This window comes from Aythya ferina (genome assembly GCF_964211825.1).
Source record: "Aythya ferina genome assembly, chromosome: 1".
Taxonomy (NCBI): Eukaryota; Metazoa; Chordata; class Aves; order Anseriformes; family Anatidae; genus Aythya; species Aythya ferina.
Genome location: NC_140296.1, coordinates 149,716,373 through 149,841,374, shown reverse-complemented (window position 1 = coordinate 149,841,374; position 125,002 = coordinate 149,716,373). Strand labels below are relative to the sequence as shown.

General features: G+C 44.2%; 2 protein-coding genes and 1 long non-coding RNA gene across 4 annotated transcripts; all 3 read left to right on the top strand.

Annotated features, from left to right (window-relative positions):
• The first annotated feature begins 3,971 nt into the window (after positions 1–3,971).
• CKAP4 (cytoskeleton associated protein 4) lies at positions 3,972–10,998 on the top strand. The gene is made up of 2 exons (XM_084491741.1): positions 3,972–4,455; positions 7,916–10,998. The coding sequence occupies exons 1-2, from the start codon at positions 4,069–4,071 to the stop codon at positions 9,245–9,247; spliced, it is 1,719 nt and encodes a 572-aa protein (XP_084347867.1). The 5' UTR covers positions 3,972–4,068; the 3' UTR covers positions 9,248–10,998.
• Positions 4,466–5,725, top strand: LOC311420713. The gene is made up of 2 exons (XR_014684492.1): positions 4,466–5,322; positions 5,419–5,725. It is a non-coding gene; the product is annotated as an uncharacterized lncRNA (long non-coding RNA).
• Positions 10,999–30,723: 19,725 nt separating the features above from the next.
• On the top strand, positions 30,724–78,848 carry NUAK1 (NUAK family kinase 1). 2 transcript variants are annotated; one of them, XM_084537812.1, is made up of 7 exons: positions 30,724–31,082; positions 54,327–54,447; positions 64,989–65,140; positions 66,389–66,454; positions 73,003–73,122; positions 73,394–73,526; positions 74,796–78,848. In XM_084537812.1, exons 1-7 carry the CDS (start codon positions 30,753–30,755, stop codon positions 75,947–75,949), a joined length of 2,076 nt encoding a protein of 691 aa, XP_084393938.1. In that variant the 5' UTR covers positions 30,724–30,752; the 3' UTR covers positions 75,950–78,848. The 2 variants fall into 2 exon arrangements, with proteins under 2 accessions (XP_084393938.1, XP_084393939.1); XM_084537813.1 differs by lacking the exon at positions 30,724–31,082 and adding an exon at positions 49,059–49,639.
• Positions 78,849–125,002: the final 46,154 nt, after the last annotated feature.

The following is a 125,002-nucleotide window of genomic DNA, read 5'->3' as shown; positions in this document are numbered from 1 at the left end:
AAACCGTACAAATAGCACTTGGAGCAAACTCCAGGGCCCGTGATTCAGGGCCCATTCTGTGTACTCCCTCTGTGAGCCAGCAGTTGCGAAAGCCTGTGGTGCTCAGTGGCTCAGCCTGCACATGGGGCAAAAGGGATGCCCCAGCCTCACCATGGTTAGTAAACTAACTTCTAAAAATATGCCAAAAAGGGATGGCTTTAAAACATCATTTTATTTTAGCCACAGCAGTGCCTTTCTGCCACGACACATTAGCTATTTTGGAGACCACTCTAAAGTACCTAGCTTTCTTTATGGCTCTACAGAGAGACAGAGGCTTCTGTATGTATCACAGAGGCACTGAGGGCTTGCTTAAAGATTCCAGTGCAAAAGCCAAGAATAAGTTAGACACTGCAGTACCCAGCACTTAGCCACCTTTTTGGTTTCAATTCCTTCACTGTCCAGAGACAGTGAAGCTATAGGCTGCTATCTAGATCTTGAAATAAATTATCCACTGTGGAGATTTTCACCACAGAAATGTCACTAATTTCTTATCATCTGTAGCTTCTGAAATGTGAACCAGGAAAATAATTTTGCAGCTTTTAAATTCATTCTAGTCAATTAAGAATATCAGTGTCCATATCTAATGTAGGACATGCAGGCACAAGTTCAAAAGTTAGACTGGTGTCTCTCTTTGGTCTTAATTATTGGCCTTTCATTAGAAAACCGCTGGTAATTGAAATGAAGGACTAATGTGTGCTCAGCCTTTGCAGCAAGTTACGTCATAACTCTTCCTGACTGTTATCAGTAAAACTAGCAGAGGCAATAAAGCCTACAATTAACACACTGTTTTATCCTGCCAATAGCAGCACTGCTACCGAGTGGGTAAGAAGGGCAGCTGCATCTGGCCCCGCAGGTCAGAAATGTCCCAGCATGTGGCTAACTGATGGTTAGAGTGGGAGGAGAGGGAAAGGACAAGGCTGTGTTGTTGTTTACACCAGGGCCCATGACAACTAAGTTGAGAACATAACTTAAAGTCACAAGATATTTTGTCCTAATCCTAATAACTGAGCCAGGCATACTGGCTTTAGCGCTAACAGATGGATGTTAAGACTCTGGGTTGACTGAGAACATCAAGCCCAGATTTGATAATAGGCTCAAGAGTGAGACAAAAAGTCTACAAAGCAGGTGTAAAGGTGCTTTCTCAGCCTGCTCTTCAGTTGATTCTCCTGGATGCCAGGGAGAAATAAGTCTTGTGAGAATGAAACAGGATTGTTGCTTTTTTTCCCACTGAAGTATTTAGCTCCAAATTCACACAGAGGCATAACGGAATATTGAAACTTCTGAAAGAAAACAGTACATCAGTAAACATCCCAACTGTGCCAGACTGCAGCACCTTGCTACTTTACCACTGCAACAAAGTCCTAATGCACTCTCCCCTCAACACTAGTGATCTCTCTTTCTATACAGAGGAAAAGGAGAGTTTGGCCCACAGTGTCAAATACAATAAGAAGCTGTCTGTAAAAGTATATTCTAGCTTAGAAATAGTTTGCATTGGTTCCTTGGTGAGAAAAGCCTTAGTTAAGTCTTTGTCACTGCAAAGCCAGAGAAGGAGGAACAGTATGGCAGTTACCTACACTGCCTTACTACCTGAAACAGACTTCCATCCTTTGATGCCTAACACTGACAATCCTCTTGTATGCCCATCTCTCCATTTGTATGATAAACTCTATGAAGTAAGTTGCTTCAGAACAAAAATCCTGGGTCTTAAGGTACTGCTACAAAGCCTGGCTTTTCTAGGCCCTTCCTAAACAGAAATCTGAGATCCCATTTGTCCTAAAGTGTAGGACCACTAAGGCTGTGTCTAGACGTTCATTGTGGAAACTGCAGTGTTAGGTGCTTCATTTACTACTGAAGATTTCTACTCCATCTGCATTGAGATTTCTACTCCATCTGCAAACTCAACCATTTCCGTGCAAACTCACCTGTATCACCTCCAGCCACCTCTGGCAGGTATTTAGGACAACCTACTAACCCTGTGTGAGTGCTCTGCTCCTTGCTAGGGTCAAGGCAATCAGGTAAATTCTGTTATGGCACCTGTAACCTGCAGTCCCTGAATGGGACTGGATCTGGAGCCGTGATCTTGCCTGGGTCTAGGATCCACTGTCTCTGAAGAATATTCAACCTAAAATTTACTAAAAAAAAAAAAAAAAAAAAAAAAAGTACTGGAATACTGGGAATCAAAGCAAAAACCACAAAAAAATGTCTTCCAAGACAAGACTCACTTGTATATTTTTTTCTCTGATCAAATAGAGAAGCAGAAAAATTAGCACCCCAAGCCTTTATCTTGCAAGGAATTATGGCTTGCATTTGTATGTAATGAACTTCCAGTCATGGAATGATTCTTGGCAAGCAAATGCATTTCAGAATAACAAAAAGCTCAAGAAGGAAATAAATCAAATCGGCACTAGCAGTTCAACAGCCTAGGTACAGGCAGAACTGGAAGGAGCTTGTTGCTACTTACATTCTGTATTGTCTTAGAAGCACTGAAACTTCATGTAAGAGATTTCTGCCCAGAAACCTAAGTAGAGCTTTAACGCTTTATTTTCATTGATTGACTCTATGTCTTGAACAGAATTACTCTTTACTTTCATCCCACACAGATCTTTAGTACAGGCAAATATTACAGATACAGACATGAATACAGTCTTTCAAAGTTAGCTTTTTGTACAAAGACATATTAAAATGCAGGGAAGAAGAGTAACACGCCTGAGGGAGTAACCAACGGCCAAGAGCATTTCCTTGCATTGTTCTTAAAAAAACAATCCCCTAAAAATCCTTTTGAAATTGACACCATTACTACTGATTGTCTGCTGGTTGTTTGCTCTTAGCCTGAGTCTAAATCCATTATTGCTTTGCTTGTTACTAGTTGTGAACCTCCTGTGATGAAATTTAGAAAATAATAATAAAAAAATCCTTTGGAGTCCATTCTGATACCCCAGCTACTCAGCATGTCTCCTGGAGAGAAGGAAGGAGGTGTTAAAAGTTGAGTTGCCTCATTTCTGTCTGAAGCATAGGTAAGTGTTGGGATGAACCCATGGAGAAGATTCTTTTAGCATGTTTTTATATTTAGGATTCTCCAGTTATAAACTGTTACTGTCCAGTTATAAACTTTGTCACAACACTTTCCTGGGTCCAGAATCTTGGGTCCAAGGACTGGAGCAGCCAGCGTTGTGCAGACACCACCCGATTCCAGGCTCCTTTACCAGCTCTGAAACAGAATAAGCCTTGCTTCCAGTTTCAAAGGGAGCAGTGAAGAGTTATCAGCACAGAGGGCTCAAGAACTGAAGAGGGACAAGCATATAAAGAGGTCAGTATAGCTGTTGCCTGCAGAGTGTCCACTGAGATTAAAACAAAATATGTGTCAGTTCCTCTTCGTCAAAATTAGGACCCACTTCCAGAATTGCAACCCACAGTTACAAAAGTCGGATGCGGTGACCACCTTCACCTTTCATCGTGTTTGATGCGTGGACACTGTTATGGTAAAGGACACATTTACCTAAAATGTTACCAAAGAACTCTCCCTGTAATCCGTCACTGACGAAAAGAGTACACTGAAAATATCGCCAGATATTTTAGTGAACTGGCAGAGCGGCTAAATGCCTGTCAGACAAGAGTCAGTATGTCAACCGGTCCAGTTAGGGCTCAAGAACTTTTAATGAGGCAAAATGCTGATGAATTCGGGGCGCATTTTTCACACATTTAAGCCTTCCTGCGGTATCATCTGTCCCACAGTCTGTCACAAAGCAGTCTGCCACCGTGAGGGGACAGAAGGCGGAGCGTGCTGAGACCTCTGGAGGGATTTGGGTCCTCAGGGAGGGGGTGCAGGCGGCTCTCCCTGCTCCCCTCCCGCTGCCTCCCTCAGGCCGGGCCCGGCCCCGTGTGCGTGGCGGCTCCCCGGGGCGGGTCGGGGCGGGACGGGGCGGGGAGCTCGGCGCTGCCCGGCCGCCACCCCCGCCCCATCGCTCCGCGGCAGCCTCCTTCCCTTCCATCCCTCCCTTTCTCCCTCCCTCCTCTCCCTCTCGCCCCGCCATGTCGTCCGCCAAGCACCGGGGCCCCAAGGGGGGCAGCCCGCCCGCCGCCACCAACAACGAGCGGGGCTCGCAGCCCGGCGGCGCCGAGGAGGCGGCGGCAGCGGCCAAGAAGCCGGGGGCGGCGGCGGCGGCGACCCACAGCCGGGGCGGCCGAGCCTCGGCAGGAGGAGGCGGCGGGGGAAACCGCTCCGGCTCCGGCTCCTCGGGTCCCCGGCGGGGCTGGGCGCTGCTGCTGGGCGCCGCCGTGGTGCTGGGCGCCGCGCTGCCCGCCGGCTGGTACGTGAGGCAGCTGCGGGACGAGGTCGGGCGCAGCGCCCGGGAGAGGGAAGCCTCCGGCAGGCAGCGGCAGGAGCTGGCCGCCACCCTGGACGGCGTGGTGCAGAAGGTAGGGGAGCCGGGGAGGGTCTCCTAAGCCGCTTTCTGGCTGCCCGGGTGTCGGTGGGACCCGCAGCGTGAGGGCTGGCCGGCGGTGGTCTCCTGTCACGATGCCCCATGGTGAGTGCCAGGTGCATGCAGTGAGGCTGAAAGGTTTGGGCTGGAGGTGTAGGAAGCGCAGTGGTCCTGCCCTGCAGCCCAAATCAGCCAGCAGAGCAGCGTAGTGCAGGCCTGAGACGCCTGCCAAGCCCCGCCGCCATCTCCTGCACGGAGAGCGAGGCTGCTGCAGCCATGGCAGGGGTGTGAAGCTGCTGGCAGGGTGGCTGGAGGGATGTGGAGGCAGCACGCCTTCCCCGCCTGGTTTTGTGCCCTCTGAGCCCTCGAGCGAGAGCTTGACAAGTGGCACTTCCCATCGGGATGTGTCTTACGGGGCCTGAAACCTTTCAAAGGCACCGCATGTGACAGCGTGTAATGGAGCAGAACCCACCTAGCAGGCGTCAGCCTAGGGAGCAAGCAAACGGGCTTGCAAGCGGTAAGTGAAGCTACAGCTGAAGCAGATCAAAGATGAGAAGATTCGTGTCCCGGCTTGACTGCTGCATGCTCAGCGAGCCGCCTCCCTGCGGACACCCCAATGATCCCCGTGGCTGAAGGGCCTGGGCCCCATCAGGAGGATGGGACAGGGCAGGACAGGACAGCGGGGCTGGTGCTGGCGAGGGTCCCCCCACCGCCCCGTGGCGTTCCCGGAAACACGGCAGCATGCACACGTGGAGTCTGTGGGATCCGCCGTGGTGCTTCCTCTCGCGGGGAGGAAAAGGAAAAGTCCTGGGAGGGAGAAGGGCTCCTGCAAGAACGCAGGGCCATAGTGGTGTTTCCAAAGGTGATTTTTAAATCCGTTTATTTTCCCCGCCGATGACTGGGCTGTGATTTGAACCAGCACTTTTTTCCTAACTTTTTTTTTTTTTTTTCCTTCCAGTTTTTAAGGCATTTTTATACACTCTATGTAGGATGGAAGAAATTGCAACGGCAGGGAACAGGATGTAAGATTACAGTGTACGAGTATAGAAGCCAGATGTATGAGCAATATATAAGCCCATCCAAGCACAGGAATGGATGCAGTTTGCTGCCTGCCTCTCTGCATTGTTGCACAAGATCTTAGGTATCTGTTGCATATTATAAGAGAGAGGTGTATAGGGTAAGTTTATAAATAGTTACTGTGAAAGAGAACTGAAACTGATTGCCTGCATATAGCAGATGTGAGACATACGGTAATACAAGAATAAGAGACGGGAAAGATAAAACAGGCTTTCGATGTAACCCTTGAAAGCTTTGTTTGCTGTGGCTTCGAGCTGCATTTGCAGAAGAGTGCACTTGAGGAAGAAGAGACCATTATTTCTCTATTGTAAAGAAGTGTGGGTCCCACGTACTTAGAGGGTGCTGTCAGCGCAGGCTGCCATGTGGAGCTGTCTTTCCCCTTTATTCTTTTGCTGCAGAGAGCTTTTGTCAGGAGTAAGTGTTATATAAGCTCATCTGTTTTACACATCAGCAGTAGGAGGAGAAAGGAAATGATGTGGAAATTTAGGCTTCAATATAGCACAGTTTTCAGAGAGGCCAAGGCTGCTTGGTGTTTGAATACAAGGTAGTATGACCAGTTAGAGAAGACGCAGAAGTTAGCTATAGCTGTATTTTTATGTGCCGTTTATGATGTTAAACTTTTCAAGGGCTATGGTTTCAAACATTGCCAGCCACAAAGAGCAAGCAGGCAAACTCACAAGTAGGTGCATGCACAAGCCAACCGCGCAGTGGGGATGAGCTATGACTTTGAAGTTGGAAGTTTTACATTCCTCTTGTGAGGGGTTTGCTTTGGGCCCTGGTGGCTCTCGGTGAGTTGAGTGTGGGCTTGGACAGGTGAGATTAGAACCTGGTCTAGTTAGAGGATTTGGGTCCATTTTATTATATCAGAGCTCTCTCATCTTCAAACATCTGGCCCATGTAGAAGTATAGGAAAGCAGCTCCAACTTACACCATGAGCATTGCCCAAATGTGGTGGAGGAGTTCGTGTAAAATACTTTATAAGTGTGGAGGGCTGGGTTCCCTCAGTATGGCAGCAGAGGTCTCCTGGCACTCTAGAGGCGTCCCCTCCCCGTTTCTGATGCCTTTTCTTAGACTGACATTTGAAGATGGTTAATTGCAAATATCAATTTGGCGGTTCAGATGCGTCAAAGAAAATAAATACTGTCATGAGATGGGGAGGAGAATTTTGATGCGCTCTCCTTCTGAAGTCCATTTATAGTCAGTCAGAAAATGCTATGCAGAAAAAAATCAGAATGAATGACAGCTAAAATGTAGTGGAAGTGAGGCTGATGAGTCAGAGGAAAGGCTGTTGCCCTTCTGCAATGTTAATGGCAGAATTACTTTCTTTGTTCCCCCTCTTTGGTTCATTTCTAGTTTCCTATGCAAGTGCTAGAGAATACAAGTTTAGGGAATGTAAAGTTATTGCAAACCCTTTTACAGAAGGGGGGGCATAAAGGAAGTCACCTTTATGGGTATTCTCCAAACTTTGGGGATCCTTTGAACCAAGAGCACGTCTCACAGCCAAGCTCTGTAGTTCTCTCACGGGGTAGAATTCCCTTAAAACCAAGGAGGATTTGGTCAGGGAGTTAGTCTTGCAAAAATACAAATAAATAACTTAATTTCTTATTAGTAAATCTGTTGGGTGTTTTGAGATGAAATTCTAGGTTCAGAGGCTGCCTGGGAACTGCTGGAGCCATTCTCAGTTAAAAAGAAAAGAAAAGTCTCTGTATTTTTCTTTCTAGGAATAAATAAAGTATATTTCCTTCTATTTATAAAATAAAACCACCCCTCCAGCTGTGTATCTAATCAGTAAACATGGCAGTCCATGTGGCATGACTGATTAATGTACCCCTCAGACACAGAGAGTAGCGTGAGGCAAGGCAACATGCATTACTCAGCACTTGCCATCCTGCCAAGGCCTTGAGGTATTTTCTTCGTGATGGATTCCTGTTGCAGCCAGCGGGAGCGCTTACGCCGCTTTACAAACCTCAGGAAAATACAACCCACACGCACAAAAAGACTTCTCAACAGACTTGAGTCTGATACTTTGCTTGGCCCCAAAATTAAGTAATCCATGCTTCCCTGTTGGTGTGCCTGGATTTTGACTTCCAGAGCTGCTTGCCCCTTGCCCTTTTCCCTGTTTCTGCCACAAAACCAGTGGGAAAGTGTTTGTGATTGGGAAGCTTCATAGCACACTCGACCCAGTGGTAACAGCTTGCTGTATTAACCTCCTTTTTGTACATCCTGTATCTATATGTCATAGTGTGACCTCAGGTAGGGAGTGTGATGAGGTGATCATTTAACATGGTAGTGAGGGCCGTAAGGATCTTAGACACAAAGGATAAGGATGCTGGTAAGGATGAAACTGTAAATATTAACCATCTGGATTTCTGTTTCAGGTGCGGTCCCTTCAAGCCACGTTTGGGGATTTCGAATCCATGATGAAAATTGCTCAGCAGAAGCAGGAGGTTACTGAGAAGGCTGTCAAGCAAGGGGAGAGTGAAATAAACCGGATCAGTGAAGTGCTTCAGAAGCTGCAAAATGAAATTTTGAAAGACTTGTCTGATGGCATCCACATGGTGAAGGATGCGAGGGAACGAGACTTCACGTCACTGGAAAACACGGTGGAAGAGAGACTAACAGAGCTAACCAAGTCTATAAATGATAACATCGCTGTGTTCACTGAAGTCCAGCAAAGGAGCCAAGATGAAATCAACAATATGAAAGCAAAGGTTGATTCACTAGAAGAAGCAAATGTGTATAAGCATGAGATAAAGGTGCTAAAAGATGCTTTTGATGAGATGCAAGCATCCATGAAAAGCAAAGAAAAGGACATAGAGACCTTGAAGAGCACAATAGACTCCATGGAGTCTGATGTGTATACCGAAGTGAAAGAGTTAGTCAACCTCAAACAGGAACATGAGAAATTCAAAGAGGCTGCAGACACTGAACACCTCTCATTAAAAGCTTTACAAGAGAAAGTTCTGAGGGCAGAGGATTCTATTATGCATCTCCCCGGTGACATTAAAAGACTTGATGAAGATTTACTGCAGGTTAAAGCCGAGCTCAGCAAATGGGAAGAAAATGAACTCTTCAGAAAAGCACTAGAAACTTTTGAAAAGAACAGTGAAGGACTGGAGTCTCGGCTGAGACACATAGAAGAGAGCTTGGAGTCTCTAACTTCTGTTGCTGCTCAGCATGGTGAAAAGTTGCAATCTTTCCTCTCTAAGGAGGCAGAGTACGAGGATAAGCTCAATACTCTAGAACAAAGCATGAGTGATCTTCAGGGAATCTCGGGTATGGACATAACTTCAGTCTCAGACGTTCTCAAAAATCTTGGTGAATCACAGACCTCACTGTACAATGACGTGGAGAGCTTGAGAAGAAGTATCAGTGACCTGCCATCCTCTGGTGCTTTTCAGGACGTCCAGAAGCAAATTAGTACTTTGTTGGACCAAGGCAATCTTCAGACAGATCAAGCACATTCTCAAGGCTATCTTGAAAAATTTAATTCCGTGGAAGGCTCTGTAGATGAACTGAGATCTTCTGTCAGCCAGGTCGATTCAGATTTGAAAATGATCAGAACTGCAGTGGATAGTTTAGTCTCCTACTCGGTGAAAATTGAAAATAATGAGAACAACTTGGAGTCTGTGAAGAGCTCAATAGACGACCTGAGGAATGATCTGGAAAGATTGTTTGTGAAAGTAGAAAAAATACACGAAAAAGTTTAGGCAGCTGTGCTCCTTGTGCAAATATTGGATTATAGAAAATAGCTTTTGTATGCCCAGTTTTTTACTCTTTTTAAATGCAGTTTGATACCTCCAAAGAGAATAAGAATACTTTAATAATAGAGACAGTTCTGCTTATTTCCTTTATTTCTCTTTTGGTGTAGTTTTTTATTTTATTTTATCCTATTTTGTTTTAAGAAAACATGAGTTTAGTTGGGGGTTGAGTTTCTAAGGGCTCTTCTCTGTAAAGTTGTACCGCTGAAACCGCAGTGGTGTAACTAAGGCGTGACAGCCTCGTTAGCATGGGCACATATTTAACGGTATTAAGGTGTTTCACACTAGGACACTATATAACCCACACCAAAGGGCCACAACTGTTCTGGTATGAAGCAGTGCCACGTGCACTGACGATTTCAGTGAGATATTTGGTTCAAGAAACAAATGAACAAACCTATCACCCTGTCCGAAACTGCTACGCTGGTAAAGTGTGGACCAGGTTGGAAGCAGCTCGCCTGTTTCTGCAGTTCGGGGCTCAGCTGTGGAGTCAGTACCAGGTACCAGCTGAGCTGCAGGACATTTCTGTGTGCCCGTAGTCTGTACTGTGGAGCTAACAGGCGTTAGCAGGACCCCCAGTAAGGAAAGGTTTGAGGTAAGTGGTGTTGCTTGGGGATGAGACCTGAGAGCGGTGCTCCACCACATGGTGGGAGAGATTTATTGTAGGATCGCAGACTTCTTTACCAGCATCTGTAGCTGCCAGTGAGGAAGATCAGTGCTTAGCAGGGAGATCTGAAAGAGGGGGAACATTTCATCAGAGTACAGTAATATTTCTGTCATATTTTGGGCTGTTTACATGATGAGGCTGTTTCTTGTAAAGTCCTAATTCTCCGTGATGCAGGGTTTTCTGTAAAAATGATCACAAACCTGAGTGAGGGAGGACAAAAATCACAGTTCTCATGTCCCTGTATATCAAGCATGCTAATAATAATAATAATGATACACTTCACAACACAGAAGGGGGGGAAATCAGCATGAAATCAGCAGAATTGCTTCTAAACGTGTACTTTTCACACAGCTGTCAGTGACCTGAACTATTGCTGCACACTCAGGACTTCGGGTCAGCTCCTTATGGCTGGTGTGTCCCCAGGTGTCTGTCTGCCCGGGGCGCTGCTGCTGAAGGAGCCTTCCAGTAACTGGTTGAGAGCGAGGAAAAGGTGTCGCAATACTCTAGGTGCTGGAGTTCATTTTAAAACCACTTCCACAACTTCCTTGGTTTCTTGTCTTTTTGGAAAGGATTTCTAATATCCCTCCTTTTCAAGTTTACTTTTCAACTTTATCCAAAGGGTTGATACAGGTGTCTGCACGTGGATACAGGTTGGATATAGGGGCCACCGCTGTCTTGTGTGCATCGTGCCCACCTCTGCCTGCACTTTGACTACGTTAGGAAAATCATTCCTAGAAATAGCACTTCCCAAAAGTGATGTGTTTGTGGGAACAGCACAGGTAAAAAGGAGTTCTCTTTGGTAAATAAGATAGTGAGCTCTACTTCCCGTTGTTCCCACGGTAAATAGGAAAGAATTGCTGGCAAAGAAGGAGGGACCATGGCATTACGATAACTGTTGTCACCGTTTGAACTGCACTGTTCTCTGTTGACTTCTCAAGTTCTTGAACAATGTTGTTTAGGTTACTGTGAAACGAACTGTATGGCTTATTGCGGTATTTTTAATATGTAATAAACATTTGGAATATTCTTTGCACCTCTTCTTTTGATTGCTGCTTAGTTAATGTAGTTTCCCAGGAGGCTTCCAGTGCAGGAAGGGGCCTGTGGGAAGCACCAGAGCTTTACACTGAGGTGAGTCAAAGCCCTTAATTTCTCAGCTTTCTCAGGGGAACACGGAGGTAATTTATTTGCTGTGCTTGCAGAGGAACTCATGAAGATGGGATTTGAGCCCAATCAATGCAGTGGTGTTGAACATAATGCTCAGAAGCCAGAGATGGTTGTTGTGAGGTGAGAAATACACGATTTATGCAATGAATGTGATGTCAACTACTGCCAGGAATGCCATTGATAAGATTTTTTTAATGCCTAGGGCATGTAGGACAGAAAGAATGTACAGAAAGGACCTACATCAGCTTTTTTATGTGTCTGCACCTTCTGGATAGTTTTGAACATTGGACCTCAAGGCCCATAAACTGGTGACACCTTCATGAAGGACACCTGCCTTTTAAAAGTTTGGGGAAGGCTGAGTTCATTTTGATTGCCCACAGAGATGAACCCAAGTCTGCCATGTAAGTAGCTTTGGGACAGCGAGAGCCAAATCTCTCATTTTGGCATGGTGGGAGCCCCGTACTGCTTAGTGTTGTCGAGGGGCTCTGGGCATCATCAGGTCCTGGTAGTTCCTGAGACCTAACTCATAGGGAATTCATAATCAATCACGTTATTAGACTACCTATATGTTCAACAAAAGAGGTGAGCCTACAGCCCTTCCGTATAAAAGAGAATCGATACAACCTGCTGACAGAAGCTGGCCGTGAGCACTCAGTGGCTTTGAAGCGCAATAGCCACAAGGTGAAGGAGCATAAAGATGCTGCAACGCCAAGAGTACAGCAAGGCCAAACTGCATCTCACAGGTTAAATGAAAAATGACTATTTACACTTCTAGTAACCTAAATTCAATGGCAGGCTACTGAAATTATTTATTTCTCCAAATCGTTGTCCATAAATAACAATGTGACTGTAGACGGGCACAGCTGCAAGGATCCCTTGGCAAGCCTGAGGTCCAGCTTTTATATTTGGCTTGACAACCTCATGAATCACAAACACTTCCAGTGCCCTAATAAATGCTCGCAGAGCACACTGAGTCCTAGTGCTGCCCTTCACCACTGTTTTTACACTCCAATAAAAGCAGTGCAGAAGATCGCAGGCCATTCATAGTCTGTTGCCAGTGTCATTTTGCATCATCAGTGGTTCATGAATAAAACACTGCTTCAATCACAAATTCCAGGTGAAATTGTCCATTGCTTGATGAGGTATTGATCGAGTCAGTTCACTAATGTTTGTCTTCATTTTCAGCTCTTGGCTTCTTATCAGTGGAGAAGCCACTACACGTGGGCACTGAGGACTTGATTACCCTGGCCAGGACTTGCCCAAATTGCTGCCCTAGCAAACCTGGCAGAGGTAAATCTGGTGCTGTTGCAGTGACTTCTCCCAGCAGGGATTAGGCTGCTGGCTCAAGTGAAATAACCTGTAACAGCAAAAGGGATTGCTGGTGGCGTAGATGTGTATGTTAGAGGTTTTGTTGAAACGTGGCTTAGTGGTTTAATCTTTTCACCATTTTATTTGACATAACTCAGCTGGGAGTATAAACCAAGTTTGCAGAAAAGTTAAATGACTACAGGAAGAAAGGCTTACTGGGATGTACAAACACCAGAATAGCCTAAAAACGTGCAGTGTGTGCCCTCAACTCTCCTCAGCACTGTTAAGGACATTCTTTGTCCAGTTTGGGGCACTCGGGAACAGCGCGGCTTAACTGGGGAGGCTCTGGAAGAGGGAACAAGATGATGAGCAGAGGTCAAATGTTTTGTGAAGGTAGATTGAACAGTTGGGTTCATTTAGGCTTGAAAACAGTGGAGGGAGGATTGAAGGAAAAACAGGGAGGAAACAGATAGTAAACAACGCTCAAATACTTAAAAAACTGTTCTGAGAAAAGAAAACCCATTTGCTTCTTGAAAAACCCGCTTGCTTCTTCTGGACGTTCAGACAAAAGCGATGCTGGTGCCCCCTTCTGGGCCATAACTTTCAAGGTTTTCACACGTCAGGAACAGTATGGGGCAGTCTCACAGCGTGCTTCTCTTCCCCTGCAGCCCATATTTTTGACCCCACTGGATTTAAAGATCGCGCCTCCAACTTCAAACTACCCAAAGGTCTGAGAGGTGCTGCACTAGGAGCCTGTGCAGGGATGCAGCCCCTCGCGGTGCTGCCAGCACTGCCCTGTTTTGTTTTTAATATTCCCCATATATGATATTTAGCACAGTGAGATGCTTGCTAATCCCTGTTAGTCCTCGAAGCGCCCTTATATTGCTGCTACCTGCCCCTCCTGCATGCACGAGCAGGTATTCACAGGTATCAGAGATACAGAGTCAGAATATTTACGCACAGGACTTTATCATGTTTAGTTCCAAATCTTGGTATGAGATGGTCTAAGAGCATGCCAATCAATTCATTTTTCAAACAATCCCTTTCCTCCACAGTGACCAAAGATGCTCAAAGAGCATTTCTGCCATGCACACCAAAAGCAAAATGTGTATTTTCTGTTTCCTCGCATAACAAAACCTCTCCAGAATTTCTTGGTATGAAACATTTTGCGAGCTCCCGAGATAATCTATCTTCTCAACAGTTAAAGCTCGCTCCTGCACAGAGAAAGGGAACTCAGGAATCGGATTATAAGAACAGAATTTGAGGATTCCTGCATTTATAATGCAAGTGCTAAAACCCAGAGGTATTTGGAGGTAATGCAGCATCACAGTTTTAGCCTGCTAGACCTAAGACAAAGAGATCCCCAAACTCTGTTTTTTTTTTTTTTTTTTTTTTTTTAATTATTATTTTTATTTTTATTATATTTATTATATTTATTCGAGCATACAGAGCAGGTGTTCCTTTGGCTGATTCGGATCTGCAAATAGTGCACCTAAAGATCTTTTCCGGGGTAATGCTGTCTCGATGCTCAGCTTTGCGTTACAGTGAAAATCTTTTTTCAAGTGATTCCAATTTCACCGTGAGAGGAATAAAAGCCAGAGAAGCAATTTCTTTTTACTGCATATCCTGTTAAGAAGAAATTAATTTACTCAAAGTATTTATTACCCAGATAAGCCCTGCACCCCACCCTGGTGTCCATCCGCAGTTGTAGAGGAAGAAGCTAGTTCAAATAAGGCCGGCTTTGTTCCACTCCAAAAGATTTTCCCTTGGCACACTCCAGATGTAAATATGTCAGATTCCTGTGGATAATCCTTTCCTGTCAATACGGCTTAGGTTGGGGTTGGGATGGAGTCCTACAATTATGAGTAAGGATGGAAAACATAACAAGCACAGAAAGAATCAGGGTTACCTTGAAACTCTTTCAAACTTTTTTAGTACTCTGGCTTTCAAATAAAGTTCTGATAATTTTGTGTGTGATTTTTTTTTTCCTTTCCTTTCTCACTTTTGACAGAACTTCCCATGAATATGTATGTGCTAGGGGATGCAGAATATGATGTTTAAACATTACATGCTTTACAGCAATAGTTTGAAGGTACAAACCAGTTAAGCACTTCAAATGTCAGCTACTGCAGAGCCACAGATTTGCAGAGAGCACTAGAAGAGACATTATCTAAGCAACTGGGTTTAGATAATGCTCTGCAAAAGGGAGCAGGACCCGGTCTGAAGGTGGTCTGCCTGGAGCCAGAGCTGCAGGAAGGGCAGCAGGCTGCATCAGGGCTGCATGGCCCGTGGAGCCTTGCCTGGATGACCTCTGCACGCTTCTCAAGGTCCGGAAATGGAGAAGGTTGAGGTCTGCAAAAATTTCCAACCCGCTCCTTTATAATTCCTACGTACTGATGGGAAATGGGACAAGGGTCCTGATCCAGATCCCGCTGAAGTCAATAGCTACACTCCCATTTCCTTTACTGGTACAAAATTAAAGCCAAAGCACTTTGCCCAAAGCCACACAGAAAATGTGTAATATACCCAGCAATGATTTCCAGTACCTAAAGCTACAAAAATCCTATCCTCTCCTTCGAGTGTATCAGAGCAGCTTAGAGAAATCCCTTATAGCCAGCAGATCTTCCCGTACTGAGCGAGCCTTTCCTTTTTGAAGTCTGCTTCTCCAGGTCTGGGCACGTCAGCATAAGAACATTATCAAAGTGGAGAACACAGACTCAGATGGTTTATGGCTTAAACAAAATGGTTTATGGTCTCGGGGAAGCAGATTGGGCCTCAGGGTGTATTTACTAGCTATTTCTGTACAAAAGATTGCAAACATTAACAGTACAGACAGCCCAAAGCTCATCATTAAGCACATCACTGTGGGTTGGCCTTCTCCGTGCTGTTGTTTCCAGCTGCCTGGAGCTGTGGGCAGAGCACTGGTACCTTCAGCTGAGGTGCTCAGAGGTCCCATCACAACCCTCAGGGCTAGGAACAAAAGGGACATGGACCAATGCCATCTGCAGGTAGTGTCCTGCACCTCCACCTCAGCACCTACAGCCCCATCGCCCTCTTCTCACAGGCACTGGGTGACAAGGCTTATGTAGGTGCCTGCCTGCTGGAGTGCTCTTGGCACCAAACAGCTCTCCCAGTGGCATATTTTGTAGGATTAAACATGGGCTTCAAGCACCCTTCTGCGATCTTCTTTGTCTCATCCCCATACCAGATTTCTAACATCATACGTTCCGCTCTGAAGGTGGCATTGTTCTTAGCAATTTTGTTAAGTATTGTGCATTCTTGGGATGTTTTTTATGAGAAAAGAAAGAAACTCAGTTCTGTCTTGTGTGCTTAACATTTAAAGATGTGCACGAGAAAGAACAGCTTTTCCATTCAGGAAGGAGATATTTGTACAGCTAAAAATAGCCCTACTAAGCTTTTGTGAGCATGAGATTGATGGAAGAATAATTAACGTTCGCTGGAGTCTGAATCCTTACAGATAATTAACTGAGGTGATAATAACCTCTTAGACCCATGAAAAAATTCCTCTGTACTTGAATGCACTCAGAGATCAAACTGCATTACAACACCCCAGAAGAATGTCCCAGCCTTCCAGGGGCTGCAGGTTGGTGGCAGGGCTGGAGGAAGCCCTGAGCCTCCCTCTCCCTCAGCCATTTGGTGTTTACAGCCACTGCAGCTGTAGGGACAGCAGGATGGCTGCTCGAGGCCTCCTTTGGGTTGAGGGGAGACTCTTCTGGTCAAGTCAGGGGTAGGACATCTTAAAGCCTTCAGAGCATCTTATTACACTCTTCATTCCCTGCCTCTGTGGGATCTCACCTCTCATAGCACATGATCCAAGGCCCGTGGACATTGATGGATCCTCTTCTGTTGATCTCCACAATCAATGGAGTAGTCTGCGGTTGGAAGGGGTTAGAGGAAGGTGAAGAATTCAGTCACAAAGCAAAATTTGCAAGGACCCAGTAGACTGGATACCTCCTGCTTTCCAGCTTCCAGTCCCACTGTGTATTTTCCAACATTTGGGGAACTTTATTAGTTTATATATATATATTTTTTTTTTCCAGGGCAAAGAATCTTCTGTTTCTTCTGTCTGCTCTCAGTTTGGTCAGGGAGTACTTATAAATGAAGTTGGCAGTAGACAGTGGAACTCCAGCATTACTTGTTAAATATAACCCTCAAAGATAGTTTTTGGTTCAGGTCATGTAGGAAGATCAAGGACTTTAAGCATTGCAATGAAACGCTCCAGAAGTGCTGGCAGCTGTGTAATGCAAGAGAGAAATCACGTGCTTGAACTTTCAGGAATCAGTGCGTTTTCCCCAAAGTCCACAGAAATCTCTGAGGGTTGGCTGGGGGGTTGCATGTAGATTTCATCCATTTGTTCATCCAGTTTAGGGGATCACTACTTGCAAACAGTCCTGCTGATGTCACGGACATTCTGCAAATACTCTTGGAAGAGAAGTGGGTGCCTCATGGAGATGTCTCGGGGTCCTGGGCCCTGAAGGATGCATGTTGGCTCCCTGCTGAACACAGCTGGGTTATGCGGCTCTTGTAGACATGGAGGTCTGACCCCAAGCCTCAAAATGCTGGAGAAGAGGCTTCATCTATCTAAGAGTGCTAGTGCACTAGCCTTTATTCAGGTCCTAAGTTGCCTTTGCTTGCCTACACAAAGCTTTTCCTTAGGTTTGCTATTTAGTATTCATTCCAATGGGTATAATTTACTGCTTTACCCATAGAATTAATTCAGTAACAGAGCTGCCATTTCCAATGGTTGCACACAGCTAAATCCCCGCTTGGGAAAGTATTTGAACTATAAAAAGAAGTACATCTATTAAAAAGCGTTTTTGGAGTGCTGCTTATTGTACTTTTTGAGCTCTCCCATGTCACCGTAACACAAAGTTATCCTGCTCCTGAAGAGCAATGAAACACATCCAAGTGCTGACAGTCTCCACGGCACAGCCCCAGGAGAGGGCTCTGGCTGGCAGCTGGCTCTGCCCCAACACAGCTCGAACCCCCAGCCCCAATTTATAGGGCTGGCACCCCTCTGATGTCCGCACCGGGTAAAGACAAACACGTGCAGCAGCGCTTTGCTAGGGCCGCAGGGCGGGTTTGACACCCAGACCAGACTGGAAAGAGGAGTTCCCCGCTGCAAATGAGAAATTCTCGCCAAGAGATGATTTATTGGTCCCTCTCCAACGACACTTTTGTTTTAAGAGTGTTTCAGTTACCCTCTGCTGACTGGAATTTTTCATTTACGTTGGAGAAGCCTCGCTCCTTGACTTGAGAAACAGCTTCCAGTGAGCAAGAAATGCTGCAGGACACAGCCCATGGCTTTGGGCACGACAGCTCACCACGGTCACTGCCACCGGAGCCTCGCCATTCTTTCCCTGTTTTCTTTTCCTTGCCTTACGCTTTACACAGATGTTTGTAATTAGCTCCCCCCCCCCCCCCTTTTTTTTTTCTTTTTTAGGATGCCTTGTTACATCTCCCTTTGCTCCTGCCTGCCAGCTATGTGTTTCCCCATATTTCAGTCCTGGGCATTCCTCACCAATGAGCCTGCTGAAATGCTTTTACTGCAGAAGAAATCCCTTTTCCACATGGTTTCCAGTAAAGTAAGGCAGCGCAAGTCCTTGTAGGAAAGGAAAATCCCCTCTGGGGAAAGCCCCTAAGTGCAGTGAGAGACTCAAGACCATCAGCTAATCTGTTCTCAAAAATAACAGCAGCATTTAGTGTGGCTTTACATTATTTTTGTGCATTTTGATCTCAGTCGTTATATGCGCATTTCTGATAACGAAACTCTTGCTGGCTGCATTTTCGAGTCTCCTTTACATTTATCAAGGCAAAAGGTTTGGGTGTGTTGGCAGATCTCTATGTAGCTTCAACTAGTAAGTTTATTTAAAACAACCATTTTCTTTAATTTTAATGCTGACGTTGTGGAGAGTCTTACATTGTATTAAGCATTTGTAGGGAAGTGTAGGGTCTGTCCATCCTTTCCCTGCCTTCTCCCAGTAGTTTCACTGGGAGCATTTGCTCGAACAACCATAGTTCAAGGCAGTTCAAATCAATTCACTCTTACCAAGTGGGTTATTAAAGTAGGGTTAGTACCTGCTGTACACCTGTTAACTAGAGGAAAACAACACTTTATTATGATGGTCTAAAGATGTTAAATGTGATAAATGTGAATAAGCAGCTGTGTGGGAGACCTTTCCAACACATTTGGGTGCAGAGCTGCAGTGGTGCCTGTCTGCTCTTGTGCACTAGTACAGCAGCAGAGGGCAGAAGGAAGGAGTAGTATCCTTAGGATGGGATGTCATGCTGAGGTCCCTAATCCTGCAGCTTTGTTTGTAGAGACATGAGAGCCCAACTTGAGTGGGATTCAGTCCTCACCACCCCCAGCTCTCAGCTCTGTATTGTGCTCTTTGAGCAGCATTCCCAGTGCCAGTCCCGAGCAGGCAATTTGTCTTTAGCTGTCTTAGAGAGCTTCAGTTAATAAAAATCCCCAAAGACAAGACACACGGGAATATATTGGAGTAAAGAAGGGAACTGAGGGAAAATCAGGTAAGAATGGTCATCTTCAGTGTTGGGTGCAGAGAGCAACCACCAGCTGAGTGGGTCAGGTTATCAGCGTGAGGCCATTTAGTGCTAATGTGAATGATGATCAGCCATGAGAGGCTTTTATGTGCAGATTTAAATCCCCTTGGTCAATGGCACTGCTCCAGAGGTTCCCTAACCTAGTGGGACAGAGCTTTGTCTCTAATCCTGCTTTCTCCTCTGGGCTTCACTGCCCATAAACTTCTCATTAGGGCCCTTAACGTGAGGCAAAAAGCCTTCACACTAACATGTGTTGTATCTGCTTTTATAAGGCAAGGGGCTGATTGGTTCCACAGGGGATTCAGGAGTAAAACACATTCAGTAGTCACGGAGGTTTTCCATTAGCTTTATGTTTCTTTTCCTTTCAAAACTTGGGACTGTGTAGCCCTATACATGTGCTCCTTTTTGATGCAAATCTCTCTTTGTTTTGCATGCTTATATTGGTGCCACTTTATGCCCATGTAAATCCAAAGCAACCTCTGCGAGGCTCTCATTGCTGCTCCAGGTTTTCTCTGGGTACCTGGGCATAGAAAGTGGAGCTAAACTGGGTTGGCAGAGTCACAACAGCTCAAGTCACCTAAAGAGTGGCCTGAGTCATTTATGTCAGGGGGAGAAACACATGCAGAAGCATCCATCCAAACCCGTAACTGGAGGTGATGGGAGAGCAGTGCCCCATCAGAGGTCCCCAGTAGCGACCCCCATCAGGGAAAGCCTCTTCCTGGGCACCTGCAGATGTAACGTTGGTCTTTGTCCAGCCCCAGCAGCTCGGATTTCTGCAAAAGTCAGTTTTCTGTACAACAGGGGTGGGATGCACCCAAGCATGAGGAGGAGACAGGACTCCAGGTGTTCATGAGAGAATATCGAGGAGCCACAAATGCATCTGCAGCCCCCTGCCCTCTTGCTCTGCCCTTGGACTGCCAGGTGGAACAGAGTAATGAATCGGTGCCAGCCTGGCACAGCTGCAAGGGTCAAACCCCGTGCTTTGGTACGGGTGTCTTTAGCTTAGGTTCCCTAGGGACTCATCTTTCAATCGAAAAGAAGGCAATGACAGAGATGCTGGGGGAAAAGGCATTAGCGAGTGAGGGGACAGGCACCCAAGGAAGGCAGCTGGGACCTGACTCTATCCTACCACATGCTGGGTCTGATGCTTAGGGACCCTCATCTGCCTTGGCTTCTTTATAGATGCCTGTGTAAAGTCGATAGTTCAAATCAGTTTACCTGTTCTGGCACTGATTTTCAGGAAAGCAAAACTTAAGGAAATGGAAAATGGCTTCAGGTGGAATTCAGCACAAAGTTAAGTCCAGTGAGGCCAAGCAGGTGTGTGCTTCTTTTTGCTATCTGTATCACAGGAGAGTGAAGGTCCTCTTCATCCTGGTCATTCATAGCAGCAGGAGGGAAATGCCTGTGAAGGGAACAGGACAATCCTCAGCACCAGCTGAGGAAAAACATCCCCCCTGCAGAGTGGGTGTCGGATGAGGGGACTGAAGGCCTGGCTGCCTTATCATAGAGGCTTGGTAAATCTGAAGTGAGTGTAGAAAAATCAGAGGCACTGCACCTGCAGAAAAAAAAGAGTGAAGTGAGAAAGGAAACCGGCTATGGACGTCGTTACCTAGCATCTGTGCTTAAAAGGCAAAATAAAAATTTCCCGTGACTTGCTCTGGCATAAATTAGTGTTATTTCTACCAGAGTGGAGCCACACTGGCACAAGCACAAAGAGAAACGAGGTTTCATGGAGAACAAAGGTCACTGCATGAAATCCGTCGCTGGTGTAAGCAAATCCATTCTGCAGACCTCAAAGGCGCCATGCCTCTTTGTACCCATGGTGAATTTGGTTCGTTTTCCCTGGAGGCCTTTTTCCATTTTAAATATAGCAGATGGTCAGGGCTACGGCAGGGTGCACAGCTTTGTACCACACCAGGCAGCTTGACGTTGGCTTGAGCACAGTGACGTGCTCCACCGCGATTACGGGCTGGGGCTAACAGCGAGTGATATTTCAGCTCCTTGTCATCTTTGGCTTTGAGGCTGCTTGCAGACCCTCAAGCATCAGGACAAACATAAAAGGATGTTTAATATCGACAGGATTTCTTGTATGACTTTTTTAGCAATATGGTCTCGCGTGTGTACATGCATACATACATGTAGATATTATTATTTATCTATATATTCATTTATGTGCTTTCTGCTGTTTGCTACACCACAGACGCACACGTGCACATGCACACACGGTTTTTATTGATTATAATAATCCCTTGGAAATTAGACACTGCTGAGTGTTTTGACTCAATTTATCCTTTCCCTCAGGGTCAACGTAGCCTTCATTTCAGCATGCTGCATACCCGCTGCTCCCATCCAGTGCTGTGGCAGCCGTGCATAATCCCCTCCTCCGAAAATCCCATTTAGCTCTCACGAGCTCGCTTGTGATGGGGACTGGTCTGCTGCTGTTTCTTGTAGTTTCAGATAGAGTCGTTCCCATTAGACCTCTGCAGCATCTTGCGGCACTGGAGGATGGGTCCAACGAGTACACTGGGCAGCTGCTGTTCTTGAAAGGTGTCCCTGTAAAGCTTCACCTCCCAGGCTGAGCACAGGCCCCGGTGCCCTCCCTTCTGGCTGGGCAGCAAGCGGGGGTCATGGCTGAGACCTAAGGGTGTCTGCAAGTGATGAGTGCCACAATTAAAGGGGGATGAGATGGCTGAGAGGCGTAACATACAGTGTGCCTTTCTTAGGTCCATGCCCGTAGATGCAAGGGCTTTGCTCCTGTATTATAACAGCAAGGTCCCGATTCACAGCTCGAGACACCTGCTCACCTACACTAACAACAAACAAGCATTTAGGTTTTGTCAGTCTCCTTCTGACAGCTTTGCGGGCAGCATGCCTAATACTGTCTTCACCCACACTCTGTCTGGCTTCAGTCCCAATTGGCATCCAGCTTTGCATGCTGAAAATCATATTTACCACTAAAAATACTACAAAGTATTTGTGAGGTGTAGCTGTGAAGCACTGCTGCGTGCTTCTGCTTTGCACAGAATTTCCTACAGGTGGTCAGCCACTGGGTGGTGCTACAGAAAGGCTCTGCTCTGCTCTGCTCTCTAAAGAAGCAGGTTTCCTCTCTTTCGTGAGTGTTATCCAGAGATCGCATGAGATAAAGCTGTGGCGAGAAGCACCTTTTTTTTCCTTTTCTTATGCGAGTATTGCATTTTCAGTGGTCAGGCTGAAACCACCTATCGTATTTCTCCACTAAATGTGTGTTTAAATCATTTCCCTCTATCACGTATGTGATCTACACGGTTCCAACAGAGCTGAAAATTGCAGGAGAGGGGGCACCCCACGAGAACTCACCCATTTGAAAATGAGCATGTTACATGGTACATTTGCTTGCTTTCCCCAATGATCCAGCACTATTTTGTATTTGTTTTATTTTTTTTAAGTAGGAAGAATCAGACAGACTTCAAGTGGTATCATGGTGGTGGTGGGAGAAGGTCCATAATTTCTGGAGGTTTTGCAGCACCATCTGCTTGATCCCGGGCAGCCAAACTGGTGTCATCTTTGTAGGCTTCGGTGCCGTCAAAGCCTCCCGTGCACGGAGCCCTTGTGGAGATCAGTGCAAGCTGAAGTAAAGGGAGAAGGATTTGGCCTTGTTAAAGCAATGGGAAATATGCAGAGGTCACATTGCTCCTCTTGTTAAAATTGGTTGCTTTTTCATCTTGGTAACAGACCTTCAGAAAGGTTCTTTAGAAATGAGTGTCCTGTTCCATTGAAAATAAATCTGTTTCTCTCTTATAACACAATTAGTGTCAGCAAAGCCTTCTGCAGATCTGAGAAGATTTATTTTTGTATAATTCTTGGGAGGCAGGAAAGAGTATTCCAGTTCTGTAGGAGGGATAAGGAGACACAAATTTAAAAGTGTTCTTAGGCACTGGGCCAGGTCTTCTGATTCACCACGGCTCACGGAGGACAGTGAGGAACCTCTCCAAGCCTCTATGGACTTGATATGGAAGGTAGCTCTTCCCTATGCACAACTTTAGCCAAAGTGTTGTGTGCTCTGTGTTGACATGGAGAAGCTGGTGGTACCCATACATTGCCCTGCTTCTCCCTGCAGGATTGTTGCTGCATCTTCTCTTCTGTTCTGTGTTCAGTTCTGTGTTGTCTTTTTGGGCTTGTTTAGCTGTGACCATAGGTGGCCGCAATGTGGGCTGGAGAAGCTTAAAGGTGGCTGCTGTGTGGGCCAGCCAGCACCAGCTCCATATAAAACGGCCTGTCCCTTTAGCATACCAAGCACATCCCTTCTCCATCCCTAACCTCCCACCCCAGCCGTGCCGCTTGCCCTGCTGGGGGCTCAGCAGTGAGGATGGTGCTGGAGCCAGAGGGGCTGCCACTGTCCTCCTGGGGTGGCATCGTCTGCTCCTTCATGCCCTCCACGGGGATTTTGACATTTACTGTTCATTTTTTGCTGCCTTAGAAGCACAAAGGATATGCAGGGAGCCATGAAAGCTTCCCCCTCACAATTCCCTAGGCAGCGAAATGAAATTTTCATGCATAATGAGTCTTTGATCAAGTTTGTCACTTAGCCAATTTGCTATTGATTTAAAGAGCTCTCTCGGCTAGAAAATAGGCGTAAAGGATGCGAGTTTAAAAAGATCTAATGGAAGATTATATTAGATCCTTGGGCTTCTGTACGTGAACAGATTCATTTTCCATTTAGCTGTGCTCTGTACTTTGCTGCTCCAGGTTTCTGGGTTTGTCCTTTCCCGTGGAACTCGTGCTGTATCACTGGTACACATCCTGAAGTTGTAATACTCCATTTATGTCTTTGTAATTGCTTGTCATAAAATGATTACGCTGTCATTAACAGTTTTTATTATTTGACCTAATTTTATTTACAAGTCATAGATGACACTATTTTCCAAAGCCAGGAAGTGGCTGCAGACAAATGAAAAGTAAACAAAATAAAACTGAAGGAAGCTGGCAGCCCCTGCGCTGAGTGTGTTTTCTAATTTTGTATTGTTTTGACTTTGACAAGCTAATGATCAGCGGAGAAAAAATGCAGACAGAATCACAGTTATGAAGTGGAGCAGTGATGCACACCCAAAGACCAATTCCAGCATTTTGGGGGAATTTTGAGGGATGTGGGGGCAAGGGGTGGTCTCTCAGAGCCAGACAGCATCCCTAGTGTGGAGGTGGTGGCAAGATCGATTATGGGCAGGATTTGCTGTCATTATCCCAAATACTGCTGGTTAGTGACAATATTTGGGAAAAGCTTGGTTAGATGAAGGCATGCAAAGGTATGAGCATCCAAAACCTGATCAATGCCACCTACAGCACCAGTTTTAGAAAGACATCCTGTGTGTAAGCTTCACTCTAAGAAATATACATAAGAAAAAAAAAAAAAGATACTTATATGTCTTTTTTTACATCCTATGTTAGTAGAATAGCCTTACCCTTGTATTTCCAAGAAAACCAGTTATGCATCTAATAGCTGTGTGAAAAGAGCTGCACAACCCAGACACAGACCCACAGACCTCAACACCAACACAAACACCTTGTGCAAAACATGCATTTGGTTTTCCTCAGCACAGGCATCAGTGCAATGTGCCATGCAGGAGCCACAACTAAAGCTAAAACACCGCTCCTTGTAGGATCTGCCCAGTGGCTGTTGTATCTCGATGCAATCAGACTGGGCAGGAAATCCCAGAGCCCTGGAGGGATGTATCTGCCCCATCTCATCCGTGAGTCATCCAGGATGAAGGGGTCACGACAGCAAAAGTTCACGCTTCCCCATGACATTCCCATACAAACATCTCTGGGTGAAGGCTCCTGTGGTGTGCAGCTCCCCGAGGCGGGCCGGGGCCCGGCAGTAGGATGCCCCCAAGTCAGGGAGCACGTGGGCTGCGTTTCGCTCACCACTTCCCCTTTTCCACTTCAGCTGCCACTCTGCCCCAACCCAACCCGTGGCCGCACATCTCCACCCTTTTCCGCCACAAGCCACAGGCCCCGCTGAGGTCTAAGGGCTTCGGGGTTGCAGTGCCAAAACCCAAGGTTGAGTTGGTTCGCTTGCTTCGCCCCCTGCACCGCTGCGTCAGGGAAGCTGGTGACAGAGGTGTTGCGAAACGGTGTCAGGGGGACAACTGGTCATGAGAATCCGTGTGTGAGAAGTGATGCTGAGGGTGCTCATCCCACGTGCGACGTCCGGCTGTGGGCAAAACGATCCTGGCTGAGGTCCAGCTGTGTACATGTGGCCCAATGTGCTGATGGTTGATGTAACACAGCCAGCTTGTCTCTCAAAATATCGACAAAAACCCAGCGGAAGGAAGGCAACTGAGGGCAAAGAAGGGAAGTGATGAGGGGAGTGTGCTGTTGAGTGACTTAATTACTTTTTTCACTTCTTTTTTTTTGCTGTTTGCATCGGTGAGATGTGCGATCCAGCAACCCTAGCCCACCACGACTCCCTGCTAGTGGTGCTGAAAGCTGCAATGTTGGGTTTCCTTATTGCAGCCTGCTGATGTGGGTGGACTTTAATCCTGAAGGGATTAATGTTCAGTGGGCGGAAGGGAAGCCGGTAGTTTGAATTGTATGGCTCATTTATTTAATAAAAATAATATATAAATAGCATAATAAACACTTGTGCCATCACAGAGCTTTACTGAAAGAGTATCTAAGCTGAACAACAACAACAAAAAAGCAACAGATGAAGGAAAAGCATGTGCTTAATCCTTCTGGATATCCTGTATTCTGCAATAGGAGAGACCTGAGGCCTCAGCCCTTATATTTTATTTTTTTCTCCATCACAGCTTGAGTAGTTTCTCCTCACTTGTGAGCGAAGTTGGGTGCCCCTGTGCAGCAATAGCTGTGGGAGCTTCAGGTATCATGCAGAACTGTTGAGTATAGAAAAGCAAATGTTAAATGGATAAAATTCTCTGTGTGTCATCAGCATGCAGGCACACACACGCATATGTAAATTAATTTCAGATCTGGAGATGTAAATTCAGCTGGTGGTTGGTGTCCTCTGTGCTGTGAATGTTCCGACAGCGCATACCAACCCGTAGAAGTAATAACCAGAATGTCAGGAAAAAAATGGTAACGTGGTCATTGCCTAAATTCTCAGTTAAAGCCGATGAAGCAAAGGCTGAGGCTTGGAAATGGAATTTTGGAAGATGTTTCATGGATACACGACTGTCTGATTGAGCCACACCTCAAAAGCCCACTGCTCATCAAGGTAAAGTTTTACAGGGATTTCTACAGAGAAAATGAGTGTTTCAGTCTTAATCCTGAACTTGAACGATTCCTGTAATTTCCATAAAGTGTGCAATCTCAAGGATTGGATGTGATCTGTCAGGGCAGATAATATGCAGATACCTGCTGCAGGAAACAGATGGATGCCAGCCGCCTCTCTTTCTAAAGGATAATCCCTATCATTGAGTGGAGCACATTAACATGCTTTCACTTCATCCGACCAAAAAGCTCCCTATCAGCGTGTACTTACACAGAGGAGAAAGTTCAGCTGAGAGAGTGCCCTCTGGATTTGCCTGCCAGCATCTTCCAAATATTTGCAGTTCTGTCATCCTTGGATTTGCAGACTGAGCAGCGCTGAGCACTTTAGCTTAGACCAGCAAGCTACACTTTGCTTGAGCATCAGTCAAAGCAACTCAATTGACTTTAAGACGCTGGTGATGTGTTTCTCTGTGCACTGACTACAGCTCAACAGACAGGCTGAAACCTAAGCAAGCAGAACATTAGTTTTAGAGATACAGGTCCATCATACTCAGGAATCCCTTCAATGCTCATTTCTCCCCTTTCCTGTGTCTTACATTCTAGAGAGGTTGCAGAGGACAGTTAAAGAAGCTATTTCGGTTCTCCAGCAGCCCCTTGGAAGCCTACCTTTGTAAGGATGATTATAAAAATAGCTTCACATAAACACTGAAGAGTGCTTACAAGCAGAAAGTCAGTTTATGCTTAAATGATACCATCTCACCAAGCTGTGCTGCAATGGGCATCATTGTTGCACAGCAAGTACCTGGCCTCGGTTCATAAAGTAAGTATTTGTAGCAAGCGTCTTTGAAATCTCATGCTTATTTTTTTTTTCTTTTCAGCTAAATACATGGAAGGCACTAACATCAGCTCTGTGAATCTGACATTTCATTCTAGGTGTTAAACATTTTGAGGAGACTTCAAGATTTAACTGAAAGTTATTAAGCCGGTGCCTTTTTTCCTGAGTGTCTCTATGTCAGCTACAAAATAAATTGTGGTTTTGAAAGTTCGTGGCAAAAAATAATCCTAAAAATGTACTGAGTTTTATGATAAATTTATATTGCTGACATGTTCCAATCTTTTAAGATTTTTCTCCTACTCACACCGACTTAAGGGAGATAAGCCTACCGAAATCGATGGTTTTATTGTTATTATTACGGTTATCTGCATAGTTTAGATTTGGTACAACATATCCTCCAATATTGTTTTGCAAATTAAAGCCTAATCCTATTCCTTTGAAGCTGGTTAGCAGAAGCCTACTGGTTTCAATGGGAGGACAATTCCTTCTTGTGAATAAGGAAAAGCATTTACATAAAATAACAATGTCAGAAATGAAGAATTCCCTAGTGGTGTCTGCAAACTCAGAGAGCTGAAATTCTCACCAAATGTTTATTTCAGAAACAATGAAACACTGCATTTTTTACAGTGACATGAACAACTAGAATGATACAAATTACCTAAAAAAGCCATTATTTAAGATTTTCTACATCCAGTCTGACATTGCCTTGCTTGTCTTCTCTGATTTTTACTTCTTGGCATTCTTATACATGTCGTGAAGGACACTGGTTAAATATTTCTCTAGTGATTTTTATTCCCGTAGTGACAAGTATAATGCTGATTGCAAAGCTGACAATATGCAGAAAATGAAATATTTCCACATATTAGTGATACGCTTTCTCTATTTGTCGTTACTTTCCATTCCCATTGCTCTTGCATATGAGCACAGAAAGCTTCTTATGCCCAGTTTTTATTCATACATTTAATTTGCTTAATGCCCTCTGGCTTCACATTTAAGAGCGTGGAAATTTGAAAGGAACAGTATTATTTCTAATTCTGCATAGTACCTGTGCTTATTCCATTATAAAATTGGTATTTTTCATTTTGGAGCTTCTGGTATTTCATTATGCCTTGTATCTGTCCAATCGCAATATATAGCAATGATTCATGACATATTTCCTTACGGAACTGGTGGTGTACGCTTCCAAGCAGTTAAAAGAGAATACTCTCGGGAATATTAACAACGCTTGTGAGCATAGCATAATGAAACCTATTTTCATCACTGGGATTGCTTTTCAGCTGTTCGAGAGATGTAAGGGACCTGGGTGCAGGCTCTACCATGTTCACCCCAAGAGAGCTTCCAGGCAGCGAGAGACAAACCCAGCTGGAGACTGTCCCCTGCTGCCTCTGGGTGGACGGAGCCATTCCTGAGCTGCTCATGGAGCCAGGGTGCAGTCAGCTGGCTCAGGTCCTGCTGCAGGACGCGGGCTGCTCCAAGCTGGGCCGGGAACTGGGCTTGCACCAGGCGTGCAAAACCACCAGGCGCTTGTTACAGTCATCTGGACAGACTGCTGCAGCCTTAGCACTCAGCGAGATTAAGTCAGATTTAACCTGTTTAAGTGAAGTTGGGTTGAGGTGAACACGTGCCAGGACAATTCTTCACTTCTGCCAGCAGACAAGGGCACCATTCTGTTGCCAGCCCTCCTAGCTCCCTCCTACTTCTTGGTGCTGTTCCTTCCCTCGCCCATTCCCCTGCCAATCCCTCCTTGCAGCAGTGCTGCCCTCTGTTCCTTTGTGCAGAGGTTTCGTGGGGGCAATCCCCCGGTTCAAGAAGTGCTATGTAAGTGGATTTCAAACTGGGGGTGCAGAAGGCAGCCGGTGCAGGAGCAGACCTCCCTCTCTCTCAGGCACTGCTCTATCCTGTGCCAGCTGGCAGGAATGCAGTAGCACTTCAGAGCACTAAAATAAAATGAAAAATATGAAAGCTACCGATGTAGTTTTATTTCTAACAAAGAGAAGGCCACAGACTTGTCATCCTTTCCACTACTAAAGCAAAGGGAGAGACTACAGGAGGACACAGCTCTCTCTTTTTTGTACAGTAACAGAGAATGAGGCTTCCCTTACCCTTTCTGCTTCGGACTAGCCAGTAGGTGATGCAGTCTGTGAGATGCTACATTTCAAGCTCCAGGGCTTAAGCCAATATCTGGCTCTCAACAATCAAGAAACCTAGTGTGGGAGGCATTACTTCCCTCTGGCCACTACAGGATTCTTCCTTCCTTCCTCAAAATGTGCAGCGTGGTGCTGACTCCTGTCAGGAACAGGATATTGCAGCAGACAGACTTGCCTTGAGCCAGTCAGGCTCTTCTGCTGATCCTAAAATGTAGGTGCAGAGACAGCAATTACCAAGAAACTTGTGTTTTCAAGTTATCAAGTAATAAGGGCTAATGTTGCATGCGGCCTCAGAAAAGTATGCTCCTGGTTATCACCTCAGGAAGAAACCTTGAGGAAGGCCAGCCTTACCCACCAGCCCGGTGAGCTAGAGGAGCCCAGCAAGTCCTCACCAAACCCAGCGTCTGGATATCATCCCATCACCTTGACACTCCTGGGTTAGTTTCCTCTGACAAACCTAAATGTTATGCCTTGACATCACTGCAACCACGAGGCCTAGCCTGGGATTTCATAGGGTCTCCATGTTAGCTTTATGGCTCAATCCCTGATGTAACCTGCATCTGAAGGGCAGCCAGTGGGGAGGAGACAGGGCCAGGGGGCTCATGTCAAGGCCTTTGAGTCTGCCCAGCAAACGGGACACACTGGAAAATGCCAAAATGATCACACTGCACACAAATTCCCCACTCCTCCAACAGAGGCCATCCACCTTCACGGCCGCGGGCTTGAGGGCTGCTGTTCTGAAGGAAACATCTGACTCATCCCAACCTTGGCACTGCTTTATACGCCTGCGTTGGTTTAAGTTTTCAAGGACTCTTTGCAGAAGAAACCACTGGCTTACTCCAAATTGACGAAAAGTGTAAAAATGACACTTTTATTTGCATTTCAAGGCTCCCGAAAGTGGAGGTGAGGGCCCCGCCAGCTCTCGCCCTTGGCACTGTGCTGCCTGGACGTGAAGCAGAGCGGGGCTGGGACCCAGGCAGGTTTTTTGCAGGAGAACAGCTCCGGGAGCGGGCTGGCAGCGCCCGTCCCTGCCAAGGCCAGGCAGGGGCTGGGTGTGCCCGTGTTTTGTCGGCGAGCTCCATGTCATGGAAATGGAAACCCTACAGGAAGCCCTCGCCCGTTGGGCTACCGGGGAAAACTAAAAGTCCTGGAAAAAAAAAAAAAAGGAAAAAAAAAAAAAAGAGAACCATCAAATCACACTTTCCAGACCTAAATTGGGTCCAGCTTCCCCCGGGCACCCTGCCGCAGGTGCCCGCGCCCCACAGCGGGGCCGCTTCCCCCCTCCCGGGGGCTTCGCCCTGCGGGCCGAGGCCTCGCCGAGGAGCTCGGGGGGCGATGGGGCTGAACCGAGCCGGGCTGAGCCGAGCCGAGCCGAGCCGGGGCGGAGGGGCCGCCCCCGGGGCCGGCAGGGAAAGGGGAGGGGAGCTCGGGGCGCCCCCGCCTCCCGGCCCGCCCCGCCGCGCCCCATGGTGCCGGCGCGGGGCTGAGGCAGCGGCTGCGGGGCCGGCGGGGCGCTCAGAGCCGCGCCCGCCGCCGCCGGGCATGGAGGGTGCCGAGGCGGCCGCCCCCGGCAGCAGCAGCCCCGCACAGCCCCGCTGCTCCTCCTGCGGCTCCGGGCCCGGCGGGGGAGAGGCTGCGGCTGCGGCTGCGGCTGGGTTTGGGGCTGGGGCTGGGGCTGCAGCGGCCATGGAGGAGCCGCTGGTGGGGGAGGCTCCGGCTCCGGCTCCGTCGCCGGGGCCGAGGAAGCAGCAGGGGGTGAAGCGGCATCACCACAAGCACAACCTGAAGCATCGCTACGAGCTGCAGGAGACCTTGGGCAAAGGCACCTACGGCAAAGTCAAGCGGGCCATCGAGCGGTTTTCGGGCAGAGTGGTAAGGAAGGGGGACGGAGGGGGGATGTTTTTGGGGGTCCCCGTGAGGACGGGGCTTCGCCCGCGGGGTAGAAGCTGCCGCGTTTTGGGTGCTGGGGTGGTGCTGGAATAAGGCATCAGGGCGTTTAAATTGATGTGTTGTTATTGGAAAAAAAAAATCAGGGTGGCTTGCTGCTCGTGTTTGGCTCTTACACGCGTCCCTCCCGTGCACGGTGATTCCTTTCCCAAGTGGAAATCCGCGAAACCTGTCACGCTCCCGGCTGGCCAGAGCAGCTCTCAGTCCTGTCAGGATGGCAAACATCGGCCAGAGCCGCCCTCGTGCAGTCCTGCTGTAGTGACCCAAACTTTGCTGACACCTAAAAAAACCACCACGGGGACTGCAACCCCAGCCCCGTTGGTTTTTACGACCCGTCTCACTGCTCGGTTGTGCCGGCTGGCTCGAGGCTTGCAGCAGCCCGGAGGCTGTCCTGCAGAAACTCAGCTGCAGCGTTTCTTAGCACGAAAATGAAGAAACGCACAGGTTAGCCAGAGTTATTGGCATTTTCCCTCTGCTGAAACATGTAAGCGCCCTCGGAGGACAAGGGCTGCCCAGAGAAATAGACGCTTTTCCAAAGAGGTCCTCGCGCAGCTTTTCATATGAAGGAGACTAATTGAGTTTTCACCAGACTTCATCTAAAACCGAGGCATTTCCCTAGTGACATTACAGGTTTTGTCTCACTTGTCTCTCTGTTTCGCTTGTCTGGGAGCTCAACACACACCCAGAGGCAGAGGCAACTGTAAAACAGCAAAAGGAATTGCAGATGCAGCGGCTTTAATAAGAGACATTTACTTTGCAACTGAATATCTTTGTGTCGACAGTGAAAATGAGGTTTCAGCCAAGCTGTGGAGTCATATCATGTATGCTTTCAGTTTATTAGCTCATTTGGAGGCTGGCTAAAGAGAAACCAGAGATGGACATCTCTGCACATGCTCACTCCAAGTATATGATTTTTAAAGTCTGCTGCCTTGGCTGTTTTACAGCGTCAGGCTAACAAAAGCTCCAGGGCTATATTATTTACTATTATTCCGTAAGCAGATAATTTATGAGTTTCATTACGTGATACAGTAAATAAGAGAATACATCCAAAAAATCATTTTAAAAGAGTCGATCAATTAGAAAATATTGACTGTATTGTCAATGGGATTTGGTTTTGTGAAGGGTCCTTGCTGAGGAAAGGATGTAGCATGGATGCGTGTCTAAGTTAACAGCGCACCTGTGGTCTTCTTGTCCTTTGCTATTCTCAAGCTCTTCAGCTCTATAGCTAAAGGTACTTCAGTGATGTGGTCTGAACTGAATTTATATGGCTAATGCCACCTCGAAATGGAGAGAGTGGAAATCAAAATACCACTGTGATCTTAGATGCCATAAAAACGTTACACTTGCTCTATCAGCTGGTATGTAGAAGCTAAACAAATCCTCGCAGGGGTGTTAGTTTTATACTACAGTAATATAACCCTTGGCGTGTGGCACTTCATAATTATTAACTAGTCTACAGGCAAGTTGTGGCGCAACGTGTCTGTTTGAACTTTAACATCTGCGAGTGTATGTAAAATATCCACATTTTGTCTGTTTACAGAATAAAAGCTAGTTGTTGGGAATCCAGCCAGACCTAAGGGAGCAGAAAACGCTTCTTGCTTTCTGACGGTTTTCCTGTCTGGCTGTTGCGCTGAGCACTGGTGGCTCTCCGAGGATGAGACAGAAGCGCTGGCAGGATGACTGCTCAGAGAGGCGCAGAGCTTCCCTTTGTTTTTTTCTCTCCTTTTCTTCCCATTCCTCTCCTGTGATCTTATTAGTGGCCAGCACTGGCAGCATGAGCGAGCAGGTTGGCCTGGCTGTGGCCGGGTGTCCAGCAGGGGATGCAGGAGAGAGCGCTGCAGCCGACACTGCTCCCAGCACCGCTTCCACTGCAAGCTGTCTGACAACCAGCGGCCAGGTAGCTGCAGTCCCAAGGTCGCTGCAGTCCAGCCTGTTGGCTTCCTGTCCTGCTACTGGTTTAGGTAACCATCTTTTCTTTTCTAAGCAGCTATTGGGAGCTGTATGGTAGCAGATCGCAAAGCTGGACCGTGGAAGCGGCGCTGCGTTCCCAGTCATCAGCCCTCTCCATCCCTCTCCTGCTTGGTCTTTCCACTTTCCTCGTCTGTTAACATCTCTTTTGCTCTATGGTGTTTCATAAAGATATTTGCATGATTAGCTGGGCTCTTAATGTGAAACACGAGCACTGGGTTTGTTGTCATCCATATGGCAACAATAAACAGCTCATGAGGGAAATAGAAATTGGCAAATGTGAGTTAATGAAGTAAAGCCAAGGTGCGAAGACGGTTCAGTCTGAGGTACGTGTGTGCTCTCCTCTTGTGCCGTTGCAGGATTGCTGTTGGCTAGAATGGAAGTAGTATTTGTTACTTATTAACAGGCTTACAGGTTCATTCAAATTGGTGTAGTTTCTTTGTCTTTCCTCTTAGCTCAGTGAAACGTGATTGTAAAGTTTCCTGCCATAAAGCTCCAGGGTAGCTTGCACGATATGTATGTCGTTTGTTATTGGAAACAACTTAGGTACATTTGTGTACTAGTTACCAGAGTGACTGCAGACAGTGCTGCGTGCTGCACGAAGCCGTTAAAATAATGCCCACCGCATGACGTACGAGGTGCCTAATTTCGCCAGCAAGATTTCCTTCATTAGTACTGGCTCAGTACGCACCGTGTAACTTATGATATTTTAAATTAAGGCACCTGTTAGTGAGTGTAGGGATGAAGAGAAGATATTTCAGGCCTGTGAAGTGACACTCACGTTGACATTTCTGTGGGTGTTTTCTCCACTTGTCATCTTGCACATGTTAAAGCAAAGAACTGAGCTTTTGTTCACGGTGTGTATTCGGGCTTTGCTAGCCAAGAAATCCCCAGCTACACTTATGTCAGCATTAGATAAGCTGTGCATCGACCACCTCCGGCCGATCCCCTGCGTGGTGTGCGAAGGACGACACTGCTGGGCTCCTCGGTGGCCGAAAGGTTTGGCTGGAGCAAGTTCTTCTTGCAGGATGATTTTCCCCATTGCAAGATCTATGAGCTTTTCTCCCTCTCTTTCCTTAGGCTGCACGAGGGAGGCAATGGGGAGCAGCTGCAGGGGCCTCCTCTCTCCCTTCTGAGCCAGGGCATCTTTTCTTCTTCCTCACCAGCAGGTGGAGGAAGCACTATTCTTCTCCAGCCGCTCCTGCAGAAAGTTAATTATTTTGGGAATTGATGACAAGCTGCAGCCCGACATGAAAAGCAGGCGTGCGGCGCATATTTGTGCGGGCGTGTTACGGTTTGTGGTGCATGCTGTTTCTCTCTGCTGCGCAGAAGTGCAGGTGGAAGGATGTTGCCAAATTATGTTGGTTTCCGAATTAAAATCCAGTAAGAAAAACAAACTTTAGATCTAAACAGAAATATTTTCAGTTGTGACTCCAGTGAACATCTTTGCTTTGAAACAGCTCTGCTTTGCGGTGATTTCGGAGAGTTGTGCAGGGCTTGGAAACCATGTGAGAGAAGCAGATTACATGAAAGCAGGACCTGTGCTTCGCTGCCTTTATTTCTGTGTGTTACTACAAAAGCAAAACATGAGCACCAGCAATGACAGCTCTGTCATGTCAGGAATTAACGCTTTGTCTGCTGCTCAGCTGCTTGCTTGTTGGGGTGTGGTTTTTTAAGGGTTCCAGATAAGGTAAAAGTGTGCTCGTGAGTCGTCAGGGATGGTGGAGCACTTGTCCCAATTCCCTTCCCTGTTTTGCTGATGCTGTGAGGAGGACGGTGGCTGTCCACTGCCTTCAAGTACCTATCACGAACTGAACTCTTCTAGTCAATAAAAATCCATGTTAAAATCACGTTCATGTTGCAAAGACAAACTCCCCACAAACAGAAAATGTTGGTATTCCTCTCTTCCCTCTTAGGTATGTGAATTATCTCACCAGCTTTAATGACGTTATACTTCCATTTTTTTTCCTGAGAACTGCTTCATTTGGCACCTGGGTCACAACTCCATACAGATTTTTATCTTGATCCTTCAGTATGCATCCTCTGCAGAATGATGTCCAAATCTGAGGCTGTTTATTTTTATTTATTTGAGACTCTTTGTTGTTCTTATTAGGATGTCTTCCTTTATTGCAGACACCGGTGGAAGTATCTACACAGCACTGCTGTGATGTGAAGTGCTCGTACAGTACTTTGCACAGCAGGATCCTGGTTCGTGAACATGGCTTCCACAGCTATGATAATACACTTGAATAATAGTAACAATGGCTCGTATCATTACCCCGTTTTATACGTGAGAAAGAAAAACTTACAGATTAAAGCCAAAACCGTCACAAGTATCAGCTCGTTTTGAGTGCACAGCCTAACACCTGATTTTTTTCCAGCCACGTAGTGTACGTAACATCAGGGTCCTACAGATGACAGCCTCCTCCTGCAGAGCTCCGTCACTCTCTCCTTCTGGGCTCTCCCTACCCAGGGCTTTTGTCCTGGTATGACATTCGGCGTCAGTCTCCACTCCCGACCCCTTTGCACTCTGCTTGTGCTCCTGCCTCTTGCTTTGTTCTGTGTGCCAGTGCTGTGACCCGCGCCGAAATCGCGGCCGTGCTCATGGTGCCGGAGCTGGGAGCTGCCAGTGGGATCCGTGCACCTCTGCAGCCACGTGGGGCCAGGCGCTGCCCAGTGGGAGCGGGGGCCTTGCACAAACCTAGTGCCAAAACCCAACTGTTTGCACGTCTTGAAGGGTGAAAACTGTGCTTTTTAGGGACTCGTAATGTGACCAAATCTGGACACGTTTTCATGGTGCTGAAGGCATGTTAGTGAAACCTGGGTTGTCCTTCATAATTTTTTTTATAATAAAAAGAAAAAAAAAGTCATGGAAATTCTAGATCTGGAATGTTTGAAACAGTATTTGGGCTTGCACATGGCTTTGTTGTTAATTTATTTGTTACCACCCCTAATTATTATCTGTGAAAATGATTTTAAAGGGAAGAAAAAAACACCAAATTTAATCTAGTGATTAAGTAATCATGGTGAATCATGATTCACCATGAATACTGTAGGTTTATTACAATAGGAGTTGCCACCTGATTATATAAAATGACTTCAGTCTTCACAAAAACACTTGAGTAGCTGAAATGTCAAAGATGAACTTGAACATCAAGGGCTGCAAACAGAAACAGCTGATTACAGCATGCAGGCCATGAGGTGAGAGGCACCTCCAGTCCTTGGAGAGGTGGATTCGTACCGAGGAGCGCAGGTCAGTGATATAAAAGCTTGAAAAGTCTGGCTAGCCACTAAGGGGTCATCTGAATGCGTTAGCCTGTCAAATCTTTTACCAAATGAAAGAACAGCATGTTCTTTCCGAGCTTTGAATGGGCATCAAGTAAAATTCCTTTGAAGATTTTGTACTGTCTTACAGGTGAATGAATAACAGAGTCATGAGAAAATGCTTTTTTTTTTTTTTTTTTTTTTTAATTAGATTGGACAATTTCAGGCAGGTCAATTTCCTCTGCCTCAGTACATCCCATTGGGAAAGGATGCTGCTTCGTACAGAGAAGTTAGGCTAACTGCAGGGGCACGTTTTGGCCTGATACATACCTATTGTGAACCCACTAAATGTGAAATTCACAACAGAATTTGAGCCGATGTTTATAGCACAGCCTTCGGCTCAAAACACTGTAAAATGCCTAAGCATTATTGCAAATGGTTTCAAAGCACCATATGCTAGAGAATGCAACAGAATGGAAATTGCTTGTAGAAAGTCTTTCATTAGATATGGATAAAATATACTGTGTTTTTTGGTGGCATGTGTTTTAAAAATTATTATTATTTTTTAAGAACCACAATGCGGATTTGCCATGTGGAGACAATTATTGTATATACTGTAGTTTGGGGTCATACATGTTGAATAAAACGTGTGGAATGTGCAGTTCTTGCGAGCAATTGTTTATTCTTTGCAGAACTGTAATCGTAGTTAGTCTGTGTTTTGTCTGGTAAATAAATAGCTGGAGAGCCTTTGCTGGGCTGAAGAATCTGGAGGGGGCATGTGGTGGCCAAGCAGCGCCAAGGAGGAATGCCCCAGGTGGGTTAAAAAAGATCACAGAATCAGTCACTTAGGTTGGAAGAGACCTCCAAGATCACCTAGTCCAACCTCTGATACATCAGTCTTCAACGTGGGCAGGCCAATGTGTGTCAAGCCATGATGATCCAAGTGCAGACCATATGGGATGCATTTCCAGTGCCCACATGCCAAGGATTCACAAACTGGCTGCTGCTGTTGGCTTTGATGAGGGCATTGCCCTGATCACAGAATCACAGAATTTCTAGGTTGGAAGAGACCTCAAGATCGTCGAGTCCAACCTCTGACCTAACACTAACAAGTCCTCCACTAAGATTTAGGTCTCAGCCTCCTGTACCATGCTCAGGACCCCTCTATATCTGCACAAACCAGGATGCCGACACCAGAGCATCTCCTCCATCTGAACAGACATGTTCCTCACAGAAGGACAGTGTTGTCTTCTACACTCTACCTATGTAAAGTGGGACCAAAACCGTATGTTTTCTGCTCCAGTGCCAGCTGATGCTACAGAGAGCATTGGTCTCGTCTCTTGCTTGCGTCCTGCCCAAATCGCCCAGACGTGCACCTGCCATTTTATAGAAAATGCTCCTGGTGTTAGCCCTTGATGGGTCACTGTACTTGGCATGGCTGGTATGTCGGAGGAAATGTCTCGCATGAAAAGGTCTCTTTGTAAATATGCAAATTACATTTGTCAGCATTTTCCTCAAATCTCTTCCACCAGATGTGGGTACCATGTGTGTCCACTTAATAAACTAAACTCGAAATAATTTCCACTTTGCTAGATATATGGGGAATAGCCAGGGGGGGCGGGGAGCGAACTACAAAGCAAGGTAAAAACTGCATATGTGTGCTGTTATATTTGATGACCAATTCATTAAAGCCATAAGTGTATCCAGGCTTTCAATAGTGTTCTCCTGCTGTTGCTTCCTGCACTCCCTGGCTACAAAATCAGTCTCTATGGCTCTCATTTGTCTTACCCACATGAAAGACTTTGAGCATCTGCAAGTTATGATTTGAGAAGTATCTGCTTTTAAACAGAATGTATTTATCACCATGTCTTCACAGGCAACATGGTACATTGTATAAATTAGAGGATCCTAGACCTTTGAACGCTAGGGGGCTGGGTGAGATATTCCATGAGTCGACGGTGTCTGGCCATCCTGATCAAACATCCTGGACCCACACCAAAAATGCCAGATGTTCAATAGATGTGGGGGCCCTCCTGTAACCTTTGCTGCATGTTGCACTGGGGGATGTGGGGAGGGGGCGAGATCGTAGCCATCCATTGCTCTTACGCTGTTTTAATGCTCTCATATATTTTCTGTTTCAAACAGAACACCATGAACCAACCCTCAGTTCATCCTGTTAAGCCCATACACAGTATTAATACTTGCAGTGCCTTAACTCTCCGAAGGCAGGTGGGATTTGCTACTAGCCTTGGTGCTTTACAAGACATCAGCCCTTAAAACTGTCACTGGCCCACGGCTGGTTGCAAGTTCTGGATCTTGCTCAAGTGTGACTTTTTTTTCAGGCTCTGTTCTTGCAGACAGAGGAAAATAATAAAATATTTTAATGGGTGTTTCCTTTAATTTAAAACAACAACAACAGCGACAGAACAGCAACGCAGCAGCTTTGGAAAGAGGGAGGGGTTGGCATGGCTGGTATGTTCAAAATACTCTTGGCCATCTCTGGGTGCATGCAAAATCTCAAAACAAATGCAGGTCTTGCGGTGCATAAGTAATTTGAATGCTGCAGAATCCACTCCAGCAGCTCCTAGAGGCTAGCCCAAAAATGTCTGTAAGAAGACAGCGCATGTTGCTCCACTTAACGTGCGACCATCAGTCTTGGGCTATCTTCTCAGCCTTCCCACCTCCCTTGCTGCGTTTCCATCTCACCTCAGCTCCACTGATGACACAACCCTCTCCTCATCCTCCTCTTCATCCCGGCCACCCTCCCTGGCCCCACACAGTCTGTGCCAGGCCCAAGCAGACAGGGCAGCCGCAGAGGGATGAAGGCACGTTGGTGTTAGGCCACCTGCGATACTGGGTGGTGATAGGGAGGCTTCCTGCACCGGGCTGGCCATCTCTCTGCTAAACCCAGAGCCCTTCAGCTGCCCTGGCCCTGCTGCTGGCATATGGGACGACTTAAGCAGAATCGCTGGAGGAGCCAAATGTCTTTGTTCTGAGGTCTGGCTGCTCGAGGGGCTTGCAATTATGCTAATGTCTCACTGTGTCAGAGAGCTGAGTCAGCGTGTTTGGGTTTAAGCAGCACTGCCTTGGAATAAAGACAGTAGTTAAGGGATATTAAACTTAAATAAAAATCTGTTGTTTCTGTGAAAAGATACCATTGCATGGCTAAAATTTAGCCGTTCATGGATGGATCAGAAAGATATGGGCCGTGACGTAGATGGAAATCACAGAGCCCACATATCATGTTTCCCATGCAAACGAGGACATTTCATCTCTGTTACAATTTCTAATCTCCACAAACTCCCTGATGATGAATGATATCTCCCTTTATTTTAGAGACAAATCTAATTTAAGAAGTGATCATGAGTATTTTTCATGGTACTGACCACAAGAGTTAGCAATGGAGGTTGGATAAAAATACCTGCCCAAACCTTGTCATACTGAACAAATGTTCCTTTTGTTTTTTTTCTAAAAAAAAAAAAAAAAAAAAAAAGAGATGAACATTTGGCGTAGGCAACAGTGCTTTGTTGTCATTGATACAAGAAGATTAAGTCTTTCGCACACACATTTAACAGGAAAAGATGACAAGGCATTTGTTAAAAAAAAAACAGCTCTGGAGGCAGGAGTTTGGGGTTGTCATTTATTTGCTTATTTTTGCCATTGTGTTCTGCGTGGATCAAACCTGGTCACTGCTCATGTGACATTTGGCTGGGACAGGGTGCGAGTGCCACCCTGCCACCAGTTATCTGGAGAGCTTGAGGGACGCCTGGTGTGGCGGTGTCCTCAGCAGGACCGTGGCTCATACCCAAATACTTCAGCATAGGCAAAATAAGTCTTTGGTGGGTGACGGGAGGGTGCAGCCTCTCTGGTGCTGAGTGCTGCAGCACCACACAGCCTGGAGCATGGGAGAGCTGCGCAACAGCACAAGGCAAAACGCCTGCAAAACCTGCCAGAAGGCAAAGCTGCTGAGCAGAGTATTCAGCATTCATTAACAAGCAGGACATCTGGGCTGCTATCCACACTTGACACTTGACTTGTGATTGTAACTGTCAACTGGATTTTGGGGGGAGCTTAGATGCACTTCTTAGCAATTTTTACCATTCCCTCAGTTCTGATACCAATCAGTTTGGCTTGGGCCTAGCTGACCTTACAGGGATACAACCAAGAGGCTTCCACATTGCCCTCCCATTTTTAACCAGGCCTCTACATGAGTCATGCAGTGTCCTTTACACTATGCTGCCTTTTCCTTTCGTGTAGTCAGCCTTTCCCTTATCTCTGTTTCTTGCTGGGCTTTTGCATGCTGTTCATCAAGCGGCTGTCGGAGCACCTCACAGCCTGCCATAGCCTCACCATGGCTCTGTCAGTACGTAGACTCACTCTGTCCATTTTCCCAAAGAGGAGATGAGGTGATATCTGCATTTTGGTGCTGCACCAGCTTAGCTGGGCTGGGTGGGCCAGCCCTGTGCTTCAGGCAATGCCCATGGTGGGTGCAGTAGTGCCAAGCACAGGCTTCCTTCCCTCGCAGTGTTTACTGCCCTTGGGTGCTGAAAAGGGGAGAAATACAGAAGCAGGCCTCTGCGGGTCCGTCTCCTGCAGGGGTGCATTGCCATAGCTTGATGCTTCGAGCACCAAGGGTGTTGGATGGTTTCCCTCAGGTCACCCAGCAGGTCTGTGGCAGAGGCACAAAGAAACCGAGGTGGGCTACAGCTTCATCACTGGGCCAGGCCTGGCTCTTTCTTCTGTGTGTACAGCCTCTTATGCCTCAGAAAGATGGCTCATTGACCAAGGTCCTCTTGTCATGGCTGCGGTCACACAGCAGAGGGGTTGGTGACACTTTTTCCAAAGCCTTCCAGCTGCTGTGCCTTGGTGCTTGGTCCCTGCTGGGTACCACAGCAAGTCCTTTAGACCCGGGAGGAGCACAGGCCTTCAGCTAGGCAGCACATCGTGCTTACATCTGGGCCAGGGACCAGCCCTCTTTTTCAACAACAGGAATTTTTTTCTGCGTACAATTTGAGAGCTTTCTGCCAGGTGAAGCAAGTGTATTCTCCCAGTTCATCCTGTCTGGCATCTCATTATGACAACACAGTCTAATGGGACCGATGAAATGCTTCGTTGTGGATTGCCTGTCACTCGTGAGGAATTCGTCAGGGAAAGGAATTTCATTCTGTACTTCAGCCTCCTTCCAGCCTCTCTCGGATGAAAAGAAAACTCTGCAGCCGTGAATGTAACTGGTTATCGTTATTGGATATCATTACTCACTCACTTGGAGCATAAAAAAAAAACTCGCATCCCTTGTGATGTCGTGGGTGAAATGCTGCTCTCGGTTACATTAACACTGTTGTAAACCGAAGAGTAGAATTTGGCCCTTTGTTTCAATTGAAATAGTTGTTTAACACAGGCAAGGACTAAACAATGCACTTGAAAGCAATTTGTGTTATTGTCTGTAGAGCAGAGCTTGTATTTTATGAACTGGCTGATCATAAAGACAGCATAAATCATGTAAAGCATTCTCATTTACTTTTTCTTTCTTTTTTCTTTTTGCAGATGGGGCTTGTAGAGTAGAGTTGCAGTCAAATGTCTGCTCCAGGATATTTTAGTTGAACTGTGTGAGTCCATTAAACAAATGTAATGGCTTTTTGGAAAGAAGTGCTGCGTGTTTCAAACCAAATGTTTTACATAGAGAACATCTGGGTAGCGCTGGGTGTTTGTATGTAGAGCACATCAGACAGCAGCCTTAGTGAGCTCAGCTGGGAGGTTGCCTGGGATGTAGTTGTAGGATATGACAGTTCAGTTGTTGTAGGGAATAATTCCTATGAAGTATTGCCATAAACCGAATGTTTGGCACAAACAGCTCTATCTTTGTTTTACTGCACACCCAAGTTATTCTTCTTATCTACCCAGCAAAACTCTAAACAATGTTTAAACAATGCAGTAAATGTTGGCACCTCATGAGCAGCAGCGTGCCCATTAAAGCAAGCTTGGAGAAAGCAGCGTGAAGGGGGAATTCGGCTCACTCTGTTTTCAGGGATTCCTGCCACAGACAACGCGGCGTGAGTGAGTGATGAATGCAGTATGTGCAAGTGCTGTGGAGGGTTGAGCTGGAAGTGATTGACGGTACAGTGGTGTTGCATGCTGTTGCTTTGAGGAATGTGAAAACGCAAAACCGGTGATATCCGCACAATTAGCCTGACATTAGCGTTTGTTGGGGCTACTGGAAGAACTTGAACCTAACTTGAACCTAAATTAACAAGCCCGCTTTTATTTTGCGACATCAGAGGTGCTATACTTCCAGGAAATGTAGGAAATGTTGAACAGAGTTTTATTTGGGTGTCTGTTCTTAAATTATTTCTGCAGTTTAGCTGAGGAATGCACGGCTCAAATGAGATGAAAGTTGTAATTTCCAGAGTAGCGATGCAGCTTCCCCTTTCAGGATTGTTTAAGTAAAAAGTTAAACAAAGTGGGTTAGGCAGTCTTTCGCTCCGGTCCCTTGTGGACAGCAATTCACGTTGTGCAGCACTGCTTTAATAGTTCTGCTCAGTACGACATGATTTGTGGTATTTGCTGCGATGAATTTCTGGCCTGAGCAGCGTGAGAGGGAATTGCTCCTCACTCGGAGGAAGGTGGTACATCCAAGTCTGTGCGAAGGTCGCTGGCAGGGTGAAGCGGGAAGCCTGCGCTGCTGCTGCTGCACTACCTAACAACTTCGCTTTTGGCACGGGGACCCCAGAAAGCCGAGTGCTAACTCTCCCTCGTTTGACTGACCCCAGCCAAAGCGCAGGCCAAAAAAGGTGTTTGTGCGTGTTGAAGAAGGGGGCAACAGTCCTGGAGATCGCGCGGGCTGGGGGAGTTTGCCAAAAGCTTTCCATCCCTTTCTTTAAAAATAAACGCAAAGCGGTTTGCTGCTTCTCCCCTCCAAGGTAACTGCTCCCCGTAACTGCTTATAACAACTGCCTGTAGTTTCGCACTTCTCTTGTAGCAAGGTGGAGTTATGCTTTTAAAGCTGCAAAATTGCATGACAGCCAGCCACTTCTTGGTAGGAAAGCGTAATTCAGTTCTCCCCATCACGTCTATTCCAGGCCCTGCTGGCTGTGGGGAGTGAGAGTGTTCCTGTTCCTGTATTATTCCCTCCACTGAGCCATTAGGGTGGCCCTGGTAAATTACTTCTGATAAATAAAAGGGAACAACAGGAGGTTTCTCTACCTTCAGGGGTATAAATATTTCTTAGAAATCAGAGACGGATGGGGAAGAAATGTTAGCAAAGTCCTTTCCTCCCTCTGTAGCAATTCCACCGCCTTCTGTCATAAATTCTAGGAGTGTCCCTTCCAAAAAGGGACCATTAAATAGGTAACATCCAGCCTGGCCAATGCAATACTGGAGCAGTGCTTTTACAAAAACAAATTTAATACTGCAACGTGATCTGCAAGGCCTGGAGCAAAATAACCTGGGTGAGGCTTGATACAAACGGTTGCCAATCTTTTTGTTTTCCAAGAGTATTTTTCCAGATAGGATGTGGGTCTACGGTTCACCAGATTCCCACCAGGAAATGTTTATATTTTGGTCCTTCTTAGAATTTAGTAAATTATACAAGATGTAGGTGCTTCTAAGCTGATGGTCTCATGTCGTTAACCCTTCCAACTATGCTGTTTATACACCTCCATGTACCTTCTGTGATACAGTCTCAGTGGCCCACCATCTTTGCACAACAAATGCTTGCTCATTAATGATAATCCAAAGCCTAAGCTCTAAGCTCAAGGTTAAAGTCTCTGCATGCTTCCAAATTCCACCAAAGGTTATTTAGGAACTTGAGGTGGTCAAGCAGTGTAGCACTGGGTGTTGGGTTTTGATTAGCGTTGTAGTACCTGAAGGACATTTCTTGAAGAAAGAATCTTCTCAAGTTTTTCATATCCTGTTGGTGAAATAACACTTTCTTTCTCCTTTCAATTAACTCTTAGCCTTCTTTGAAGGACTGCAGAACCAGGAGAGCAAAATTAAAGGATCCGCACAATACCAGGTGACATAGCATTTGTGCCAGAAGGGATGTTGTAAAGATGCACAGAGCTCTTAGCAGTTCTGAGGCTTCCCTGAACTCACAGACACTTCAGAGAAAAGGAGAGAATAAGCTGAATTACATTTGTTTACCCACGACTTCCTCAAGCAGAACTTACCAAGTGAATGAAAATGCACTGTCAGGTGGCTTCTTGGAAAAAAAAAAAAAAGTGTTGTAAAAAAGTGTTTAAACAAAGTCCAACTTCTTTCCTTGTTTAATGTGAATTACAGCCTTGCAGTGATATAGCACCTTTCACCTAAACATATGCAAAATCACTTTGGAGACTCTGGTAACTGCTCAGGTTACCATTATTTAGCAATTATTTAGCAGCACGTTGCAATAGTCTGCAGCAGTTGCTTAGAGGGTGTGAATATCTCCATTTCCAACTTAAAATATTGGGAGGAATTGCAGAAGACTGTCCATTTCAGACTGGAAATAGATCCAGGCTCTGGGGCTTTGTACCCCTCTTCTCAAGAAAGTCATAAAGGGCTTTTTCTACAGAAGTAGCCAGGATCTTGGTTTTGCATTTCATTCCCAAATCAGTGCCTCGAACAGTGTGCGCTCCTACTATGGAGGATTACTTCAGTGTGATTCACTGCTTATTCACAACTAAAAAAACAACTTTGAATTAAAATCCCTCTCTGTTGCCCCAGGTTAGCATTTTGCATGAGATCAGCAGCTTTGGTAGCTGTGAGATCAAGCCTCAAATGAATGTGAGATCTATCTTCCAGTTTTTGGAGGGGGAATCTGTAATATCCATGTAACACTGAGAACAGTAAACTTGGGGCTTGTGAATTCCTTCACTCCTCTTTAACCTGACTCGCCAGTAATTTAATTAGTGCTAACCAGTCTGCACACTGAGTTGCAGAAGTTAAAAGACCGACACATGATTCACTTCCAGTGACTTTTCCTCTTTTGCACATGTGCTGGATGGAGCTGCACTGTATTTGGAAGTTGATCAATAGCGATTGCACAATTCTAACCTTATTTAAACTATGATATAAACAGACATGATAGAAACGGATGCTACCAGGTTTTTTCCTACTTATAAGTGAAGTCAGATTTTTTATTTTTTATTTTTTGGTTCCAACAAAATCGTAACCTGGAAGAAAAGCAGTTAGACTTTGTGTAATCCCAATGCAGTGTAGCATTTGGCTTTTGTAAATGTGGAAGCCAAAAATAAACATCTGCTTGGCAACTTCACCAGAAGTTAACTATAAATGCAGTTTTCGTCTTCTCAGCGAATGTGGCATGCAGTGCTGGTTGACATCTATTAAGGAGGAAAGATCTGTAGCTGAGGTTGCAGAGCTTTTTTTTTTCTTTTTTTTTTTTTCTTTTAATTACAATTAGGAACCTCCACTGCAGCAGTGCAGCAGGAAAATCCCCACCCAAGTTTCTTTCCAGATATAATACCTTATGTGCCAAAACATTAACTTTCCTTGAAAGTTTGGAGGTAGCTGGATGGGCTATTTGTGAGTTATTAGATTTTGGAAAAGAGATGGTCTTCCATCAGTCTGACACGACAACCACAACGCTTTATCCTGGCCATATTTTTCCCAACTTTCTGTAGTACTTCAGAATTAGATTGTGAGTCTGTTCTTTTGCAGAGCAGGTTATCAACATGTTAAAGTGTTAGGTATTGCATCTTTGGATATTCAGAAGGATCGTGCCAAGACAAAAGTAAGCATAGTGGCTCCTCTCACCGGACAGATGAACTCTGCATGAGGCAGGGACTCTTCCAGCATGCCAGTCTTGGCCTCCAGCTCTAGCAGTGCTAGCTGCAAACATCTCCAATAACCTCATCTGGTCCAGCCTCTATTTTCCATTGAATCCCTTGCAACCCCAGCTGCTACCATGGCAGGCAGGACTTCATTAATGTCATATGAAAAGCTTTCATTTTGGGAAGGGAAAGATTTTTCAATAGATTTCTGACTTGCATTAGTAAGCTGTCAATTTCTGAATTCTGCAGCCCTCCCTTCCCTCTGGTTTGAAGATCCACTGAAAAAAATGAATTGATTCAATGAAAAAATCAATAGCCACATTGTTAACCTGTGTTTTTAAATGCTCTTGAAAAGCAGATCTATACCGACCCAGATGAATGGTTTCTTTCACTCCTAATGATATATCAGTCCTGAAACGATTAATACAGAGCCGTAAGTTGTGCCAGGTAGTGAGGACGACTCAAGGCCAGGCTTCTCAGCTTGCAATGAAAAAAGGTCTGCCGGGCAAATTTGTCAGAGGATGCATGGTGTAAATATGCCAGCCTTCATATGCGGAGCTGAGGGCAGCAGGTACAAAACAATGAAGGGTTATAAATTTTGCAGCAGGGCAGTCGTTACTCAGGAAATGCGCACACAAGGCCTGTGAACAGGCACCGTATGCGGGGGTGAGGAAAGAAGCGGAGGAAGGGTGTTGTACATGTTCCTCCTGGCACCCACTTTGTATGTGTACAGCAGAAATGTGCTAATCTGGTGCTTTCTTCTTGTTAAACTCGGTTCCATGGGCATTTTTCTGTGTGAATAAAGCCACCTAGAAAGAAGATCTCACCCCTTGCCTAGTATTTGTGATTAGCTGGTTCCTCTCCACTTGCTGAATCTCCATTTACGTACAGTAGCAGCAACTGTGTCCGACAGAACTGGGAAAGAACAATTACAACCATGGTAAAATTACCCCGGTTCTCAGAAGAAGCACTGGTACTTTGTGCTTTAGCTTATGCAAATGGAATTGTGATTTCGCATTTATCCCATAGACCTGGGACTTCTAGTGCCCAGGTGCAAAGGTGAGAGTTTTCCTACAGGTAGTGAGTGATAGGAGCAGTAAATCACCCTTGGTTTTCAGAAATATAATCTTTTTTATGTCATACTTTGGAAAGAGTGGAAGGAAGCACAGAGGTGCTGGTGTTCTCTATTTGTTTTTACCGTACAGAATGAGACAGTTGTAAAAAATACCTTTGCCTCTTAAAAGCAAGTGAAGTTGAAAGGTGCATCGAGGCATGTGCATCCTCACCCTTTATGTGTGCAGCTGCTGCCTGTTGAACAACAGCATTTTGTCTTTGCTACCATCCATGTAAGGCCACCAACCGACGTGCAGTGGGACAGAGCACCTGAGATTTGGGTCATTGGAGTCTCATTGGGTGTGGATGGCACCGTCTGCCCCTTTGAGCATCTTCCCCACTTCTTGCTTGGTTTGCCAACCTATCAAACAAAGGAGTCGGGCTGTCAATAAATAATTAATTAGGATTTTGTTGCATGCTTGGCTCCCAAGCAGCATCGCCATGGAGATGATCTGGCTTTTAGGATGTGAAAAGTAGCAATCTCCAAAACAATGGCGTTGTGTCAACCTTACCCTTTTTCCCTGAAAGAGAGCTCTCAGGGATGGCGAAGCAAAATGTGCGATGCCAGGTGCCGATTTCACTTCAGTGGAGGTGCAGAGGCACAACCTGCACGATGCTGTTCACTGCTGCGTTTGGCCTGGGATGGGATTCTCAGGATAGCTTTTTTTTTCCTTCATGTCAGGGAACATGGCAAAGAAATACTCGTGGGAGAAGAGACTTAAAAGAAGAAGTCTGGATGGATCCTCATCTGCGGGAATGCCTTTGCAGAAACCTGTTGGATGCTTGGCATCCCATGGCTCCTTCTTTCCACCTGGAAGGCCCAGGGGCCGGATAGGCAGCTATTCAGCCCACTCCCTGCCTTTCCTTTCTCTTCCTTGTGCAGCCCCTGGAAGTGCCCTTTCATTCATTCAGTGCATTATCAGCATCCCCCTCCTTATCATCTGATTGCAGCACCTCGGGGACCACCCAGTTTCATGGCTTTGTTTCTCTTCCTCTTCTGTTGGTGATGTCTGGGCCAAGAGCCATAGGCATTTTCAGACTCCCCTGGAAAAAGTACCATAGGCATTTCCAGACTCCCCTGGAAAAACACAGCATGGTGCCAGACGTTATTCTTTCTTGCTAAGCTCCACGGAGCTGGAGAAGGAACAATGTGCCTTTTCTCTCCCCACCCCCAGACATCCTCTGCTCTGCCTCTTTCTTCCCCTCGCCTCGATCCACCTATTCTTTACCTCCCCACCCTCGCTGGCACTTGCCACATGGCACTTCCCACCTAGGAGTCTCAAGGAGAGGAAGCGGAGCTGTGAAACCGGCCGGGTTTGCCCATTTCCCATTGCTGGGTGGGGCTGGCCCCCGCTGGCAGCGCGGGGAAAGCCGAGGTTTATGGCTGCACAACCCTCCCCTCCCGCTGCACCCGGAGAAAATTGTGTGCAATGCCGTTCGTTAAGCTGCATTTCTGACATATCTCCCCGTGACAGCGAGCCGTTTTCCCTTCCTCGAGGGACTGAGCTCCCTTCCCTGATGTCATTTTCCCCGCTCTCCACAAGGCTGTTGCAGTAACCCCTCGGCATTTGCTCCCGAGCACGGGCGGTATGCGCAGGGGCTGGACCCAGCTTACAACCCACAGCCCCCGCGGTGGAGAGGAGCAGTTTGTTCATATCTTACCACAGCCCTAAAAATAGCCCTTGGGAGATAATAGGAGTGGAAGATAGCTTTCCATGGGACTGAATGTACTGCACGCGGAGGCTGCCGGGGGAGGCGGTGGCATTCAGGTGCCCAGCCTGGGTTACAGCAGCAGCCGGCTTAAAAATCTGGGGCTTTCTGCAGCGTGGCGAATTCCACCTTTGTTTATATTCACGCATCTTGGCTGGAAATGAGGCAAACATGAGTTCATTAATTAAAAGCAAACGTACGAACCGGCTTCCTGAAACCAAGAGACGTAGCTTAACGCTCTGAAGAAAACTTGTTGCTTATCTTATGAGCGACGATGCCAGCAATGACTCAGCAGACCCAGAGATGTGATCTGGAAGTGGGCACCTACTGCCTGCTCTGCCCTTTGCCAAATGTTCAGACTTTTGAGATATTTTGCTGTTCACTGTGGTCTTAATTTGCCTTTGCAGAAGAAAATTCCACGCGTCTGCTTTGCCCAGCAGCCAAGAAGCTCAGAGAGGAGGAGACATTTCTCTTACAGATAGGACTGAATGTACAGAAACCTTTGCAACTGTCGTGTTTTTGACGTATTTATAGCTCAATTCATGTTATTTGTACCAAACAAAAGCAAAGAAGCATGAAGCGTATTGGAAAATACTTCATAATCTCTCTACACCAGTTCAGAGAGCAAGTATAAATCCTCTTTCCAGCAAATGGAGACAGGTAATTTATTGCAGCCTTGAAGAGAGCAGCTTATTTCTCCACGCTTCCTGCCCAGCAAGCTCTGCAAGCTGACTCATGGAGGGATAGGGAGCCAAAAGCTGTGCTCCCTCTTTCCTATCTGCTTCTGGAGGGCAAAGCAGCGGGTGAGCGGCAGCTGTGCTCAAGCAAAGCCCTTTGGAAGTGCCTGGCTCGACTGGAGGTTCATAGCCCCCTGCTTTCTCTCCCTCGTGTCGTGCATTTTGGGGAAGGTATTCCCTTTATTTGCTTAACATGTAGGGGCTGGTACCTACGTGTGAGGGTGGTTTCAGTCCATCCCTGGTGCTACTTTCTCCCCTGTTACCCGCTGTGGCCTTGGGACTCCATTGCCACCGGGGCTGCAGAGCAGATCCCAAGGATGCTCCTGCTGCATGGGGCTGGCAAGGGGCAGTGACACAACTGTTTTGGTCTGTTGGCTGAGGATATTTAGCTCACAAGGGTTCTCCTAAAGGGGAATGTGTATGTGTGTACTTGCATGCGTGCACGTAAGCAGTAAACTCTACAACTCGATTAAGACCATCAAGTCATTCAGAATCAGTCCCCACAGGGACCGTTGCATGGTCTAGTTTTGAGCTGTGACCTTGCTACTTAGGCATATGTTTAACTTTACACGTGTGAGCTATCCCACGAAAGTCAGTGGACTGCTCACGTGTGAAGTTAGGCATGTGCTAAAGTGTTTTGCCAGAACATGTACCAGGGCTACAGGGGCTCTGGGTGAACTTGAACCTATTTTGCTAGGGCAAGAGGCTTTGGATTTCATTATTAAGAACCTGATATGGTACTCTGTCTGAAAGCAAGGTCTTGGAGTTATCTGAAATTCTCATTAAGACAAGAAGCTAGGAAAAATACAAATTCCTCCACTAGTAAAGTTACTAAAAATACTCTAATTAAATTATCTAAGTCCTAAAACCAGTAAAATACATCGAAGAAGTGTGGTAGAGGTATAAGTACAGTGCTCTGAGAGTACCAAAGGGACTAATAGCACTTTCTCTGCAGATCTGGAATATTTTAAGTAGTTAATGTAGCTGATGTAAAAAAAGCATATTGCATTTGCCCTACTCTTGTTTCACATGCGGTGACCCTTAGTAAGTTTTGATGGTGCACACAGTGGAGCTGTTGCAGAGAAAGCAAGGAAAATAAGCAAGCAAGAAAAGGACCTAAAGAATGGACAAACAAGTTCTTTCATAAAGTATTTCTCAATTGAGATTATTTCTTATTAGGCTGAAGTTGTTCAGGTTCGTCGTGTACCATGTCTGGCAGCAGTCCAGAGAGCTTTTGAAAAAAAAGGAGCCAGCTCTGTTGGGTGGTAAAAGAACTATATTTTCCAGAATATATTTCTGAGTAAAACACAACTCACAGAAGAAATTCCATTATTGCTATTTGTCTTACAACCAAACAACAAAAAAACAGAGAAGGATCTTATTTTGCTTAGAGAGATGAAAGCAATGACATACCCCAAACGTGATCATGACTCGCATCGCTTCTATGAAATACTGAAAAATATACTTGGCTGCTTTCTTGTTCGTGCTGCTGTCTTCACATCAGTGAACTTAAGCCCACAGACCTTTGCCGACGCAGCCCGAGCAGCCTGCTACAGGTGAACGACACTTGGCTGGCAGAGATCCCTCGTGTGGAGCAGAGGAGCCGGCGCGAACACCGCTGTGCGCCGTCCTGTTGCGCTGCTAATCCTCTTTTGGGATGCCTCTCTGACAGTGAAAGCCTGCTGACAGCAATCACTCGCTCGCTGGCCTTTCGGATCAGGTCACCCTCAGGGCTGTGTGCTCCTGGTAGTCCTTGAGCCCATCCCCTTGGGAAGGGAGCTGTGCAGGCCACCAGGCACACAGTGCGAGGTAGAAAGTGTTTGCTGAGATGTGTTCGAGCTGTTCATTTCCCTAAGACTCTTTTTGAGGGGGAAAATAGCAACTGGACATGGGGAGAGCTATCAGAGTTGGCCTCTAATGATGCTGTGGCTTGGTGGGCAAGATGCTCCTATGATGTGTTGCGGTTTGGGAGAGGCAGGCAGCAATTACTGTGCTGCTACAGTCCTCGTTCCTTTAGGAGTAACATCAGCTTTCCCTTTCGATTTCCTCATCTTGTTCCTCAAAGAAAGTGAATAGTGCCATTTCACCACTTGCTGCCCAAGGCTTAAATAATAAATGGCTGCACTGTGCTTTGAGCATCTTCATGTGCTACGCAAATATGCAGCGGTAGCATTTCATCAGTAGCTGTGAGTGTCTCAAGTCTTGCTCCAAAATGGAGTGCTCCTCCTGGTAACATCCCATCCCTCTGTGAAGGGACACTGCTTCCTTTGCAGAGCTACTGCTCTAAAAGCCAAGTCTTTAGAAATCAAAGCTCCTAGGTGCATTAACCACTTTTCTACGTGGGCTGTGAGACCGTAAACTCTGTGGTCCTGCAGAAAAATATCTGCCTGGGCAAAACATCTGTTTGCATTTGAAGATTCATCCAAACATGTATTTACAGAGCGCTGCCGCTCTTTTCAATCACATTTGCATTGCAGTATCTAAAAATATATGTTTTCACATGTGCAATTATTCCTGAGAGGCCATTTACAGTAATTTTGTGTAGACTTACAAAAGTCCCGTCTGTGAAGCACAGAGTCAAGTTGGTGGGAGATTGGCATGCCCTCTGGGGTGCCGTTATTACTTTACCAGCCATGAATGATGAAGAATTTGCACCCCGTTGTATATTTGACAATGAAACCCTTCTTAAATTCTTCCTCGGAGCCAAGTACAAGGCTGTCTTTTAATAAAAAATGTGTTTTTACCCATGTCTATATTTATTTCTCGCAGGAATGCACATACTGCTCCAAGAGCCACCCACGTCCTTCTTGTATACAGGGTGTATTTGCATTTGCAGCCTGTCCCAGTGCAAACACGGGAAGGGAGGGGGGGAACCCAACCTTGTCTTTACTGTTAGTTGCCTTCTCCATCTCTATAAGCACTTGGAGATTGCTTGGATTGCTCATTCAGTTAAGACCTGCTGCATTACCTTTGCTAGAAATATGTCTAGTGTAGGTAAGACCAGAGTTACGTTGTTACTTTTAAAATCTCAGTACCAAATTTTGGGGTAAAGAGGAAGAAAAGAGGTGCTTTGATTTTTGCATGCAAATCAGTTTGACCCTTGATTGCTGCTTTTTTGTTCTGCTGTCCTAAAGCAGGGTAGCACTTGAGCGTGTGCTTCATTTTAAGCACGTGCTGAAATCTTTGGCAATTCAAGGGGATGGGGCATATGCTTACTGCTTTTTTGAACAATGTTGCTTTTCAGAGTTGAAGGTCTTGTAGGAAACCCGATCCTTTAAAGTAGCTCCTGTTTATGTACATTTCAATTTTATAACATTGCAAGTTTTCCCCTTCTTTCTTCGATATCCTTGATGCTACATCGTCTAATGAAAACAGTACTGGTCATGCCACTTGCAGTTACTGAAGCAGGCAGTGAAAGTACTTTTTTTTTCTGAGGGAACAGGGGAAATCACATAAATCACAGATTTGCAAATGTTTTCCCAGGAGAGGTCCGCAGTAGTTGGCTGCAGAGAATGACAAAAGCGTTGTTTACCCATAAAGGGGTGGTCATCTCAGCAGGTCAGTGATGCTTTTCAAAGATGTATTGTTGATCTTAAACGAGCTGATAATTTATTCCCTGAACTCTGCCTTACAAAAATAAAACAGGGTAAATATTGAGTATAATAAAGGCCATGCTGCTATTCAGCCTGCACAATGCCCTCACCTTCCCTCTCACACCACCTTCTCTCCATTGTTGGCTTGGGCATTTCTCAAAGGGCATGAGCTGACCTCGGCAATTATTTATGGCGTTGTTCAGATAAGCCCCTTTTCACAGGCAACCTACACACACTCACAAGGGCTGTTATAATTTGAATTTATATTGCAAGTTCAGCTATCACTTCCTCTGTTCCCACCCTGCCTTTTGGAAAGATACCCAGTCACACGATGTGCTTGTAAAAAGGTTGCTGATTGAGGAAGGATGCAGGAAGGATATGGTTTTGCAGTGATTGCATAAGTGCTGTGGAGGGCCTGAAGCTTTGGGTTTATATGAGGACGAGTTTAGATGTGAATTTCTAAGATTTATTTCTTCGGATTTTGAAATAAGTCTTAACTCACGAGCAGTTTGCCTTCCTCAGAGAACCATGGAGCATCCCACGTTAATGCAGTTCTCGGTGTACTAGCATGGACAAATATCTATTTTGTCTGGGTCTTCCGCCTCCTTTCCATCAGAGATCTCAACTTCATTTGCGAGAAATTGTCTCCAAAGCTTCTGTTTGAAACTGTCAGATGTGGTCATGTCTAACTGAATGCTGTTCCCATCAAAGGCTGTTGGGAGTTTTACTGTTTGCCTCAGTCCTTAGGCTAACAGAGGTCCTTCCAAACAGTGCTGTGCTCCCCCTCGGTGAAGTCCTAATACCTGAAGATCTTAAAATTCATGCCATCCTTTACTGTAATGATTGTCCTATAAAAAGAAGGAGCTGGGGTGTGGAGGTTTGTATGTTAAAACTTTGTTTTGGTCATTCCGCGTTCTGCCAACATCTAACATCTGTATTTATTTTTTGAACTCTCCTTAATGGATTATATGCATCTGTTCAGTTCCAAGAATAATGCTTGATTTCCTGAATTTATAGGTTGCAATAAAATCCATTCGTAAGGACAAAATTAAGGATGAGCAAGACATGGTTCACATCAGACGGGAGATTGAGATCATGTCATCCCTCAGCCACCCTCATATCATCACCATATATGAAGGTCAGTGAACGCAATACTCCTCTCCAACTTCTCGGTTATGTTCTTCCGGACCTGATGTTCATGTTTCTTGAGATCATGCACCAAACCCTTACTCCTAGTGTAACCTACCTCTTACCAAAGGGACTGTTCGAGTACTGCCTTCCCTCTGAACCATCGGTGTTTCACAGATGCATAACCCTTTGCCTGGAGCAACTTCTTCATGTGTGAATTATCTGCTGTGTCTGTGGCAGGTGGAAATCATTGCATCTATCATCTCATCTCCTTGCTCCCATTGAAAGTTCAGTTTAATTTCACCCTTGCTCACATCAGCCCCATGTCAGTTTATGTCCCCAGCCCTTCAACCAGTCCTCATGGACTTTTCTTCACAGGGCTCCACAAGACCAGTCTTGTTTGCTCTACTTAGCATGGGCAATGCTGTATCTGTCTGTAAAGTCTCTGAAAGCTCTTTGCATTTTATTTATGAACATGTATTTTTCTTAAGTTTGGTCCTCCCTTACCTGCCAATTAGTCTTGCTGGTTCTGTGTTTGCTGCTTTTTTCCCCTGAATCCAAGCATCCACTTCCTATCTACCCCTGCATGGTTTTCTGTCAGTCTGGTCGCTGGCATATCATTCTTATTCCTTATTCCTGTCTTTCCATTATAACTCCTTTCTTCCTGGGACATGGCAGTGAAGCCTGGTAATTCCTGGCTCTGGGAGCTGCTGCTCCCTGGTTTAGAGCAAGGAGCAGGAAGCCAGGGGCATTTTTCCGTTGTTCTCCTGTTTGTTTGTTTATATATTTATAGAGTATCACCCTGTAGGAAAATATCCCCCTCCTTCCTTCCTTCCTTAAGTCTGTAACATCCCAGAGCTAAATAGCTCGGGCTGGGTATGTGCTAAAAGACACTGGCTGAGAGGTCCACTGCTGGGTCTCCATAAGAAGAGCAGCAGCACCGTGGACCTGGGCTGTGGGCTCCAAAGCTCTGGAGGGACTCGGGTTGGGTGGCCTCCTCCCAGAGGATCACCTCTTCCCCCACGTGCAGAACAGGCAGCCTGAATTTAGCTCTTCGTATTTACATACTCATGAGGTAAACACTCAAGGTGATGATATGTATATGGCAGCTCCACTCTGAGAGTCAATACAACTGATTAAAACAAGGGCTGGCTTGGAGTACTGTTACAGTATCACATATTGAGTTATTCAAAAGCATGTTCTTTTACTTGAAAAGAGATGAATATCTGTCTTTTTATTGAATAAACTCATAACAGGATCTGGGAACAGAAAAGGGGAGGGATGCTGTGTCAGCATGTGGGTTGCAAATGGAACAAAAGTTATTTCAAATGTGCACGGGAACTCCAAAAGAAAAAAGATTAAGCATGCTGCGGTGCTTTGACCAATTGCCCTTCTCATCCTTAGTTTGAATAGCTTTTACTGAGTTAAAACATTTGTAAAAGTTAAAAAGATTACAGCATTTTTAAGAAGCAGACAGTAAAATCCTCTGGGAGCAAAACTTTCCCCTCCGGCCCCGCAGAGGGAGGAGTGTCGCTTCTGCAGCACAACCGGTGCAGTTTTGCAGTGGAGGTTTCATCCCATCTCCAGGAGGGCAAGTTGTCTATGGCAGGTGACATCGCTTCCTTCTGCTCTGCTCTTGTGGTTTGTCAGCCAGCAACAGCCCTTTGCAGAGAGAAACCTGGAAGCGGTTTTTCTCTCATTTCTGGAAGGTTTTCCATTCTGTTTCTGGTTTGTTTCCTTTTAGGTTTCTAGAAAGCAGAGCAGCCTTTCATGGCTTCGTGTGTTTAACTCATGACCTGAAGGGGTAGGCAGTAGAAGTCAGCTGCTTGGTTTGGCCATAGGAAGACCATATTCCACAGAGCAGAGGAATAGTGGCTGTACTCATCCAGCCTTTCCAGGCAGTCAGATTTTGTACTCAGCCTCTTGCAGCCAACGCTGTAATGCTGGTTATTGTAGTACTGGGAAGATGTGGGGATGTGCAGCCGAGTCCCGAGGAGCAGTGACGTCCTGCCCAGAGATCAGGATATGAGTTCAGTGACCCTTAAGCATGTGCTTCTCAAGTGTGTGCTTCATTTCAAGCCTAAGAGTATATTTGTGGTAAAGTTATGGGACTACATCTAGGATTGAAGTATTTGTATCCTATTGAAGTGGGATTTTAAACACAATTGTCTGTTCCTCTTGAGTGAGGCAATAAAAAGTGATAATATTGCAATCATCTGACTTGAAATGTTGAAGTTACGCTGTCCTCAGGGGTGGGCTTCATCTCGCCAAATTTAAGCCATTCAACATTTAGGCAGTTGGGGCACACTAGAAGCCTATTTCTTCTCCCTAGTCAAGAGAGATCAGTGTCTACACAAGGTGGTTTGCTCCCTCCTGGGAGATATTTTTTCAGATAAGTGGGACAAATGACATACTGGAGGTTCCTTTCGGTGGCAGATGAGGTTTAGCTGACTAACTTAAATTAGATGCTTAACTTTTAGTCTGAAGCCACCCTGCAGGTATCTTTCTGCTCTCTCACTAATTTTTACTGTAGGCAATGAGACCACCACTGTGTGCCTGATAGCGCTTTCTGTAGGTGCCAGGTGGCACTGAGTCTATCTAGCATGGACAATGCTGTATCTCTCTGTAAATATCTTTGAAAGCAGCTTGTACTGCATTTACAAACCTGTGTTTTCCTTAAGTAGGATCCCTGTTTAGGTATCCTTTTGACCTGCCTGCTTAAAAGCAATTAACCTTTGAATTTGTCAACTTGATGTAAACACAAGCTTATCTTTTTTTTTTTTTTTTTTGATACCAAGCAAATCCGAATGGGTGGAAGCAAAGCTTTCCAGTCTAATGATATTTTTTGTAATCAAATGAAAAGCAATGTATCTTGCCCATTGCTGTGAGGGTAGATGTACTGTTCTGAGTCCAAAGAAATTCCAACCTCTCAGCAGGGCTGTAATTGGCAATCTGTCGAGTGCGGCTGCAAGGGAAGTGCTCTTTCAAGTGACTTTAAACTCCTTGAAAGGGACTGGATAAATGAAGCTGGCTTTGCTAGCAGTGTTCTGATTTCAGGACATAAATTTTAATTTATAGAATAATGCCCCTGTCCATTCATCTGTCTGTCTCCCCCCAGCCCCGCCTTCCTCTGCCCCATTTCTTTTTTGCCTTGAAAACTCTGGGATTTGATAATAAAGCCTTTGAGAGCTAACATATTTTTCCAGGAGTAGCCTGAGTGCAAAATCTGTTCCATCTGGCAATACTTTATAAAAGTTAAACCGGGGAAGAGCATAGGGCCTGATTCTGTAAACATTTAAACATGTGTTGGACCAATCATGCGAGTGAAGTTATGCTTGGGACATTCGGGAGGGAGCTCTTGAGTCTTTGTAGTATGAAATACAGTGCCTACGTGAGTGTTTCTGCGCAGGAAGAGTTGTCCTTGGTCAGCGTAACCATCCAGAAAAGTTCATCCATTTGCAAAAGACATTTGAAAATGAACAGGTTATTTGCTAACATGCTTGTGGAAATAGTTTAACGAAGATATTCCCTGAAGAATGAATAAATATTAGGATCACAATTCAGTGCCCGTGGAACAGGGTGGCATTAACATGAGCGAGTAACCAAAGGAAAGCACGTGCTTAAGTGCTTCGCTGGATTGGGGCCAGGATGCTTAGAGGAGTGCTGGACCCTTTACAACAACAAGGCCCAAAAAAATGAATTTCCCATGTAAGAGGGACTTCCTACTTTTTTTAGGTCATATTTCTGATATTCTTAAGAACAAGAAATTAAAAAAAAAAAAAGCAGCAAGGTGCTCCATAAGTATCTCCAAGCAGGCAATGACTTGAATGAGGCGATATGCTTTGGTTAACCAGGAAATCTCTTCAACTTTTCTGTACTCCCAAATGCCAAAGACAACGGAAGGAAATCTGACGGTGTGTGCCGATGGTGGCATGATATTTCACAACGCTAATTTTACTTGCCAGGCACATGTTCAATCTCACACTTTGTAACAGACCTTCTGTGTGAGGAAAAGGAAGGGAACAGTTAGTGCTTTGGATGCCTGCAGGCCTCTCTTCCATGCAGTGCTGCGTGAGTTGTGTTGGTCAAGGCACCACGTTGAAAGCATCCATGTCACAAAAAAGCCAACCAGGTAGCATCTGGCAAGGTGCATGAACCTTGCTGACAAAGCTGGGTTCCTGCAGTAGCCTGGCTGCATGTGTCAGGCTAACAACGTGGAGGCAGGCCCAGCCTCTGCTATTGTGTTTCAGACGTAATCAAAACAAATTTTGATGCCTAATTACTTGATCCCTTCTGCATGCAAAACACCTGAAAAAGTCAATACAAGTCCCATAAAACATCACGTGACTGACTGGGCTTTTAACAAGATTGATGAAAGTTGGAAAGCTGGAATGTGCTTTTTTTTTTTTCTTTAAATTAGTCAAGAGAAAGTACTTCAGCAGTGACAGTATTTAAGCACATTTCTAATTGGTTTCCTCTAATTATGTAGGCTTTTGACCTTAGAGTGCTTTATTTCCATTGTTTTCACCTGATAACATCCAAGAACACAAAGTAATATTTCTAGAGTCTGATGATAGTAATGAAGCGAATATGAACAAACTTAACTCCTCAGTTATCCTACCCCACCTTTATAAATTTCCTCTCATTCAGGATGACCGCCTAAACAATGTTTTGTCTGGCTTGACATGAACCCAAATGCTTGAGATCACTGGCAAGTTCAATTCAGACCTCAAAACGATGGCAAGCAGCAATGAAATGTATTTCTATCTTTCCTCACGCAGGCCTCCCACTGCAATGTAAATGTTTGCTTGTCTGAGGTTCCTCAGCAGTTTGTAATCATAATTAACAAAAAAGGGGGAATTAGCTCATATTCTTTGCTGAAACAAAAGACAATTAGTGTAACATGTAGTATTGTGGCTGAAGTAGCAACTCAATTTTTCTCTCCTTCCTTTTTAAATAGTAGACAGGCAAAATGTGCATATCCTCAGTCTCATTCTTTGAGAAACAGCCTCGTCAAGGATAATGGTTCTCATTTTGATTTAATCCCCTCACTAGGGAGTAAATTCTAGCATGCCGTCTGATTTAAAATGATTATTTCAGGATCTTAACTACATTCCTTTAATTTAAGAAGAGATGCAGTAAGGCCATAATTCAGGAAAGCAATTTAGCATATGCTTACCTTTAAAACCCATACTTTTATCTTGTTATCTTCAATTATAATTAAGCATATGCATAAATTTAAGCATATGCACACAAGTGGTTTACTAAATTGGACCTTTTTCATGGCTGCTACATGTGCTATTCAAAAACAGCCATAAACTGATAATAATAGTAAATAAATAAATAAATAGTACAGTTGTCAAGTATTTTTACATTAAGGGGCTGTAAACCTTTTCAAGCAGTCAAGAACACAGAGGACACATGGGGCTGAAATTCTAAGGCAGAAAACACTTTTCAGTATTCATGTGTCTTTTTGAAGAATAATTCTTGCCTTATTACACAAGTGAGGCAACTGGGTCATACATGAGTTTTCTGAATGAAAAGGTTATTCTAGTCTGCATCTCTAAAATTAAAAACAAACTCGCTCGTTCTTTTGATTTGGCTGACCTTTAATAAAAGAGCATTTTGTAGCAGTGGAAAGGTACTTCTGTCTGCGGCTGTTAGGAGAGTAATAAAAATACCGCTGAATGGAAAGACACCAGATGGAAGGAATGTCAACATACTGGAACTAATTTAGGAGATTGCTCTGATAGAGAGCAAAGGCATGAGGAGAATTCAAATGATTCCAGTGCGAAGAGATTGGCCGCCCCTCTTAAACTAACAAACTAAAATCCTTACCCCAGGGTTACATGTAAACCAAATGGAATCAGCCCGCGAGGAGGTAGTCCATTAAGGGGGAAAAAAATCCAACCCCCTCGGCACTCTGACTCGAGCATCCTGTAAGCTTGCAGAAAGAGCAAAAGCTTTCTGCTTTGTTTTGCTATTTAAATTTTGTAGTAAATAAGTCCAAATAAGTGAACTGCTGTAGTGAAGAGATGTCCAATGTAGTACAAAATCTTTCTGACTGATGTTTGCAAAACCATGTCTGTGTGGGCTTTCAGCACTTTGGGGGTAAAGTCCATCTCTGGGAGCATGTAAGCTGGATAGCGAGTATGTTCATCCAGTGCCAAACTTGTCCTGGGCAGTTTCAGCAGAGGTGATGCCTGTGTGGCTCTTTCCTGTGTAGCTTTTTCCTACTGCCTTTCAGCAGTAGGGATGAAGAAGATGGAAAGGGAAAGGGAAAGGGAAAGGGAAAGGGAAAGGGAAAGGGAAAGGGAAAGGGAAAGGGAAAGGGAAAGGGAAAGGGAAAGGGAAAGGGAAAGGGAAAGGAAGGCAAGGCAAAAGGCAAGGCAAGCAAAGAAAAAAGAAAAGAAAAGAAAAGAAAAGAAAAGAAAAGAAAAGAAAAGAAAAGAAAAGAAAAGAAAAGAAAAGAAAAGAAAAGAAAAAAGAAAAGAAAAGAAAAGAAAAGAAAAGAAAAGAAAAGAAAAGAAAAGAAAAGAAAAGAAAAGAAAAGAAAAGAAAAGAAAAGAAAAGAAAAGAAAAGAAAAGAAAAGAAAAAAGAAAAGAAAATAAAAGAAAATGTGCTGATCAGCAAGAGCTCCCTTCCTAGTGCTATTTGGAAGATGGAAAGCTGTAGATAGAAGCTGAGTTCATCATTTCATGGCCTCTAAATATAAATAAGTGGAGAGATTATATCCAAGAATTATTACTATAGTAGAACAGCCTGTGAAAGAGACAGATTGTTGACGTTACACAATGTACTCCGTCTCAGATATGTCTTTGGTAGTGAGAAGTGAAGTTCTTTCCCAGTTTCACATTTCTGTTCTTCAATGAGCTTTGAAGCCAACAGATTTGGTTTCAATTATCAGCTGAGAAGTATAGAAATTTTGTCTTTTTTTTTTCTTCTTTTTTAAATAAATAAACAAACATGTTAGAGTTATGGGAGGGATTTAAAGAAAAGCTGTAAGAAATCTTTCTTTGACCACTGCAACTCAAGGACCCTTTGCTGCTTGTGCGGAGCACTGCTCTTAGCCCCTGCCAAGGCTCCTAGGGCTGGACAGATCAAGCACAAGCAGGCTTGTAGCTCACTGGAAAATGCTGTTTCTCTGTGCATGAAGGCAGTACTCTTGCTCATCTCAGGGACTGTCATATCACAGCCCTTCTATCATACCCAGCATCACTTGACCGCTACAGCTGAGGTGGTGCAGCAGCCCTCCCGCTGCACCGAAGCCTTGCTGCAGCCCTCTCTGTGTATCTCGGCTTGTGGAGTGGTAGAAAGAACCACAGTGGCTCAAAAATAAATGACGCACAGCTTGTAGCAAGTGTTTTTCCTGCTGCTTTCTCCTCTAACGTGTGGAGCTCATGCCTGGTATCTAAGCAACTCCCGTCTCTCAGCACGTGATTGACGGGCCATCTCTGCTGCTACCACCTGTCTGGGTGCTGATACCGGTACTTATCTTATTTAACCAGCTCTGTTTGCAGAGTATCGGTGCTTGGAAAGAAGCAGGAGCGACCCCACCTTTCTCATACACAACCCTCCTCCTTCCCTTGACCTTGGTCGGGGCTGCGGAGCAGCTGAAGGCCGGCCTGCATGACATGGCCGACGCGTTGGCCACGAGCGGCGGGGCCTTCGTGGAGCAGGGGACCCTGCCGGAGCCATGCTCCTCCACCAGCAGTAGCTGCAGCAGGGTTCAGGCACGCTTCGAGGCGGGGGCGAGTTTCGGAATGAATATGCAGTAGAGTGGCAGATAATAAATCATCCGCAACGAAAACAAAGAGCGAACCAAGCCGTCCCAGAAGCTGTATGGAGGCAATCTGTCCGTCATCAGCCTGCAGGTTACAACCCAGGTGTTAACAGGGCAGTATATTTATTACCTCATTATTATTTGCAGTAAGTCAATCCAGCCTTTAATTAATGCCCTCCTCTCTTCCCCCAGACGTTGGCCACAATGCTTTCTTGGAGCGTATGTTTATAAAACTGCACAGTGTGCTCAGAAGGGAAATTTAGAAGTGTCTGGATGAAGCCTGCCTGGCATCCTAACTGCTGCTGTGAAAATCATGGTGTACATGTCTGATGGGCTGAGAATTGCCAGAATACCACCTTGTCACGTGCCTGATTGTTTTGACCACTGAATTCCTTTATAAGTGTGTGTGTATAGACATAAATCCTACTGCCTTTCCACTCCCTGTACCTTCAGTGGGAGCTCTCAGTTAAGGCATTTTTGTACACTGTTCAGTTCCCTTTCTGCAGGAAAGTAGCTGTACACCTTCTCGTGAGATTCAGCTAATACAATGGAGGTGCTCTAAACTGAAATGAAGCAGTTTTTAAAGAAAATTCCTCCCACCTCCCTGAAAAAAACAAAAAAAATGATTCTCCATTCACCTCTATTAACAGTGGAAGAGAGAAATTACTGTGCAATTCTCTAACCATTCAGCTACAGTCATGAAGACTGAAGAGCCGAGAGCCCCTTCTCCTCTGGCTGTGTCCCTCTGGTGAGGCAAACAGCCCCTAGAGCTCAGGATGCTCCTCGGCTGGTATTGTTGGAGTGTGCACTCCTGTAAGAGTCCCCTGAGATCCATGCTGCTATGTGGCTAGTTCGCCTTATGCATGCATCATATAATAACTCCTAACTCATTGAACCAGCTGTTTGATCGTGTTTTTTTTTGTTTTTTTGTTTTTTTTTTTTTAAATATTCTTGAATAAAAGCATTTTCAGTGATTTGTCTCAGCTTACTGAAACTACTTTTTGCTTTCCTACACTGCTCTGTTTTTAAGAACCCTTTTCAAGCTCAGAGCAGTGAGTCTGTGCATCAGTGGTAACACATCACAGCACTTCCGTTTATGACACAGGGTATGTTCAGTTTTTCCCAGACAATATCAGTCTGTCATTCTTGGAGAGGATACTGTAAGCATAATCCATCCAGAGACAGCTCTTCCAGTTTCTGAAGTTTATTGTTAATGAGGATGCACATAGGATGTAATCACTGGCAGGAGCCTCTGCTTCGGGGTACAGCAAGGCCAGCAGACGAGTGAGCGGCCAATTTTATCTGGCTGTTCACTCTCCCTTTTATCAGAGCTGTTTGGCTGGGGTTCAGGGGTGTTAGAGGGAGCTGCAGAGGCTTTGGCTTGTGGAGTTGAATGACAAGGTGTTGGAGGACATGAGACAAAACTGAAGAGCAGCAAATGTCTACGCGTTGAGAGAGGCAGCTTTACAATTCGCTGCAAAACCTGAGGTGTTTTTCCTTTTGTTTTGTTTTGTTTTTAAACCCTAAGGACTACTGGCAGGGCTTTGCTAAAGAGATACAGGAAGGCATTGTTTCAGTAGGGCTGGTCAGAACTAGCATCCGTTTGTAATAACCTCTGTAACCTCATTAAATTGAAGATGTTTTGCTGCCAGTGTGACATGGCTTCAGCATGCTGCTGCCACAGAATAAAACAGAAGGAAAGTCACCACGTTTTAACATGAGCAGTGGTTATTTATGGCAGGTGCAGGATGTTTGCAGTGGCTTGTGGAGGATTTTTGGTGTCAGAAGGGAAAAACTGTTTAGCAGCCAGAGCATTATGGCAATTTGAGACTTCTCATGGCCAGCTGTACTAGATTAAGTGTTTAGTTATCTGCAAGTCCAGTGAAGTCCTTGACAGCACGTGGCATGAAGTACCCTGAGCCCCAAAGAACAGGCACGCTGTGACGTGTATGAGATCAATGTTCCTTGCACCGCTTACGTGGGAGCTGCGCATCGCTGTCGGCTCTGCGCAAGTGGCAAAGGACATATCTACAGCATGCAGTGGGACCTGCGGCAGGGGCTGGACGTAAGTGAGCACCAGGATGAGGTGTGTGCATGAGATGGATTGCAGAGCCACGCTGAGAAGAGCTGTACAGCTCTGGAGACACTGCAGCCACTGCTAGCTCAGGTGTCTGTGCCCCGCGTGCTGCTGCACAGAGCTGGGCTAGAAGAGGATGCCTGCATCAGTGCGTTTGTTGGGTTTTGGTGGCAAGTGAACCAACAGTCATTATAAGCCAAATTGCTATTCTGTATCAGGCAGTCATTGAAGGTAGAGTCTATTATCCCTTTTATTAACCCTTTCCAAATGGTGTGATAGCTCCTGATTCCTTCTGTCACCTGGCCCCAAGAGGACTACAGGTAAGAGGCAGTCCCTGTTGGAGCCAGGTGTCATTCACGTGTCATTGGCACAAGTGTCCACCTCACCTCACCAAGATAAAGTTGGCTTTGCCACTGTGGCCCTGTGTTGTATTGGCAAAGACCTTCTTTCGTCTAGCTGTGTGAAAGGCAGCAGCTCCTCAAAGCCTTAACTTCCTTCTCTTCATCTGAAACATTGTCACCTTTCTAGGGAAAAATTTAGCTTTGGAATTAGGTTTTGGGATTGTCTGTCTGCAGGCTGCAGTGATGACACAGGATACGTTCAGTCATCCTAAGTCTTCTTCAACCTTTAAAGTGTTTTTAAAAGGTATTGGATCAACTGTGTTTTTGTTTTTTCTTTTATCCTGTGCAGTGTTTGAAAATAAAGATAAGATTGTGATCATCATGGAGTATGCAAGTAAAGGAGAGTTGTATGATTACATCAGTGAGAGGCGGCGGCTGAGCGAAAGAGAGACAAGACATTTCTTCCGACAAATAGTCTCTGCTGTACATTACTGCCACAAGGTGAGCAAAGGATTTGATATTAAAAAATGCTATTTGAAGGCTGAGTAGTGATTATATTTCAAAGCACATCTGTGGCAACAGCATTCATTATTAAGTATGACAGCATGTGATTATATCAGTACACCAGAAGAGTGAAAGTGCTACAGTAGTTCTCTGCCTGTTTTTAAAGACTAAGGGTGTTTTCCTGTGTTATGGCATACTACCAGCCACACTCTTACATTAGCCCTACATCCCATTTTTCCTGTGGAAGTAGTTCTCGTGACATAAAAAAACAATTAACTACATTAGCTAGAAAAGGCATTACATAGACATTCTAGTACATGGATATTAATATATGCAAATTAATGACAATTCACAATTTCAATGTGCAAGTGAAGAGCTTTATAAAGTATATAAAATACATGAAAGCAAAATAGCCTGGAGAAAGCTATGAGTGTTCAGCTTTAGCATGTACTCACTAGTTAGAAATAACTTTTCCAGATGTAGGAGGAGCACTAGAAAGATACCCTTTGCTAACGACTTTATCCATCATGGTACCCAGTAGAATAACAATGTAAGCAATTAAATCCAAAGTAACTGACTGGCTGTCATGGACTTTTATCCCTGCTGCATACAGCCAAAACTTGCATGAGGCTAAAGGCAACGAGCAGCTAACACAGTCTTTTATTTGAATTCTTGAACATTTTAATCTCCATTTGAATTCTGATAAACAAGGCAGATTTTCAAAGTCCTCACTGTGAAGCACTGAAAAGCTGCAGTGGCCTTTTTGGTGCAGTTAATTTTTCCCAAATTTCTTCAAAGAAGTCTCTGACCTAAACCCAGCTTGTTCGTTTTCATCCCTAACACTTACAGTCTTTTAGGATTTTAACTCCCCTGATCCACACGGCTGCACACTGGAGGAAGGAGGGCTTTTGTAAGGACTAACGTCATTGACAGATATTGTTTTCTGGTGCCTGGGAAGAATATATTGCTTTCATGCAGTGGGGGCAGGATCCGGGCTGGAATTAAGTTCTAAAAAGACCCCCCCCCTCCTGCTGTTTTACGGGCTTTGTGGGAGGACAGATTCCAGTCATTCTTCCCTTAACCACACACCAAGTGACTAATACATCGCCTGTCACTAGTCACTGGGCCGTGAGTGTTATGACAGTGAAATCAGCCCTGAAATGCAGATGCAAAGACCACCCTGCCAGCTCACCTTTGATTTGCCCAATATTTTCTTATATTCTGTTTCTTCCTTCCTTATTTCAGAACGGAGTTGTCCACAGGGACCTAAAACTGGAAAACATCCTTCTTGATGACAATTTTAATATTAAGGTAGGATTCTTTCTCTCATCTTCTCAGAATGGATTTGCATGTTTTGTAACATTTTTATCCAAGGTATTAGAAGAGCCAGTGTTATGGCAACAGCTACTAAGCAACAGCATCTGGCAAGAGGCTCAGGGGTTTGGAGGTTGGGGAAAGAGCACCACTGGTGACGAGTCAGACACGCTAACTGAAACTGTGCAAAATCTGGGGGAGGAGGCCCTGTCCTTCCACCCAAAGACCACGATTCTCCAAGCAGCATCTATTTACTGGTGGAAACAGCAGCACGTTTTGTGCAAATTAGTTTATTTTACAAATGGTATTATTGCTAACTGCTGCTGGGGCTAGAGAAAAAAAACAACCTCCTGGTCTACAGGGCTCAAGTGCCTCCTACAGAACACTCTGAATGTCCTTTTGATCATGGCTAGAAAATAAGCAAATAGAGTTTCAAAATAAACCTAGTAAAGCACATGTGCTTCATTAGGAAGTGGCCTTGGAACTCCAGACACAAACGTATACTTTGGATAGTGATGTCAGTGATGTCACTTCCATGTCATTGCTCCCCAGTGAAAGCATGGGAATGACCTTTTTTCCCTTCTTCTTCCATTTTTGCTAAAAGCTGCAACACAAAGACAAATAATGCAGGGATTAGTGAAGATTTCAGGTGGCTGAACCTGTTTCACTTTCAGCTTTGTTCCTGCCTGACTAGCTGGGTTCACTGATCTGCAGACACACAGACAGAGGCAAGGACGCCAAAGCGTTTCTGCTGACTCTTGGGCATCCTTGCTTAATTAACAAAGGAAAACAATCAAGGAGCTGTCTGCATAGCCAGCTAAATAGTCTGGATTTTCGCTTTTTCTCTGCTGAAAGTCCTGAGGCTGCACGCACTGCCTCCTGCTTACGCTGGAGAGATTGTCTTCATTTTAAGCTGCTGTGCAATGGAAATGGAAAGTAGCATATGGTAGCCGCCATCTGTGTAGCATTGATGACAGAAGCTAACTTGGATCAACTGGTGGATTAAAGACACATAAATATGCGGTTTCTAAAAATAGGCTTTTACAGAAGGCCCATCCTATGCAGCGCTTGGACATTTTGCTGTTAACATCCCGTGTCAGGGCGAACCTCTCCGCTTCTGTTCCTGCAGCGCCGCTCCCTGCGGCAGCCCCAGATGGTCTGAGCAGTGCTGAAAACAAAAAGTCGCCTTTCTAGGACATTGTATACGGAACAGGCTTCCGCAGGCAGGATGACCTTTCTTTCCACATTACGCACCAAGCTATCTTCCCAGCTAATCAGGGAATTCTTGAGAGAAAAGAGGAATTTGGGGAATTTGCTAGCTGCGGTGGCCTGGATCTCGGCACTGTAGTCTTCATATGCAAAACCAATCACTTCCCCGAGCCTCTGGGGAGCTGCGCTTTGTCAGAAGGCTCAGCAGCCTCCCCTGTCTTCTTTCTGAGAGCCTGATCTTCCTGCGGGGGCGAGGGGGAGGATGGGGACCCAGGGGCTGCAGAACCACAGATGTATTTCAGCTGCCACAGAGACGGGCACTGCTGTGCCAAGAAATTCAGGTCCAACCGTTTGGACTCACCTTTTCCATGAAGGCTGCCCTTCCCTGAACTAAATGGTGTTTGAGCTGCTATGTGGGTATTTTGTATAGTTCCAGCCTTTCTCCGGTTACTTCTCTGAGGACTTCAGAGCACAGCTCAGTGGACAAGGCTGCCTCGTGTGGATGGGTGGCTTCAGGCTCTCTAGCTGCCCACTGCTAACAGTATCCACAAAGTCTCATGAAGCTAATAAATAAAATGAGCTGGGGAAGCAGTTTGTATTTTATGCATATCACTATCAACAGTGTTTGAATGAGGGTTACTTCAAGAGGCAACTCTTTTTTTTTTGTAGTTTACCTTTTTCTCCCTTCCGTCTCTTTTACACCTTTCCTACCTCACGACTAAGCTCAGCTTTGAATACTTGATGTTAAATGTACCGCTGCTATTTCCTTGATCCTGAAGCCTTGAATGCATTACTGTGGTTTCTGTGTTAGTTGCACAGAATTTTACTTCCCACTTTTTCTTTGTTTCACTAAACAGTAACCGTTGGCAAGGAAACACATATGGAGCTGTAAATTATTTATTGGGAGCAAATCTATCAGGTCCTGATTCTGAAATTATGTATATAGTTTATTCTTATATCTGGTTATTCAGGTGGAAACAGAGAAATATGCAGTTTGGGGGATGGTATTGACTGATAGCTTCAAGTACTCAGTGGAAGACATTTTTTAGAAATGGAGTGATAGTCTTATCTGTACTCCGTCACTATTTACATTTCATTCAGTGGATTACAAGGCACTTACAAAATTGGCAGTCTGATTTTAAGAATGACAAAATGAAAGGAATCCCTTTGTTCCTGGGTGCAATGTGCAATTGAAAACATGTTTCTGAAGAATCCAATGATCTAGACGCTGCGGTATATACACAAACATGTCATAGTAACGTGAGGACAAAATTAATAAGATATGGTAAAAATAGATCCGTGTAGCACAACTCAAGCAGTAATTCCAGGACAGGAAATAAAGAGGACAATTAATCCATCAGAAGTTATTATCCAGCCTAAAAGGGCCCCAAGCCATTTTACATGATACTACAGTAACTTGGAAACCATTTGTAAATTTTAGCTATAGAAATGAAGGTCATGAAACGGTGTTTGGAAACATAATTAGCTTTTTTTCTTAAGTTAAAGTAGTGAGTAGAAGTCTCTGGAAACAATTGTGTTGAAGTACAGCAACTAGGAAACACCGGTGTCTGAAAGCTGACAAAAAATTACAAGTTTTGAAGAGTCCTGTAGGTCTACAGGCCAGAGCTGGAGGGCAATGAGGGGAAGAAAGTGATCTGATCAGTGTTATGTAGTTATGCTTTTCAGTGTCGTGGTATATGTGGTAGTATTTTCTGCAAATTATTGCTTAAAACCCCTAAATGCAGCAAACACAAATAAATGAAATGAGTTTTAAGCACTTACGAGACTGAACATGCACCCAGATCTGTGGGGTACAAGGGTTTAATCCAGCCAATTCATCAAATGCTATCTTGCCTTTCTCGCCAGATGTACACCCAACTGGGGCACTTTCATACTCTGGAGAGGATATCTTCCTTCATAGTCCTAACGCAGCTGGGGTGGGCAGGGTTAGACAGGTAGCAGGGCTAAGGCAGCCCCAGAGCACAGCAAGAGCTGCCTTCAGCTGGTGAATTGGAGAGCTCTCTGTGGAAGAGGTTCACACCAGCTTTAGGCATCTGCCCTTTGTGGTCTTGAAAAAAAAAGCCTTGAATCCTTTATTTTCTCTGTTAGTCTTAAGGGGACTGAGTTCCTAGTGTTTGGTTCACTCTAGGGATGACTTTGCTAGAAGAACTAGCAGTGGGGTGAGGGTGTAGTTGCCCCCATTAGCCCGTAGCTCCTGCAAACAGCATGATGAGGACCACATGCACCCCGTGCAGTGCTGCAGTGCTTCCCCAGTGCCTAAATCCCCCAAACTGCACTCAGCGAGCTTCAGAGAAACTGCTGCACAGTGCGACAGCCAGGGAACTAGTGCTTCTTGCTATCCAAATGCTGTGTCCCTGTCCTGTGCCACAAGCTACCCCCAGGGATGCCTCTGACACGCTGCCTGGCGCGACGGAGAGAGCCTCCTTGCTCACAGCAGGGCTGCGGCGGCTCCTGGACTGGGAATTGCACCTAAAATAGATGTCTAGCAGAGCTTGACGCAAGCTGCATGATCAGCCCCAAAGTGATAGAAGGAGACAAAAATGCAAGTATAATAGTAACATAATCCCACTAACTACACTTTCTCCTGGGCTGGTAAGGGGACACCAATCAGACTAACCACCGAGAACCCATGAGGGTTTCGTATGTGCAGGGTAAGTGTATGTAATTGGGATTTACCTTGCTGGAAGTCTCACCCGGTGCACACGCATTTCAATTGCTCTAAGAGACTTAATTATTCTTCTGTCTACAGCACAAAAAGACAGATTCTTAAGCGGGGCAAAACCGACAGTTTCCACAAGTGCAAACCTCATGGAATTTATAGTCGACGCTTAAACAATAAATTGCATCTGGTTGATCAGAGTAACAGTAAATACGAAACATTCACCTCCTGAAGTGAGGGGAATAAAGCCCACTTCCCAGCTCCTCCCAATTTAGGAAGTTTTTTGACTTGATGCCTTAGTTCCATTTAAGTGCCAAGAACATGAAGTAATGTTGGCTTCTATTAATCTTGTTTTGGGGGGGCATGACAGTTTTAATGGGAAAAGCTGATAAACATCAGTCTGTGAGTATGGGAGTGGACTGTAACATAAATACTCTTTTCCTGAATGGTCAAAATGAAAACATAAATGCCCGGTCTGAGAGTTTCTTCGTGTGAACAATGGTATTTGTAGCCCTATATATATTCATGCACATCTACATGCATTTTATACATTCCATGGTGTTAAGGGAATGTATTTTCTTAAGGAATCACACTGTGCAGTGTCTGTCCTTGTCTTAGCTGCATCCTGAACTAAAATAAAACTCAGTGACCAGCACGAAGTTTCAGTGCTGAAATGATCCCATTCTTCCCATGATTGACAGGGCACACTTCATAGGGCTTAAAACCAACTTCCTGCAAGCCAGTCAGGGTGACTTGATAAGAAAGTGGAATTCAGAGCAATTAAGTGCAATCTGAGCCATGAGAATATGTTTGCAGACTGCAATTGTACACCAGCTGTTTTCAATGACATTCCAGCCATACAATGATGATTTTACAAACCACGTTTATTTAAGGGCTGAATTTTCTGCTGTGGGTTGATGATACGCTGTTTGGGGGACTGAGCAAATTCAAGCCATGAATGGACATGGTGGAATGAATTAATATTAATGAACAGGAATCGGCTGCTCTTTGAGCAAGACATTGTGAACCCAAATTGTCAGCAGAATACCTGCACACACTGAACATCAAAACAGGAGAGGGGGAAGTATGAAATTTCATATTTGCTCTGTGACTTTAAAAAAATTGTGAAAATGATATTTTAAAATAGGAGTTTATATTTTTAACATGAAAGTATATCTGTGTATATATAGATAGATAGGTATTTATGGATATTTATGTATTCATTTTATCCATAAATATTATTTTTCATGGTAAGGAAAGAAAATTGGGAACTTCTGTCTGTACTTCACCAGCTTTCTTACTTCAGTCTCAACTATGACATTTTTTAGCCTAGTTTTGATAGTTAATAGAGACAAATTCTTTATGTCTCCCAAGAGTTTGCTAGACATTGGAGTTAAACAGGTATTAGCAGCAATGGTGATACACATTTTAGAAAGTCAAAAGTGATTGCTGCTGCTGGTAAATTCCCTTTCTTTTCTGGTCACTTTGTCTTATCTTGAATTTTTTCTTATAATATCAAGTAATCACTGCTTCTTTCTGGGGTTTAATTTCTTTCTGGTAGAAAAGACATGAATAAGGTGAGAAAAACCCAGAGAAAGCCCCTGTCTCTTAAAGCTATAAACTGATAATACCTTTTTTATGCCGGTGCTTTATGTCTTTTATGTATGTCCTGTGTCAGTAGTGGGCAGTCATAAAAATATCTCTAGGAAACAGAAACATTTAGGTTTCAAACAAGATAAAAAATGAGATGTGTTGCCTTCTGCTAGAGAAACAAAGGAAATGCAAAGGTTGTGGGAGTATTTAGTGTTGCTATCCTCAGCCTTTGTTTTGAACAAGAACAGGGAATTGAAGTAAACAAATTATTTGGACCTGATCCTGCAATTCCTACATGGGCAAGATTCCCAACGGTCTCAAGGGGAGTTTTGTTTGTGTTGGGAAAGCCAGATTTGGGCCCATTGTTTCCAGTTAGGAACCAGACTTGTGTTTATTATCTCATGATAGACATCTCGTTTGCTTAACGACTCAGATTCCTCAGCTTGGAGTCCCTGAATGTGTAACAGTTATTGTCTGCCTCACTTTCCCCTCTTTTCAAGCAGAGCTATGTTCCACGTGATTTCAAGAATCACTTGCTTTTGTAATCTTACACTTAGTTTCCTATGACACACCTGCCTCACTCCTCCTCTTGTTTTGAAAGGTCTTGGCTTTGGGCTTGCATGTGCAATATAAGAACAGTAGTACATTCTGTTTGCATTCCCTTGGTATTAATGATTATACAAGATGAAGAGTAATCAGTGGACAATAGTCCAGTGCCTCCCGGTATGAAATTGTCTTTGTAAGCACATGCAGTTCATCTAGCAAAAAATCACTAATTGATGGTTGTACTTGGCAGTGACCTGTCTGCGAATGGAATCAAAACATCCTTGTTCCTAGTCTAGAGAATTTAACTTGGGGACCCTTCTCCTTCTCTAGGAAGCCTTCTAAAAAAGCCATGAAATCATAGAAAAATGGGTTGGCAAGTGAACTTGAGAGGTTATCCATGTTGAGAGCCCTGCCCTGCAGCAGAGTCAAGTATAGCTTAGTCCTTCCCAATAAAGGATTTTCTGTTACTTTGAGATATTGTTAATGTTACAGAAGCCTTGTGCAATTGTCTTTGCAGATTGCTGACTTTGGACTCTCCAACCTCTATCACAAAGACAAGTTTCTGCAGACCTTTTGTGGAAGCCCACTGTATGCTTCCCCTGAAATAGTTAATGGACGACCTTACAGAGGCCCAGAGGTAAGAAGGGTCAGTTTTTCTGTGGTGGTGCTGGGATGTCCTTGATGATACCGGCCTTGTGGGTTAGTCTTAATACTAGAGTTGTTGCACATGTATGTGTGAGTCGGTGTCTCCCATATTGAAAGTTCTCGAGCTGCCTTTGTTTGCTTTACCTGTGGTTATTTAGATGTCAGATTCTGGTTTGCCCATCGGTAGGTGCATCTGGACGTGGCAGGGAGAATGGCGGGGATCAGCTTTCCTGGGCTTCACACTCATTGTCTCTGTATTGCAGGTTGACAGCTGGGCCCTTGGTGTATTGCTTTACACTCTGGTTTATGGAACGATGCCCTTTGATGGCTTTGATCACAAAAATCTCATCAGGCAAATCAGCAGTGGAGAATATCGTGAGCCAACACAGACCTCAGGTATAAAAAAGGAGTGAGGGCAATGTATTGAGCTGACAGGAGTTCAGAATGGAAGATTTGCCCTGTGCCTTTTGGAATATTTTGGTGTCATGTTAGAACGACACAGAAAAAAAATCTCTCATTCCCCTACTGACTTCATCTGCTCTCAATTCCCATCTGGGTACAGCATTTACCAAAAGCCCTTTTGAAATGAAAGTTTTATAGCAGATAGATTTTATTGCCTTGGGGAAACTTCAGCAAGCTCTTTTAACTAGATCTATGGCAGTGGAAGAAGGTCTGTTAGCTATTGCAAGTGGAATTGTTCAGACAAGCTGTAAACCGATACAACATACTGGTAAAGACCAGCCCTCTGACTACACTGTAGTATATCATGAGCAGAGAGAGGGTGAATGGTCAGGGCAAAGCAGTCTCTTATCTGAGAAGCTAGGCCAAAATCTGAATTAAATGCCACTGTGTTTGCATTTATTTCTTCTTAGAGGATAACACATTAAGCTGTCACTTGACAGAAAAGCATCAAGTCTGGGTCATTGACATAATAGCTCTTTACAGCCTTAAAAATATGTATATGTGTATATATTATTATATTTAGCTAAATATTTATCTCTCATCATTTGTTTGCCATCCATTCAATTTTCTGCTGCCTTGTCACTCTCTTTATAAAAAGAATCGTTTAAAATAGACAGAATACTACACTTTTTATGAAAAAAAAGTAAATCTAAAAGCAGTCATATATAGAGCACTTAAAATATCCCAATTCCCCTTTGTTTTCCTCCAAGTTTTGTAATTATTAGAGTAGACAACATTAAAACAGGGAGGTGGTGGAGTCACCATCCCTGGGGGTGTTCAAGGAATGGTTGGACGTGGTGCTTAGGGATGTGGTTTAGTGGGTGATACTTGTGGTTGGGGGATGGTTGGACCAGATGATCTTGGAGGTCTTTTCCAACCTTAAAGATTCTATGATTCTATGAAAGATTGGTGATTTCTTTCAGTAATACGGAACTATTCGTTGACCAATACAAGACAAATCTTAATTTATTTGATAAACAAATGTACCAATTCACCCTGGGTGTATCATACTCTGTTGATAGAAAGTAGTCCTCAAATTCATTTTCCAGCATTGACTGATGGCCAAAGCCTTGCCTCCTTTCACATCTCCAGTTGTAAGAACCATTATTTTTGTGCTTTTGATTAGCTTCAGGCTTCAGTTTTAAACTGAGGAAACCAAGAGTGCCAATATTTTAAACTTTATATTTTATTCTTTGTCCATAGATGCTCGCGGTCTTATCAGGTGGATGCTGATGGTGAACCCTGAACGCCGAGCAACCATTGAAGATATTGCCAACCACTGGTGGGTTAACTGGGGCTACAAGAGTAGTGTTTGTGACTGTGATGCCATGAGGGACTCTGAGTCCCCGTTGCTGGCAAGGTTCATTGATTGGCATCACCGTTCTACTGGCCTCCAACCAGAGACTGAAACCAAAATGAAGTGCCTTTCTAAGCCCAAAGGTCCTGAAGTCACACTAGAGAGACAAAGGTCTCTGAAAAAATCAAAAAAGGAAAATGACATTGCACAGTCCATCCAGGAAGGAGGAGCTGAAAATGCATCCAAACCCACTTCCAAGAGACCCAAAGGCATCCTGAAGAAAAGGAGCAACAGTGAACATCGATCTCACAGTGCGGGGTTCATTGAAGGTGTGGTCAGCCCAGTGTTACCCTCTGCTTTTAAGCTGGAGCAAGAGTTGTGTAGGACTGGCGTAGCCATTAAAAGTGTTGTGGAGGGAGAGGTAGTAGCCAAGTACGGCACTAAGCAGTCTTCACTAATGCCAAAAAAAGGAATCCTAAAGAAGACTCAGCAGAGAGAATCTGGCTATTACTCCTCTCCGGAACGAAGTGAATCTTCTGAACTCTTGGACAATAATGATGAAACAGTAAACAGTGACACTTCTCCGGGGGTCACAGAGCCATCCAGAAATGGGTCTTACAGTCATTCCTGCAGGCGTAAGGGTATCTTGAAACATAACAGCAAGTATTCTACCAGCAGCACTGAATCTGCTTTAATTAGCCCTGATACACCGACATTGGAGGCCATGGAAGAAGTGGTCCTGCCCGGGGATGCATTACCTCGAAGTTACAGTCGCCCTTCCAGCGTGATTAGTGATGACAGTATTTTGTCCAGTGACTCCTTTGATTTGCTGGACTTGCAAGAGAACAGGCCAAACAGACAGAGGATACGGAGCTGTGTCTCTGCTGAAAATTTCCTCCAGATCCAAGACTTCGAAGGACTTCAGAACTGCCCACGGCCACAGTATCTAAAACGGTATCGTAACCGTCTGGGGGACAGCAGTTTTTCCCTTCTCACAGACATGGATGATGTGACTCAGGTCTACAAGAAAGCCCTAGAGATCTGCAACAAGCTCAACTAGCAGACGGGAGATGGAAAGGGAGGGGAGGGAGTTGTTCTGTGTACCTTTATGGTGAAGTAAGCCAGGTTACTGATTTGCTGATGATGGTAGGTTTTCCTTCAAAAGACTTGACTGTACCTACTTAGCTGAACTCCTAGCAAAGTCTAAAGTAGCCCCAAAGTCATCTCACACTTCTCTAATTCTGTGTCCTCAAAATATTACCCAGCTGACCACAGAAAATCCTTTGGTCTTTGAATATGTGATGAAAATGTATCAGGATCTAGCAGACAAAAGCATCAAGGTTTAATGGCTTGAAGTGAAAGTTAGACAGAATTAAAACTGGAAGTGAGGCGCACACATTTTGAGAGGTTTCTAATTAATATTAGATTAGCTATATCAAGAGATGAGCTGAATTCTTCAAGTCAATTGTGGATGTCTTTTAGAAAGAGAAGCTTTACTTTCCCCTGAAATTATTCATCTGGATACAGGCATTACATGTTGGGGATCTTCGGTTTGCATTGTGCAGGAGATCAGGCTGGATGGTCACCATGGTTCCTTCTGCCAGGGTGATCTGAGGAGGTGTCTGAACCCCTTCTGGGACAAATAATTTGAGTGTTAGCCCAGAATAACCTTGCATGGAGCAGGCATTCAGATCTGGCCCTTCCCACAGCCATTGCTCTTCAGTGAGCAGAAGGCCCTAATTATTTTTTTTTTCCAACTACCAGCAAAAGCAGAGTCAGAGAAATTGGAACAGAAGCTGGAAGAAATGGATGTTGTAAGCAGCTACATGATTCTTCAAAACATTTCAACCTATGTATTCAGTTTTACTTTTTTAAAAAGGCCTGCCAGATGGATGCCCATAGGTAGATGGATCTAACAAAGGGTTCCAAGGGCTAACAGACCCTCCAAGAGTTCAGTCAGTGTCAGCAAATGGTGCCACCTTGCTATTAGCTTGTAGTATCTGAGGGTGACAGGTAGTTTGTGAGCAGAATGTTAAGTAAAGAAAAGATTGTAGCATGTAGGAAATGGATAGAGGTCAGAAAGTTGGTGGGAATATGCCTTTCTCCAAATTAAAATGTTTCTAAGTAGGTAGTAATGGAGCAAAAAGAATTGAGCGATGAAATGATAATAGTAGATTTGATAACAGTTAGCATAAAAATGCAGGCCTCTATGTAGATAGTGTAGCTGGTACTGCGTGTGCAACGACGCCAGCTTGGAAAAACGGGAAGGATATGGGTGTGTGTTCTCAGACATACCTGAATATCCAGACTAAAGGCTTCAACTCCCATAAAGGTATCACATGGGTCTACTGGATTACCTGAATGTAAGCCTCTGTCAGAAAGGCACTGTGTGTTTGACAGGCCTGGGCAAACTGGAATCTTAAGGCCCGTTTCAGTCACATTGATGTGAGCACATAGCCCCTGGCTATCTTAGAGGTGCACTGGTGCGAATAAATGGTAGGTTTCAGCCTATGATGTCAAATGAGCCACAGCTGCAAAATCCGTGTGTGCAGACATATCCAGAAGAGAGAAGCATGGCACAAACTCTGTTCTCACTCCTCCCCTGGAACTGGAACTGAAAACAGACTTTGGCCCGCTGTGTCCAAAATCCTAGAAATAATGCAGAAACAGAAAAGTGTTCCTCTGGGAATTCAGGGGTAACCCCACAAACAGTTGGCATCTGGGGCAGGGAGCAATTTCACTTGCAAATTGTTTATTTGGTGCGTCACGGTACTTCAGTCTGCCAGTTCCTCCTAAAAACCAACAAGGTTTTATGCCTTGTATAAAGATGAATGAGCTCAAATTTCCTAAGCCAGTTAATCTGTCTCTGTGGAGAACCTTTTCTTCTCGTGAAACACTGGACCAAATTTGGCCCTGGAGTCAACAGCATCAATACCCACACAATGTATGAGAGATGTGCTCTCAGGCAGTCAAGTGAAATTTGGCTCACTGCTCATTTGCTCAGGAAGGGCAATTTCAGGGCATTTCTCTACAGACCTGTATGACACGTTTGGTGTGATGCTCAGATGTCCTGCCTTCTCACAGGTCCTGCATTTGCTCCTTTAGCCCATCCAAAACTAACACCCAATTTTGCAGTTTATTTAATTAACAGGTTTACTGTGATGTGTTTGAAAACAACCCAACGTAGTCTCCACGGCCTTTCAGAAACTTTACAGCCACAGCTTTTAACTTGTGCCCTGGGGCAGAAGAGCCAGATCCTCAGCTGGTGTAACTCAGCACCATCCTGTTGATGTGATGGAGCATCCCTTCGGTGGGGTTGCACCGATTGACACCTTCCCTGCGGATCTGGTGCTAAATCTTGAGTGGATTTATAGAGGTTTTACGATGAAGGGAAGGGAACTCAACCAGCTGTGGCAGGGAACTGAGGAGCACCCTGAAGGCTCGTATCTACCTAGGCTTTTGCCCAGGCCTGCTTCCTTGTGTACAAATGTGAATGAGTGAGTGACTGCTTGCTGCCAAACTGGAAATGTTTCGTAGGGATTTACTGGCATGTTACTGGCATGTTACATGTTTACTGGCATGTTATCATTCCTAGAGGAGAAGAAAAAAAAAACTTGACTGCACATTGTTATTATTAGTGTTGTGATTTTTATTTAATTTTTTTGTAATACAAAGTTGACTTTTTTATTTGAATTTGTCTTTTTTTTATTTATTGGTCTGAAAGCCATTTCAAAGGTATAATAATATATTTGGTGTAATTTAATTGGTGCAACATTATTTTACAGCTCCGGCCAAAATTGTTTGGTGTTTTGTTTTGTTTTGTTTTTGTTTTTTTCTCCCAATCCTTGGTTGGTTTGAGCTCTACGAGGCACACAGGGGAAAACGCTGGATAATCACCCAAAGTGTTTGTATTTTTAATCTGATACTGTTTTTTATTAAATAAAATGGAATTAATGTAACTGTGAAGAGTCTCTCTCTGTCTTTTTCACTGTACATCAGCATCAGCCAAGGCCAAATGGTAATGAACTTGTCATGCAGAAATACAGCAGCATCACAGCGCATTGTACCAAGTTGTTTATGCAGAGCTTCTTGGCTGGTTTGTGCATTTCAGTATACTGTGGGTGGCCACAGAGACTCCCCTGCTATGAACAAATTGGCACCACAAAATGCCCAAAGCTTTCAGCTCTGTAAATGTTTGGTGGAGAATAACAGCTGACTGGGCTTTCTCTGCTGGAAGATAAGAAGGTCTGTGCTGCAGGTGAGACAGAGCAGGCCGGCTTTTGAGACACGGCACAACTTATTTGTAGCCCAGAGACATGTGGTCACAGTCCTTTCCCCTCTCTGGTGAGGAGGACAGTTTATTTCCAGTTTTAATGTCCCTGTGGTGTAATTCAAGGGTTGTTTCGGCAAAAGGCTGGTGGCCATCTCCTGTTGTTGAATATGGAGTGGTTTCAGTCAGGTGGCTTTGAGCAGTCAGAGTAGTCAGCTGGCAAAAAGAGGCAAAAAGGAGTCAGTTTTCATTTTTTTGGAGTGCCCTTGATAACCAAAAGTCTTGAGATTGTTTTTCTTGGAAAGCAGATCGTTGTCATAAGGGAAACTGGGTGTTAGGTATGCTGTGTGTGCTGGTGTCTTGTTAAAATAAAGGAAATGGTTGGCACTGTCTTGAAGTTGGCTCCGAGCAAGACACCATTAAACTGCACCCTTGATGCAGCCAGCCAAGATACCTGTGGTGTGTATTCCTCTGCTTTTTAAATTACGGGAGGTTTGGATGAGGAACCGGAGTTTGGATCTTATGCAAAAAAGACTTTAATTTTTCAAATTCATTTTCTCTCGAGCTTTTTAAAGCAAAAAGTCGTGGCTGTAGGTGCTAGATTTATTTATCATCACCACTTAACAACCAGTGGGAATTAACAGAAAAACCCAATGATGCAGAAAGGCAAATAAGCTGTTGATACCTTACAGAGAGAATGATTAGCTGCCGTATGCTAATTGAGTCAGAAAGTGAAAGGTACATATCCAAAGTCAGCAAGTGTGTTCTTGTACCTGAGACGAATAAGGTCTAACTGTGTGGGTGCTGGATGGTGGAAAATGTAATGTAAGTCTCTTCTGCAATAGCAATTATGAAACTTCTTATTTTAGCACACTAGGAAAAAAAAATGAAGTTGAGGGCAAACCATTTGTTTTCTTTTAAAAATAATGACTTTTAGAAAAAAAAAATCTGGATGGCTGGTTATGGTGTGTGCATGTGGCAAGTACTGAGAAGAAATTAGGTACGTGTTTGTATGGTTCTGGGAGCACACACTTCTGGGGTGTGGTGGGGAGGTGGGTGTCTAATTGTCCTATTTATTGAAGGAAATAAGTGTACGGTGAGACACCTTTGTCAAAGTTACAGAGTCTGTAGCTAGACCTGGTCTGTGCCGTGGGGATTCCAGTGTTTCTCAGGAATTGTTGAAGTTTTGTGGATTGGGCAAGACTGGAGCAAGGAAGCAAGACTGGAGCCTTGGCAGCTGCATAGTCGAGTGACAAAGCAGTAGTGTGTCATTTTTTTCATAGGAGCCATAGACTTCATAACCCTTCCAAAAATTTGCAATCTTGGTTTCTGATTTGGCAAAGCATATGCATGTGCATAGCGTGGCAGTGCAGGGGTCCCTCTCACACCCCTGGTGCATTTACTGAAGTCCTCAGAGGCCAGCCCAGACATTCATGGGACAGCCTGACACTGCTCCTCAGAGCTCGCCAGCCCCTAAATCACTGGTGCAGAGGGTGCATCTCCCTTTGAGGTGGTGCCCACAGCCGACCCGTAGCGCTGGCAAGAGAAGCAATATTCGAAGGGAACTGACAGAGCACCTTTTCTAGGCAGAGAAGCTTGGGTTTGGTTTGTAGTTGTGATTTTCTCACAGCTCTGGTCTCCATTTAGAGACTTCAGGGACTGAGAAAATAAGACACGACACTGAGGCAAAGGGATGGCACTTTCAGTTATCACAGACAAGTGTTTTAGCAGGTAAATTTGGTAGTGATGCCAGAAGTATGTGTAATTATAAACTTTGCAACACCAGAGCCTGGGTTATAGCTACAGGGTAAGTCATAACCAGTCCAATGGAGGGAGAAGGCCAATACTCATGTAAATGTGGTGTATATGAGAAGCTTATCAGTTTAGCTGGGTGTTTATCTTGGTGTTTCACATCTCATTAAAATGAGATGCTTCTGAAGATGATTCTGCAGAAATGCATTTACTGAGCCAATAGAAACTTAAGCATTTGCTAGCATCAGCCCAGGCTCTGGTTCCTGTTCCAGGGTTGCTGGTTTCAGAGTTTCAGCTGAAAGTTTTAACTCAACAGAGAACAAGTCATGTTTCCCTTGGAATAATGCTATTCAGTATTTGACTAGGGCTTTTATTATTATTATTATTATTGTCTGGTGGAGCTGCCTCCTCTTCCTTGCCAAACCAAGACATCTTTCCCATAAAGGACTTAGTAATTTGGCTGAAGAAGTAACTTTTTTGGATAGACGATCTGAGCATCTTGTTTCTGGCTATCTTTCTACAGCCCTTCTCCCCCACCCCATGTTTCCTGGAATTTCATCAGTGCAGAAAAACCTTTGATTTGCACATCATCTGGCGATACAGAACCCTGCTCTTTTAAGGACATCTTATGTATTGGCACCAATGCTTAATCATTCCTTGGAAAAGCATTTTACAAGGCAATTTTATGCATGTCCAGAAGGCTCCTCACGCCCTACCTATGTGCTGGGCTTACAGTTCACACTGAGAAGCGCACCAGGCCCAGGGCCACCAAAGGATTAGATAGGTGACTGCCAACAAAATAAGAAAATCAGCTGTGGTTGTTGGCCGAAGGCACACTGGCAGGTCAGGACATTGCACTACTTGTTCATTCCTCAAAGCAACTCCACTACTGGCTCGTACTCAGGGTTTTTTGACAGTGAACACCACCTCTCACAAAGCACACCCAGCCCTGAAGCTGTCAGAGACCATGTGGAAACGTTGGTGTCAGCCAGCCTTGATTATTCTTTTTGCCCTTTCCCCATTCACCCCATCCGATTTATTTAAGACAAATAATGCCTATCAGTCTCTCACTTTGTTCAGAACTTGTTTGCTTTTTGTTCACTTTCCCTCCACAGACTGCGCAGCACCCTGTCAGTACAGTGGGTTGAATTTTACTTGCGAGGTGCTTTTGCAGCACTTACCCTGGTCCTGGCACTGGCTCTGCTTTGCAGGCTGGTGGCTGACTGGCCCAAGGCACGACCTTGTTCTGCAGCAGTGGCTCCAGCTCTGGTGCCATGCAGCAGGTAATTTTTCTTCTTGGATGTAAAGGAGAGAAACTGTGAACAGGACCCTGAGCTACTAGCATGGCGCTCTCTGAAAAAGACACCATGTGGAGGAACAATTTAGGTGCTGGGCTGCTGGGACAAATGGGTTAGACCAACTGAACGTGAACTCTTGGAAGTGGTGGTGATACTATACCCTACCCAGCAGGAATCTACTTAGGAAATTGTGCTCCTTTCATAGGCTGGGAGATGCTGTCGCACTTTGAAATACAAGTGGGAAACAGCTGTGAAGGAACTGGCTGGAAAGCTGGGGAGGATGGAGAGTGTGCCTTGTTGCTTTGCAGTGATAGAGTTTATTAGCAGACCCCTCCAAATTTTAGCCTCAGAGATAATAGGACAAGACGTACTTTAAATAGAACCAAAGGGAAAACAAATTCAAAACAGATGTTAGGAAATATGTAAATATATGTTTATATTTACATATAAAGCCCAAACTGCCTGCCAGGCAAGTTTGCTAGACTCAGAGTGTGTCATCATTCTGGCTTTGCTGGGAATTACAAAAAATATTTCTTTAAATGTTCCTTCAAGCCCTGTTGTTCTCTTTTGCTGCACGTCCCAGAGCTTGACAGATTAATCAAGATTTCTTGAGATGAGGGATCTGCTGCCTGAGAAGAGAGGTTTGCTGAATTCCCATACAACTCAGTGCTATGAGGAATTTTAGTCAGCTCCGGTCCTTAGAAACCCCAAGGTAGTTAATCCCCTTGTGCTTCCAGGAAAAATTTGTGTCAGAGTGGAAAGAGGCAATGGCTAATGGTCAAGTAGTAGATCCCCAGATAGTGCAAACTCCTGCTGGCCCAACCCAGATGAGCATCCAGCCTTAAAAAAGAAATTTATATCACTGTGAAATTCTGGTTGGATTCACTGGGAATAGCTTCAAGTCCTATGTGCTGACCATTCAATTTTCCTGTATGAAGAGTTCCAGATTTTCAAACAGGATTTTAGAAACATCTGTTTCCATGAAGCCAGTTTGAGATGCCCACGCCTGAATTTTTGAAACCAATGGCTATCTTCTGCTCCTTGTGACCTCAGACTAAGCCGTGGTCACTAGGTACTTCAAAGGTGAAACGTACTGGACCTTAGATTGTACACATCAAAAGTCATTTACTCACTCCAAGTGGCTAACTTCCTCTGAAATTTTCAGCTTTGCCGTAAAAAGGCAACTTAGGACGATGAAGCTGGTGAGGGGCCTGGAGAACAAGTCCTATGAGGAGAGGCTGAGGGAACTGGGCTTGTTCAGCCTGGAGAAGAGGAGGCTCAGGGGCAACCTTATCGCTCTCTATAGGTACCTCAAGGGAGGCTGTAGCGAGGTGGGGGTTGGTCTGTTCTCCCACGTGCCTGGTGACAGGACGAGGGGGAATGGGCTTAAGTTGAGCCAGGGGAGTTTTAGGTTGGATGTTAGGAAGAACTTCTTTACTGAAAGGGTTGTTAGGCACAGGAACGGGCTGCCCAGGGAAGTGGTGGAGTCACCATCCCTGGAAGTCTTCAAAAGATGTTTAGATGTAGAGCTTAGGGATATGGTTTAGTGGGGACTGCTAGCGTTAGGTCAGAGGTTGGACTCGATGATCTTGAGGTCTCTTCCAACCTAGAAATTCTGTGATTCTGTGATTCTGTGATTCTGTAACTGGCAGGGGTCTTTCAAATTATTGATGCACCCACGGTGTTGTGTAGATAAGTCCCTGCTTCCAAGATTTTGGGGAAATTACACAATTCTTCAGCTGAAATGGAATTTATCGTTATTGTTTTTTTTTGTTTGTTTTTGTTTTTGTTTTTGTTTTTTTTTCCTTAGGAATTCAAAATATTCAAAATTGGAAGTGTTCAAAATTTCTTGGGATTGGATGACTTGGAGTACTGGTTGGAGGACATGTAGACTCAGGCCCTTTCTGATGAAACACAGGCAAAATTTCCAAGAGCTCATAGCTATTGTTAGAGTTCAAACAATTCACTTCAAGGGAAGTGAAGTGGTACTTTTGGTCAAGTTCCTAACGTGGTCTTAACCCAGAGTATCCCACCACATCAGTGGCAATAGCATGCAGATCAGTCCATGTCTGCATGGACATGGAAACTGGCCCTCTGCTTAGTGGGAGACTTGGTAGCTAGGTGGATAGTTGGACTTGGTGATCTTAAGAGTCTTTTCTAACCTGAATAATTATATAATTATTAGAGAAGGTACAGTCCAGAGAGTATATCAATGATGTCATTTGTTCTACAAAAAATGATTGTGGTGTCCAGGTCCATCAGCATAGTTCCTTTTCACTAGACCCCAAATGCTATTTTCTGAAAAGTTCCAAATTAAGGCCCTGATCTGGCAATGACTTATAGAATCATAGAATCGTTTAGGTTGGAAAAGACCCCTAGGGTCATCAAGTCCAACCACTAACCTAGCACTAAAACATGTCCCTGAACTCCACACTACTTTTAAATACCACCAGGGATGGTGACTCAACCACTTCTCTGGGCTGCCTCTTCCAGTCCTTCACAATTCTTTCAGCGAATAAAGTTTTCCTAATATTGAGCATAAATGTACCCTGGTGCAACTTGAGGACATTTCTTATTGTCCTGTTGCTTGTTGCCTGGGAAAAGAGACCAACCCCCAACCTCTCCTGTGTTGTAGAGAGCAATAAGGTCTCCTCTGAGCCTCATTTTCTTTAGGTAAAACAGCCCCCCTGTTCCCTCAACCTCGATGTTCTTCTTGTAGCGAGGTGCCCAAAGCTGAACACAGCACTCGAGGTGTGGCCTCACCAGGGCTGAGCACAGAGGGACAATCACTTCCCTAGCCCTGCCAGCCACACTGCTTCTGATACAAGCCAGGATGTTGCTGGCCTTCTTGGCCACCCAAGCACACTGCTGGCTCATAATTCAGCTGACTATCAACCAATACCCCCAGGTCTCTTTCTACCAGGCATCTTTCCAGTTGTTCTTCCCATAGCACTGCTTGGGGTTGTTGTGCCCCAGGTGCAGGACCCAGCACTTGGCCTTGTTGAACTTCATGCAGTTGGCCTCAGCCCATCGGCCCAGCCTACCCAGGTCTTCCTGCAGAGCCTTCCTGCCCTCGAGAAGATCAACACACGCACCTACCTTGGTGTCATCTGCAAACTTACTGAGGGTGCACTCGATTCCCTCCTCCTGATCATTGATAAAGATATTAAAGAGAAGTGGCCCCAGCACTGAGCCCTGGGGGACACCACTACAGACCAGTCTCCAGCTGGATTTAACTCCATTCACCACAACTCTTTGGGCCTGGCAACCCAGGCAGTTTTTTACCCTCCAAAGCGTATGTATGCCTATCCAAGCCATGAGCAGCCAGTTACTTTAGGAGAATGCTGTAGCAAAGTGTTAAAAGCTTTACTAAAGTGTAGGTAGACAACATCCACAGCCTTTCCCTCATCCACTGAATGGATCACCTTGTCATAGAAGGAGATCAGGTTTGTCAAGAAGGACCTTCCTTTTGTAAACCACTGCTGACTGGGCCTGATCACTGGATTGTCCTGTATGTGCCATGTGAGGGCATTCAAGATAAACTGCTTCCTGGCACCAAGATCAGACTGACAGGCCTGTAGTTCCCCAGGTCCTTATGTAGGCTCCTCTGGAAGAAACAGAACTATTGACAACTACAAGAAAATGAGACAGCGTAGAGGCTGCATTTCAACTTGGTGCAAGAGCAGAAAGGAAAGTCTTTACTTGCACTGTAGATAAGTAACTTAATAATTTCCCTATGTTCCATTCTAGTATCAGACCAGATTTACTGGAGCAACACTGCATGGAGGATAGCATCTTGCTTGGTATGGGCAGAGAGAGAGCTCCTATAGCCCCTCCAGGGAGTCCTGGTACAAAGACAACAGTCGCATGAGAGAGGGGTCAGAATCCATCACATGCTTGAATGGGGCTGTCAGGGGCAGCTTTTGTTAAAGTTCTGCCATGCAAAGAAAGGAAGATTTGCATATTTTCCCCTCTGACAGAAGCACACCCTCCCAACACCTGCAAAGTCACCCTTGCCACAGAGGCCACCCCTAAAATAACTTTAAAAATCCACGTTTTCTGAGAAAACCAGATTGCTTCAGACAGCAGAAAAGCCATTTTTTGTCAACACACTCACTAAACCTTAATTTGACCCGTACCCATTCCACCATAAACTTCTCTCTCTCGGCGAAGCTGATACTGCTGAGAAAGGAATTCCCTCACCTAGTTTATATGCCTTCACCCCTTAAACCATTTCATGTCCTGAAGAAGCCCTGGTCAAAAGTTGAAGCAAGGTACTCCAGTTACAGAAAAGATACTCTGTTCAGTCTGAGAAATTAAACAAAGAAATACACGATTTATGACCAGTCACAGCTTGTCCACTGAGCATTGCATATCCAGTAGCAAATTCCTAGAAACACAGTGAGTACGCACTAGCCACTGGTAGGGATTGTGTTTTGCTGATCTGACCTCATGGAAACATCAAAATACTCTAGATTAATTTATTACCTTGGTATGTTTTATATACTCCTTACACCAGGTAAACCTTGATATGTTTTATATACTCCTTACTCCAGGTAAACACTCCAAATGAATATTTAGTTGGCTGCTTTCTGAAAGGACAGCAAAAGCCTCAGAGATGCTGCAGTTAGCTCTATCCACTGCAAAGTTCAAAAGAGAGATTTGATCTTTCACCACAAAAACATCCACACTCCCTTTCACATGCATGTGAATAGAAAGTCTTTGTTCAATTCAAGCCAAGAAGAAATAAACTATTGTTGGAAGGTCATCTCAGCTTGCTTCGAGAGGTGGGGAAGAATTACAAAAAATAACCAAACGTGGTCTTCTTACCAGTGATTACGGATATTGTCTTTCAGCAGAACAGGCAAGTTTTTGTTAGGGAGATCTATTCTTGTGAGGGACTAACGCATTGTAGGTTCAGGCTAGGGTTTTATAAAACGTCTAGTGGTTTTAGGTACTGCAATTTCTGAGTGTCCCACTTGAGATACCTTCGCAAGGTTTGATTTTTAGAGAATGAGTTGTTCCTAAGAGGAAACAACAAATGTAGGCATTCAAATTCCCATGAAAGTCTTAGTGGTTCCTGCTTCGAGTGATGCTTGCCAGCATTCAGGAAATTATGAGGTCTATTTGTTATTAGAATAGCAAAGACTTCCAGTAACCTGTCCTGTATTGATATTTGGTGGCTTTGCTTGGAATTCATACTCTACCTTCGTGTAAGTTTACCACCAGGTTGGCAGCAGACTCATCAAGTCCATCTTCCAGCAAACCACCACCACTTTTACAAAGAAGAGTTCTGTTATAACATAAACTCTTTTTAAAGGTGGGGACTGGGAGGGTACACGTGCAACTTTTCGAACATAACCCTGACAGGATTTCCTGTAGTTTAGTCTTTTGATGAAATCTTCCCCCTTGTCTCTCTCATATGAGGCCTGATCCAGTAAATTACTCCTATAAATAACTTTCACATGTTTAAAGGTAGTCCTGCCCGTTCCTTGCTGACTCAGGGGTATGGCTTTCTATCTGATGGTGAAACGCTATCCAGGAAAATTCCCAAAGGTCAGTTTTCAGTACTATTTTTTGACATGAACTCAAAGAGGCTGGCAAAACCTCTTCAGTAGTGGTTTTCTAGAAAAAAAGCTGAGGAATATTATATATCTGTCTTTCAGCAAATCTGAAGCTTTGGTACAAACCACAGCTTGCCTGGCCGTGTCCTGTTTTCTTCTATTTTGAGTATTTATTTCTGTGGATAAATGGTTTGCAGTAGTCCATCATACAAATGGTCATTAACGAATCAAAGCTGAGATTTTCAGAAACATTCAGCATAAGCCTAGCTCTGTTCTTATTCAAGTTACTGGCAAAACACCCAGAGATTTTTTATTTTTTTTTATTTTTTTCCTATGGATACCCCTACAAAAGCCTATCCTATGCCTTTGCCCAAGAAGAAATTTTTGTATTTCATGTGGGATCTATGATTCTATGATCCACATAGGAGTTACTGCATACAGAATGAACTTTTGTCAAGATTATAGTGGCAACACTGATCTTCTTACATATATATATATGTATGAATTCAGAAACAACTCAATCAACAAGTGCAGTGATAGAAAGAAAAGATAAAGAGGTTGTTCCAGGGTCCCTGCTTTCTTTTTATTTATATCCATATAATCTTCCTTGCTGTGGTGAGCAGGGCATCCTCACCTACATCCAAAATGAATGGTTTTATATGCAGATATTTCTTTTCCAAATGGCTAAAGTAACCCTCTACAACCATGGTTTAAACTTCTTTAAAAACAACAAAAATAATAAAGCTGACCTTTAACCTACTTGATTTCTTTTTAAGTGCAAAAGTAAATAGTCTTTGAATGAAAGAAAAGAGGCAGAGCCAGAGCTCAAATAAAATGCATATTTCAGAGAGTCTATCCTCAGCTCTTTCCACCCTAATGTTCCTTGTCGTCCTGTGTCCAGTGTGTCCCAGCACAGGCACCTGCTGGCACATCAGTGGCAGCCTCCACAGTGAGCCCCGGACCTTCTTTATTGTAAAAAGGTGCCATAACATCCAGTAAACCTCCTGCATCCCTGCCGCATTGTCCCTTCTGAATCTGCCCTGTTCCACACACACATTGGACTTTCAGGATGACATTTAGGGATTTTGTACCCCACTTCCACCACTGTTATTTTTTTTTCTTGGAGCCTACTGCTGCTCATTACTAATCGAGGGCTGGGGCACCAGGACCACATGCTTTCCTCTTTTTTTTTTTTTTTTTTTTTCTCCAAGCTAACTTGATTTGTGGGTTGGCATGGCCCACAGGCAACAGCCGAGTCCAAATCTTAGCTGGACATCGCATCCTGTGGTTCAGTCTCACTGTATCCTCTAAGAAAGGGCTAATTTATACCTTCTGCTGGGGTGGGCAATTTCCTTTAAAAACAGATAACCAAGTACAGGAAGGAAGGAGGGGCTGGAGTGGGCAAAGCAGTTGGTTTCTGGACTGGGAATTTGGTTGAACGAAGGCTATTTTGTTTGCTGAGCTGCAGAGCAGGGATGGAAAGTCATTCCAGGATGCCTTAGACCTGCAATAACCTGCCGAGCCAGCAGCCTCTGCTTTGCTGGCTTAAACAGATGGTGAGGGCAGCTTGCCTGCATCCAGATGCATTTCTTTCAGTCAAGCATCTGCTCCTGGCTGCTCATCCACCTTTCTTTCTATTCATAAATGAGTAATGTTTTAACATTATTTTTCTAAAAAAAAAAAAAAAAGAAAAAAAAGTAAGAAATTGAACTCTGTAGAGTACCCTCCCATATTTTTTGATCATTGCTGTCTGTGTGTACTGCACCACAGCACCAAAGGCTTCAGACTTCTTGTGGGGTTACAATAACACATATGCAGCTATGCAATTTTTAAGGACATTTTTACCACAGTCTGTAGCTGAGCACAACTCTGACTGATGCCATGATTGCTCAAGCCACATGTCTCGTGGTGGCATTCAGGCTTTTGTTCCACTTGCATGATGACTCTGGGGAGAGGCATTGGGCACATCTTGCAGAAGTGCCTTGATCAGGAAAAGAATGAAATCATCCATAATTTTGCTTCTGTCAGTGTGTGAAATCTGCTGTTCAGAGGGTTGTTGTTTTGAGCTATTGTAATAATAAAAGCAGTTTGTTTTCTTCTCATTTTCATTTCCTTGGACTTTGATCTTTTTCTCAGTCTTTCCACACTTGTATTCCTTATGATCTTACGGTGAGCTAAACCAAAGAAGCTAGAGACCTGCACAGCACAATTCCTGTCTAACTGATTTTGGATACAGAAACATTCTCACAGGAAGAGTTGCAAAAATAATATAAACTGCAGGGAAAAAAAAAAAATATTTGTATATATATGATATATACATGTATATATACGATATATACATGTATATATATATCAGCTTCCTTTAAAATTAAAGAATTTAGTATAAATTCTGAGATTTAAAAACTCCAAGCAGCCACACTGATAACTCATGCTGCAGCTTACTCAGAGGAGACTGAGGTAACCAAGAGGCCTGAAGAACAAAGACTTCTGCCCTCAGGAAGGATATTAAAATTGAAGGAGGCATATATTTGAGCATGCTTTTACCCCTGCTTCAGGGGATTTTCTTGTAGCGGGGACTTTCCTGCCTCATTTTCTACCTTCCCTGAAGGCATTTTGAGTAGCTGGATTCTTTTTCATACTTTTTTGCCATAGCTATGATATTTGAAGGAGACAAAGTGAAAATCTACAAATCTGTATGCATACAATGGAGGAAGGAGATGTTAGCATAGGCTTAAAGGCAAACAAAGGATTAGCTTCTAATCTGGCCTTCTTGGTAAACAGAAGTTATAGAGATTTACCAGACATGACTCGCATCTGTTTAAATTACACCTTATATAGAAAATAAGCAATCCCGGTACAAGCATTCCAATGGATGAAGAATCAATTGCATTCCTTAGGAAATTGTTTCAGTCATTTATTACTAATAGATGAAACTGAGATTTTCAGTCACCTTGAGAATGGAGCGGCCCAAGACCTGAAAGCAGTTAATCTTTAAAATCTCCATATGGATGAATTTCTTTAGTATGTTGATAGCGTTCCTCTGCAATGTGTCTGAAAAGGAAAGCATTATTAAGTCCCTGAAGTCTTTTGATTTCAAGGAGAAATTTAAAAAGGGGTGGAGAAGATGAATACTCAATGCATATCCACTGTGTGCACTTAACCCCCTGCCTTTTTTCCCCCAAAGACCTGGCTAGATACTAAATAATGACTGAATGAGTAAATAGGTGATGCCTGCGGCCAGAGTCAATAGGTGTGCAAAACATTTCTCTGGTTAAGCTTCTGTCTATTCCTGCAGGAAATATGCTTGGAAATGCTTCCTTCTCACTTACATAGAGCTGAAAAATAGGGATTTGGTATCATGTGCCCAATGCTCGCCATGCCCGCAGAGTGAGTGCTGGGACAGATGGGTGTTTGATTCACTCATGCCAAACAAAAACCAGCCCATTTTCCAAATTGCTTTGGTAGCTCAGCCCTTTTTGACAAAACACCATTTTTCCCCATCGAAAACAAATTTTCATGACAGGTAAATTTATTTTCCCTCTTGCCCACTCTACTTATAAAATGAGCACAAAATGCTGAATCCATCTCTTACAGCAATTTGCTTTGAAAATACTGCACAAGGTTTGAGTTTTGTAGATGCTCATTGATATAAATAATCAAAGGAAAGCCTAAATTATTTGACAGAGAAACTAAGTTTATATTATAAAGAGCAAATAACAAACCTAGAATAGAAACCATTCCTGATCTAGTGTCTGATTTTCTGATGTCTCTTCCTACTGGTATCAGTGATGGCGTGTGAAAAACAACCACAAAATATGTGGCTTCAACATACCAAAAAGACACGTAAGTAGGAGAAAGGGACTGGATTTCAAGAAAGCAAACTGGATTTATGGAGGAAGATTAGAAAAGCTAATTATGTTTTACTTGGCTGCCAGACAGCTAAAATGGGGATATGATAACTGCCTACAAATATTTGAAAGATGCAAAATACACCAAGGAAAGAGGGAAATAGTTTGAGATGATGTCTGGTAAAACGAAATTCAGGCTGGTTAGAATGCTAACAATGAGACCTGTCAGACTGCAGAAAAGTTTCCTGAGGGAATTAGTCAACACCTCATTAAAATATACCTCGGACAACATGCACTGGGGGGATTGTGGGGAATAATCCTTCACTGAGAAAGTCAAGGACCTTGAGCTTCAGAGGCCAAATTCTGCTCTCCTATCTGTGCTGTTGTCAGTAGGATACAATTTTAAAGGTTTTCCCAACTACTTTTTTTTGAGATGTAGATTCTACCCTGACAAACAGTAGGTGAAGGGAAGCTCTTTTTGAGGGAAGTGACTCTTTTGATGGAAAATTTGAAACATCAAGAGAATGTCACCATGTTTGGATCTATAACTATGTAACACACCAAAACGGTGTTATGCCATTTTTTTTGTTATTTCCTTTTCCCTGGAAGAGTTATAGCATGTGTGAAGTGACAGGGTTGCTCTGGTGTAAGTGCCAGGGCAATGGAGACAGCCAGGGTTTTGAATCACATACCTATCTCCTGTTCAACATGAGCTCTGCGGTAGACTTGCATTTGGGCAGCTATCCTGTGTCAAAAGTCAAGCTGCCTTGCATCTGTATTATTTTCCATCTTCTCTTCTCTTCTCTTCTCTTCTCTTCTCTTCTCTTCTCTTCTCTTCTCTTCTCTTCTCTTCTCTTCTCTTCTCTTCTCTTCTCTTCTCTTCTCTTCTCTTCTCTTCTCTTCTCTTCTCTTCTCTTCTCTTCTCTTCTCTTTCTCTCTCCTTTTTTTTTTTTTTTTTTTTTTTTTTCCCTCCTGTATCAGCTAATTAGACTTTGTCAACTTGGCTCCAGAGCACATAATTTTTTTTTGCAGTCTAGACCTACCTTCACTATGAGGGGGTACAATTTCTAAGCCAGAAATACCAGCCTATATTTTTAGCTGGGACTGGCTCCCCTGCATGATCTGCCACAACTGACACTTAACATAGCTGGAGTGGAGCGGCTGTGAATCTACTTAGTGTCGGTCTTGCAGAAGTCAGTGGAAACAGCTGATCCCCTTAAAAAGAGAACAGAATCAGTGTTTCACTGCACATTTCTGCCAGTGAAACTCCTCTGCCTCATACTAGGATAAACTGAAGTTAGGCAGTAGTGAATCAGACCTAATATGTTTAGTACTTGTATGCTAAATTTATGAGGCACCCAGTGACATTTGCCTTATGTATAATGGTAGCACTCCCAGCAGGCTGATCTAATCATTCAAGAGGAATTACAGTACAGTGTTGGAGTTTATTTAATGCTTAATGTTCACAACAACCTCCTGCACTGATTCTAATCTGGCTATTGCACACATTGTGAAGCAGATCTCTGCAGAGCAGCAGCAGCAGAAGAGATCACCCGCATCCCGTGCAGCGTGGCGTGTATCAGCAATGCAAGGTTGCGCTGTTTCTCTGACAAGCAGAGGAAGCTGGGTTGATTCACACACCAGAATGATTCCTCTCACCAAGACACTTAGGAATGCACCAGAGGAAACCAGGCTTTCTCTGCAGGCTTCCTCTGAGCAACAGGATTACTGTAAGTCCAAGGGTAAAATAATAGCATTTTTTAAAAACTGGTACCCTTGACAAAAAAAGGCAGGAAAACCTGTGGAAATTTGGATCCAGCAGAGTGGATATGCAAGGAGTGCATGCCAAGGTGTTAATTTTGCAATGTGTACTTGGAGTGGCACATTTTTTCTGCTTCTAACATTGTACTCCCGCCAGAAGGGAGACTCAGGCAGAAAAAGTTTTCTGCCTCCAGGAGCTACACTGTCCTTTAAAAAGACCCGAGAGTGGAATGAAGGAGGACAAAGGATGTTCTTCCAATTTCAGTATACGAGGAATTCAAGGGAAAAGGTTTTCAATCAGTGAATGAGCTTTTCATAACCAGCTCCCTCTCCTGGGGTCCCTGAAGTTTTGAGCTGGAATATGCCCAGTTCGTGTTGCCTTCGAGTCATTTTAACAGCAAATATTTCCTGAGCAGGAAAGGCAAATTGTCCTGCTAGTGGAATCTAGTCACAAGGTTTTAGAGAAGTAACATTAGTATTCACAGCTGCTGTGTCAGTGCCACAGAGAAGAAGCAGCTTCAGGAGGATGACTGGTTTGTATCCTGTCCAGCCCTCATCCAAGGCTGGCAAGCTCATTTTGCTGATTTGCCCCAGAGAGATCGCTGTTTTATCCCCTCAATGATTTCTTGAGCTACTTGCTCAAGAGAAGTATTTACAAGGCATCTGTTTGTGCGATTGATTGTCCTTATGACTTGTTGCCTGGCAGCCACTTAAATATTACTTTAAAAAATTAGTATAAAAAAATTTCTTCATGGCAAGTTAAAGTTACATCAAGGAGGTTCTCACATTTAACAGCCCTCCTGCGACCACATGTGACAACGTGGTGAGCAACAGGACCCATTCAATTTGTTTGCCTCAGGCTGTCAGAGAAACAAATGACCGTATACTTCCTAAAGAAGCTTCTAACATCACTTCAAATGTCACAGGGCAACAGCCAAGGCTCGTGTATTCTCCAAATGAAAATATACCACCTGCATTTGTGTGCTGCTGACACGGCTACTTGTTTCTGGCTAGGAGGAGAAGCAACTGCACTGCATCTCCCACAGCTGCGGAAACAGACAGCAGAGCCTGATGGCAAAACCTAACCATTGAGCAAATGTTTCCTCAGCTTTTCTGCAGCAGTGGCTTGTCCTCTTGCAGGGAAGTAAGTCTCTCTGTACATCTTAACCAAAGATACTTCAGGGCAAGCACATGAACCCTTGGCCTGGCACATGGAAGTAGCGTCCACAACAAGCCACCTGAGCCAGAAGCCAAATTGCCGCTGTGTCCTGGGCAGCACCATGGAGAAACAGGTTTGTGTCCCAGAGTGAAACAGAGGCAGGGGTAAGCTTAGTTGTAGCAAGAAGTTCTAGAAATTAGAGAGGGTCAAGTTCTGCCCCAGTATCACTGAGTTTTAGGGTAACTCCAGTGAAGTTCATGGTACAGGACATTGTTGGGTTGCCCTGGGCTTCTCCCCTAGAAGGGCTTGGAAGGCTTGAGCTTTCCACTGGCAGTGGCTGTGGGAATGGCGGTGGGGACACCACTGCTAACGATCACTCGCTCTGCAGACATTTTGCATGGCTCCTGTGCCTGCGAGCCGGCACTGGTGCACACAAGCTGCTGAGGAACAGTGTGATTATCGGGTAAAATGTCTGGTTGCTTTATAGACCCTGTTAACAAGAAAGGGGGTGGAATTCCTACATTGCGCAAAGGACTCTTTTCTGCCCCCCTCTTCCCCCCTCCCCCCCGTCGTTTGGACTTTTGCCACTGTTTAAATTTAAGCAGATTTGCTATCCCAACATCTGCAGTTTGATTATTTGACTATTGCCTGGCTCTTGGTCAAACCACAGCAGAACACACCAGTCTGTGATTTACAGCCTGGGCTGTGATTATAATGGTTTTATTTTAGTTGGACCCCTATTTACAAGCTCATTTGTATTAGTGCACAGTGTTATAATAACAATGGTAGAATTATTAGGTCTCATAGAAACAATCGCACATAGTAAATGGCTGCAGCTCGCAGTGTGCTGCTTAAGTGCTCTAGCAGCCCGGCAATGTCTGTAACACAGGGGTTTCCATTTTAATAGTGAGGCTGGGGGGGGGAAGCCAGAAGAGGGCCGGGGAGGGAGAAGGAGCCGAGCAGAAACGTGGTTATTATTCATTCTTTTCTAAGTAAATAGAAAGGACGTGTGTTTCCTGGATTAGCAACTGAAAACAAACGCTGAGAGGGGGAAAGCGCTGGTGTTTCCCTCACCAAGGTTAAATGAGGTAGTCTGCCGCAGTGCCAATGGCCGCCAGCTGCTCGGCGCTGGGCTGCGCACCCCACACAAGGCCACAGCCGGCACCCCAAGGGGGTGTCCCATCTGTCCCATGCAGTGGGCATTTGTCTGGGAGGCAGAAGCACAGCCCCAGAGGCCTTTCCCAGCACTGGGGGAGGACGAGGCAAGAATGAGGAGATGGTTGGCACCTCTGACAGGCGCTCGCTCAGCACGAGGCGTCTATCGGGTGCCCCACTGCTGCAAAGGGCTGAGCTGGTGCTCTGCTGGCATTTACAGGGTTTGCCTTGGGACCTGTATCTCATGAAAAACCTCTCTTTTTCAAGATCAGAAAGAGCACTCAGGGCTTTTACTCAGCACCTCATGAATGCCAAACAGCCAGACCCCACAAGGCCAAGAAGCTGGTAGCCCTGTCTGAGAGCAGGCCATTGCTGCAGGCCTTACACATTTGATCTGCAGGCCTGACCAGCACAGGGAACTCTCTCCAGACCGGCCTTTTTTTAAAATTAGGTCCCTCAGGTGGCTCATGGTCTCAGGTAGACAGTGGCAGAGCTGGGACAAGCACAGTGAAGGAGAAATTGAACTTCAGTCTCTACAGTCTTCCTGCTGTCTCCAAAAGGACAGCTTCTTTGAGGTTACTCTGCCAGCTGAAGCATGAGCATTGAAAAATGCTGATTCTCTACTCTCAGAGAGGAAAAAACCATCTAGCAGGTCTGAATTTACTGCCCAGAAGTATAGAAATCACAGCCTGGAGTGCTCTTCTACTCAAGCAGTTGATTTTAAACTGCATTTTCACTCTGGCTTTAGAGGCCAAAGCATGTGGGGCTGCAGCTCAGGTTACCAGGAGGAATTAAAAACACCCACGGCAGGTGAGGCTGCGAGGGGATGTGGCCAAGGGAAAATTTAGATTCTGTGAACTTGAACTTCAGGCATGGATGCGATTGTGCTTTGAGGCTACGGAGAGTTTTTTGGGTTTGTTTGCCTGTTTGTTTGTTTCCCAAAAAAGCCAACTGCTAGAAAAGTGGCATTTTTGAGGAAAAAAAATAATGAAATATACACCAAATCTACTCAAAATACAGTTTAGTAGAAATTTGCCTCACCTTGCCCCACCATTTTCAAGCCAATAGTAGCTAGTGTTTTCCCTACCTTCTGCATACATAAAATTCTGTATTTGTTTCCTCTCATCATTTTAGGCCCTCTCTTTCACCACTATGTAAACAAACATACAGAGGACTCCATAATTAAGTAGAAAAATCAAAGAAAGAGTAGGTTCAAGAGGTATTATTGTTCTCTGTGAAGAATGTAAGACAAAGAAACAGCCCTGACCCGACTTGCAGGGCTTAAGTCCCTTCACTGACGGGACTCCCTCACCCATCACCCGAGGCGGCACATGAAGAAATGAGCTGAATCATCCACTTTCCTTTGGCTATGGATAAAGCATAGGGCATCAAAACACTCTATGTGGATGTTTCAGAAAAATGACTCAAAATACCTGGGATTAAATCAGATTTAAAGTATTCTAGCTAAGAGGATGGGTGTAGAATTGGTGTGACCTTGATGCCAGTCCTGTACTTAGCTATCTTTCCTCTTACAGATGTTGTTTGGTATTCCTGATCAGCTCTGTTCAAGGGTAAAACTCTTCAAAGCAAAGAGAAAAAATAGTATTTCTCTCCTTCTTTCTGACCTCTGTCTATATACATCCATCCTTATAAAAGCTGCTGGTTTCCAGGGTGCCTTGGTCTTTCCTGAAAGAACCTCCTGACAATTTGGTATACTGAGATTTTGTAGGGTTTTCTGCAGTCCCTTTGTACTAATTGATTCCTCAGTGCATTAGCATCACCAAAGCTAGATTAATCTTCTTTTCATTTTGGTAGTGAGACCAATGTCTCTGTCAACATAGTTTATTGAACCCAGTAGAGTTTTACCACTTGTCTTTACATCCTCTAGGATAGCCTTTCTCTAAAGTGTGTCCTGAGAAACGATCTCTCTTTAAAACTCCCTCTGGCAAAGCTGCAGGGTGGAATTACTCTCCTGTGGGGCATGGTCCAATGCCAAAATCCCTCCTGCTTCATCACAGTTGCCAGATTTTCAAGCAGCTGGCACATCATCCTGCAGCTTTTGGAATCAAGCTGTGTCATTTTGTTAGGAAGAAACTAGGATGGAGTCCTCTGCTAAAGGGAAGGACTACTGGAAGATACTTTCACATATAGGCTATGCAGCCTGGTCTCTTCTCACAGATGTAACACAACAGTTTTGCAGTAAAAAAAAAAACTACTTGTCTTCTGACAGCGCCAAACTTCTTCCTTGTATTTTCCAGGTGCCATTGTACTAATTCCTTCAAAACTTGGCAATAACAGCCTTTCTCTGTTTCCATTTCTTTTATTATCTCTTTTATTCAGGCCAATTGAAATTTTATGACTCCTTTTTTTCCAGAAGAAAATGCAAGGATTGGGTTGGCACTGAGAACAAAGCCCTGAGTCAGTCCGTATAGCCACCGGCCAGGACTGCGAGAACACGATACATGTTGAGATTTACAGCAAGCCGCCATGGCTCCACCATATTCTGCTGTCTCCTTTTCCCCATGGAGTCTGCCTGCAAGGAGTTTGCAGATTAACAAGAGTGCGGAAACTCTTCATAATTGTTCATTCAAAGTCAACTTTATTGTTCTCTATCTTGCCTATGTTCTTTTTTTATATGAGAAAAATCAGGCTGAGAATTAATTCCCGTATAATTACCCAGTCATATAAAAGAGATTGCAGTGAAAAGGATTTGTAGATGGTCTTGCCCAAACTCATTTATTTCATGTCACAATAGTCTGAGAAATGCAGTCTTTCTGCTTGCTTATATACATGGCACAAAGAGCAGAGCCCCTCCTCTTGTGCTGAGTTTGTTTCTTGCTGAAGCTGCACGTAAATTGCCACTGACTTCAGTGGCAGATGGACATGGTCTCTTTTTGATTAGGTTTCCACTGCCTTCTCTTCTCATTGCTTATATAATGATCCGTCCCTGCAAACTTTCTGCAATCAGTTGCTTCAAGAATGTATTTGTGTAGATGAAGATTATTTTCTGATATGTGCCTTGCAAGATTAGTGCCAAAGATAAATAATGAGATGCATGAGTCTTGCCCAAGAGCACTGAAACAGAGCTTGGCTTGATTATCTGCTTCTGTCACATGCAGAGAACCTGACTTGTAGCCCTACTCTGGCTACAGTGTTGTGCTAAATCCTTTGCAGCACACCACTTCCCGAAAGGAGCCTGGAACCCCCACATCTGCAGAGAAAACCAAACAAACAAAATGGAGAATTTGATTGTAGAGTTCCCACACACAGCTCTGCATTTAAAATTAATATAAACAAATAGATCTGACAAGCTGGGCTACTTAAAAAAGGAACTAGCAATGTAAACCAGAGAAAACTCAGTTTGCATTTATATTTGAATTCTCTATACTTTCATTAAACAAAGCATTTAAGTAGAACTTATACTTCACTGAAGTTGAAGGCACTTAAGTACTTGCTTAAAATTCTGTAAGTGCTTGAAAGTGTTGCCAAAAACAAGAAGGCAAGTCCTCAAAGTGCTTGGGCTGAGTGTATGCTTAAGTGTTTTGCTGAATCAGATCCATGGTATCACAGAGCCTTAAAGTGAGCTTGGAGACTTTGGCCTTGATGAGGGATAAAGCCAAACAGCATAACAGAAAACTCGTAGGATTTTCTGGAGTCTAGTTCATAATTAGATTAAAAATGCAATCCCATTTGGGGATTAGGAACTGATTTTTTTTTACTTCATTAAAGTAAAGAGCCCTCCTTTGCAGACATATACAACATCCGCCAGGTAGCTTTCCTTCTACTTGCACTTTCCCAGTGTGTGGCATTTCAAAATTAAATACATGTCAGTGACACTGCAGTTCAATACTTAGTAACAAAACTATCCATCTCAGGAGGGTAAATCTGTCCCCTATCTTCATCCAGATAGCATTAAATTCCTTCTCAAGTTTCCCTCGGGCAAATACATGAATTGTAATGGCATTGAAAACACTGTATAACATGAGCCACGACAATTACATCTAAGCTGTGCTAAATATACATTTCAGCAAACAATTCTTCTTGATTGTATGCCTTATGGCATATGTGCACATTTAACATACATTTTACATATTTAAAATGTGTTTCCCCTAATTCTGATCAGCGTTAGCTACATCCATTGCCTGCAGAAGTGCATGAAGCAGAGCAGATCGAATAGCTCCTTCCCACTGCTTCATGTCTCCATCCCCCTTAAAATTATGTCCAATCATTTGGCCTTGGCCTAATCATGCCCTCTAGCACTGCTGAATTTCAGGGAGGGGATTAGCACTTTGAAACTGATGGAAAGAGCCATAAAGAAGACTAAAGACATAAGAAATACCTGTTACCTTCTTGGCGAATTTGTGTCTGATACCTGGTTCCTTTCAACTGTTCCTTTGAGTTTAAAGGTTGAATTTATTCAGCCATGCTAGCATAGGTCCTGAAGCTGTAGTTTGCTGAGCAAAATTTCATAAATTTCATTTATTTTAAAAGACAATGCACCTCTCAGAAGAACTAGACTCTCTCCTATGCTTATCTACACTGATGTTGTGCTTGACACATGCTATTTACTGGTGTTATGCAACTGTTCGGCTTCTGGGCCGAAGTCAGTCACTTGCCATCCCTTGGTATTTGGGCTCAGATAGCCCCCACATGTGGGTGGTCTGCCAGGAGCCAAGGTTGGGTGTCTCCAGCCCAGGCTGACTCCTTGCAGACACATTGGGGTGTCTCTGTGCTGGACTCCTCAGGTAGCTTTTTTCCCCTTTTCAGGGATCTTTTACCAGTATACTCCCCCATTTCCTCCACCCCATGAGCACTGGGGCGAGAGCTTCCTGCAGAGCAGGGCCTGACCTGGGACAGACATCCTGATGTGCCCTGATGCCTGCAGCTGGGGTCACACAGTGCAGGCGTAGGCCAGAATTAGCTGAATGGTGCTTTAGCAAAAATGAACACAGCTCTACATTTGTGAAAGCAACTCCGTTTGCCAAGTCTCCTTTGCCTTTCATACACCCAATACATTTTACTTTTAAGGGGCTTAGCAACAGAGCTTAAAGTCCAGCTGAAAGGTACATGCAATAAGGACAGTAGAAGTTACTAAGACACATGGGGATTTAATTCCCTGAGGTCTCTCCCTCCCTGCTGCAGCTCTGTGAAGGCATCAGGGCATCTCCATGCAATACAGCCCAGCCTCAGGGTGAAGTTCAGCCCTCCAAGCCAAAGATGTTCCAAGGGCTTTCCCAGAAACATGTTTGATGACCCTAATTACTTTTTTAAAAATACCCTCCCTCCCCCATCGTATCTCAATGCATAGTATCCTGCCACATCAGCTCTAAAATCTACTGAAAGCAGGAGCAATTGGGATCTAGACCTCCTGTGAGGGATAGAGACCTCAATAACGAGGAAATTAGCAGCTGGAAGATAAAGATGCCAGGGAAAAATGAAGCAAACAGACCTTTCAAAAGCACTTGGGAAAATATCATTGAGAGTGCTCAATTAAATATGAATACTGTTTAAAATGCATGGGCGGAGGCAACAACAGGCAAGGAACAGCTGTGCTTGTTGAATCCCATCCCTTTGTTTGAGCAACAGCACAAATCCCCACAGATGTAGGATCTTTTTATTAGCTTGCCCCCCACCCCACATATACTTATCTTTATTTATAGCATCTCTAACAGCATTTCAGGTTGTAACCCTGATTTATAATATTATGCACGCTGGCACACTGTTTTGTTTGCATAGAAGTTAGCTAGGTGAATTGCATAGCTGAGCTGTAATGCCGCTGTGAAGAATAGCAGATGTTTAGTTGTTTTCATTTCTACTCCTCAGTGGACAATCAACAACGTCTGATAACTTCTCTTGCTTGCTATGAGGTGGCCCAGAAATCTAAGTGGGGGGTCTGGCCAGAGCACTGTACACTCCTGAATCAGCAGAATACCTCGTCAGCCTTTACGCTGCTTAATGACAGTGGATAGCTCAGTAATTTGGACATTGTTTAGAGCTTTTTATGTGCTTCTGATTGCCCTGGGTCTGTTTGCCTAACTTTTTGGAGTTGTTTTGCATATGCTATATAGTCCTCTTCTGGGACTTCCCACAGGACCTCAGGCACCTTTCTTTTCTCTTCTTGAGGAACTGAAAACACACAATGCAGATGGCCGAGAAACATTTTTTTCCCCTAGTGAATTTTTTCCACTAAAATGGAAACATCTTTATTATAATTAAATTTCCCATAAACTCTTAATGAGAAACCTCCCAGTTTTCATAGGGAAAAAAAAAAAAGCAAGCAAAACCCTTAACCCACCCTGTGCTCAGCAAATCTCCCCAGCTCTTACCATAGACAGGCTGCAGAAAATGAGTTGGGTAATGCCACGGAAATGTAAGAAACATAACAAATCACTCTCACTCATCCCTTGATCAATCCATCTTCCCACCCTGAACCACCTGATTTAAACTGATACCCTTTCACTGACCGCAGGGAGGCCTTGGACTGTGTCACCCTAGCCATGGCACTATTTGTCACCATTGCACTTCAGCTTGGTTGCACTCATTACTCCTGATTGATCTGGACACATCGGAGGCAAACACCGAGTTGTGAGCCAGTTGATTCAATCCAATATCAAAGCAGAATCATGTCAAACCAGTGCTGGCTGATGTAAAATTGCTCAAGAAGCGTGGCTACTTAAAAGGGTGTTAACTTCACCAATTTCAAGGGAGTTACTCTTGTTTTGTGCCACTATAAACAAGAGCAGAGCTAAGCCGTGAGTCATCACCTGTCTCTTTTTTGCAGCTTCTATTTTCAGTGCAGAACTGCTGGCTTTGCTGCCGGCTGAGCTTGCAGAGATGCTTTTTGGAGTTTCTTACTAGTTAAAGAGGGGTAGACTTTGATCTCAGTGGGAGAGCAGAGTGAATCAGGATGTTATGATCAGGGAAAGGCCGAAACCCAATGCTCACATGGTATTTTTAGCAATATTAAAGCATACAGGTGCCCCAAAGCCTAGGTCTTGTCTCAGCTGGTAACAGACATTTGAGAGCAGCCAGTCTGTGGCTGCTCTGAGTTCCCAAGAAAAGTGCTTGTCTGAAGGGATCAAAAAACAGGGTCCCTAAGAAAATGGCTTATGGTATTATACAGACCTGGACAAAAATCCCTGAGGTGAATGGTTACTTTGAACTCTTTAAGTATCTTTGCATTGCCATCTAATCAGGAGCTATTTTTAATAGAGAGAGCTATTTTAAAACTCAATTCTCTGACACATGCACATATGAGCCACTAAGACAGGCGGGATGCACCCATTGCTTAAGACGGGTGATGTAGCAATTCATCAAGTGAGAAACATCTGAAGAAGGGTTGTTTTCCTCAAAAGGAAAATGGCTAAAGAAAGCACGTGGCTTTCAGAGGAGGAATAGTTTTTTATTATTAAAGAATCTAGTCCAGAAAATGTTTTTAGCCTGCCATTCAGCATTTGAACTATCACATGCGGTCCAGCATTGTTGCTATTAAAATCACTCGTTCGCACCTACCAGTCACCAGGTAGTTCTGTGGTTAAGGTGCTGTGTTCATACCTTCCTTTACCACTCAAGATGCTTGGTCTTTGCCTTCAGAAACCATACATTGTTTTCACCAGGCCTGAAAGCAAGCTGTGGTAGGAGCCATTATGAATAGGCAGATTCTGTTTGCAGACCTAGGGATGGACACCATGCCCACAGGGGTCGAAGGAGAGTCACGCGTTCCAGTGCAAGCATTGCTGTTGGGTACAGTTAGTTTGAAGATTGCCATGCTGGCAAAGATCTGCAAAAGAACAGGATGAAATTCTCCCCTGTGTAGGCAGCAGGCACGGGGTCTGTGCTTTACCATGGTGTCCTTATGAGCCGCACTTTGACAATGCAGTAATGCACAGCCGTTCTGTTGGTCTTCTGAAAATGAGTGAATTCCAGTCTTATAACTTAACTGGTGTCACATTAGTATGAATCACTACCAAAATATTTTTAGGGCTCTTTGGAATAAATAGAAAACTCAAGCAAAAGCAGAAGAGCTAAGTAGGAGTTTAGTACTTGCATGAGGAGCCATAACATTATTCTAGTTAAAACCCTATGAGCCTTGATGTAGAGCATGCTAAATAAAGCTGCCTCTGTTTCTTTCAGGCCACCTTTTCTTTAATTTGCTAGATTGGGCTGATTTGTGTTTCTGTGCTGCAGCCCAGCAATCAAACAAAATAATAGAGCATGCTGGGCAAACTAAAGAGAGTTGGTGGACTGCAAGATTTGCTCTGGTGTGTGTGTGCATGACTGTGTAGCCATGCCTCGGTCAGAAGAATTTGGAAGAAATCCTCCTCCCACTGGGATGGATTCTGCTGCTGTCGTACCCAGGCATTTCCTGTGCAACCTTGTTGATGTCGGTGGAATTAGCCCATCTGCATAGCAAGGATCCTTAAAACAGAACTTCAGCTATTGAAGTCAATGGGAACTTTGCCACATCCATTAGCTTCATGAAGAGCAGGGATATTGTTGGCTTTAAATTACAATCAGCTTTCAATTATTATTTCTGGCTTGGGAGGGAAGGGCTTAGAGAAGAAAATGGATGGTTTGAAATGACAATTAAATCCAAGAGGAAGAGTTTGAAAGTAGCATCATTATGCTTTCTCAGAAAAACAAGAACACAACACATCTCCAGAATGATGTAGACTGAAGTCAAACTGCAAGACTTGTATATTTTCCATTAGGTAAAGCACTGTGGTGCAAAATGCTAATGATTTTTAAATAATGCTCCATTTTGCAGGGAACAATTTTGCAAGCAGCCTTTGCCTCCAAAGGAATTGCTGAACATTTAATCACATAGTAAGTATCAAATACTGGCAGAAAATGTATGTGGTAAGGACCATGTAATCACAAAGTAAATTCATGATTATTTTTGCCTTAAAAACCAGCACACGTGTTAAATGATATTTTTGGGTCTGCTGTATGTAATTACCAAGCATCGTACACTTCAGGAGCACATAATTACTGTGTATCCTCCTTGCTCTAGGAGTATACAATTACTCCCTCAGGTCCAAATTCTTCCCTTGGATGCTATCATTGCCCTGTCTGAAGGGCCAAGTGTGAGCACAAATATAGGATCCTTAGTGACCAGAATTTCAGGGGCTTTCACATAAATAGCCAAGACATCATCTTCCCCTCTTCTGGCATCCTCGAGAAAGCTTTGGGTGAGTCCAAGACCTAAATCAAATCTCACAAAGGAACTAAGAATTGTCTTAGCTACTTTAGCTTTGTCACAAAGACAAAGATGCTTCATCTTCTTGTGTCTTCCTCTTACTGTTACATTGCTGCACTGTGCTGTTGTGTGATCACCTTCAAAAGAAGCTTGAAAATTTCAAAATGGGCGCAGGAAAAAGAATGACAGAGTGGCTGGAAAACCTGCCTGACAGGCAGACACTTAAGGCATTCAACTTCAGTCCATCAGCAGAAAGTTGAAGAAGGTGAGTGGAGAAAACCCTAGGTATAAAGTCAACAAAAGTCACGATAAAATGTATGCCTGGACATTAATGTCAGGCAAGTTCAACTAATAAATTAAAGGTAGCAGCTTTAACAGTCAAGGTAATCAAGCACTGAAGCAAACTGCCCTGGAAGCTATGAAGTCTTCACCTTTGAAGGTTCCCTTATCAAACACTGGATGTCTTTCTGGAACAAAGACAAGTAAAAGTTATGGGGCTCAGGAGAAACTGGGCACCAGTCTATGGCCTTTGATACATAGGAGGTCACACCAGTGCCCAGTGTGAAACACCTTGGTGCCAGTCTGAACTGATGGGAGAATTGAGGAATTAGAAAAGTTCAGAAAATCACAAAAATCTTAGGTTAAGCACATGCAAGAGACTTGATGCCAAACCCATCCTCTGGAGAGTGACTCCCATGAGCGTTGGTGGTGCTGCGTGGGGCTGTGTGGGGTGAAGATGGGAGTAGAGCCAAGGATGTGATGGCTCCTTGGGTGAGTGTTTAGGGTGTGCTGGGATGGGTGCTGGACAGGAGCAACCTCTGCACCCCTAAGAAGCAGAAGGATGGCTGCTGCCTGGAGAGCACAACACAGAGGACTTGGAGAAGGGCAAGAAAAGAGGAGAAAATGAGGAAACCTCTTGAGAAAGGCCCCACAATGAAATATAATGCATAAAGCATAGAAGTGTGGGGCAATTTCTGGTGTGAACGCCTGGGAGAGTCAGCAGGGAATGCTGCCTGGTGCTGTGGATGTGATGGTCAGGGTCAGTGCTGAACACAGTGCAGGGCAGAGAGAAAAACAGAGCTGGAACCAGACAGGGTACCTGCATCCTACTGAATTTCCAGCAAATGCACATAAGAGTTAACTGGTTCTGTAAAGTTCTTTTCTATTCACTGCAAACATCTAAAGGCTTGTTAAATCTTTTGGGTGAGGAAGAAGAATGCTTTTAGCTATGAGAGACAGTTGGCTTCCATTTGATAACTTTGAGCCTTGGGAGTGAGCGGTGTATTTTCTTTAAACTGTGTTCCCAAAACCTCTCATCAAAAAGGATATGCAGCAGAGAAAGGAAAAAAAAAAAAAAAAAAAAAAAAAAAAAAAAAAAAAAAAAAAAAAACAAAAAAACATCTTTTTTTCCTTTTGGATTCCCCCTCTGACATGTTTTTCTCCCTATAGTAGCTGGCAAGTGGTCACTCGTGTCTGAGGAAAGGAAAAATATCACTTGGGCAGACGAATGTAACCAGAGGCCTATAAAACCAAGCTGCTAATGCTCTGCTCTCCCTTTCTGTGATTCAGCACTGCTGGTACATCTGAGGCGTGTCCTGGCACCCTCTCCAGCATTGTCTCACCAAGCACTCCATGCCTGAGCTTCAGAAACCTTTCTTAGTCAGCGCTGTGCTGGGCTGTTTTGTGAGTGCTAGATAAGGGCTCCGGGTCACTGCAATTCAATGTGTGCCTGCCTTGCTTAATCTGAGGCCCATTGTATGAGGGAACAATTACCTTGATTTTCTCTGTCTTCACATTTGTGCTTTGCAGTCTAGGGATCTTCAAGCAAATGCTAATTAGGACAGATCTCAATTTAAGCCATACCATAAGATTTTTGAAGAAAGGTCAACTTTGGCTGGCAGACTCTCACCTGCACTTACCAAGTCCCACCAGTTCATGTTTTAAAAGCCTCCCCATACCACAAACATTAATTATTTTGCCGCCAATTGGCAGTGGAAATCAACGGAGAGCTGTTTTAGTGTGAAGCATTTTGCTGTGCCTGTAAGTAGGTGATTTAACAAACCTCAGGCTAATGTCAAAGGTCCTGATGGCTCCCACACTTACAGGCTACTGCACTTTGCACCGACCACTGTCAGTTTTGCCCCAGCTGCAGGGATTTTATTCAGGATAATGCCAGCAAGTATTTCTTTTGATGTTAGATGACATCCAGTGAGTAAAAAAAGAAAAAAGAAAAAAAAGAAAAAAAGAAAAAAAAAAAGAAAGAAAAGAAAGAAAAGGCAGCACTGAACCTCGAGTCCAATCTCTCTGAAAAATTCAGGATAATAGATGGTCTGTTTTCACGGCCAGTCTATAACAGCCTATTAATACCAGGCTAGTTCCTGATGCTGTTTAGTACTCCAACACCAACATGCATTCAAAATTGTGAAACACTGCTAATCTAGGATGTGGTTTCCACCCTGTGCCCGGGCAGGTCTGTGGTAATTCTGCTTGTCAGAGGCCTGTCTCAAGCCTGATGTGAGCAGGAGCAAACACAATTCTACAGTTTTTATTTGTGAAGAAATAAAAACAGCGGTGACACAGGAAATACCCGGAGGCAGTGTGGCTCGGGGGATTAATAACGGTGACAAATGGGCCTTGTCAATTTACAGCTGCTCACATTTGGTCACATGTTGCCGCCACTCTGTGTTTCCTTTGCCCAGATGATAATAACCAAAGGACAGGCTGGGCACTGGCAAGTTAAGCCCAAAATGAATATTTTGAGATACTGTGGGTAGCACCAGGAAGCTGTTCCCTAAAAGAAATGGTGCGATGCCCCTCAACAAATCTGGGAGCATTAGGAGGTGAAGGGTGCTGGATAAGGGTGGCTGGGAAGGGACCAAGGCTCCTAGGGTTTGGATAGGCAAAGCAGCAGAGTTAAGAAAGACTGTGGGTGTGCAGGAGTGTCTTGAGATGGATGGGGAGGTGGCATGGCAGAGCAGAGGGAGCAGGAGCCGGAATGGCACAGCCAGGTCTGCAGGGCCCAGGGAGCAGAGATGAGCATCTGCCTGAAGTGCAGCCCTTGCAGCATTTCTTGCCAACTTTTGTTCTTTTTCACTTCCTCTTCTCAAAATAGTTACTTGTTAGAACAAGCTTCTTGCCAGGATGTCACAACCGAGACATTTGCTCCAGCTCCTGGCTGTGATTCCTGTAGCACAAGTATGCTGGGTAAATCACACCCCCTCAGCTGCAGAAAACACAATCCTGGCTGCACTGGAAATAACTTACTTTGACTCACTTCCTCTTCAGAAACTCTTCAGTCTGCTCCATTATGCAGTTCTCCATGTCCTGGTATCAAGAGTGAATTAATATCCATTCCATTCTTCAGCAGCAAGCTTCTAGGGGATGCTTTTCCCAGCACTGCTCCTTCAGTCATAGTCACTTTAAAACAGTGCAGTAATTCATAGCCCTGTGCTGACCAGGGCATGTTCTGCTATCACCAACCAGTCTTTGTGTGTGTGCGCATGTCCATGTGATCCAGATCTCTCATTGCTACTCAGTTTACAGAAGAAATAAGTCTCTGGCATTTCATCTAGAACACTTCAAATCATAGGTCAGATTCCAGCAGATCTGTCTTTCAGCTTTTCAGGTGTATTGCAGTCTCCAGGAATTATCCCAACCATCTGTCCTCAAAGTAGCACCTGACAATGAAAAGATGTAGGTCCTGTACAGTGAATAACATGCATTTCTCTGGTTACTACTGGGAGGTAAGAAGGAGAAAGAGAAGTACAATTGCTTGGATGTGAAATATGCATGAAGCACATTTTTATTTGCCCAGAACTAAATTGGGATCCCACAGCTGAGTATTTCTGGGTTTTACTTCTGTCATTAAGTTCTTTTGACTTCTGAGCTGCATTAGTACATCTTTCTCTGCTAACATCAAGGCAGCATGGCAAATATTCAGACAAAACTGTCCTGCATGCACACATACAGACACATGCCCTTTTGGTGACTTCTTGTTGTAAGAAAAATACCCAACAGATCAAGGACAGATGTGCAAAAATAAAAATATCTTCTTAGTCAGTGGTGTGAAGTTAGCTCTGCTAAAGAACTGAAAAGGGGAAAAGGAATTTTCATGAATCCAGGTGCTGTCTCAGCAGCTTCGGTCTGTAACAGCACTGTTCCTCTGCTTAAAACTCAGGCACATGCTTATGAACAGTATTGTATTCATGGAAAACTAGGGAAGCCACAGGATATTTTTCAGCCAAATCACCCTCATTTTAGCAGCAATTTTCCACTGAGTGCAGCAACATGGAGGACCCATCCCAAGCATGAAGAGATGCAGCAAGAACTCAGATATTAACAATGTATGGTGCAGATGAATGCTGAATGTTCACCTTTACACTCAGTGCATTGAACTGCAACATTTCTGGTGATGTCTTGGTGACATTTTAGCAGAACAGAAATACCTTTGATATGGACAGAGCACAGAGTCCCTTTGAGAAAACATTTGTTATTGCCACCCAGAATTATGCCACAGATCCTGCTACTCACAGAGATCTAGGATTCCTACTACTGATTCTCAGTAAAACACCTAACTGCTACTCAAAATCTGTGCCTCTGTGTTTTATCAGTGCCCCTATCAAAGACAAACCACTGTTGCTCCAGGCCCCATACACACACACACCATAATCCTCCAGGATTTTTAAATAAGCATGTCAGAGACCTTAATCTGGATCATCCAAAAGTTTATTTGGGGGTTTTATTCCAGATCCCAATAAAAAAGGTAAAGGGCTGAGATCTGAAGTATTTTCTTCTGTAGTCAGGTGTTTCTTCTACGATAAGAACAAAGGCAGGGAAAACACCTCTGCCTGACCCTGGGTTTCTGTATCCCCTCTGAGACCACATCAGTTCTGCTGCATGATGCCTTCGCAACAACGAATTACAGGGATAGGCCAGGCTGGAGGCAGCTTAGCATGTTCTTGCTGAGAACCCAAATTTCAACCTGCTATTCCTTCCTTGTTCCTCATGAACTCTCTCTGCTCTTCCCGTGAGAGCCAAGAGATACAAATGGAGTTTCATATCCACAAGGCAAACAGCAGAGGTGACTAGTCATGATATCTGGTTTCCATCAGAGTCATTTGTCCCCTCGATGAGACCCATGGGAGGGGCTGTGGCAGCAGGAAGGCTGGGTCTCGGCTCACTCACTTGGCCATATGAACAACAACTGAGGGATGAATGGGATGTGAGAAACGGTATAAGCTTTATTTTACAAACAGAGAGCCAAGGTGAAGACAGGCCGAACAATTTGCCTCCTCATCCCACAGGAATCTTCGGCAAAACCAGAAACCAGCACCAGCGTGCTCGGCGGGCACCTCCCACGTTTGGAGGCAGCCATGGCCTGGCTGACGTGGTGACGGGCCCACGTGCCTGTGGGCTCGGTCTCCCTGGAAGGACACAAAGGCAGGCAAGCGTACAATATGGGCTGCTTGCCTGGGCCTGCCTGGTGTTACGCACCCAACTCATGCAGAAAACACTGCCTTCGTTCTCCTGTAAAGGTAAAACAACCATAGTTGGTTTTTGGCTTTGGAGAAGCTGTTTATGTGCCTGTCCCTGTGGCAGGAAGAGTGGTTCTCAGTCTTTTGAGGGCTTCCCAGAGAGCAGAGTTGGGTCCAACACAAGGTAGAGACACTACTAGAGGTACAAATACCATCCATTCCTCTTCCCATACCATTTGGTTGTTCCAGCACAGGAAATGGAGCCCAGGAGGTGCCCACTGAGGTGCTCCACAAGGTCCTTCCAGCACCCACAGCTGGGATCCTCCTTCAGGGTTGCCGATGGTTCACACTGTTTCTGGTGCCACCTCATATGGTGCTTTTCCATCTGGGCAAATGTGGCTTCAAAGGGACAGTTCAATGACTCAGTCATCTGCAGCTCATCGCCAAGCTGGAGGGTTGTCCTGAGCGGGGGTCAGCAGAGGCTGCCCTGACTGCTGCAGCTTAGTGTCTTCAGTAGCAATGTCAAGGGTGGGCAGAGACAGCATTTAGTTGATCTGTAGGAGACACAAAGCTGGGAGAACTGCAGTGCATCAGGATGAGGACTGGAATTTAAAATGATCTTGGCAGCTTCAAAAAACAGACTTGAGAAAGTGGGATGAAATTCCAAGTGCAAGATGCTATACTTAGACTTGAACAAACAGTTCCTTAAATCCATGTGTCTTCCAGTTTGAATGGTGTGAGAAGGGATCCTATTCTGCTAAGCCCTGTACTTCTGTGTTCAGTTTCATGATCAGCCAGAAGACCGCATCTCTACACAGTTGCTTTATGATCCCGAGTAATACAGAGGCTCTGTGAAACGACTGACAGTGGTTGTTTAAAGAACTATTATCATCCCTTTATAATGCAAATATTTCTGTTTGATACTGAAAGCTGCTGGGATTGCAGTCTGATAGTACCAGAATTAAATTTCAGATTTCTCCTGAAAGATCATGACCAGAAAGTATATTAGAGACACCAGTGGGAAAAAATGTGGTGATGTGGTTGTACTGGGGAATATACCTTGCTTCCCTCCTTTGTTACTCCACGTCAATAGTGGTATTATTCCAATAACACCAAGGGAGTTAGGCAGGTATGAAACTGGAAATAATGCAGTGTTTAATCAGATTATTTGGATAAGGAACCTGGGGTAAACGTGTAGCTAGAAAAGATTAATTGCAGCTTCATTTCCCAAGGTAATTCCATGTAGGATTGCCTCTGGTCACAACACAGTTTCACTATAATGGTGCTGCACATTGTTATAAGTCAGCAGTCATTTATTTTGTGCTGAACAGACTACATTACGAAGGAGATAATCCAGTTTGCTGTCATTTTGGCAGCTTGTTAATGACACAGGGCAGCATACTATCACATGGGTTCAGAATTTAGCTGCTAAGCTTCAAGCTTTGTGCTTTGCGCATTCTGTCATTCTTCAGAAATAGTTTTTGCTTTATCCCAAAACTCTGCATTAAATTTATTGTCACTTCTGGCTAGTGTCTAAAGGGCAACCAAATGACTTTTTTTTTTTCCATGCTTGTTAAATGATGTAGTAACAGGGGAAAAAGAGCACTGGCAATTAACATGGCCAGAACCTTTGTAAGAAGCAGAGAACAGAAAAAAGAACAGATCTGCCTCATTCAGAAGGGTTTTTAACAAATCTTGCAGTGCTGTAAAGCTATGCATGTCCTTCTAGGAGGAAAGGAAGTCCGGTGGTGTGGACATTAGCCTGGGACCCACACTGGGACAAGAGCCAGCTTGAACCATGTTAGAATAGAACAGAATAGTTCAGAGGGAAGGGACCTTCAGACATCATCTAATCCAATTGCCTGACTGTTTGGGGGCTAACCAAAAGTTAAAGCATATTACCCAAATGCCTCTTGAACGCATGGGGCATCAACCCTCCTTCTCTCCCATACTCTATCTCCTTTTCCTAATTTCCAGGCAAGGCAAAACCTGGCCTCTGGCTGGGCCCAAAGCCATGGCAGACACAGCCAACATCACTAGGGCCTCAGGGTTAGGCCCAGAGAGCAGAGGTGGATGAAGCTTTGTGCAGGTGAACTTCCATGGCATCCTATGGGTTCTCTGGGCCTCTGCTCTCTGGTGCCTTGACAGGGTATTGCCCAGCTCTGCCTCTGCTCACAGGCTGGTGTCCTTCCCATGGTGGAGGGAAGCACAGGGAATTTGCTCTGGGGGATCTGCGTCTCCTTCTGGCATGGTTTCTGCAGCCACAGTACCTGTTTGTTTCCTGGTTTTGGTTTGCATGAGCTCATATCTTATGAGTTTTACTTTGATTTTCACAGAGAAAAAAAGTAAAATCTGCTAAAAATGGGTAGTTCGCTGCCATTTCCACCAGAAATTATCAAGATTGCTCTCCACTGCATTGGACTCTCCTATGCCAATTTTACCAGAGGTTTGTTTTTAAAGTGTTTTTCAGGCCAAAAAGTTGTTTCATGCTCATGAACCAGAACAAACCCTTCCGGAAATCACGCTGAGGATGGGAGGTGATCTGTTGGGTTTGTGATTTGGTTTGGTTGGTTGCTTTGATTTAGTTCATTGTTCTTGGGGAGCTTCCCGGGGAGCACCAGGCACTCGGGTCTCCTGCTTACTCCTATTCATGAAGGGTGGGAACTCAGGCACCTTCTGACAGCGCAGGCTCTGCAAGGGCAGGTAGGCAGAAGGATCAGGCTGTGGAAGGCATTCAAAGTGGATACAAAAAGCCTGACCTTCATGTGTGGAAGAAAAGGGAGGCTGAGGAATGACTCAAAGAGGGTAGGAGGAGCTGACACTGGGGGGTGGATGGGTAAAGAATATGATCTTAGCAACTGCTTTTTGAATAGTGGCCTCCAGGGGAAAAAAAAAAAAAAGGGAAAAAAAAAAGTTGCAAGCAGGAAGGTTTTAGCAAAATAGGTTGACCTTTACTGATGGTAACCACTCTGAATTATATCAGTTTATACCAGCAGAGGAATTGAGCCTGAATTTATTTTTCTTACCAACTTCCCCACTAGATGTAGTCAGTAGTGGTGAGATAAAAGTAAGAGGAAGCCAAGCGCTGAGATTGCTAACAGCAAAGTCCACCTCTCAGGCCAGACATTCATGCAAAATAGCTGTGATCTCTCTTTCTCTCTCTTTTTTTATTTTTTTTTTCCCTATGAAAAGGACTGAAATAAAGTCAAAATTGGAGTGTGCTGCAATAAATGGTGCTGATGGAAGTGGGAGGCATCCCAGCACCCTCGTCCACCCACCCTCCTCCCGTCCCTCCTTCCAGTAAAACATGCCTGATTGAAAAGAGTTAAAATTTGCTGAGGGCTGGAGCAGGACTTGCTGGACAAGAGTGGGTTGTCACTCTGGCTGCATTGGGGTTTAAGCAGCTAGTGTGAGGAGCAGAAGCTGGAGAGAAATGGGTAGGAGCAGGGCTAAGTTTTGCATATGCAAGGACCCTGGACCTAGCAGCAACGTATCCAATGCATTTGACAGAAGAGTGGTGCCAGGCTGATGTTTTTTATTGCCAGGCTTTCTGTTAGCAACATTGCTTCCAAGACATTTGGCTATAAGTAAATCCCACCAGCACCATCTCTAAGATATCCCAACCTTGCATCACAAATGCCTGCTCAACCAAGAGCCAGGGACTGGAGGTGGTAACACTCTTTCTGGAAACAAAAAGAGGAATGATGCACCCATTACCAGGATAAATCTTGAGTGGCAGCATGACATGGAGCTGAGCAGAGCAAGGATCTCAGCAAAGCAGTTTAGCCCTAAGTTAAATGCTGTCTTTTCAAAAGTTGTAGCCAAAATGAAGAAAAGCACAAACTGGTAGCCTTAAAATGAAGATAGGGAGAAAGAGAGGAGAACCAAAGCCTCTTCTTAATAGTTGAAAGGCTCTTATTTACAATGAGTTTCCCTGGATGAGAAAATATAGAGTAGACAGAAACAACAGTGTTTCTGAATGGCTCAGGAACAAGGAAGGAAGGGAAACTAAGAGCTGAAGATGACTCATTTTACAGACCTGAACGAGGAGGATGAGGTATTCAGCAGTTTCCCATGAAGCAGTGGTTTTAAAAACAAACTCCATCTTTCAAAGAAAAAAAAAAAAAAAAAAACACAAAAAAAAAACACTAAGAGAAACAAAACCCAGAAACCTTTCATGAGATTTTGAATAATTTATAAATGTCTTTTGCATTTTTCTCATCCTTAGAAAATTCCTTAAGAAATCGGTTGATCACTGTTGTAGGCGGGAGCTTTCATCACCATATTGAGTAAGCAACAATGTTCATGTCAATCTCCTGCCTCTGGATCACGGTAAGGACCGTGCGTGTCATCACAACGGCTGCGTTTGCACAATGCCTTAAGACACTGTTGCTGATGCTTGTGGAAAGTACAAAGCAGTCCCCGGAAGGCACTGCGCCCCATTGTCCCACACTTCTTGTTTCCAGTCTTTATCAGGTGGTGATAACAGGAAATATTTGTTTCTCTGCTAACTTTTTTGGTTCCAGTTCTCCTGTGATTTATATAGGGTGTAAGTGATAAACGCATCTCCATCAACACCCAGAGATTTATAAGAGCTTTGAATTAATAGGCTGAAAGAATATAAATCTTCTGGGATTAAATTCATATAATCTCTACATTAAAATGCTTTTTTTTTTTTTTTTTTTTTTTTATTATTATTCTCTCTGGAGAGAATAGATTAACAGTATGACACCAAAGTTTGACATACCCTTATCTTATAGGAAGAAGGCATGTGCAGAATAAGGATGGATTGCCTTAGTCCTTCACCATTAAGAGAATCAAACTAGTCTCATGCGGTTTGGGATGTATGGGCATCTCTCCCTTGCTCCTGCTGTCTTCACAGTCTCCTCTGCCATCTCCAGCAGGAAAGACCATAAAACCCTACATGCTCAGCAGGAAATAAGACTCAAAGGCATTTCCTATGTGCCTTCATGTTACCCTTTCCCCTGCTCCCCAAAACCAGCATTTGCTTAGCTTTTTTCTACTGCTGTGATTCAACTTAGAGATGAGTGCGTTTCAGGTCAATATCTGTATATAGGACAAGATACCCCACTTTATATGGGGAAAAATCCTAGAAGAGGGAATGAAAACAGTCTCTGAGGTTTTCTGTACAGCAGTTTTCCTGGGTGGTCATTCTGATGAGAAGTGATAGGGAGACCAGATAATTTGGAGGATGCAACCATCTCCTTTTCTTGCAACCCACAGGACTCACTAGGGTGTGGAAAACTTTTCCTAATCAAGCCAACCATCATCTTCTAGGTATAGCTCTTGTTTCTGATGCCCTTTCTCACCAAACAGTATGGCTTTATCACTTCCCTTGCAACACTGCTCTGTATCACATTTACTGGACTTTTTTTTCCTCCTACTTTATCGCGCTTATCCCATCATTCCTAGATAAGTAATTTCACTCTTCATTGGGTGTTAATCCTTTGCAAATATTTATGTACACCTCTCCTCATACCATCACTCAGCCAGTCCCTTCAAACTTTCCTCTGAAACCCACCACCTCTCTTGTAGCTGCTGTTACTCCTCTTTTCCACAGTCACTCACTACCCTTCTGATAACAGCCCCCATTATTGGCCACTATACACATTTCTCTTTAAACCACAGAGTCCTCCTTATAGACCTGTCCTGTCTTTGTCCTTTCTTTTTTTTTTTTTTTTTTTTTTTTTCCAAAGGGAACAGCTGTTGTGACAGTGATCGTGGCATTCCTCCTCCATGACCTCAACCCTTTGGTGCAGGTACACCTGAATGGGATGGCTGGCAGTTTCAAGCCCTCTGGTATCCAATTACTTACTATCTGTAAACCCACAATTTCTCCCAGTGTTCTGCTTGTGAAGTTATTTCCTCCCTGCCTGTCTCTCTGTGCATTGCAGGTTATTTCCCTCCACCATGTGCTAATTTATAATGAGGGAAAGTAAGTTGCTCACTGTTCTGCTTTATATAATTACACATTTGAAACTTTAATTAGAATGCCACTAAAATCAGAGAAGAGAAAATAATCCAGCTCTAAGACATTGTTTAATCACCTAAATGCATTTTCAAATTAAGACAGAGCTCTTTGATAGCAAAGCCACTTAAAGCAATCCAGACTGGTAACATTATTTACTAAGGAACCATGCACACTCCACCACCTGCATCCATCAAAACTAAGGGTGCTCTAAATCATCCAATGCCAAAATTAATGCAAACAACTGGCAAAAGGATAAAGAACAAAGAAAATAACAAATCAGCCCCAGGGCCTCTCTCTCTAATCTTTGGAAGAGCCTCAGGGTAGACACGTCAATTATTTTCTTTATTCATCCTTCTGTACACTGTTTGCATTACAATTTGGCATAATGATTTAAGAAGCCATGAGTAGTGTTGGATGTGGGTGGTGGATTCATGGCTTGGAGATTGTGTTGTTGTTGTTGTATATTACTGTCTAACTCTCGGGAGACAGAGCTTACTGTACTCCATCTGCAATTAATTTATCACTTTGCATGTGTGTGTTTATACAGTGTACATATTAGGTATAATGTATGCATACACACCCCTGTAGCTATTAGGCAATATAATTTTATTTCTCACTCTTTTTGCTGTAGACAGCAAACGCCTGGCTAGACTCCTCCATTTTTTTTGATCACCTAAAATGTAATAGGGTGAGTTTTGTTGTGTACAGTTGAACAAACAGCAATGTGAATTTTCTTTTCATGTTGACTGCTCTCAAACTATGGAAATGTTACTCCAAACAGACAGCAAGACATTGTAGGTACATAACAAGATCTACAGTTCATAGCTAGGGACTGTTCATTCAGGCTGTTCATCCTAGTTTTCTTCTACTAAGGATTTGGTTCAGAAAACTATTACCTAGAATCTGTGATATTTCTTCTTAACAAGGGTGATAGTAGAGACATTGAACACATTGAGTCAATAAAAAAAGTGCTGGAATAGCTAAAAGAATGATATGATCCATATTAACCTAAGGCTGTACCATTGGCACATCATCCAAGAAAGCTGGAAAAGTCGCATTCTTCTAAGATTCAAGTATGCTTTGAGGTGAAAATATCATTTAGCAAGCACATATATCAATTCGTCTCATGGCCTTTTCCCTTAATACTATCGGCTGTAGGCCAAATTCAAGACTGGTGTCTGCTTCCTGGGTACAATGGGCTTCATCCGAGTTAATGCTTGGTGCCTTCCCCTTAAACCAGGACCAAACTCCTGCACAGAAATAAGTGCATATGTATCAATTAAGCTGTAAGTGCAGTAATGGAGTATATGTAGGTAGTGAAATTGCTGCAGAGGAAATTTTATGCTCCAAGTGTTATTGGACACTAATCAGGAAGAGAAACCCATTATTAAAAGCGCTAGTAATTCTCTCCCAGACAGACATGACAATCAATTTGGTAAACGGATCCTTTGACAGCACAGCACACAAGCCTTGTCACTTTACAGATTAGATATTGGCTGGCCTTATTCAAACCCTGTCAGGAAATACTCAGAGCTGTACAGCAAATAGAGCAAATGATAGTTTTTCAGTACTGACTAGTTAACAAGGGAATGCCAGCAAGGACAACTTGCCTGTCCTTCCTAACCTCTTGCACTGCAATGTCTACCTCGCCGTCATACTCTACAGAGTAGGTAGACACAGCCTTACTAAAAGCAAAGCCAGTCCCCTCTAGGCATCTACCCAGTAGATGGTAGACTCCTGGCAATTTGTCATGGCACTACAGAAATGAGAAGTGCTGCTGATTTAGCTTTATCTTCATCCACGCTGCAGAGCAGATGGTTCGGCATCCTATTCTAAGGCTACTCATTCCTTGGACAACGTAAAGGTCTTCGTAAAGGATGAGGTTAATTTACACACATGTAGGGTCTCAGAGCATTATTCATAAGCCAGGCTTGGGAAATGTTTGCCATCTAGACAATGCTGTTTCACAGGCAGTCTCCTCCTCACATGTGATTTAGAGCTGAAAAAGTGCTACCACGTAAAAGCCCTTCAAAAAAAGGGATAAGCCAAGTTATGCTCTGTTCTCACACAAACTAACTTCTTTGTGGCCTTTACACTGTAAGTCCCTTTGCATTTGGCTTGGGGACAAGCCTAACATTTCTATTGAAATTCAGCCTACCATAAAGCTTGCTGACAAGAAGTTCCAAGTGGGTTCCTCCTTCCATTCAAAGAAATCTGTCAACTTAAAACCTGTTTGGGTTTTGCTACCATTCAGAAGAGCCTCAGCTAACTTTTTGCTTATAACCTGAGATAAAGCCAGGCGGGTTTTGGGTGTCACTACCAAATTTGGCAGATACCAAATCTGAGGCAGACACCAGGCTGCAGAGCAAGCAGTACGACGTGCCTGCTGGGCATGAGGCCACACACCCAGTAGGAGGCAACACCTGGCAGGGCTGAGGAGCTCCCACAGCCTTCTGCTCACTACTCCAGGGCACTGAACTGGGGTCAGCAGAAATTACTGAATATTTCCCCAATGCTGGGAAAATCCCCATGACTGTAGCTCCACTGCAGTGCCCATTTATTAGACAGATCATCTCATACATATGCATTAATGGGTCTTGTCAGGGAGGTAAAATTTGAACGATCTAGCCCCTTGATCCATGCTCCTCACAGTTCTCTGGCACTTGAGCTAGAACTTCTTTACTGGTTTAACCAGGTAGGCACTGTCTTTTATGCTTAGTTAACTTGGTCACTTCCTACGTGCAGACAACATTCTTTACTCACCAGCTTTTGTAATTTGGGCATTTGAGGATGCACTAGTTGCTTAGAAGAAACTCAGGAACTGGAAAAAAGATCCACTGCTAGAGAATCATGTCCATTGTATCTGTTCTTTGATGTAGAAAAGCAAGGAGCTTCCAAGACATGAGGTGTGAACATTTTCTGGTACAGTAATAAGGGAATAACATATTTTTAACTTCATTTTTAAGAAAATGGGGTCAAGCCCTCAATGGTGGGATCAAAGAGTCATCTGGCAGCACGATACTTCTAAGGGAAATCATTTGGCCATTTCTGCTGTGTTAGCAGAGTATACAATTCAGACGCAAATAAAATTGTACCAATGTGTGAAAAGCAAATCCTCTTATTTACGAATAACTGGATAAACCCAGGCCTCGCTGACAATTTCTGTGTAATTTGATCATTATGTCCGTGGCTATAATTGAAAGGCACAAAAGGATATCACAGGGGATAAATAGAGTTGTTACATGGCAGGAGTCTGATTTTGATTACATTTGTAAGGCGTAGCTGGGTAAGTTTCTGCTTACATTCTAATTTATGAGGATGTGGGTCAAAGCCATTTGCTACAGCTCAGAGTAAAGCCAGGAGATACATTCTTTACCTATTATAACTAATATGACATCTGTAGGGAGTTAAACAAAGAGTGTCTCTCCTCCCAGTTTTTTTTTTTTTTAAGCATCCTTCTACTGAAATGGGAAATAAATTCTGGGTTACAGTGTCATTATAACATCAAAAACAACAAAGCGAGGACAACCTCAGACATGTGCCTGAAACCTGGTGAGCTTCCAGAAGAGCTTTGTGTCGAAGGCAGAGTAAGTGGAGGAAGTCAAGGAGAAGTGGAAAGTGTGTGAGCCTGCTCCTTTACTTGATTACACTATTTGGAAGAGGGCAGATAAAGTTTCATCAGTCCGAGACACTGATTAAAGCATGGACAATGATATCATGTTGATGACTAATTGGTGCTCAGCAAGGCTATGATATAACCCTAAAATCTCAATAAGAAAGAAGAGGCAGTAGGTCAGAGAGGCAAGATTTCCTGGTCCATGTACCACATTGTAAGGTGGCACATGGACCAGGAAATCTTATAATCTGGAGTCAGCTCTATATTCTGCCACTGACCTCTCCTGTCATCTCAAGTCAATCAGGTATAACTGTGTTTGAATAAGTGGTCATCATTTTGCATCCACCTGTGAAAACCCTAAGACTTTTTTTTTTTTTTTTTTTTTTTTTTTTTTGCGATCCCCTATAAATACAGATGAAAAGGAAGAATTTTTCAGCTGTGCAGAACCTTTGAAAATCAGGACCAAAGTAGCTTGGGTTGATCCTTCCAAATTAGAAGATGTTTATTACTCACTTATGCACATCCCACATCTACTGCGAGGCTTAACCAATTACATGCTTTAAACCTTGGGGTGGAAGATATTTCACAGGATGAATGGCACCTTTGTTCTTCTGCTGGTGCCTTTTTTTTTTTGTTTTTCCCTTGTACATAAAGACGTGAAATTATGGAGTATTAGCCATTTTGATGCTTTAAGGAGTAGTCCAAACAATTATAGGATTATACCAACACATGATGTCCTAAGAATGTTTTAAGAAGTGCGGTGAGATTTACAACAGAACTTGGCTTTGATGCAAAGCAAATATCAAGACAAAACGTCACTTCAAAACTTGAGGCATGACCATGACTTTCTCTAACTAGTATAAACCTGGATAAACTTAGGGTATTTACTGTCTTATGCTTTAGATGAAATGTAATCACCTGGTGCATATCTCTTAAAAAAAAGAGCTTTACCAAGGGTTTGCTTCTAGCATCAGCTTATAGCTGATTCTCGCCCACCACCCATGAAGTTTGAAGGAATGTGACCTTCCTGTGCAGCTTGCTCACAGGATGCCTAGCATGCTGGTGTTTAGGAGCATCTCTGTACAGGAAAGTTCATATAGATTAGAAAGAAAGGGTTATTCAAAACGTTAAATATAGGGTGCAGGAGCAGCCTCATAAAGCTTTATTACACCAATGGAGAAAGAGAAGCTTCTGCAGATGATGGGGAGGACAACCTGCCCTTGTCCTCTGAGGTACAGAGGCATTTCCCAACAGCACGTATACAGCTGGTCTCCTGCAAGGAAATCTCCCTAAAATGAGTGGTCTGCAAGTGGCTGATAAAAGTGACCAGGGGGAGCCCCGTGGACTGTTCCTGGGTAAAACACTCAAAGCCTGAGCTGTTTAAATTTTCTGTAGCAGCTAAAAGATGCAGTGGATCTCTTTGACAGGAGCCTTGAGCCTGCAGTCCAGGGTCCTGCAGGACTAAAACTATAACCTAGGAGGTGCATGCTTCTGAGTGCTACCCTATCATCCGAATAGGCCTTTGCTTCCTGTTTTGTGGTATTTGTTCTCATAGGTTAACACTGCCCTTCTTTAGACCCACTGACATTCAGTTTGCCCAACCCTGACAGGCCAGATGAGACCAGAGCAAGGTGGGTTGCTGTCAGGGAGGACGTATCCACTCTTGCTTACTTTACCTTTTCCTTTCTGAAACAAAATCACTAGCAGCAATATCTAGCTTGTGGATTATAACAGAAGTCTCTCTTGTGTTCTCAAGGGTATTGCAAATGAAGACTTATGTCCATGTATTTTATCTTGGGTGGTGGATTTCTTTTTTAAGAAGCATTGCTTTCAAACTCTGTGCTGCAAAACATGCTCACCACCTTCTTCATTCACAGCAGCACTGATGTTTTATTTTGCTTAGAGCAGGTACAGTAGCATTTGAGATTTCTGATATTAAGTTCTAAAGGGTTTTTTTTGCCCCTTTGGTCATTCTTCAGATTTTCCCAGCTCTCGTCTCTTCCCTATTTTTCTGAGACATTTCCTCAGGGGATTGTGTCTGACTGCTTTCCTTAGCCAGGGTACTGTTAGCTCTGCTTGCGTATGTGCATGTAAGTGTTTCTGATTATAGAGGTTTTAAAAATGTGCCTTGTGGCTCACTGCATGATATTAATGGAATAAACCCCATAACGGGAGGCAGGGGATGCACAAACCTCTTCTGCTCTGTTTCCAGTAGTTACTGCCTCAGTCAGAGATGGACACAGGCATATATCTTTGCTGCAGAACAGCTTCCAGGAGGGTGAGAGGAGCCATGTTGTCCATATGTCTCATATATTTTTGTAGGTGGGCCATAAAAACTTTGGTATTCACAAACTAGGCAGAAATGCAGAGATGCCCGTGATTCTTGCAACACAGGTGGGGTTTAGTCTTGATTAGTCTTTATTAGCAATCTTTATGATTTTATAACTACAACCTGAAAGCTGACAGACAAATTTGCAGTTCTGTAGAGGATCCTAAATCTCTCCATGCTGACAGTGACAAATATGTACAGATTATCCATAACCTGAATGCTGAGTGATTTCACCAACCCAGTAGGAAAGATTCTTCTCTTAATTACACAGGAACAAGTAGGGAATTGCTGCAGTGACGTGAATGGAGTTATTTTGGATAGACACCAATACAGGAGAGAACACAATCTGGCGCCTTGAATGCTGCCAACAAAAGCCTGGTTGTATTATGATTTGACTGTGGCAGCCAGTCTCACTGAGCTGATGCCTGATCCAGCTCCCACGGAAGTCAATGTGAGCCTTCGCACTGATTAAAATGCTTTTCAGCAGACCCTCTTGGCAGCCAGGTCGGATTTCAGATCAAGGCCCCGGTATCCTACTTTGATGGAAACTCCCAGCCCTGATGGGGCTGACCTGACTTCCATCTTATCTCAAGATTTGCCCTGCTTTGAGTAGGGGGTCAGATCAAGCAACTTCCTGAGGGTTGCTCAGACCTAAAAGATTCCCTGATTCTCTATGGCTTGGTAATAAATAGGGCTGTGGGAGACACAGCAACACTCCCATCTGTCAGCCCAAGCTGTCCTTTCAATGGAAGAAGGTCTCCTGCGCAGGTGTCCTTGGGAATTTCAGGCATTATTTAACTACTGTATTAGCATACCTGTTCTTATTACCTTACAATGCTCTCATCATGTTACATTATAGTTCAAGACAAGCCCCAAACCCCAGAGATTTATCTTCTTTAAAGGAATGTTTCCAAGTATTTTGCCCAGTAAACACTGAAGCTTAGCTGGGATTTAGGAGGAATTACTTTTCCTGTTTGATTTGCAAGGTCTGTGTTTTGTTGTCTCAACTACAAATTTCCAGAATCTGAGGTGATAGGGTTTCATTTAAGTAGTTTAAACTCCATAGGAAAAAAAAAAAAAAATCACACATTTAATTTTTCATCTAGAAAATACCTCAGATGACACAATTTTGGAGCTATATGCCAGTGAGACCAGAGTGCTGAAAAATATGGTTTCTGCAGAATACACTCAATCACCGAATCTTGTGCCCAGGGAAGTTTTCTTTAAATACTCACTTCTAGGGCTTCTGGGCTTTATGGTTTGTTTTTCTATTCCATCATAATTTAAGTTTTTGCACATTGATAAAAACTAGATGTTGTTCCCCTCCAACCCATGGATCTTTGGAACAGGGGTGGGGATGTCGAAACAAGATGAAATAAGTGTGTATAAATGAATATCTATTAAAAATCAGAATGGGGGCATGAACAGAGGTTCTCTAGGTCTGGCCTTTCTGCCAAATTCCTCTGTATAGCTTGGACGATGGAAAGATTGATGATTAGCCTGAGTGACCACTGAACCATATCATTCTTCATCCTTATTGCTTTTGACCTGATGAATAGCTTATGAATTGCTGACAATGTTCCCTCCACTAAGCAGATTGCATGCTTATAAAAGCAGGCTCATCTCTGTCCATTCCCTCATCCTTCTCCCAAGATTCAAATGTCCCTGTCCTAGTTTGGATAGGCTTTCTGTTAAATCATGCTGCAGTGTGGAGAATGCAGTTCTCTGGTGTCAAAGAGAGCACATTAGGGAAATTTATCTATTCACTTTCTCCTTGAAAATCCAAGCCCATGCATTGTATAGGTAGGAAGAAAAAAATAAATGCTTAGCTTAGAACTCTCCAGGTTACCTATAGAGCTGAGAAATGACTAAATGAGAAAAATAAAAGATCCATAACAGTTGTTATATAAGGGCAGTATGAATTATCCATAAAGAATGGAGAACTGGTCCAAATCTTACCATAATTGCCATCCTCTTACTAAAGATGACATGTAGTTAAAGGCACAAGCATTTGGGCAGCAAGTTTGGTACCACAATAAGACGAGCATACGGCATGAAGGTCCGAAGGTATTTGGTATGACCATACTATTAAACTGGCAGTGTTCTGCATCCTAGTTGTAATCAAAAGATCGAGGGCATGAGATTACTATAATTTTGTAGAGTAAAATCTTGGGCAAAATAGCATTTAATATCCAATAGAGTCCACTACTGAAATCTGCACATGGTGAAATGAGTCACTGACGTCACTGGAGTTTTGCCTGAATACAAACTTCAGAATAAGGCCCTGAGGGATTAGCTGTGCTCTTCTCTACTTATTCATTAAGTAAATCCTGTGTAGCTTCTAATGAATGCAAAATGGTATAAATGGAAAGATGACTCTTGCATGAAGTGAAGAAGGATTTACTGGATTTACTGCAGACACCTTCATTTAGGCTTTTTACATCATCTTTTTCTTCAGAAGCATTCTCTCCATAGAAGAATAAAAACATCTGAAATTTGGTTATGATAGCCATTATGACAGCAAATCTCTCAAAGACTGTGGTTTTTAACTTTTTTTTTTTTTTTTGGTTTTGTTTTGTTTTGTTTTGTTTTGATGTGGAGACCCCCAGAAAATTTTCAGTGCAAGTGCAGACCTCCTCCTAAGGAATTTAGGCAGCTTGCCAGTAGAAAGAATCTTCCTCGCTATTTTTTGTGGC

Bases quoted from the DNA above. Each gene is read 5' to 3' on its own strand.
- CKAP4 (XM_084491741.1), top strand. From the start codon at position 4,069: ATGTCGTCCGCCAAGCACCGGGGCCCCAAGGGGGGCAGCCCGCCCGCC. The intron at 4,456-7,915 runs GTAGGGGAGCCG...TTTCTGTTTCAG, and splicing joins TGGACGGCGTGGTGCAGAAG to GTGCGGTCCCTTCAAGCCAC.
- NUAK1 (XM_084537812.1), top strand. From the start codon at position 30,753: ATGGAGGGTGCCGAGGCGGCCGCCCCCGGCAGCAGCAGCCCCGCACAG. The intron at 54,448-64,988 runs GTCAGTGAACGC...TATCCTGTGCAG, and splicing joins TATCATCACCATATATGAAG to TGTTTGAAAATAAAGATAAG. The intron at 73,527-74,795 runs GTATAAAAAAGG...CTTTGTCCATAG, and splicing joins TGAGCCAACACAGACCTCAG to ATGCTCGCGGTCTTATCAGG.